Raw genomic sequence first — 143549 nt, 5'->3', positions numbered from 1 at the left:
GAAAGTCATTGTTCTATTCTCTTCTAGCTTCAGGCTGGTATTTCAGATACTATTCCAATTCTGATGCTTTGTATATGACCTATTTCTCCCATAAAAAGATTTTAATAATCAAGCCTTTAAAAAATTATTATTATTACCTTTCTTGGTATAGGCCAATTTGCATCCATTATGTTGAGAGCTCAGTGGGCCATTTCAGTCTGCAAACTCATGTTCTTCAGTTCTAGGAAACTTGGATGGTTTCTTTCTTTTTAAACTTCCTCCCCTCCACACTCTGTTTTCCTTTCTCAAATTCTTTTTTTTTTTTAAAGATTTTATTTATTTATTTGTCAGAGACAGAGGGAGAGAAAGCGAACAAGCACAGGCAGACAAAGAGGCAGGCAGAGGCAGAGGGAGAAGCAGGCTCCCTGCCGAGCAAGGAGCCCGATGTGGGACTCGATCCCAGGACCCTGGGATCATGACCTGAGCTGAAGGCAGCTGCTTAACCAACTGAGCCACCCAGGCGTCCCTCCTTTCTCAAATTCTTGAGAATGTGCATCTCCTGGACAGATCCTCTAATTCTCTTTTCTTTCCTATTTTTCAAACTCTTCATCTTTAAATTTTACTTTTTGGGAGATTGACTTAAATTTTCCTTTTATTTTTTTCAACTGGAATTTGTATTTCTGCCATGATATTTTTCATTTTCAAGAGTTCTTTTTCGTCAACTGTCTCCTTTTTATACTATCTTGTTTGTGTTTCATAGATGTACTATACTCCTAACATTCCGATGCTACTAGTTAGGGGAGCTTTTTAGTCCTGTTTGCTTTCCTTTTATTCCTGTTTGTTTGCTTTGGGTCCTTAAAAATGTGGTGATCCTTGCCTGACTGCTTACATTTTAGGGTGTTGTGATGAGGTTGATTGTAAGTTCTATGTTTATGGCATACATTATTGGCAATTGGCCATCACTATGGCATGATCTGGCTGGGCTAGATCTTAAAGATCCTCTGATGGGGCACCTGGGTAGGTCAGTTGGTTAAGTGTCTGCCTTTGGCTCAGAGGTCATGATTCCAGGCTCTCTGCTCAGCCGGGAGCCTGCTTCCCCCTCTCTCTGCCTGCCTCTTTGCTTACTTGTAATCTCTGTCAAATAAATAAATAAAATCTTAAAAAAAAAAAAAAAGAAAGAAAAGATTCTCTGATGTTAGCATTTAACCTAATCACATGTATACACATTTGTTACACATAGGCAGAATAACTCAAATATGCTAATTTACTAGTTAGGTCACAAAATGACCCTCTTCTCTACTCTGAAACTCAAAAAGCTGGTGACATCATTTTAGATATAGCATTGATAGGAATGAGTCATTTTCTGGCTGTGAGTCATAATCAATATCTCGGAGAAAACTTGGCAAAATATCAATATCACAGCCTCATTCTGAGCAGCTCAGTGAAGTTGGTTGTACTTAGTCTTCAGCTCTGCAATCCAAACATTGTTTTGGTCTCTCTCTGTACGTCCAGGAATTTCCAAAAAATGCTATGACTCAAGAAATGTTAGTTTTATCTTCATATACAAATTTAAAATTTTCAAGGATAAAGTAAAGACACGGTAAAGATAATTCAGGCAATGTTGATTTGATTGTTTTGTACAAATCTTTTTTTTTTTAAATATTTTATTTGTTTATTTGACAGAGAGCTAGAGAGAGAGCACAAGTAAGCAGAGCGGCAGGGAGACGGGGAAAGAGAGAAGCAGGCTCTCTGCTGAGCAGGGAGCCCGATGCGGGGCTTAATCCCAGGACCCTGGAATCATGATCCGAGCCAAAGGCCGCCGCTTAACCAACTGAGCCACCCGGGCACCCCTGTTTTGTACAAATCTTAAATTCTTCCAGATGTTTTAAGGATATGGAAATGTTCTTTCTCAGGAAGAATTAACAGGACATCATTGGCCAAAGCTCATTTTTCTTTTTATGCTCTGATGTTACAAACTACAGAAAGGAAAAAAAAAAAAAACCCTTTATAGTCTCCCTTAGGCTTGAAAAATCACAAGCGTTTCTCTAAAACAAATACTCATTTTGTAACCTTTAACATCACATAGTATAGAGAGCCCAAGCGTCTGAAATTCTACTCTATCACATCACCCTAAGTTCAAGTATTATAAAAATTGAGGCACTGGAGCATTTTGTAAAAATGAAATATGCTGTTTTCCTCATGGACTTAGCTGCTTAGAAGGACTAGATTGTATCGATCACTCTGGGACCTGAAGAAAATAAAGAAGATTTAATAGAATATGTTTTAATTCATTCTCTTCTATTTATCTTAAATTTCTTGGAAGTAGTTTTCCTATCTTCTGGAAATATCAAATGAAATAGTCAAAGATAACCACACTGATTAAACAAACAGATTTTCATGTTTTTGCACAGAACCAGAGTAAGAACACTTTTCCTATCAGGGCTTCATAGGCAAATAAAAAACAACTTAATTATTTTGGGGTTCTTTTGTTTTTTTTGTTTTTTTGTTTTTGTTTTTGTTTTTTTTTTAAAGATTTTATTTATTTATTTGACAGAGAGAGATTACAAGTAGGCAGAGAGGCAGGCAGAGAGAGAGAGGAGGAAGCAGGCTCCCTGCCGAGCAGAGAGCCCGATGCGGGACTCGATCCCAGGACCCTGAGATCATGACCTGAGCTGAAGGCAGAGGCTTAACCCACTGAGCCACCCAGGCGCCCCGGTTCTTTTGTTTTTGAAAGACAAAACAAAATTTTAATTCCCTTGGCTTTAAAGTGAAGAACATAAAAAATGAAACCTTACTTCAAAAAAAAAAAAAAGAAAGAAAGAAAAGAAAAGAAAAAAAAGCACCTTATTAAGTCACAGCAATTGTAATTTCTCCCTAAATTGCTCCCTCCGGATTTTCATGTTCCTGTCAAGGCTATGATTTCTCTTCAGATCAGTCAGGTTTGAAGTTGGAAGCAGCCCACACACAGCCTGGTCTCTCTGCTGGACCCTAATTGTCAGTCACCAAGTCTCAGGCCTTTCTCTCCATGTCCACTTTTCCATTTCCTCAGACTATGTTAGCCAGAGGCCTCAAGTGCCTCACAGCTGTCATTGCCATTTGTCTCACTGCCTCCCATCTATTTTTAGAGGAGTTTTCAGTGTATTTGCCTAAAGAGTCAGGGAAGTAAAGGAGTGAAATGAGCTGACAGCGCAGGCGTTACTTGAAAGGACAGCTTTCATTCAGCTCCAGTTAATTGTTGCTTCCCTGGGGATGATGGGACAGTATTCCTAGAAATCCAGTTTTCTAAGAACAGTCAGAGATCCCCAGAGTTTCCATAGGTTCTCTCACTTCCCTTGGATGCCTGGGAATTGGAGGTCCAAGAAGAGAGGTATTTTGGACCTGGAAGGTAGATTGTGAAATGTACTGGGCTGGCTAAACTACTCAATGCCTGTCATGTCCACAGTCCCTCACGTGGCCCTGAGTGGTTCCTTATTCATAGACGCTTCATCATCCTGCTTCATCATCCTAGCCAAGAGCCACCAAGAGGAGGTCTAGTAAGAGAGTTAAGAAAGTTCTGTTGAACCAGATGATGGTAATGAATCATACAATCTGGACCATTCCAAACTGGACCGATCAGTTTCTCTCTCTCTGGAATTTGAACTCTAGATAAACAGTCAGTATAATTGGTAGTGATAGTGGACGTGGAAATACACAAAAAGCGCAAACAGAAAGACTAGTTGAGTCATGGGAATGCCAGAACATTTAAAATAAGGATTGACATCTGCTAAGGACTGACAAAATAACCTAGTAACCAAGGTTGCAAGGGATCCTGAATAAATTTCGAGTTTCCAGACTTTATTCTAAGTCAGTTAGGCACTATACTGTTATTTCTCTGTCTCCCATGAGTTCTGGGTATGAAGGTTTCCACTGGATCCTATGAGGCCTGGTATGTGTCTTGATTTCCTTATGTCTGTCTATGTGTGCGCACCCTTAAAACAAATACGCCATTACTTTAGGAATCTGAGTGAATTCTTGTAATGAAAAAACCTAACAATGTATATAACACTTTCTTTAAAAGGGGTGGGGGTTACTTTACTCAAACCTTGGTAAATTATAAAATCCTTGTCCTAATTGTTTCTTTTCTGTGGTCCTCTGCCCTTCTTCATTTGTTGTGATGTAGAAATCATTCTAGAATACTTATAAGAACACTACTTAACTAAAAATATATCAATAAGTCAATAAAAATGTGCCAATACTCCACAGAATGCATTCTGTCACACACACAAAACTGGCATTAAGTTTTTGATGACTCAATCAAGAGTAGTTGCAAGTAGGGATGGGTCTGGATGGCCCAAGTTTTGCAAGGAGCTTAAATGGTGAGAAAGACAATAATTCTCCAAAGTTACAAAACACTCTGGAGCAGAAATTATGCTTCAATTCCATTCTTTGAATATTTAAGGCAGGGAAGATAAAATCAGAGTGATAATGAGAACAGTAGGAAAAAAATTAAAAGGAAAAAAAAAGATAAAAAAATTAAAAGAAAAATAAATTAAAAGATAAAATTAAGAGACAAAGTAGTAGGATATAAGATATCAAGGTTAATGAAGTGATTATACAATTGATACCTGAGAACACATAAGGATTATACACAAGGGCACAATTGCAGTTTGGCTGAGGGGTTAAAATTTTAAGATTATGTTGGGGAAGGGCGCCTGGGTGGCTCAGTGGGTTAAGCCTCTGCTTTCGGCTCAGGTCATGATCCCAGGGTCCTGGGATCCAGCCCCGCATCTGGCTCTCTGCTCAGCAGGGGGCCTGCTTTCCTTCCTCTCTCTCTGCCTGCCTCTCTGACTACTTGCGATCTCTGTCTGTCAAATAAATTAAAAACAAATTAAAAAAAAAAAAAGAGGGACGCCTGGGTGGCGCAGTTGGTTGGACGACTGCCTTCAGCTCAGGGCGTGATCCTGGAGTCCCGGGATCGAGTCCCACATCAGGCTCCCAGCTCCATGCGGAGTCTGCTTCGCTCTCTGACCTTCTCCTCGCTCGTGCTCTCTCTCACTGTCAAATAAATTAAAAAAAAAAAAAAAAAAAAAAAGATTATTTTGGGGAAAAAAACAAAATTTTTTTTTTACAATGGAATAGATGTTTTCAGTGATGTCATAGTGTTAGAATTAGAGTTTTTTAAAAAAAGCAATGTAGACTCATGACTTTGAAATGTCTTCCAATTTTGTCCATAAAATGGCCTAGGAAGGATATTATTCTAATCTCAATCTGTACTCACACAAAAACAATCTAATATTCATCCCTGATGCCCAGAATTTTCCACTAATATTTTTCTTCACTTAAAGGAATTTCAAGTTTTGGGGTTTTTTTGTATGTTTTTAGTTATTTTTTTTATTGTGTGATGTTAGTCACCATACAATACATCATTAATTTTTGATGTAGTGTTCCAAGGGAACTAAGGTTCTTTATAAAAGGGTTAGAGAAAGAGGAAGATAATCTGAACATTGGGAGATGTGCTGAAGAGACAATAGAACCATCTTAAAAGGACTTTTACTGACCAAGATTTAAAGATTTAATTTAAAAAGGAAAATGATTATAGATGATTGAGACTGTGTTAATCTGTGAAAGTCCATAATGCTTCTCCAAAGGAAACAGTTTTAAAATTTAGTCATAGGTAGTTTGGCTATACAAGATAGTGTAATCTGACTGGCTCAGTTGGTGGAGGGTGTTGATTCTTGATCTCAGGATTGTGAGTTTGAGCCCCAGACTGGATGCAGAGATTTCTTTAAAAAAAAAAAAAAAAAATCCTTAAAAACATAGAAAGATAGTACCTGTGATAATATAGATATGTTAATTTTCTAGAAGTTGAATAAATACAGAGTTATATGTATGGGTTTTTTTTTTTTTTAAGATTTTATTTATTTATTCGACAGACAGAGATCACAAGTAGGCAGAGAGGCAGGCAGAGAGAGAGGAAGGGAAGCAGGCTCCCAGCCGGGCAGAGAGCCCGATGCGGGCTCGATCCCACGATACTGGGGTCATGACCTGAGCCGAAGGCAGAGGCTCCAACCCAGCACCCCTGTATGGGTTTTTTTTTTTTTAAATCTAAAGCATATATTAGTTTATAAAGCATAGGCATACCTTCTTTCTAATTGCAACAATAGGGAAGAATGAATAGAAGAAATTGGAGATCAGCCAAGCAGTCCTGGAAAAAAAATATAAACTATATCAAGAACAGAAAGAACTGCTCCACATCATTTGTCACTTGTAACGATTAGGTAGAAAGGTGATCCAACATTTAATCAGAACTGGGGTAGCAAAATGACGAAGTAAAAGGTGAATTCCATAGTGGTTTTTTCGCGACGATAATCTGCCAAATGTCCTGAAGATAGCTAATTGCGTAGACTCCCTCCCTGACTCATGAAAGGTGAAAACTTTGAATGATCCTATTAATTTTAAGGAATGAATGAGACAGAATCAGTTTGCAAAAAATGAACAATCTAGCTCATTAGGTAATGATAAGAACCTGGATTCTGGGGCACCTGGGTGGCTCAGTCGTTGAAGCCTCTGTCTTCAGCTCAGGTCATGATCCCAGGGTCCCGGGATCAAGCCCCACATCGACTACCTGCTCAGGGGAGAGCCTGCTTCTCCCTCTCCCTCTGCCTGCTGCTCTGCCTACCTGTGCACTCTCTTTCAAATAAATCAATAAAATCTTAAAAAAAAAAAAAGGAACTTGGATTCTGTAAAACGGCCAAATGAAACCTAAAAAATACATCATTTCAAGGGAAACACTGCATCCTATGAATGGCAAGGATTTAAAAAGTTTTATCAGGGTGGGGGATTGGGTTAGCCCAGCGATGGGTATTAAGGAGGGCACGCACTGCATGGAGCACTGGGTATTACATGCAAGCGATCAATCATGAACAGTAAAGTAAAAACTAATGATGTACTATATGGTGACTAACATAACAAAATTAAAAAATTAAAAATAAAAAGTTTTTATCAATGTATGAAAGGAGACACAACCAAGCCTATGACCCAACTAAGATTAAATTGGTTGAAACCCCATCTGGTCAAAATTACATGCTCTTTCTTTTGGTTTTATATCTAGGATGAAGGAGAATCAAATCTCTATAATATTACTGTACCCCAGGGCTGCCACTGGTCCTTTGACACCTTCGTACCAATAATAAAAAGATTTCTTCCAGGTATGCCCTGGAAAGATGGCAGAGAGAGCTCTATTTCAGGCCTCCCTTCCGCCTTTGGCCAGGCACCCTTGTGCAAAGTACAACCTGCACAGGCCCACTTGCCCCTCTTAGGAAAGTTTAAGAAATAAATGTGGTGAAACTGCCACTCCAGAAAGGTATAAGTATAGGGATAACAAAGACATTAATTTCAATCTGTGATAGTGATACTTTAGTAGCATTTAAGTACCAATTTTGTCATTATTGTGAAATGTTGTGCATATTGTTTGCTTCTAAATATAAACCTAATAATCTCAACTAAATTTTTCAGACTATGCTGATAAAATAAGGCTTGTGGTCAGTACTTAAATGTCAGGGAAATTTTGGGTTGTTAAGTTTAAACATTTTGATTTCCTGGTTGTGTTCAGTGTTTAGAGGAATTTTATTTAATAGATATGAAAGATGAATAATTTGAGCAGTAAGGAAAGTGTAAATTAGGAGTGTTCCTCTTTTCACACATGTCCTTAGAGCTTAGACATTTAAGATTTAAGCAGTAATAGGTAGAGGATATAGAATTAAAGCCACAATGAGGGGAAAAGAAAAATATTAAGAGAAGGAGAACAGAAAGATGATATTCAAGGCAGAGAAAGCAAGAGAAGGACAGAAGTAAAATAAGAGACAAAGGTCAGCTGGAGAGAGAGCAGAGGAATTCAGAAGGCTCTGAAATGTTAAGGCTCATAAGCTGTTTTATTTCATACATGGTTTTTACCTCTTTTCCCTGCTCTTTACTACCTGGTTTACTTTTCAATTGTTTATTTAAAAAAAAACAAAAACAAAAACAAAAAAAACCTTCTCTAAAGAAACTGCTGCCTTCAAAATAAAACCAAGACATGCACTGGAACAAAAGTCTTCAAGACCCCTGAGAGTCCTCCCAAAACTTCCTTTACCCTTGGCATGTCTTGGTACATCCACGATTCACCATTTGGGCCCAGACAAGAGCATCTGACCTCTTCCTTTATATCATCTAGCACAGATGAAACCAGGTTTGAGTATTAAAATTAGGCTTTCCTAAAGACAAAGGATCTGTGCAAACTATACACAAAGAATAACATGAAATCCATTAATGTGGTTTTTTGAAACCTGGATTATTCTCTTCTGGTGATCCATTCCAGCTCCCTCGTGAGAGGCACCAGTTTAGCACTCATTGTCCAGCCACAGCTGCAAGGCTACCTTCCTTAATGCACAGAATCCAGAGTCTTACATGAGGCCTATCCTTTTGGCCTCAAAAACATAAACTACATACAATGTAATAACTCTAAGGTTCACCCAAGAGATACACACATACAATAATAGGTGTCTTCCATCAAGGGCCCCTTGGAACTACCAGTTAGCAGCTCCCTGGAGGGTAAATTATTCTCCAGGACAGTGTGATATTGCGCCAGATAAAAACCAAACTTTAGGCCTTGTGGCAAATTGAAGAGAGGACTAAGCATTAGGAGTTCAAGGGATTTAGTCTTTGACTCATTCCGTGACTCTTTGGTATGTTATTTTATCTTTAGAGGCTTTATTTACATTAAAGGTAAAATAGAACTTAACTCTATCTACTTTAAAGGATTAGGGTATGAATAAAATGAGTTAGTTAAAAAAGTGCTTTGAGAAATTATAAACTCTTACTAAAACAATTTTTTAAAATATTTTTATTTATTTTTAAAAATTCTTACAAAAACAAAAGAACCACATCATTCTAGAGTCTCCATAATCTTTGCCTGTTCTTCTCCACCAACTCTTGCCAGGCCATTCTTGAACCGAACTTCAATTTGCAGACCAGAGGATTTGAATTAAAGGCCCTCTAAGATATGTCACAGCTCTGGAAGTATAGGATTCCCATTCATCCAGTGAATAGGAGCACTTACTATGTAACCTGTTGGAAACCCAAGAATGAGTAAAATCTAGCAAAAATAAAACCCAGCAACCATTAATGATGGACTACCATTTGAAAAGTTTATACAGATCTTCCTCAATTTACAAGGGATTTATACCATTTGCATAAAGTTTTGGAAGCATTAATCTAGATATTCCCTCTGTCCAACTTTGTTACCAATCATAAAACATTTATCAAGCACCACAATGCTGAAAAATATTTGCTAGAAGCTCCAAGGATATAGAGAAGTGTAAGATTATTGTGGTGATCTAAAGACCTATCGCACTTTGATCTTGCCATCCCTAGACTGGAGTCCAAATTCTATTAACTTACTGCATGACGTTTGACAAGGATTTTTTGCCTTTCTAAAGCTGTCCCCTCTCCCCCCATGAAATGGGGCTAAAATAAAGTACCAGTTCCTTAGGGATGTTGTGAAGTTCAAATGACACAGTTCATGTAAAGAACAGTTTCTACCACAAAAGTAGTTGATAAAATAGCCACGATATTTTGTGTGTGTGCGAGCGCAGTGCGGAGGGACGATGCGCGAGATTTCCACAACACACAGCTAGCAAAACAAGACTATGTTGCAGAGCCGTTTCACTTTCTCCCTCTGAGACGCAAGCCTCTTCCTTTGCTTTCTCCTGTCAGGCACCGTTTTGTGATCTCAAAGTCTCACAGTTCTTCAAGTATAAGGACAGTAACATTTCCACTGCTCAGTTACGGATTTATGGGGAACTCTTTATATACTAAGGAGCCAATTTCAGTCACTCCGTTCTTACTCTTTACCGTGGCTAACGAACAGCGTTGGTGACCGGAGTAAATGAAAACAAAAAACAAAAATCAAAACCCAAAAACGTAAGTCGCACTTTGCCCAAATATAATTTAAATGTGGACTGATTTCCTTACAATTGCTAAGAATGAAATCCCTATAACGCACTTTGAAATCTTAAAAAAAAAGAATACTGTTACATTAGGATTGAAATAAAACAGATACATCCCCAAGGTCAGCAGCTGAGGAAGCATCAGGGGCCTTGATGTTTCCGATTCTTTCTCCCGCCCCCATCCCTTTTTCCAAATTCAGCCTAGATCCCGCACTTCCACCTCTGCCTTCGGGGCAAGGTGCGGGGGCGAGTAAGGAGAAGGGTGGGGGAGGTGGGGCTGAAACGGAACTTCATTGTTCGCGGGACCGGCTCTTCCCGAAAGAGCCCGTTGGCAGCGCCTGCGCAGTGCGTGCTCTTTGTGCGGGGCTGCAGCAAGCTGGTTGTTTGTGTGTGTCTCTCGGAGGCGGTGGAGGGAGAGCCAGAGGGGCGTGGCCAGTTATGTCGCATTCTGATTGGGCTTCTGGAGGGAGGTGGGCGGGCACAGGGCGGAGCCTCTGATAACAACACTCCGCGCTGAGGCTGAAGCTGTTTGTTGCTGCGCCGCCACCGCCCGAATCATGGTCCGCGCTCCACTCGGGGTCTCTTAGCAGCAGCCGCCGCCGCCGCCGCCCTGTGATCGCCGGCTTCACTTCCTCCTTTTCTTCTTGCTGAGCCACTTTCTTCCTAGAGCTATGACCGTCGTCTCCGTTCCCCAGCGGGAGCCACTTGTCCTGGGCGGCCGCCTTGCGTCTCTGGGCTTTTCCGCCCGCGGTTACTTCGGGGCCCTCCCGATGGTGACCACGGCCCCGCCGCCTTTACCCCGGATCCCGGACCCCCGGGCACTGCCCCCTACCCTTTTCCTCCCTCACTTCCTCGGGGGAGACGGTCCCTGTCTGACCCCGCAGCCTCGCGCCCCTGCACCTCTGTCCAACTGTAGTCTAGCTACGGCGGGAGGCACCCCTCGGGCAGCGCCAAAGAAGCGGCGAAAGAAGAGGGTTCGAGCCAGCCCGGCGGGGCAGCTGCCCAGCCGCTTCCATCAGTACCAGCAGCACCGGCCGAGCCTCGAGGGCGGGCGGAACCCCGCGACGGGCCCGAGCGGAGCTCAGGAAGTCCCGGACCAGGCGGCCAATTTGGCCCCAGGTCCTGCGGCCGCGACCCAAACTGAGGAAGCGAGCCCTTTCCCCGGCCAGCTGCCGCCCGCGGCGCCCGGCCAGCCCTTGTTCAGAAGAGAGGTAAGGACCGCGACGGGGACATGGAGGCTTTTGAGTTCTGGCCCTTAGACGGGCACGGCCGGGCCTTGGAATTTGGGGCCCTGCTCTGAGGGGTCGGGAACGGGGGGGGGCGGGGTGAGGGGCGGCTGTTTACTCGGGAGGGAAGTTTCCGTGACGCCCGCTCTGTTCTAGCTGGGGGAAGGAGGGGGAGGGGGAGGCATGCGCTGGCGCTGCTGATTGGCTCCCGGGAGCCAGCCAATGAGAGGAGCGGCTGCGCCCCAGCAACAGCCCCAATTTAGAAGGCTGGCGCCGTTCCAGGGGGTTTCGGTGTTCGGGCGCGCGGTGGGGTGGGGGATGGAAGGGGCCCGCGGGAGGCTGACGTCAGCGCGCGCTACGTGCGCAGCGCTCCGGCGCTCATGAAGGAGGTGAGGCCGTGTGGCCGTGGTAGGGGAAGGGGTGGGCGACCGCCGTCAGCTACCTGACCCTTGGTAGCTGCAAGACTAGTCGGCGGCACGCGTGCACTTTCCTCACCGCCCGGTTGGGGGATTTGGAGTAGGCTACGAGCGGCTCCATTCCCTTTGGCTTTTTGCTGGGCTGAGAGGTGCTGCGTGTGCGGCGCTGGCCCGATTGGGGCTCTGCCCCTCGCCGGCCGGCCTGCTTAGCTCTACTTAACTTCAGAAGTTGGCAGGAGCGGCGGCAGTTCTTGCCTGTTTGAAACGATGTTTTGCGTGCTAGTCTGTTAGATGAGTGGGATGGCTTATTTACAGTCCGTGCTGTAGTAGGCCTTATTAGTGGAAGGTAGTTTTATTGTGTCCAGAACGAGGAAACTTTTTAGAAAAGTTGAGTTGACGTTAAGCCACCCGATTGCCATGCTGTTGGGTTAGGATAAAATGAAAACTCAAACGAGATTAAATCGCTAAAATGATACGAAATTGACCTCTATAGCAAAATAAAACCTTCCAGTTTCAATGACTTAAACTGTCTTAAAAGAAATGAAAGTAAGTAGGGACGCTTTGGTGGCCAGTGGTTTCAGCGTCTGCCTCCCGCTCAAGTTACGATCCTGGAGTCCTGGGATCGAGTCCCTGCGTTTGGCTCGCGGCTCAGCGGGGAGTCCGCTCCCCTGCTTGTGCTCCTTCCGTGTCTGACAAATAAAATCTTGGAAAAGAAAAGCGCGCGCCTGGGTTGCTCAAGTTGGTTGAGCTTAGGCCCTCGTTTTGTCATGATCCCGGAGTCCTGGGATCCAGTCCCCGCATCGGGCTCCTTGCTCCTAGAGGAGTCTGCTTCTCTCTCTGCGCACCCCCTCATCCCCCGCCCTGTGTGCTTGCTCGCTCTCAAAAAAGTAAATAAATAAAATGTGAAATATTAAAACATTAGATATTAAAAAAAATGAAAATAAGTTACAGCCATTTCTTGTTGGAAGAATATTGGAGAGATTGCCAGGTTCTCTCTCGCGGTGCCCTTGGGCGGGGTGGGGGGGAGATTTGACCTCTGTGATTACTTACATTAGATTGAAATTTTAAAAATGCCACGGCTCTGTGATACAGGATAAGCTAATAGTCTACTCTCGTACTACTTGTTTCCTAATTAACAAGTAATAATTATTTTCTAGAACAGTTAAAACAGGGAACTCTGGCAATTACATGGAATGTTACCTTGCGCCCCAGCGTTTGTTTTTTGGGTCCCGCTTGCCTACCATACTACAGGTATTGGAAGGGCAGTGATCTAATAAAGTACTGTATACTTTTCTATCCGGTCGTGGTTTCCTATAAAGATCACTTTGAGTTAGGAAAAGTGATTAGAATTGGTGTAGCAACGTTTTTGAAGCAGTTGTTAAACCAGGAAGTAGGAGCTGGTGGGAGCAATTTTCTGGTCATATATTCGCTGTAAGTAGATATAACAGGGAAAGACATAAAGTGATTAGTATTTAAATTTTTAATATTTGAATTTCTGAAATTTTGTTTTCCGAAACTGGGAGATAATTTTTCTGTGTAGTTAGTAACCATTACCAAAACACTTGGTCATTTAAAATCTAGTTTCTGCTAATTAAGTTTTTATCTGGAATAATTCTAAAAAGACTTGACTAAAAGATAGTAATCTATGAACATAGATTTTATTTTTAACCAGATTCAGCCAATCAAAATGAAAGCATGTGAAAATTTCTCTTACACACGTCCTAGTGTAAAATCACTGACACGTTTAGCTTGTACATGTTTGGAAGGTACCTCATTACTCTTCCTTACAGTTACAGAATGATGAACTTGGGTTACTTTGGGATTTTCCCTTTGACACTTGGTGATAGTAATGATTATATTTTTAGTAGTAAACTTGGAGTTTGCTTATTTGATAAGTGCAGTGCAGTGAGCACATGTTTAATCAAGACCATAACTAAAGTCCAGGAGAAGAGAACATTAAATAACATGGTGTGAGGTTTGTGGCTAATTTCTGTCATGAGACTGTATTCACTTTTATGTTCCTTGTCTTTGTAGGTTTTAAAATCAAAGATTGGAAAATCGGAGAAAATTGCCATTCCCCACGGCCAGCTTGTTCATGGTATACACTTGTGTGAACAACCAAAGATAAACAGACAGAAAAGCAAATATAACTTACCACTAACCAAGATCACCTCTGCAAAAAGAAATGAAAATAACTTTTGGCAGGATTCTGTTTCATCTGATTTACTCCAGAAGCAGGAAAAAAAGCCTTTTAAAAATACTGAGAACATTAAAAATATGCATTTGAAGAAATCAGCATTTCTAACTGAAGTGAACCAAAAGGAAAATTATGCTGGGGCAAAGTTTAGTGATCCACCTTCTCCTAGTGTTCTTCCAAAGCCTCCTAGTCACTGGATGGGAAGCACTATTGAAAATTCCAACCAAAATAGGGAGTTGATGGCAGTACACTTAAAAACGCTCCTAAAAGTTCAAACTTAGATCTCAGATTGCAGTATGTCTGTAAAACAGTTTTTTCAAAATCCCTGGACTCTTGAAAAGAAAATTGGTACAGAAATGGAAATTTGCCTTGTAACATACAAGTGCAAAAGAGGAGTTAAAAAAATTATAAACAACTTGTATTATATTTTATATTTTGTAAATACTGTATACCATGTATTATGTGTATATTGTTCATACTTGAGAGGTACATTATAGTTTTGTTATGAAAGTATGTATTTTGCCCTACCAGTTGGTAGGTGTTTTGTATATATACAATGGAGAAATTTTAAGTGTGCTAAGGCACATGGAAGACCGATTTATTTGCACAAGGTAATGAGATTTTTTTTTAAAGAACAGCTATCTTATCTCAAGGTGAAGATCTAAATGTGAACAGTTTACTAATGCACTACTGAAGTTTAAATCCGTGGCACAATCATTGTAAACATGGGGTTTGTCTGTGTTTCTCTAAATTGATTTCTGCCTTCTAATCTGTAATTACTGGAAAACTCCTGTTCCCATTTTTACCAAACTTAATTTCTGGTTTTTGGTTTATCCATTCAAATTTAAAATACCTCTAATTTCAATGCCAACAAAATTGGTTGTAATCAAATTTTTAAATATAATAATAATTTGGCCCCCCCTTTTATACTAGTCTTGACTCTTTGTGTGTGACTTTCGTGTTTGAGTGTATGACTAGGAGATGGGTTTTAACTTTTCCATTTTACTAATTGTCTTAGTATTGCACTAATTGTCCTTCCTCCCTCTGAAATTTAGAGTCCAATAGTTTAATGCTACTACCTCCCAGGGAAGGAATTCCCCATTTTATAGTGGGAATGGTTGTGGTAAGAAGTACAACTGATTAGTTTATAATTTATAATATATTTTTATATATGAACTGTTTATAAGCATTGTTTAACTTTCCCTGTAATATCAATGAAAGAAAATGACATTTGGTTCACTAAATTTACAGTGATTTTGAATGGTGGTTCTTGAACCAAAACAAGCATAATTTATGTTAAAATAGAGGTGGCAATTTTGAACCTCTTAATATTTGCTAAAAGATAAATAGGGTAGATTATGTATTTTTACTTTGAAATTCAAATTTTGTTTTAAAGCACTAGTTTTCCCTGTATGTTTTTTAGTTCTACAAAGCTAAGATTTATCTTGAAACAAAAGGAAAGTTTTTTTGAGTAGTCAGGCAATACTTAACATATGAAAAGATTATTAAGAGGGTATATATGATTCTCAGAAATACAAAAAGGGTAATAAAAGGTACATAAGATTCTCTTAAGGTGGAATAGTTGAGAAAGGTATTACCATCCTTCCAAGAAAAGATAAACTGAAGAGTCTTAGGTCATAGAGTCAAATACTCATTTGATTCATACAGTAGGGGAGACTTTCTGGAGGTGCAAAGGTAGGTGGTGTGGGCACAACCTTAGAACTGGTACTGATGAGCTAGCTGTGCCGGGAGGGTATGAAAACTTAATATAGCCACCACAAAATCTAAACTCGTCAATGTAAGTGCCTGCAGTCTTGTTTACATGGCACATACCAGCCAACCATTCTTTGGCCCTGGCTAGAAAATGCTTCATTCTTATATGTATATAGAGAAAGCTATACTACTTTTTTAAAAGATTTTACTTATTTGACCAGGCAGATCACAGGCAGAGGGGCAGCCAGCAGCCTCCCTGCTGAGCAGAGAGCCTGTTGTGGGGCTGGATCCCAGGATCCTGGGATCATGACCTGAGCTGAAGGCAGAGACTTGAGCCTACTGAGCCACCCAGGCGCCCTGAGAAAGCTATACTTAACGACATACAAGTTACATACAGCTGGCTTTAAAAAATGCAACGAAATACAGGAAGCTTTCGGCCTTGCAAAATTTTGTAAGATTTTCTAAGTAAAGGAAATAGATGATAAAATAATAGATTTTATGGTTTGAAGAGTAAACAAAATTGGCTGAACTACACTATGGATGATACAGTGAAAGGTATTAGCAAACTTAGAAGTTGAATAGTTTCGGTATTCTAGTAAGACACTAGTCTGCTAGTGGTCCTAGTCCCTTGAGACTGCTGTAACAGTACCAAAGACTGGGTAGCTTACAAATTTCTCACTGTCGTTGCCCAGGAAGTCCAAGATAGTAACACCACCAGATTTGGTGTCTGAGAACCCAGTTCATGGTTCATAGATAGGAAGCTTCCATTAAGTCACATGGCAGGAAGGTTGAGGAAGCTTTCTTGGACCCCTTTTGTAAGGCTATTAATCCATTCTGGAGGGTTCTACCCTCCTAACCTACTCCCTTCCCAAGGTCTTCACTTTGTAACACCATTAATTGTAGGTTAGGTTTCAACATAATTCACACTGTAGTGCAGGACAATCTATTTAACCGTAAACCTCTGCTTTTCTACTGAAGTCTTTAAAACGTTCTTCCTTCAGTGTTCCTATAACTGGTTTTATGGGATTATAAAGGAAACACTTTGAATTCACCAATTTCAGGTATAAATTTTAACTAGTATTTATATGTGAGTGGAAATTTGTTCTATAGTGAAGTGCCATTGCATATATCCGTATGTAGAGTATTTTATACTGAAGTTGCTTTTAGACAAGTGTATAGTCTGATACTTCAACTAACACTGGTAAAGTGACACTGCTGATACTAACAATGTAGAGCTTTTACTTGCATTAATCTTAGTGCTAAGTATTTTAGTGTCCTTGTGGGCAGATAAAGGAAAAAAGGCAATAAAACATCAAATTGCACTATGAAAAGATGGACAGGAACAATTCTTTCCAGACTTAAAGGGGGTTTGCAAGTTAAAATACAAATTTTTAAGGTGGTTTATGTGGTTTATAAACTAAAAACACTAGAATCTTTTAAGCAAATCGTATACATTTTATCAGGACCAGATTCAGGTTTTAGGGTAGGTTTTTTTTTGCTTTTTTAAAGATTTTATTTACTGGAGAGAACACAAGCAGGGGGAGTGGCAGAGGGAAAGGGAGAAGCCTGCTCCCTTCTGAACAAGGAGTTGATCCCAGGACCCTGGGACCATGACCTGAGCTGAAGGCAGGCAGTTAACCAATGGAGCCACCTGGTGCCTTGGCATTCAGATTGTTAGGCATGTAGTTGACCTTTGAATAACATGGGTTCAAACTTGTTGGTCCACTTAGGCATGGATTTTTATATAGACAGTACAATACTGTAGATACAATGACTTATTTTTTTTCTCTAGCTCACTTCATTGTAAGAATACAGGATATGATAGAAAATACAGCGACTTAGCAGGCTTCTGGTCAACAGATTATTAATAGTTAAGATTGGGGGAATCAAAAGTTACATGGGGATTTTTTGAATGCACAGGAGTTGGCACCCCTTACCCCCCCTGTTAGTCGGGGGTCAACTGGACTATAATTACCCCCTAACTTTCACAATATTTTAGTATAAAGCTAGTGCTATACAACCATGGGATCCAGTCGTGCTGCACTCGGGGAAAACCATTTGTATTTTTCTAACATGTGGTTCCAGACTGTGTTAAAAAAACCCGCATTTACTTACTTAGTCTTTACCTGCCCTCTTTAAAAAAAAGCCCTAACTCAACTTCGGTGCTGAGAAGGAACAAAATCTAGACTTTATCCCAGTGCTTCTGTCCCCAGCAGCAGGTCCCAGAAGTCCCATATGACAACCCACCCAAAATGGTAGAATTAAGATTGTGAGGAGCTGTGGCTGTGGTAGGCTAGACTCTGGATGCCCTGTCCCTCAACCCCCTGCATGTTACCAAAAGCATTTAGATGTCTGGGGGAGGGTTTGGGTCGTCCTCACTCAAAGCCACCTTCTTCTGCCTTATTAACTGGTTCTTCCAGAAATGGAGGGAAAAAAGATACTAAGTGGCCTGAGGTTACAAAAAGGGACTGCTTTTGAAATTTGAGGGCTTCAAGTTGTGGTATAAAGGCAAGTTGTTGAGTGGGGACATCAGTTCTAGAAAAGAAGCGAAAGGGTTTAGAGATGCAAAGGAACTTCTATCTGATGTTCGCATTCTGTATGTGGCTCCATTCCTGCTCACATATATGCAAATACCTTCTTCAAAAATAGTAAGGAAAACTCATATTAGAAGTTCAGACCATAGTTTGAAAATTCCCTCAATACTGGTCACCAATTTTAATTTTTTCTAGTAATGTGTAAATATTAAAACTAATGGGTCGCTTTAGATCTGACCTCTCTCCCAGTCTGATTCCAGAAAATGGTTCATTCTTGCACAGGTTTGACAACACATTTCTTTATAAGATTATAAAAATTCCTAACAAACTCATACAGAGTCCCTGTCTTATGGAAAATAAAACTGTCTCAGCCACCCCTCCCCACCCTTGTTTGACATTTCCCAGCTCCTTTGTAATGTGTAAATATTAAAACTAATGGGTCGCTTTAGATCTGACCTCTCTCCCAGTCTGATTCCAGAAAATGGTTCATTCTTGCACAGGTTTGACAACACATTTCTTTATAAGATTATAAAAATTCCTAACAAACTCATACAGAGTCCCTGTCTTATGGAAAATAAAACTGTCTCAGCCACCCCTCCCCACCCTTGTTTGACATTTCCCAGCTCCTTTGTGACATTTCTGAGCAGAATGCCTACAGTTTAATGTGTGGGGGCTTAACGTGTGAGGTATGTTCAGGAAAAACAAGGATAAATGGCAGCCCTGAAAGTATATGGGTGGCTGGGGAAGAAATGACAACTAACCAAAACGCAAACCGCATTCTGCTTCCCTGCAACAACACATGCCTGAAGAGGTGAAAACAAAAGTGAAGTCAGTGTTTTCTTCCAGAAGGTAGTGAGGAGTTCTGGTGAGTAGGGATTGTCTAGTTGGGAATCTGACGCCTCAGAAGTAGCATTGAGTTGGGCCTTAAGATATTTGACATAGTATCTGATGTGTAAAGAAAAGGAAACTAATGGTCAGAGGTAAAAGTCTGTATAGACAGTGGTGTAAAATTGACGGGGAGTATCCAGTAGCTCAAGATAAGCACAAAGAAAGACACAATATACTGAAAGGTGTACTGTGGTAACAACCGGGAGGGTCGTGAATGTAGTAAGAGATGCAACTTGATTCTGCAAGAATGGCAGAGCTGTCAAAGGTTTATGAGCAAGGGAAAGAGATTCCTGCTTCAAAAAGAAAACTGGTGAAAATAGAACAGTTTGGAAAGGGAAAGCTTGAGGAAAAAGGATTTGTTGGTAGTTTAAAATTAGAGAAATGAGCCTAAGGACATTATTGGAGGGAACACCCAGGCGTGGACTTACTTGGGAGATGTTTTGAAGGTAGAATTAAGCATTGAGCAATTGCATGGAGGGTAAGAAAAGAGTTTTTAAATTGGGCAATTAGGAAGACAAAACTGGCAATTAGGGAACTCTGGAGGGGGATCCAAATTATAGAGGAAGGCACTTTTGATTTGCATGTTGAACGTGGAGGGGTGTGTGAGCTATCCACATGGAAATACACAGCAAGTAGAAGACAGGTCAGACCTACAAGTACGGTTTTGGTAATAGTGCAAAGAAGCAGTAATTACAGCATGAAAATGGAACCGAAGTAGTTTGTCTTTAGGTAGCCTCTCTACTTCTCTCAGAAGGCTTAATTAAAACCTTTACCAGTACTCTTGACCTCATCCCTTTTGCCTCCTGTGGACTCTGAACTTCACCTATGACAGCAAATTAGTTGTTGAGTTCAAAAGTATTTCCTCTGGAGGCTCCTAGGTGACACAGTTAAGCGTTGACTCTTGGTTTTGGCTCAGGTCGTGGTCTCAGGGTCATAAGATCTTGCTCCACCTCCAGCCCACATCTGGGCTCAGCGCTCAGTTTGGAGCTGGCTTGAGATTCTCTCCCTCTCCCTCTGCCCCTTCCTCTCGTGCGTGCTCTCTCTCAAATAGATAAATAAATCTTTTTAAAAAAAAGTATTTCCTCTGAAACTGGTAAATGGTACTTCGTTCTCTACCTACCTGTAAAAGTCTATGTTAGGAGAGAGTTCCAATTCAAGTTTCGAATTCTGATAGCAGGGGGGCCCATGTGGTGAAGGGAGTAAATAAAGCTTATTTACTCTTTGTTAGTCCAAGATTTCAGACTAGGTAAAACTGACCTTTTATAACTTTTTTTTAAAGTAATCTCCACACACATTGTGGGACTCAAACTCACGACCCCAAGATCAGGATTTGCACGCTGCACTACTGACCGAGCCAGGTAGGTGCCCCCAACCTTTTATACTTCTGTTTTAGTGCATCTCCCATCTCCTAATGACCCTCCATTATGTTGCTGAATACACATTATCCTTTATTTAGAGGTTGGAAGTCTCCCCAGTTTCCATGCCCTTTATGCAACTGATACCCGCTTCAGATATCAAAGGGAATCAAACATATTTACTTACACTTGTGTGTGGAAAGGCTAATCCTTTCCACAGGGTCTCATCCTCCTCCCATATATTTTAAGTTTTTGAAAGACATTGCTGAGCTAAATGCATTTTAAAATCACAGGCCTGGGGCACCTGGGTGGCTCAGTGGGTTAAGCCTCTGCCTTCAGCTCAGGTCCTGATCCCAGGGTCCTGGGATCAAGTCCTGCATCAGGCTCTCTGCTTAGCAGGGAGCCTGCTTCCCACCCACCCCCACCTCTGTCTGTCTCTCTGCCTACTCTTGATTTCTCTCTCCCTGTCAAATAAATAAAATCTTTTAAAAAATAAAATAAAATCACAGGCCTGCCTTGCTGAGCATCTGATCTCTGAGTTAACTCCTCAAAGTTGTTTTATTGTACTTCCTTTTCTCTAGATCCATAAATCTTTCAAAAACCCAATTTAACAGTTTTCAAGTGAAAAGAGAATGTCTCTGTTGTGAGATGAGATGGCAGAAGTGTATAAACACAAGTCATGTGTAATTCAGAAACTACTTGTTTTTAAATTAGAAAGGAAATTTGAGAGTACATTTTATAGAATGCTATTTATCAACACAAAAATTTACCTTTGAAAGAAACTTTCTTGAAAGTTTTAGATAGGATTCTCTGAAGGTATGGGGTAGATAGAGTTTTTTTTTTTTTTTGGGTTTTTTTAGGGTTCAACTAAACCCCTTTTTAAATCTCTTGGATTAGATTGTCTTGAATTAATCTCTGAAGTTTTCAGATTAAAATCTGAAGTTTTCAGATTAAGTTACTTTTCATATCCTTTGCAATTATCTTGGAATTCTAAATTAAATATGCTGAAACATATAAGTAATGTTCCCAACACCCAGGAATTGTATTTGTCAAACTTAAACTTGTGTTATAACCCCAAACAGAATTACAATTTAAGATTTATAAAAGGTGCTGCATTTATGAGGCTCATTATTGAGATCTTAGAATCCATTTTCTAAAGCAGAGTTTATAGTAATGTTCCCTTAGTGTAGAATTGGTGACACAAATTAAAGTTCTTTGTTAGAGGAGTAGTTTATCATAGATTATATGCATTAATTATAGTCTGTGAATTAAGTAATGGTAGAAAGAAAAAATGGGAGAACTGGCAGAAGTAACCTACATAGAAAAGCATGTGCATATTTGTCAAAGGAGACTACGTGTTCTACTTAAGCTCCATTTAATTAAATCATGTGTTGTGAACATATAATAGTTTAAAAGATACTGATAAATAATAATGATGAAAATACTTTATTTCTCTAGTAATTCACATAGTTAAAACTTTTGTGTATAAGAAAGGATTCAGGAAAGTAATTTTTCCTAACCTAATCATAAAGTGGCAGAAAATATGTGGTATTTTGTATCTGGTTGTAAAGATAACAGATACTTACCAAATTCCTCCAAAGCTGGTCATACATACGTAGCTATTCTTAAGTTACTACAGATAGTTCCTTTTTTTCTAAAATTAGAGAGTAACCTTATAAGTTGTCAAAACCAAATTACAAATGTGTTCCTGGCAGTCTAGAACTTTGAGGAGGGGATGGCAGGTAGAAGACAGTTTGACGACTTTTGATTATTTCCAACATGCCAGTGTTTGATTTAAATTGAACTCAAAATTGCCTTTTAACAGGAAGAACTTTAAATAGAAAGATTATTATTGTACTGTACTTAGCAATATGGGATTATAGAGAGCTTTGGTTCTTCTTCTCAAAACCTTCAAGGGATGCCTGGGTGTCTCAGTTAAGTGTCTGCCTTCAACTCAAGTCATGATCCCAGAGTCCTGGAACTGAGTCCCGAGCCAGGCTCCTTGCTCAGCAAGGTGCCTGCTTCTCACGCTGCCTGCCCCTCCCCCCTGCATGTGCTCACGCACTCTTTCTCTCTGACAAATAAAGTATTTAAAAAAAAAACAAAAAAAAAAACCCTTGGAGATCTACAATTTTGGGGATCATCCTACTGTGAAGTAAAGGCTGTCAATGGTTAAAATTACCATTACTCTTTAAGTGATCAGGCATTTATTGTTCTCAAATTTTAGAATGAAAGGGTTGATGTCAAAGAGAGACTGCCCTTCTCCATTAGCTTTTCCAGTGGTCCTACTCACTGTATACTCCTTAACCATCTGTGTCTGTTAAATTCCTTTAATCTGATGCTTGAGACCAGAACCTAAATTTCAAAAGAAAAAATTAGTTTCATGAGAGTTATTCAACAAATGTTTTCTGGATCACTCTTTAGCTAATTGGAATACCCTACTTATGAGCACTCCAGTTTTCAGAATTTTACTATTAAATTTAAAATAATTAGAAAATACATGGATATATATGTGAAAAAGCAGGTATAATTTACTGTTAATTATAGGATTTAGGTAGTGGGTATATGGGTGTTCACTGTAAAATTATTTTTTACTGGAGTTTTGTAACAAAATGTTAATAGAATTTGGGAAGATTAAAGATGCTTTACTAGTTCACTCCAACATTACATGTCAGTTGAGTCCATGCCAATAATTCTAAAAGCTTACATGTAGCATACAACACAAATTATCTTCTGAGGTTGTAAACTGTAAATCTCCTGAATGTTTTCCTTTGCACTTTCGGGTAGTTTGGTTAGTTGGTAATCACACTTCTAATAGAACAACTCTAATTAATGACTGAAAAACCAAAGCCACTGTAAATAACTGAAAGAGGAAAATGTATTTGATGTATTTAAGCACTGGCTTATTTGGGAAATGTGACAGTCAGCATTTAATGATAATGTTGACAAAATGTTAACGCTTGAAGATGCTCTAATTAGGGAGAATAAAGAGGTGGATGGAAACATATTCTGAAAGGAATTTATAATAACTGCCCATGGTTTGAGAGAAAAGTTAAAGAAATTGTCTAAAGTGGAACAACTTGAACTTCAAGCAGTGAAAAGAAATCCGTATGTAAGAGAAGAAAGGGGATGGCTGAAGGGGTGGTTAGCATTGAAGTGCTTTGGGAGTAGGAGGGCACAAAGGTTTAAAACTCTTTTTTAACTCTTGGTTGGTTCCTACACTTTAAAGATTTTAATGCTGAATTAATACCAGTGGTGCTAATGGAGAGCTAAAAGTGTTTAAAATTACTCCTTAAAAGATGTAGTTCCACTTTCTGTGATGGAAAATATTCATATAAAAGCCATAACCTTTTAGTCAAAATAGAGGGTGGAAAAAGTATGGTTGACAGAACCTCTTAATGAGTTATATTTGACTACTAACAGGCAGGTCAGACCTTTGTATAAAGTGCTTTTATATGAGATATTTTAGAATAAAAATTTTCATCCATCATGTTTTTAAGTGGTATTAAAAAGAAAAAACCCTCATTTAGTGGATTGATTATATGGTAAGAGAAGGGAATTACAATACCAAAAATGGTTCAACTTTATATATCCATTAAAAATTGTAAGGAATATCTTAACAAAACTAGAGCATTAGTATTTTTAATTTAGCTACATGTAATATTTTAAGGCCAACATTTGAAGGTTTACTGACAATGCTGAATTTCAACGTTTTTCTGTAAGGTTCTTATGAAATTGTCTAAGTATTTCACAATGTGTTAAACTTAAATAATATGTCTTCTCATTTTTAAAATAGAAGATCTCCCAGGAGAATCTGACCAGTTACATAGCTTATGTCAATTTTGAAAACGTCTTCAACAGAATACTTTTCTCAAGTTGTGAAATATTATTTTCACAAAACAGATAGTGCCTCACCAATGTAACAGAAATGAGTCTAATCCTGCTCCCAAAAAGCTATTACAATTTATTTACTTAATTCACTATTAAAAGAAATAGGCTATCACTTGGTTCTTGGAAGACTACTTTTTATTTTTTAATTTTTTAAATTTTCAATGTAACAGTATTCATTGTTTTTGCACCACACCCAGTGCTCCCTGCAATCCGTGCCCTAATACCCACCACCTGGTTCTCCCACCCTCCAACCCCCCCACCCCTTCAAACCCCTCAGATTGTTTTTCAGAGTCCATAGTCTCTCATGGTTCACCTCCCCTTCCAATTTCCCTCAGCTCCCTTCTCCTCTCTAACTTCCCTTGTCCTCCATGCTATTTGTTATGCTTCACAAATAAGTGAAACCATATAATTGACTCTCTCTGCTTATTTCACTCCGCATAAAAAAATACGGAACGCTTCACGAATTTGCGTGTCATCCTTGTGCAGGGCCCATGCTAATCTTCTCTGTATCGTTCCAATTTTAGTTTATGTACTGCCAAAGCGAGCACAAGACTAATTTTTTTTAAAGGATTGATTGATTGAGGGAGAGCCCATGTGAGCCCCAGCCAGGATGCTGGGGGTGTGGGAGGTGGAGACGCAGGCAGAAGGAGAGAGGCAGGCCAAGCCAGTCTTGACCCAGGCCCCTGATACATCATGACCTAAACTGAAATCAAGATTTGGACACTTAACCAACTGAGCCACCCAGGTGCCCTTGGAAGACTGTTTTATTTTTTATTTTTATTTTTTTAAAGATTTTATTTATTTGACAGAGAGAGATCACAAGTAGGCAGAGAGGCAGGCAAAGAGAGAGGAAGGGAAGCAGGCCTCCTGCTGAGCAGAGAGCCCCATGCAGGGCTTGATCCCAGAACCCTGAGATCATGACCTAAGCCGAAGGCAGCGGCTTAACCCACTGAGCCACCCAGGCGCCCGGAAGACTGTTTTATACTGAGATTTTTCTTGAAACTAGAGTCAACTTAACAGCATTTTAAGTCTGTATCATCAGCATAAGCTAAGAAAACTAGAATAGTTATTTCTTTAGAAAACAGGTGGTCTTAGCAGAGAATTCCCATTTTTCCTCAATCTACCTTTATGAAGCCCTTTAGTTCATACAATTACAAACTAGAATAGTTATTTTGCTCCGTGTTTCAGTTACACTTTTTCTGAGAAACTACTCACTGTACACATAAGGTCAAAGAGTAATGAACATGCAATCAACCTCGACCCTTTAAGTTTTTGGCCAGTGTTCTGAAAGAACCTGAAACCTGACAATATAGTAAGATATTCTTGATTTTAATCTGTAATCTTTTTACTATAAACATGGAAGTTGAATATGGTTTTTGAATTTTATGAACCATATACTTAAAATCACCTTTTTTTAAAAAAAGATTTTGTTTGAGATAAAGAGCATGGCAGGGGAGGAGTAGGGGGCCAGGGGGCAAAGGAGAAGTAGGCTCTCCACTGAGGAGGGGTCCTCAGATGACCCGAGGCTCCATCCCAGGATCCTGGGATTATCACCTGAGCCAAAGGCAGATGCTTAACTCACTGAGCCACCCAGGTACCCCCAAATCACCAAAATCACCTTTTATTTAAGATTTTGTCAGCAAGGGAGAGAGTGTGCACAAGCAGGGGGTGCAGCAGGCAGAAGGAGAAGCAGGCTCCCCACTGATCAAGGAGCCTTATGCAGGACTCCATCCCAGGATGCTGGGATCATGACCTGAGCCAAAGGCAGACATTTAACTGACTGAACCACGCAGGCATCCCATAATCACTTACTTTTAGAAGACAGTAACTGTCCTTCTACTTTGCACCCACCTACCTCCACAGGTTGATACTATTTAGTTCTGTAAGTTCAGAGTTGCAGTACATTCCTAGAATATAAGATTGATATAGCCCTTTCCCCCAAACAGAATAAAAACATTATAGTTTTGGGGAGAAAATACTAATGATGGGGTATAATGGTTTATATATTTTTAAAATACTTTATTTATTTATTTGACAGAGAGAGAGAAGGAACACAAGCAGGGGGAAGAGAAGCAGGCTTCCCGCTGCGCAGGGAGCCCCATGTGGGCCTTGATCCCAGGACCCCAGGATCGCGACCTGAGCCAAAGACAGACACTTAACGACTGAGCCACCTAGGTGCCCTAAGTCTGTATTTTTTATTTCAATTTTTCTCGACTTAAGTAAAAAAATCATATGTCATTATATTGAGAGTTGAATCAACCTGTAATGTCTGACTCTATCAGAGTGTATTTCCAAAAAAGTTTCTTGACTGAATTATCTTCATATTTCTTAATTTTATAAACATCTTTTTGAAGGTATACAAGGCAGATTTTCCAGAAGGCCTAAATTGACCTTATAAACCAATGCCAGAATTCATGATATGATCATAAATGCCCTATTCATCAAGGGAGGGATTTAGATGCTAAAGTGCATAATCATCATTTAATGCTTGAAAATGTTTTCTAGCCAAATATAGGTTAAGTTGACTCCAAAAGCCATGTCTCACTAAACCACTGGTCCTTAAACTCTTGCAAGTCATGGACTTGTTTAAAAATCTGCAGGGCCTAGACCTTCAAGTTTTGGTTCCATGATGCCAAATTAACATCTCTGCACCACATCATACTAAATACCGTGTGTGTGTGTGTGTGTGTGTGCGCACGCACACACTTTTTTTTTTCCTAAGTAAACTGTGCCCTCTACCCTTGGTGTGGGACTACCACACCAAGAGCAAGAGTCATCCTCTACCAACTGAGCTAGTCAAGTGCTCCTAAGTAGCATATATTTATCTACATACAAATACTCCAAATACTCTACCACCTGTATGGAAAACAAATATTAATATTTAATTCTAAGAAATTAAAATTTTAATTGAGTTTAGAGGAAGTGTAGAAATATTTCTAAATACTTCAGATTTTTACTAATTTTGCCTCTTGCAATGGGATGAGAATAAAGGCAGACATTCTTATGTGTAATCCAACAGTTGGATTTCAAGTAAACACTACAAATAATATATAAAGTCCTGAAACTAGTTTTAAGATTTACTTGAGACCAAGAGAGAGAAAACTCACAAGTGGGGAGGAGGATTAGTGGGAGAGGGAGTAACAGACTCCCTACTGAGCAGGAAGCCCAACTTGGGGCTCGGTCCCAGGACCCCGAGATCAGGACCTCAGCTGAAGTCAGATGTTTAATTGACTGAGCCACCCAGGTGTCCTGAAATTAGTTCTGTTCGTTTAAAAATAAGTTTAGCCTAGTTTAAGATGAAATCCTAGGCTTCAAATAAAAAAATTGGTTTATTCCACTGTTTGCAGCTCCAAGTTTCAGCTGCTACACAGAAATTATTTTTAAAGATTATATTTATTTGAGAATATATTTATTTGAGAAAGAGTGAGCAAGAGAGAACAGAAGCAGGGCAGGTGGGTGGGTAGAGTGAGAGGGAGAAGCAGATTCCTCACTGAGGAGGGATCCTGACATGGGGTGTAATCCCAAGACTCCTGGATCATGACCTGAGCTGAAGGCAGACACTTAACTGACTAAGCCACCCAGGTGCCCCCCAAAATTATTTGTGTATTATTTATGGGGAGAAAGAAAACAAACAGTTGTAGTGGCCATTTATTTTTTATACTGACTTATCCTCTGACCCTGAACAAATGTAGATAGACAGCTAGTTCTCTATACTAAATTTGTAAGTACCTGAGTAAATATATTATCTTTAAAGGAAATGATCACAGATGTGTGAAACATTTGCTTTATTTATTAACAGTCTTATCCTAAGTATCCTCTCCTAAATGGTCCAAGAAAAAATTCTGTAACAAAAGTGAATCCTAGAAGAGATATACCCAGAAGACAATTTCTCAAGGAACCAGCACAACTGTCAATTTCCACTTAGTCACAGAACCCATTTACACTGAAAGCTTATAATCATTTATTTTTCTAATTCTATTCTCTCCTTTCCCTCTAAACATTATCTCAGTTTAGCATGTATCTGTCAAAGCATCACAGGGAGGGGCAAGTCTGGAGCCCAGCCACTGCCCACTCCCAAGTCTAATAGTATGTGCTATGTGACCTAGTGGGTATCACTGAGCCTCTCTGCATCCCCTTTCCTTATCTGCAGTGGTATTTATCTCATAGAGCTGTTGTGATGATGAGTAAATAATGTAAAACTTACAGAGCAGTGCCAAGTAAATGTTCAAGAGTCTCAACTAATATTCCAGTTTTTCCATCAAATCAAATAGTATCCTCCTAAGCAGCCTGAAGATTACAACAGAAAACAAAATCAGAGGTAAATTAAAGGGTAAAAATCTTCAGAAATACTGCTATATTAAATTTTTACTAAGATATAATCAAATGCAAAGTATAGACACTATAATCAATTCCTACTTAGTACTTCAAATAACAGTATTTCAGGTAACTCTGTGGATAAACCCAAACATTTATTTAGAAAATATAAAACATTACTATTAATATTTGTCTGTTCTTTCTTTGGACTATCCTTTAGATTTTCAACAGTGCCACATAATTTTATGACTAAGTTTTATTACAGCTGAACACTTCAAAGAGTTGTAGTTTTGAAGTTAATTCTATTAATGATTAAAGAAAGTGTATTCAGAAGGTACTGTACAGGTTACATGAATTTATGGTACTTGTCCAAATATTACCAGCATATAAATTATTTTGTAAAGCTGTTTCTTACATAGGGTCTAAAATGCAACGAAAAGTGGAATTAGTATTAAAAAAAAAAAAAACAGAAGCAACACTGGCTCCTATATGCCAAAAATATAAGACAAGATTTTTTTTCTTAAGCACTCTAGTCACAAATATTAACTATATGGGCTGAGAACTTTTAAGTTTCAATATACTTCAACAAAGTACACAAGTAGAACTCTATAAATATATCCCCTATAATAATCATATGCAAAACCATTTTATCACAAATACTACCAAAACCCTCTGAAAAACGTAAACTACACATTTTTAAAGAAATTCTCAGTTTTAACAACTACAAAAGCAATATCAATAAAGTTATTTGGTTTATAAAAATGAAAAGCATGTAAAGTAAATCTGAATGCCACAAAGCTTATTGAGGATGCAGTATTGAATTCTTTAATACAAGATACTAAACACTTTAAAAAAATAACAGGACTTACTCTATACAATTTAAAGTCTTGAGCTGGAACTCCAAAAAGAAAAAATTAAGTAGTGGATGAAAAGTAGATATGTAGAAATAATGTTAAAAAAAACTTTTTATACAAAATGTACCACTCTTCAAATGTATAAGGCTTAATATGAGTATTTTTGGATAATGAGTCCTGCACATAATTTTTAGAGAAGTAGTCTCCAACCATTCAAAACTCAGTGTTTTTTAAAACATTTTTCTATTTCTGAAAGTGAATGAACACGGTACAGGATGCAACTTAATGTCAATTTATCTATACTGTTCCACATAGTAAAAATAAAAGCTTTTTTTGAGCTCAGGAGAGAATGTATTTTTTGAACACTTGATCTCTAGATAAATTCTACTTTTAGGAATGTCAGAATTTTGTAATATGAACTAATATCCACTAAGAACCGGCCCAAGTTTAAACAGAAGATACAAGAGAGTCATCAAGGTATCAAATAGTTTAAGTCTGCCCTCTGTAATTATACAGTTATTTAATTAGTTTTTACATGAAAGTAAAAGTGCTTTAAAGTAAAAAATATTTTTGTAAAAGGTATCATTAATATTACTTATTATATCCAAGTAGGATTTTCCACATTAGTTTCATTTTACCCAATTCCCTTGAAAAGTATCCTTCTGCCACAATGTAAACAAAAAAACGGTCCATAAACTGGTGACATATCAGACACATCATAATTTGTGGTATGGGCCCTTTCAATGGAGACCAAGTCTTTATTACCCCAAAACTAGAGATTTTATTTGTTGCACATGCCCAAAGTAACTCACATTTTCTATAAGCCTTGAAGAATTTTTATTTAACATAATGAGAGGTTTAATAACACATTCAAGACTATGTAGCACTCTTCTGTGGCTGTTCACCAGCTGTTTTTATGACGATAACTCCGAGATCTGGAATGTGATCGAAAATGAGAGTGTTTTGCTGTTTGTGCTTTAACTTCAGAATTGGTATACCCCTTGGGAGATTTACAGGGGGATCTTGCTATGGAGTCAGAATGTCTTCCATGTGATCTTGATTTTGTTCCTGAGCTAGTCTGCTTTTGAGGTGAACTTGATTGTGATTTTCCAATTGACTTGGACCTTTTTGGTAAGGACTTGGACCTTGACCGTCCTCTAGAACCAGAATTCCTTCTTGGAGTTCTTGACTGCCTTGCTGAGGTAGACCGCCTTGGTAGTGATTTGGAGCGAGATTTAGATTGGCTATAAGAAAACCGCCTGTGTCGAGACCTGCAAACATTATGAATGTTAAGAGTATATATTTCACACAAAAACATTTAATGAAAAGTTAGGAAACAGCAATTTCAGGAACTTATACACTTTATATTAGTTGTGTTTTTCCTGGATAAACTCAAAGAAACAATTTTAATTTTATTTTGCATGCTTTTAGTTCAAACATAGGTAACAAGTTTGTAATATTTGTTATACTAGAATCTGTGACCAAATCTGCCTTGCTAGATTTATCTTATGATATAGGTCAGTTCTGAAAAATGCCCTGCATGTTTAATCTGGGTTATACAACTCCCAAGAGGTACGAAAATCTGAAGGAAAGGAAAAAAAAAAAGAAGAAAAGAGAAAGAGAGTAATTAAAGTTTGTCAAATAATGCTTATAAAGACAAACACAAAATCTAGATGCAGGACTTCTGAATCCTGCCATGATAGAACAATGCGCATTAGACTAAACTTCATGTGGGAAACAACTATATAAAGAAGCTAAATAACATTATAAAACAACTATTTAAAGGTATTGTAGAATAATCAACCCTAGGAGAACTTGGGGGGTTACAAGCCATGGCTCTTTTATCTAAGACCATTTTCCAAGTGCTGACAGGGGGAAACTGAACCCAACCAGAAAATGGCTGTCTGACTAAGCTGGAGAGACAAGTTAGGATTCAGATTTACCAAAATGGTTGGTACTAAAGAGGCAAAATCTCAAGGAGGGAATGGCAGACTGGAAAATCTCCTAAAATTTTCCTATAAATTCTCTTCAAGTCATTGGCCATCTTTTAAGCTGTGCAAGTACAGGATCAGACTCCAAGAAGTCAGCAAAAATAGCAGTTGGAAGATTCAGGAATTAAGCTGAAATTCTATCAGACACACAGTGCTGGGGAGAAAAGCTGGAGTTTAAGCCACCAAAAGGTCAAGGAAATTAGAGTAACAATTCAGGCTTTCAGTTAAGAACCCACGAGGACCATATCCTACAGGTAAGGACCACACCCTAAAAGTAAGTATAAAGCTAAATAAATCAGCCTTAACAATGCCTCAAACCAAGCCTCAAGAGGATCAAGGTGATCTGCCAATACTCCACCTGCTAGAAGAAAACTTTCTTTGAAGGGTATCACCCAAAGTGTTTCAAGTTTTCATCAACAATGTCCAACATTCAATAAAGAAATTATGAGGTATGTAAAACATAAAAATTACTAAAAGCTAAGGAAATAAAAGACCAAAATACAACCGAAAACCCAGATGCAAAGTAATATAGATATTGGCATTATTCAGACAGGAATTAAAAAAAATTACTATGACTAGTATGCTCAAGGAAGTAAAAAGAAAAGACAGGCAAACAGATTTAAAAAGAGACATCCAAGAGAATACTGGAATCTATAGAAAGAAACAAATGGACATTTTAGAACTGAAAATATATTTCTGAAATTTAAGTCATTAGATCAATATAACAGCAATCTAGATACAGTAGAAGAAAAAAATGAATTGAACTGTAAAACAACATAAATACTGAAACACAAGGAAAGAAAAGGAATTTTAAGAAATCCGTAACAGAATGTAAGAGAATACAGAACATAGTCACACAGTCAAAAAGAAAAACTGAATGAGGCAGAAGCAATATTTAAAGAGATAACGACCTAGAATTTTCCCAAATTAGTGAAGTATCAACTCACAATTTCAAGACGCTCAGTAAACCCTGGAGAATAAAACACATTACCTTTATTTAATTAATTAACTATTTACTTTTTTACAGTCCTGTTAAAACAAGGCCTCGAAAAAGTGGTTTAAGAGCCAGTTTTCCTTTCCATGGAAATCTTTTAGTGAAAGGTGAAAGATTTCTATGATTTGAAGAGGAAACCAGAATTTAAGACACAATACCTTCAAAGGAGCAACATTAAGACTGACAGCTGACTATAAATATCAAGAAATAGAATAATATTATTTTTAAAAGCAGGGGTAAGGGGTGCCTGCTTTGCTCAGTTAATAGAGCATGCAACTCTTGATCTCAGCATCATGAGTTCAGGCCTCATACTCAGTGTAGAGATTATTTAGTTACATACACACACACACACACACACACACACACATATACATACATACATACAAAAAAAGTCCCTGCCAACCCAGAATTCTATCCCCAGCAAAAAAATCCTTCAAAAGTGAATATAAAGTGAAGATTTTTCAGATAAACAAAAGCTGAAAGAATTCACTGCCAGCAGACTTCTACTGTAAGAAATAATAAAACTTCTTTAGGATGAAAGAAAATAATCTCAGATAGAAGCATGGAATTATATGAAGGAATAAAGAGCACTGGACAGTATAAATATACTGATCGAGAATATATTCTGGAATAAAAGCAGAAGCTTTTAGAAATTATTAAATTTTGGGGCACCTGGGTGGATCAGTCATTTAAGCATCTGACTCTTGATTTCAGCTCAGATCATGATCTCAGGGTGGTAGGATCAAGCCCCATGTCAGGCACCACAATGAGTGTGGTGCCTGTTTAAGGTTCTGTCTCTCCCTCTGCTTCTCCCCAACCTTCTCTCCCTCTCTTAATGAAAAGAAGAAAGAAATTATTAAATTTCATTCCTGTCATAGAAAGCCAAATGGGAAAATTGTCCTTCAGAAAAAAATCCAACATGGGGAAAAAAAAGGGGGGGGGATGTTACTAAAGAAGGCTGAGGGGCAATTTTTCAGAAATATATATACACTGAAGTATGAATTCAACAAAAATGTATGGAATGGCTAACATGAGCTAGGGACTACTGCTAAGTGCTGGGGATGTAAGCATGAATAAAACAAAACTTGCCCCTCAAAGAATTCATCATAATCCAGTGGACAGCAACAAACTAGTTTGTTTTTTTAATCTATATCCACTAAAAACAAAATAAGAGTCCTCTTTATCTAAGATAATACCTCATATACTGTATTTACTTATTTTGTTAGACTTATACGAATTCTGCTTCATTTACATATACACACCCACACATGCAGACACAAAATCTGATCCTTATGAATATAAGGAGCGCCAGGTAAGATCTGCAGTCTTTATGATACAATTTTACAAATGAAAAAACAGGTCAGGGAGGTTAAGCAATGATGTTATAATGAGTCTAAAGCAAAAGAGTATTGTCTTACAAGATGGGGTTCATTCTATTCCTGATGTTCCATGATGACTTGGGACAATAGACATTTTTTCTTTTTCCTCAGGTAAGCATACTACTCACAGAAAGAGAATATTAGTGTAAATGCTGATCATTCTTTTTTTTTAAAGCGAACTCTACATCTAACATGGGGCTAGAACTCATGACCCCAAGATCAAGAATAGCAGGTTCCACCAACTGAGCCAGCCAGGAACTCCAGTGCTAACCTTTAGGAATAGAATTTACTTTTTTTTTTTTTAAAGATTTTATTTATTGGGGCGCCTGGGTGGCTCAGTGGGTTAAGCCTCTGCCTTCAGCTCAGGTCATGATCTCAGAGTCCTGGGATCGAGTCCCACATTGGGCTTTCTGCTCAGCAGGGAGTCTACTTTCCTCTCTCTCTCTCTCTCTCTGTCTGCCTCTCTGCCTATTTGTGATCTGTCAAATAAAATCTTTAAAAAAAAAAAGATTTTATTTATTTATTAGAGAGTGAGTGAAAGAGAGAGAGCACAAGGAGGAGGAGGAGGAGGAGTTGGAGGAGGAAAGAAGCAGACTCCCCACTGAGCAGGGAGCCTGATGCAGAGCTCAATCCCAGGAGCTGGTATCATGATCTGAGCTGAAGGCAGACACTTAACCAACTAAGCCACCCAGGTGCCACAAGGACAGAATTTACCTTTAAATTCTACATTGAAACTCCAGATAAATACTAAATTATTTAAGGCTTTAGGCATGCTAATACAATTTCAGTTATTTAAATAGCTTTACCAAATAATTAATTTCCATTGTGATTTACTATTATTTTAACAGAAATAAACTCTTGGCTAACAAAATAGACAACATGCAAATATCTTTTTCAAAAAACCCATTATTTTCATGTCTTCTTATAATAATACCATTTTTTAAAAAAAAGATTTTATTTATTTGACAGAGAGATCACAAGTAGGCAGAGAGGCAGGCAGAGAGGCAGGAGGAAGCAGGCTCCCTGCTGAGCAGAGAGCCTGATGCAGGGCTCGATCCCAGGACCCTGATATCATGACCTGAGCTGAAGGCAGAGGCTTAACCCACTGAGCCACCCAAGCACCCCAATAATACCATATTTTGAATTTATTTTTGAAAATAACTTATCTTTTACAAATATATTGATTTATATTAATTTTAGTTTCAACATTTCACAAGTGATTCATTCTATTTCTTATGAGTTTTTACTCACCAGAACTTCAGATTTTTAATTACTGAGTTCAGTTAGGAAAATTTTATTTATTTAAAATTCCTTGGGGAACCTGGGTGCCTCAGTCCATTAAACATCTGCCTTCAGCTCAGTTATTATTTAAACAATAGCTGAAATTGATCATAGGGTCCTGGGATCAAGACCCGAGTGGGACTCCTTGCTCAGCAGGGAGCCTGCTCCCCCCTGCTTGTGCCCTCTCACTATCTGTGTCAAATAAATAAATAAAATCTTTAAAATTAAAATAAAATTCCTCATTTTATTTATCAAGTACACATTTTAAGATTTGGTTTTCTTCTTCAGTACATATTATTTTTCTATTAAAAAGGTCTAAGTTAAATCTTCCATGAAATAAAAACACTGGAAGTTATCCAATAAACCCAAGTTAAGTAACAATACATTCCAAATAGGGAATAGCACATCTTTTTTTTTTTTTTTTTCCTAAAGAGAGAGAGAGAGAGAGAGAGGGAGGACGGGGCAGGAAGAGGGAGAGAGAGAAAATCTTGAGCTCCACAATAAGCATGGAGCTGGATGCAGGGCTCGAACTCACAACCCTGAGATCATGACCTGAGCCAAAATCAAAAGAGAGACACTTAACCAAGTCACCCAGGCACCCTAAGAGCATATTTTTCTAAAAAAAGTTGATTTTTATGTATATTAAATCAAATTATTCTTGTGGCCTTTTTCTGAAAACTCTTTAAAATGTCTTCCAGGGAAAATAGAAAATTAAGTTTTTCAATCCTCTTATATTTGTACTTACTCTTTAAGGCTATCAGACCGTCTCCTATTTCTTCCCCATGAAGAACTTCTACTTCGAGTTCTCCTTTGGCTGGGGCTTCTTGATCTCCTATGATCACTTGGAGAACAAGGGTGACGTTCTTTTGATTTCATCTGGCCTGGTGCTAGAATATGAAATAATTTATTACCTGAAAACCTCAGTAACAGCTACTTTAACAGTATCATTTTCCGAAAGAATTTGAAATAAGAAAAATCTGTCATAACTAAAACTCATTCTGCTGAATAAATAAGATCTAATGTTTAGTTGAACTTACTTTTTCGATCACCTTGTGCAAACTGTATTTCAATTTGACGGCCACATACCCATTTTCTATTGAGGTTATAAAGAGCATCTTCAGCATCGCGAACATCTTCAAATATGACTAGCTGTTAAGGATACTTTGAACATCAGATATCAAGTAAAAAATGTTATTTTTAAAGAATTATTTACATGTGACATGAAATTAATAGGAAAAACAACTCCAAGTATTAAACTTACATCTCCTATATATATATGTGTGTATATATATATATATATAGTCAGAATTTCACCTTTATTATGAAAACAAATGCCCGTTTATGATTTAGAAGAATCTATCTAAAAGTAAGAACAGAAACAAACACTTAACTATACTTTTAATGTACACATTAATGTAGTTGTAGTATGCATGTATAATGTAAAACAGGTTATAAGAAAAAAGTAAGTCCAACCCTGGCTAGTATTAAAAAATAAACCGTATAGGACTCACTCCCTTCTTTCGGGTTTTTCACTGAAAAAGCACGCAAAAGCCTTTATTCTGAAATTACAATTACACTTTCACTGAAAGGTATTTTAATTATGATGCTTAGGAGAAATCACTTATTACAAACAAAACTGTACAAATACATGTAACCTAAAACATTATACCTTTAAAAATGATATTTACTTTTGAGCCTACTACTTTAAAATACTGTTATGTTCTTATTACTTGGGATATAATTATAAAAGAAACACAAAAGCAATCTGTGAACATCTGGAATTACATATACTGGTTTGTAATATCCCACTAAAACTTCCTTATCTACATAAATTATATATTAAACCTAACTAAAATGGAAATAAACTGTATAAAATGACTAAATAGCTGTCTTTCAGGAGGTTGTTCACTGTTTATTTTTTTTTTTTTAATAGAAAACAGAAAAAGCTCAAGAAATGAAATACAAAATGAGACTTTGGCAATTACCTCAATGTCACTTGATCTTGAACCTTGACCTTTACTCTTTAAGGCTTGCAAGATGGACTTTATAAGAGACGAAGAACCAACAAAATCAGACTTGGCTTTGACTCTGGAACTTTGAATAAATGTAGGAAAGCCGAAGTCTCAACCTGGTGTTGGCTTTGTCTTTTGCTTGATAAAGACTTCCCCTCTTCCAGGTCTTTATATCTGTGTCCACCCTCCCTCTTTACTCCTTGATGCTTGAACTTTAGGTGCCTTTTTTCTCGCCTGCTCGGTTTATGCTTGGATTCTAGCTAACAGGTTGGTTCAAACTGGGGGGCGCTTGCCAGCTACTGTGGACTGCTTTAGATTTTCTGAGATAAAGAAATAAACACATTTAATTAGGCAATATTAATCTCATACAACATATGCTCCTGAATACACACATGCACATCTGCACACATATACGGTATATTCACATGCATACAGTAAAACAAAGGATATTGAACATAAGCAAATCCTCTTGGGCGGCGGGTGTAGAAGTCAAGTGGAATGTAAACGTCTACTATAGGGCCATATCGACCAAACTCACGGCGCAAGTCCTCAGGCCTGAAGTGTTTTAGAAATAAGGCAAAGAAATATGAATATCTGGATTAAAATATTTTGCCTACGGAAATCCAGTTGAAATCTTCAAAAGTATGTTATCTAAACTAGTATTTTCTAAAATTGTCATAGGAATCACTCAGGGTTTGGAAAGGAAGAAAAAAGAAAACAAATCCTCAGGCCTCATTTTTGGAGGTTCTGATTTAAAAGATTTAGTTTAGGGGCTGGAAATCTGTATTTTTATAAACACTCGGGTGGGTATTATGTTTAATCAGACTGGGGAAACAATGACCCAGGAAAGTTATTATCCATCTTTGAAAATTATTTCTATTATAACATACTTCAATTGTCAATACAAAGAGGTCTATTAACCCTAATTCAGTAAGGACACATTCATTTACTTCACTATAATTCTATGTTTATGTTAATTTTGTTTTCAGATCACAAGAATTAGATTCTAAAGAAGTTCTAAAATTATTTTTCAGGCTTTAAAGAAAAATGGATGTTTTACTTTTAAACATAAAGCAAAACAACTATGGTATTCTTAAATTTGACAAATGTTTTTAAACCTGCTATATGTCATAGGTAGTAAAGAGGGGACACCAAAGGATTATTTAGCATATTTGTCTTCATGGAGCAACAATCTAACTTAAGAGACAAAATACTTAGCTACTATAGCTGAGAACTGTAGTGCATTTATAATGGAGCCACTGTTCACCTTAAGACTTATTAATTTTTTTTTTTTAAAGATTTTATTTATTTGACACAGAGAGAGAGAGAGATCACAAGTAGGCGGAGAGGCAGGCAGAGAGAGAGAGAGAGAGGAGGAAGCAGGCTCCCCAATGAGTAGAGAGCCCGATTCGGGGCTTGATCCCAGGACCCTGGGATCACGACCTGAGCCGAACGTAGAGGCTTTAACCCACTGAGCTACCCAGGCACCCAAGATTTGTTAATTTTTACAACCACCCTATGGTTGTTTACAGATGAGGGCACAGACAGATGAATTCACCTCAGGTTACCAAACCAGCAAATGACAGAACTAGAATCAAACTTCCACAACCTGACACTAGTCTGTGTTAACCACTACACCCTACTGCCTCATGAAGATCTTAGAGGTTCAACACCAAGTTATGAGCACAAAACATGGCTTAGAAAAAGTAAGAGTACTTCAAAACATACTGTACAGAAAGAAGGCTCAAAGATGATTGCAAAACTGCTAACCTGGACAAATAGAAGAAAGATGGTGTCAGTGACAAAAATTAGACAACTGGTAAAGAGAGTTGAAGAGGGAGGAGGGAAGCAAAAGAACTGCTGGATTTGAGGTGATGATAGAACATTCCTAACAGTTCTATAGACGGAGCGCCTGGCTGGCTCGGGAGGCACAGCATGTGACTCTTGATCTCTGGGTTCCAAGTTCAAACCCTATGTTGGGTATAGAGATTACTTAAATAATAAAATAAAATCTTAAAAAAAAAAAAGAGTCCTGGGAACAACCAAAAATCATGATTATACAAAATAATTTTATTTTCATCTCCAGACTAGAAGTCAGTGATTAAAGCTAGAGATGTGAGAGAGATGCCTGGATGGCTCAATCGGTTAAGCATTTGCCTTTGGCTCAGGTCATGATCCCAGAGTCCTGAGATCAAGTCCCACATCAGGCTTCTTGCTCAGCAGGGAGACTGCTTCTCCATCTGCCTGCTCCCCCCCTCCACCCCCGCTTATATCCTCTCTGACAAATCATCTTTAAAAAAAAATAAAGCTAGAGATGTGAATTCAACTATAATTAAATGTCCACTATATACCAGGGAGTGCAACTGACAAAACATACTTTATTTTTTTTAAAAGACTTTATTTGTTTATTTGACAGACAGAGATTACAAGTAGACAGAGAGGCAGGCAGAGAGAGAGAGAGGGAAGCAGGCTCCCTGCTGAGCAGAGAGCCCGATGCGGGACTCGGTCCCAGGACCCTGGGATCATGACCTGAGCCGAAGGCAGCGGCTTAACCCACTGAGCCACCCAGGCGCCCCAAAACATACTTTATTTTTATTATTTAGTATTTTTATTCATTTAATACTTACTATAAAACATTTAATTGTCTGCGTTCTCTGGAACTACTGTCTTTAAAGGGTAGTGACTATGTCTTTTTCTTTCATTTAATCATCTAACAAGTACTTTTTGAGCACTTACTATGGGCAAACTCTAGGGATGTGATGAAAAACAAGGAAAACGATTCCTGCTACCCCTGAACATGGACGAGAGAGTAATGATTCTCAACCATTCCTGAACATTGGAATCATCTGTAAAGGAAATGTTACAGAAACAGGTATTCCAGCCTGATGCATTAACAACCCTGGACCCAACTAGTGCTTTCCAAAGTGGGCCCCGGTTAGGTTTAATTTTTTTAAGGGTTTCACAGGCAATTCTGAGAATTAGTGTTTAGGATCACTTTTAAAATGGGTATCTTTGGGGCACCTGGGTGGCTCAGTGGATTAAGTCTCTGCCTTCAGCTTGGGTCATGGTCTCAGGGTCCTGGGATAGAGCCCCACATCGGGCTCTCTACTTGGCAAGGAGCCTGCTTCCCCCTCCCCCTCTGCCTACTTGTGATCTCTCCCTCTCTCTGTCAAATAAATAAATCTTTAAAAAAGAAAAAAAAATGGGTGTCTTCACCAGTGTACTAGTTGTTTGGCACAAAGTAGGCACTCAAAATACTGAGTCACCATTTGATATTACTGCTACCTACTTAACAGTCAAGGAGACTGAGAATGAAAGAAATTACTTTGCACATTAGTACACAGAGCCAACAGCAAAGCTAGAATACAAATGAGTATTTTCTGAGACAATCAATCCCATCAACCAAATGTGAGTGGCTGATAGGAAAAGGATCCTAGATAGTATAAAAGGAGGTTGGAGTAATGTGTGTCGTGGAGGCTTTGAATCCCAGAAGCCAAGGGTAACAGGAGTTTGAAGAAGTCAAACTTCTCAGAAGACCTGGCTCCCATTCACTTCTACACCTGTTAGCTATTGTTCTAATTTTTGTATTTTCGGGGTCATCAATTTTGACATTCAGAAAATAGAGCATAAAACAAACACCTATGTATCCACCAACAGCATTTACACTTGTCATCATTTTCAGGAATTGTTTTTTGGAAATGAGATGTTTACATTTACATTCTTCTACCTGAGAAACAATCATCAGTACTCATCATTCCTCTGCATAACTTTGTATTTTTTTTTTAAGATTTTACTTTTTAAGTAATGTCTATACACAATATGGAGCTTGAACTCACAACCCTAAGATCAAGAGTCACAGGCTCTACTGACGGAGCTAGCCAGGCACCCCTCCATAACTCTGTTATTACTGTAAGCAAATATATGCATAATTAAGTGTTCTTATATATATCAAATTTTATATAAATAGTACCAGACAATTTGAGTAATTTTGCTCCTTGCCTTCTCCTCGCTTGAGATTTCTCTATGTAGTTCTGGTTCACTCAATTTAACTTTGTACTATCATTAAACCACAATTTACTAATCTATCTTTCTGGATAAACATTGAAGATGCTGCCTTTTTTAAAAATTGCAAACTGTGCTGCAGCATACATTATCATACATGTGCTCCAGGGAGCTCTAGGAGATCCCTGGGATGTATCACTCTGCGGTTGGTGAGTTGAAGAGTACGCTTATCTTCAGCTTCACTATACATTCTCCAAAGTGACCAGATCAATTTATACTCAACATTTGCCTAAGAATTTCTACTGCTCCACTTCCTCGTTAACATTTTAAATTCTTATCATCTGATGGACTGTCGATGTTTTAATTTTAATTTACCTAACAACCAGTTAGATATAACATCTTTTCATGTGTATGGACCAATAATTTCCTGTTAATAACGACCAGCAGAATTTCTGGGTTAAAGAGGATGTGTATATACGTAATTTTTTTTTAAACTGCCAAAAACAGTTCTGCAAAGTGGTTGTACCACTTTATACTCCCACCAACAATATATGGGTTTCAGTTGTGCCAATCTTTGTGAGCACTTGGTTTGTCAGGTTTGGTTTTTGTTTTTGTTTTTTAATTTTAACCATTCAGGTGGGTATTAAGTGGAATCTCACTGTGGTTTTAATTTGCACTTCCCAAAGTACAAATGATGTTGAGCACTTTTTCATGGGCTACTTTTCCTTGTGAAGTGTGTTAGGAGTTTTTTGCCCCCCCCCTTTTTTTTTAAAAGATTTTATTTATTTATTTCATGGGGCAGGGAGCATAAGAAAAGGAAGCAGCCGAGAGAAAGGGAGAAGTGATCTTTTTCTAGATTCCTTTGTATATCATTATATTTTAGAATTATCTTGTCAATTTGTTTTTTTATTTGTTTTGTTCTTTCAAAGTTTATTTTTTTTAGTAATCTATATACCCAATGTGTGACTCGAACTTGGGGTCCCAAGATCAAGAGTTGCACACTCTTCTGAGCCAGCCAGGCAACCCCAGTTTCTATTTTTTAAACAGCCTTTAATCAAGAATGCCTTGAATCTACAATATAATCAATTTGGGAGGAAACTGGTAACTTAGTATTTTGTCTTCCATTCTACAAACATGGTATATCTATCAATTTATGTTTTCTTTAATTTCTCTTGGCACTGTATTGTGGTTTTAAACGCAAAGGTTTTTATTATGTATTTTTTGTTGTTGTTCTTAAACTTATTCCCAAGTCTGGTTTTTTTTGATACTAAGACAAATGAAACTGTTTTAAAAATTTTATTTTCAATTGTTTGCTGCTAATATATAGAATAGATTTTTCATAAGTTCATCTTGTATCTTAAACTTAATAAAACTCATTATTTACTATAGTTTTATGAAAACACGTTGCCTAAGAATAGGGCAAATTTTGTTTCTAGCTTTATAACTTTTAAGTCTTTTATTTATTTTTCTTGCCTTGTTACACTGGTTAGGACCTGCAACAAAATGATGAACTGAGGTTGTATGAGTGGGCATCATTGGCTTATTATTTTCTTTTTTTAAAATTTATTTACTTGGCAGAGAGAGAGATCACAAGCAGGCAGAGAGGCAGGCAGAGAGAGAGGGGAAAGCAGGCTCCCTGCCGAACAGAGAGCCCGATGTGGGGCTCGATCCCAGGACCCTGAGATCATGACCTGAGCTGAAGGCAAAGGCTTAATCCACTGAGCCACCCCAGGCACCCTGGGTTATTTTAAGATTTATTTTAGAGAGAAAAAGAGAGTGAAGGGGGGGGAGAGGCGGCATTCGGAGAGAATCTCAGTCAACTCCACATGGAGCTCAGAGCCCAACCTGGGGGTTGGCTCTGATTGAGCTGAAATCTCATGATTGAGCTGAAATCATGAGTTGGACGCTAAGAGCTGGATGCATAAACGACTAAGCCACCTAGGCACCCCTGGCTTGTTCTGATCTTAGGGGGAAAGCATTCAGTTCATACCATTAAGTACCTTGTTAACTACAGGCTTTTCATATATGCCATTTATTGGGTACGGGAAGTTCCCTTCTATTTGTAATTTGCTGATACTTTTTCTCATGAATCTTTTTTTTTAAAGATTTTATTTATTTGACAGAGAGAGAAATCATAAGTAGGCAGAGAGGCAGGCAGAGAGAGAGGAGGAAGCAGGCTTCCCACTGAGCAGAAAGCCCGATGCGAGGCTGGATCCCAGGACCCTGAGATCATGACCTGAGCCAAAGGCAGAGGCCTAACCCACTGAGCCACCCAGGCACCCCTTTTCTCATGAATCTTGCTGAATTCTGTTTAATGCTTTTTCTACACCACCATAAAAATCAATATAGCCTTATATACACCATAAGCAAAAAATGCTACTATGTCCAAAAGAGGGTACCTGATAGTGAGTGGCTCCCCAACCTGACATGATATTATGCATCAAAATGGGAATGTTATATTTGGGATTTGGACATTACTTTGTTCCATTCAAAAACTATATCCGAAAATTTTTAAAAATTGCTCTTCTACATGGTAAAAGAACAAAGATATTAAGTTTTCTTCCTGATCCAGATCTAGCTTCACCAGTGAGAAGAAAAATAATACAAATTATAACATCATAAAAATATATTTTTTAAAGATTGTATTTATTTTTTAATGTAACCTCTACAACCAACACTGGGCTCAAACCTACAACCCGAGATCAAGAGTTGCACACTCCACTGACTGAACCAGCCAGGTGTCCCTTTAAAAATTTTTAAATCCTTCTTTGGTTCTTGCACTCAATTTCATTCCTAACACATTTTATGCTAGAGCCATAGTATCTTTTAATGTCTTATGCTTTATGGCATATATTATAATAGCTACTACAAGAGACATTTTTTTTTTAAAGATTTTATTTATTTATTTGTCAGAGTGAGAGGGAGAGAGAGCAAGCACAAGCAGACAGAATGGCAGGCAGAGGCAGAGGGAGAAGCAGGATCCCTGCCAAGCAAGGAGCCTGATGTGGGACTCGATCCCAGGACGCTGGGATCATGACCTGAGCCGAAAGCAGCCGCTCAACCAACTGAGCCACCCAGGTGTCCCTACAAGAGACATTTTAAATAAAATTTGGCTTTGTTATAAAACTAATAGAATTTGAAAAGAGGAAAAAGAAAACCACTCAAATGGATTTCTTTCCAGGCTCATTTTCTATACTTTTTCCTTTTTTCATTTATTAATATAATTGAAATCACATCACATAGGTAATTTTATGCCATTTGTTTTTACATTTATCCCAACGGTTTTCTTTATAAGCATACTAAATATTAAAGCTATTTTAAAATGTGTCTAGTTGCCATATTGCTAGTTAACTTATACTGCATGCCACCTCACACAAAAAAGCTTTTATTTATTTATTTGACAAAGAGTGCGCGTGCATGTGCAGGCAGAAGAGAGCACAAGCAGGGGTAGCTGAAAGCAGAGGGACAAAGAGGCTCCCCGCTGAGCAGGGAGCCCAACTTTGGGACTTGATCCTAGGAACCCAGATCATGACCTGAGCTGAAGACAGACATTTAACCAACTAAGCCACCCAGGTGTCCCCCCAAAAGCTTTTGATATAAGTTACATGTAATGATTCTACCTTCACAAAAGTTCTCAGTAGCTGTGCAATTTTATGTAAGATACTTAATTTCTAGGGGCACCTGGGTGGCTCAATTCAGTTAAGCGGCTGCCTTCAGTTCAGGTCATGATCCCAGGGACGTGAGAAGGGGTCCTGAATTGGGCCCCCCACTCAGCACGGAGAGTGTTTCTCCCTTACCTCCCAGCTCATGCTCTATCTCTATTGCTATCTCTCTCTCAAAAAAAAAAAAAAAAGAATTTCTCTAAGCCTGTTTCTAATCTGTAAAATGGGATTAATAAAGAATATACATTATAGGGTTACTGTGAAAATTTAGTAAGATAATATATATGCAAAGTGTTTAGTACAGTCCCTAGCACATGATGAATACTCAACAAATGTTAGCGATTACTATTCCATTAATACAAACCTCCTAGATGATTGCCCCCAGTGGCAGTGCTAAAAAGTGGTGAAAAAATTGTAAAAGGAAATCAACAGATTTCAGTTTTCAGTCTTGATTACTCATGGTGGATTATTTAGATCAGAGATCATGTGTCACCTACTGATGTGTTTTATTTGGCCAGCACAACCTTTAAAAAATTTTCAAGGTATGCTGATGAAACACAAAAATCTAATATTTTACAGATTTTTATATCTACAAAAATGGGAATTTTATGATTCAACTTAATGCCACCATTTTGAAACAGAGTTTACACACACAGTTTTCTGACTTCTTCAGAAAATAGGATGATATGGCAATATGTCCAAATGTCCAAATAGTAGTTATTAGCTGGAGCTAGTAGTACCAGCTGCTGTCCCCTTTAGACGGCACCTGTTTCTATATGCTACAGTCCACACCATTCTATTTTACCTTATAAGCTGACAACTTCACTCATGCATATTACCCTGGCTGGCTGGCCATTAGAATAGGAGACCTCTTTTTTTTTTTGTAGACACACTGGAGAGGCTTGATGCTTAGCATTCAAGTGGTCTGTTCAACTGTGGGAATTTTTTTTTTTTTTACCCTGCCCAAATTATACATTTTGCTTGTTTTCTATGTAATGTATTGATGAACAGATTGAGAAGAGAAATATAAACACAGGCATCTTTTAGATGTTAATTAAGGTATATTAACTCACAATTTATAGCTGTGATGTACATAATAGTAGGGATCAAATAAAAAAAAATTTAACATTTACTCCTCTCAGGTAAAACTATGATTACTCCATACAGCTCTGGAGTCAAAGGCTCCAATATATTTGGAGCCATGAAGCCCCAGGTAAATCATTATTAGTCTGAGCTTCAGCTTTTCCTTATGTACAATAAAGATAATACTGCACACCTAAAAAGGTTGAGCGGGGAATAAATTAAGTAAACCCAGTGAAATGGAAACGTCTCTTAATGCCCCTAACCCACTCTCCGTCATTCCCTCTGGCGTCTATTAAGGGAGAAAGTGCTTTATAAAGCAGTCATTCGTTAATATTTGTTTAAGCACTATGTAGACAGAAATTCTCAAGGCGGGGAGGAGAATGTGTGGACTGAGAGCATCACACTGGACCAGGGAAGTCTATCCAAACCGGTATCATGGATGTTTATACTGCACTCTGAACTTTACAGGAAAACATTTAAATCTCATTCACTGAAGCCATCCTTTGTATTGTGTAACAAATAAAATTTCACCGCATCCCCTGTAATTATACCAGACTGAGGGAACCGAAATTGTAAGGCCCAAGGTACGCATTATTTTATACCTTCCGACCATCCCCAATTCTTCATCTAGGACGCAGGACGCGCAGTTTTACCGGGGCACGACGACAAAGGGCCAAGCGAAAACACTACCGGTTAGGGGCAGGGAGGGTCCTTGGCTACCGGGAGAGCAGCAGCCTGCGCGCCGCCGGTGCTCGAGCAGGGGATAGGCACCGATCCCCCGGGCGCCGGGCCCTGCCGCGGGAGACCGCTGCGCCCGCGCGGAACGCGGGCCGGGAGGGTGGAGGAGCCAGTCCCGCCCCCGCTCCGAGTAGCCCGAGGGCTCGCACCGCCCCCGGGAAGGGCGCCTCCGCGGAAGGCACCGGCCGGGGCGGCGGGGAGGCGCCGGGCCGCGACCGGGCTCCGGGACGCTGCCGTTACCCCCGCCCCTCCCCCGCGTGCCAACCTGCGGCGGCCGCCGCCGCTCACCTGGTGGCGTCCGCGACGTTCCTGACGAACAGGGAGGTGTTGGGGGGCCTCGTGTAGCGCGACATGACGGCTTCCTCCGTTGCCTCCGGGCCTGCCCGCGGCCGCCGGGCTAGCTCCGTTTCTCGCTGCCGCCACAGCAGTTCAGCCGGCCCCCAGCGCGACCCCCTCCCCTCAGCCTCGGCCCCGCGAGCGCGCAGCCGCAGAGGCGGGAGCGGGGGCGGGGGCGGGGGTGGAGGGGCGCTGCGCGGCGCTAGCCCGTCCGTGCGGACCGCGTGGGGGCGGGGCCCCAGCAGAGGGGATCCGGAGAAGGGGCGGCGCGGGGTCCGGAAGATCAAGGGGATGGGGGGGGGCGGTGCCGAGGCCCGCAGGGATAAGGGGAGGGGGCTGTGCGGGAGTCCCGGGGTCCGAAGAGATCCGGGGAGAGGAAGGAGCGGCGTCCCGCAGACCAAGGGGATCTGAGAAGAAGGGGGCGGCGCAAAAGAGGATCGGGGACGGGCGGTGCGGAGGGTCCCGTGTTCCGAGGAGGTCTAGGGATGGGGCGGTGCCGGGGTGTGCAGGGATCCGGGGAGGCGGCAGTCTTGGAGGCTAGAGTCCGAGGGATCGAGGGAGGGAGCGGCTGGGGTCCGAGTGTGCAGGACCGTGGAGGATAGACGGGTCCTAGGAGCTGAAGCTTAGCTGGGAGTTAAGAGAATCCGGAGAGAGGGTGTCGAGAGTCTTCGGAGTGGGGTGGGGATGAAGACAGTTCAACTGCGGCACCGCCACCGGGGCCTTCATCCCTGCACCCTCAGCCCAAGGCCTTGGCGATTGTTCCTACTCCTGTCCCTTTAGACTTGAGCCTAATTACGTTTTCAAATTCAAAACCTAATAGGTATTCAAATTCAAATTGTGAGGATTCGGGTTTTGTTTGTGCTTTGATTCTTCATCCATATATTCCCTTAAGGCGTAGTATTCAGCTGTGGGTACATTCATGTAGGTGTTTATTGAGTGCCTACTGTGCACCGGGAACTGGGCTAGGTGTGGGATACGGCAATGAGCTTACATTGTAGAGAGAGGGTCCAACAATAAACGAATGAGCGATTGAGTATCTGATGTAAAAGAAAACAATGAAAATGCAGCGGCAATTGAGCAAATTTAAAGTATCCTCTTTTCCTTGCTCCACAATGTAGCCCAGCCCTTTCTAGTTACCCTCCTTCTTCAGGTTTGCTTTTAGAGTTGGCACAGCCTATTACCCAGAAACGTAACCAGGTAACTTGTAATTATTGATAGCACCCCCTTTTTAGTCTCAGAAGTGGTTGATAGGGGTGGATAAGTTGGAGGGTCATCCTACACCGCTCACAGTTATCTTTAAGGTGTGAGAGCTTCCCAAGTTCGAGAAACACTTCTGGAACACTGGCCATTTGTTGAAAAAGGAATTGCTTTGGCACAGTAGGCACAGGGCTAGAAAGGGAATATATAACGGTAGGAAGTGAGCAGGGTCCCTAGTCTCATGGAGCTTACAGTTTGGTAGTGGGGCAGAATGTAATAACACTAATAAATGCATAAACTATGGTATGCTGCTGAAAGGGAACCTTACAGTGGTTGGTAAGCAGGGCTAGAGGGTCACTGAACTTCTCCCTGAAGTCTTGGGAAGGTGTTTGAAGAATGAAGAAGAGCAATCCATGCCCTGGAACAGCATGTGAAAAGACTCTGAGGCAAGAGGGACTGAAAGGAGGCAAGCAGGAGTAAAAAGCTGAAGAGCAGGGAAGTGAGGCTGGAGAGCAGGCTGGGTTTCAAGTAGGGAAATTTGGAATGCTGAGTGTACTGGTTTGCTAGGGCTGGCATAACAAATTACCTCTAATTCAGTGGTTTAAAACAAGAAAAATTTACGGGGTGCCTGGCTGGCTGGATCAGTGGAGCATGAGACTCTTGATCATTTTGAGTTTGAGCCCCACGTTGGGTATAGAGATTACTTTAAATCTTTAAAAAAAATAATAATTATTATTCTCTCACAGTTCTGGAGGTCAGAAGTCTGAAATCAGGGTGTTGGTAGGACCACACTGTCTCTGAAGTTTCTAGGGGAGAATCCTTCCTTGCTTCTTTCAGTCCCTGCTGCTTCCAGACATTCCTTGGCTTCAGGGTGCATATCTCTGGTCTCTGCCTCCAGCTTCATAGGACCCTCTCCTCTTCTGTCTTAAAAGATTACTTGTCATTGGATTTAGGGCCCACCCGGATAGTCCAGGCTGATCTCATGTCAAGGGTCTTAATTGTAAGTAGGGGTGCCTGGGTAGCTCAACTGGTTAAACAGCTGCCTGGGTTAAGGTCTTGATCCCAGGGTCCTGGGATGGAGTCCCATGTCGGGTTCTCTGCTCAGGGGGGAGCCTGCTGCTCCCTCTCCCTCTGCCTGTTGCTTCCCTTGCTTGTGCTTTCTCTCTCTCTCTCTCAAATAAAGAAATAAAATATTACAAAACAAAAAAGGTTCTTAATTGTAGCTGCAATGACCTTTTCCAAATGAGGTCATATTTGGGGTTAGGGGTTGTACATACCTTTTCTGGGGCCACCATTCAACCCACTATACTGACATTGTGGAGAAAAGAGACTTGACTTGGTGGGAAATTAGTTATTAATAAACCTATTCCTTGACCTATTATGTAGGGTAAGAACTCCATGTAAACTATGAATATGGGGCACCTGGGTGGCTCAGTTGGTTAAGCATCTCCCTTCAGCTCAGGTCATGATCCCAGGGTCCTAGGATAACACAGGGCTCCCTGTTCAGTGGGGAGCCTGCTTCTCCCTGTCCCTCTGCCTGTTGCCCCCCCCTGCTTGTGCACTCGCTCTCTCGCTCTCTCTGTCAGGAAAATAAAATTTTAAAAAAATCTTTAAACTATGAACTTACTTAGTTAAAAATATATGTATTTGTATGTCCATATATAAATGGGATTGTTTTCTAGGTGGAGACATTATACTCTGATTTTTACTTTCTTCTCACGTTTGGTCATGTCAGATTATTTTTGAAATCCATTTTTTAATTGGAAAAATCCTACAAAGCTCTTTATAGTTCGAGGAAAAGCTTTTGTCGAATTATATGAAAAGACTTACATTGCATGAGAAGTGGGTTTTTTCCTGTTCCTATTGATGGAGGTTTCTGAGGAAAGGGTTTTAAACTGTGAAAGAAGGTTCATTTAGACTCTTGAACTTTAAAAATAGCTGGAATTGGGGGTACCTAGGTGCCTCAGTTGGTTAAGTAGCTGATGCCTGATTTCAGCTCAGGTCATGATCTCAGGATGGTGGGGTTGAGAGTCTGCTTGAGATTCTCTGCTTCTCCTTCCTCTATCCTTCCCCTCCCCTCCCTTTTACATACTCTTTCTCTCAAATGAATAAATAAATAAAAATCTTTTAAAAAGTAGCTGGAATTGATTTAAGATTTTATTTTTTTATTTGACAGAGATCACAAGGAGGCAGAGAGAGGGAGAGGAGGAAGCAGGCTCCCCGCTGAGCAGAGAGCCCGATGTGGGGCTTGTTCCCTGGACACTGGGATCATGACCTGAGCTGAAGGCAGAGACTTAACCCACTGAACCACCCAGGCGCTCTGCTGGAATTGATTTAAAGTAAGTTGTGGAAATGGTGACTGTGAGGAGATGGACACGTTAATTATTTTGACTGTAGTGGTCATTTCACTGCGTATATATGTGTATGTTTATCAAATCATCATACACCTTAAATGTGTGTATCTTTTATTTAAGAGTTTAGTTGTAGAGCCATAATTATTTATATTACAGAAAAGTATATGCTCTTCTTGTTTCTGAATATGAAGTGTAAAGAAGGGTAAGTGAGCTGCTATGTAGTTGGAAGGCCTGAGGAGGAACATGGTCAGGCGTGGACAATGAAAGAAGGTTATACAATGCCAGTGTAGGTCCTCAAACTAGCTGAGATGAGTAACTGATGAAACCATATTTTTTCCTTTCCTTGACGTTTTGAAGTACTTTAAAGAAGTAGGGAAGAGGCTTAGGTCAAGACTGAATACCCTGCCTGTCACCAGACTCACAAATATATACACATTTACTCTTGGTCCTAGAATTTAGCGAGGTGACATTTAGTAAATCAATCATTGCTTTGAGACACCAAATGGTATCTTACAGGCTTGGGAAAGTTAATGTTCTTTCAAAATCATCAGGAAACTCCCAAGGAGTATACCACTGGCAAAATCTGACAATAATTTACAGCAGAGTTTAATACATTGTCCTTTGCAGAAACTGCTTCCTTTCCATTTAATACATTTTAAAAAATTACAGTCTATCCTCACCACAAAAAATAAATAACTAATTGAAAATTAAATTGTACTTGGGTATGTGTGAGTATCTTAAAATCTATGCCATGAAAATACTTTGAAGAAACAAATTCGGAATTAATGAAGTCACCTGACCATGAATCTCTCTTAATGTTGGGAGCTCACTCCCCAACAGATGGTGCTAGCTCTCCTCTAGTTAGAGCTGCTCTGGTCTACCCTTTCTTAAAATGTACCATGCATGACCTTGAAGGTGAAGGGTGATGTGGTGATTTGCTTAGAATGTATTGTAAACTTTCTTCTTTTGCCCCAAACTTCAGCTTATAAAACATTATTCCAACAATCCAGTTGAAACATCTATGATTGTATCCTCTTAGGAAGTTGATTTCTTCCACAGTAGCTGTAGGAAATAATTTAAAAGGTCATTTATATGATAACAATGGATGGTATTTAACTTTTTCAGAAACATTGGCTTACAGAAGGCCTGCCACTTACCTGCATATTCCCCCAAAATGACACTCAGTCTTGAAAATGTTAGAGGTGTGTGCTTCTTCCTAACCTAATTAATTTAGCAATTGTTTAGTGATGATCTATTGTATGTTAACCATAGTGCTAGGAACTGGGGATGAAAATAGAAGTAATGCTTTATAATTCTGAGAGACCCAGCCCAGTGTTTCCCAGACATAAGTCAAATATTTTCATATATCCTACGAGATTTTTGCCATGATGTACTTTTTAAGTGGAACAGGCTTATTATTTTTCTTTAAATTAGCTTACTTTTTTTTATAGGATTATTTATTTATTTGACACACACAGATCACAAGTAGGCAGAGAGGCAGGCAGAGAGAGGGGAAGGGAAGCAGGCTCCCGGCTGAGCAGAGAGCCCGACGCGGGGCTCGATCCCAGGACCCCAGAATCATGACCTGAGCTCAAGGCAGAGGCTTTAACCCACTGAACCACCGAGGCGCCCCTAGTTTACTTTTATTTAGAAGAACATTCTATCACCAGTATTAATTTTAGAAGTTTCACAGAGGGTAATCATTACAAAATATCGTTTTATTTTTAAAAAATGTAAATTCTAGCCTATTACCTCTATCTACAGGGCTTCCAAGACTGAGGCCTGCTATCTCTTAAAAAGGGAAATTAATCACACGATAGAGAGATGCTAAAGCCACCCCAGCACCAAACTAAAATGTTTTTCCAAATGTAGATTATTAAAAGGGGGCCAGATCTCACCCTATGCAATTCAACATTTAATGATATTTAATGCCACATCAGCTTAACACATAAAGCCATCCGTAGTACCACCAACAGTGAGTGTCCTACATTTTGGGAGACATTCTAACTAGGGAGAGATGCATGTGTAAACAAATCATTACAGTACAGTTTCATTAATGGTACATAAAGATTTCAGAGTACTTTGTAGAACATGACAGAAACAGATTAGCTCTCTGTGGGGAAGGGAGGCTGCAAGTTATTGTAAAGAAAATCGATGTTTGAGCCATTTATTGAAGGGTGAGTAGAAATTCACTGAGGAATAGTAAAAACAGGGCACTTCAGAGAAAGTGAACTAGCTGAGCAAAGGCACAGTGTGGTAGGAATAGTGTGCTGTGCTGAACTAATAAGAGGGGAAGGAAGAAGGAATGCTGAAGAGATTGGAATGGAGATTAGGAGCTAAATGTCAAGAGGCTGTGTGTGTGTGTGTGTGTGTGTGTGCGCGCGCACGTGTGTGCCCTCGTGTGCACCAAGGAGCTTTGTCTTAATTCTTTCAGTAATGGGATTCCATCAAAAGTTTTTACACAGGGGATTAATGAAATCATACCTACATTTTAGAAGGATGGTTCTGACAGATGCACAGGATGGATTACAGAGAGTAGGGTGAAGTAGAGCTTGAGACAAGCAGATCAGTTAAAAGTCTCTTGCATGTAAATGTAAGTATATATATATATTTATAAAGATTTTATGTATTTGAGAGAGAGCTATCATGCACAAAAGTGTGTTTGAGTGGTGGGGGGTGCATAGGGAGAGGGAGAAGCAGACTCCCCACTCAGCAGGGAGCCTGATATGGGCTCGATTCCAGGACCCTGAGATCATGACCTGAGCTGCAGGCAGATGCTTAACCAACTGGGCCACCCATGTGTCCCTGAAATATATTTTCTCCTTAAAAAATATTTCTTAAATTAAAAAAAAATTCTTAAATCAGAGAAAGACAAATACTTTGTAATCTCACTTATATATGGAATCTTAAAAAAAAAGAAATGGATCTCAAAGATATGGAGAACACACTGGTGGCTTCCAGAGGCAGGGAATGGTGATTGGGCAAAATGGGTGCAGAAGGTCGAAAGGTACAAACTTTGAGTTATAAGACAGTAAGTCCTGGGGATGTACTGTACAGCACGGTGGCTATAGTTAACTATACTCTATTGTATGTTGAAAGTTCCAAATAGAGAAGACCTTAAAAGTTCTCATCACAAGAGAACAAAAATTTGTAACTGTGCGGTGATGGATAGATATTAACTATACTTTTTTTTTAAAAAAAGATTTTATTTATTTATTTGACAGACAGAGATCACAAGCAGGCTGAGAGGAAGGCAGAGAGAGAGGGAAGCAGGCTCCCTGCTGAGCAGAGAGCCGGATGCAGGACTCGATCCCAGGACCCTGAGATCATGACCTGAGCCGAAGGCAGAGGATTAACCCACTGAGCCACCCAGGCACCCGGATATTAACTATACTTATTGTGGTTATCATTTTTTCATATATACACCTATCAAATCATTATGTTATATACCTAAAACTAACACAGTGTTGTATGTCAATTATATCTCAATTTTTAAAAAAGATATTTCTTAGCTTTGTCCACGGAAAAGACTTAGAGACAATGACCAGCTCAGTGGCATTCAGCATCCCTAGACCCCACACTCTAACCTCTATTATTTTTCCTTAAAGGAACCATGACTTTGGAAGCATATCTAATACCAGGTCTAGGGCAGGAAATGAACAAGATAAGCCTTGGATATCTTGTCATATCAGAAAGAAAGAAGCCATCAAAGTCTCCTGGGGTCATGGGAAAAGGATTCGAAAGACAATACTGGCTAAAGAGGGGACAATTTAAATATCAATCAGAATAGTAACTACAATGAATTAAAACGTATCAAATATTTTTAAGTATACAAGTTCATAATTATACTAAAAAACACGCCTAATTGATCACCTTTTGGGTTTTTTTTTAGAGAGGAAGTGGGGAGGGGTTTGTGGGAGGAGCACAGGCAGAGGGAGAGACAGAACCTTAAACGGGCTCCATGCCCAGCACAGAGCCAAATGCTGGGCTCCATCTCCCGACCTTGAGATCATGACCTGGGCAGAAATCAAGATCCCTTAACCGAGTGAGCCATGTAGGTGCTCCAACAAGAAGCTTTTTTTAAATTGACTCTCTCCTTACCCTGGATTAGCTCCCCGGTAGAATGCTCATGTTGGCAGGATGAAATATTTCCAGGTATTACTAGGGAAGTTTGTTATGGAGCTGTCATGAGGGCTGGGTGAGGCATGACAACTCAGCAGAATTCTGCTCTAGGCTTTCAGTGCTATGGAAGGACATCAGACCACTGTAGAGCTTGGCTTCAGGTGTCCTTGGGAAACCACAAGTGGTGGTGGTACAGCCACAAACTGGCTGGATGATGGGAATCTGGACCCTGTCCTCCGTGGTCTCCAGCTGGCGTCAGCGGTGTGTGCATCTGTCATCCGCTTTTGGTGGATCTCATATTTGTTTAGACTTGTCCAGTTGGCTAGAAGCTGGCTTTACATGAAATGGAGAATGCTGCTTTCACAAACACTGGCTCAACATGTCAAAAATACCAGCTGCAGTAATTCAAGATAGTATCAACTCTTTGACAAGCCTGGCTTTGTTCAAAAGGGGAATGCAGGGATTGAGTCATCTTTGGAGGATACTAGCCTAAAGAAAGAATCATCAACAATTCAGAGCCTGGTGGACACCTATGGGAAGCAGAAGAGAACACACCTGAACATGATGGAGAAAATCATTTCCCTAGTAAAAGAACTTAAGGAAGAAAGATCCAGACAATTAAGACAAGAAGAGATGATGGCTGAAGTTCTGAGAATGACCTGGTCACTGAGTTAAGAGTCACCATATCTCAATAAGCATTTCCAGCCAATAGCTTCCTCATTATCCCTCCCAAGGGTGGGCGTGGTCTAAAAGCACTTAGACCTGAGCTGCTTTTTCCTTCTATTCAGGCCTCCTGTGCTGCCAGGAGGCAGCCACCTACCTACGCTCCAATGTGAGGTTCATTACTGCCCTGATCCAAGGAAATAGTACCTGTGGAGACCTCCTTTTCCTTCTCATTGCCTGGGAAGCAGTTCTCTCCCTTCTTTTTGGGCTGGAGTCTCTCCTCCACCTTCAAAATCCTAAAAAATGGGTGCTGTTTTGAGGTTAATCCAATTTTCAAATGAACCACCTATTGGAGCCAACATCAGAAACTCCAGACTTTTTTTTTTTTTTTTTTAGAAACTCCAGACTTTTAAAAGGAATTTTAATCTCATTCATTGGCATTTTAAATGTCATTTAAAGGACCATTCCTTTTGATCAAAGTAACATCCAATAGAACTTAAGTTCTCAGAATACTAGTTTTGTTTTCTTTTTTTTAAGATTTATTCACTTATTTGGAGAGGGGGGGGCAGAGGGAGAAAAGGGAGGGAGAACCTCAAGCAGACTCCCTGCTGAGTGTAGAGCCCAAGTGGGGCTTAAACCCAGGACCTTGAGATCATGATCTGAGCCAAAATCAAGAGTAAGATGCTTAACTGACTGAGCCACCTAGGTGCTCCTTCAGAATATAACTATAATAATATATATATTATTGGACATATTTATATATTTTTAATAATTTTGTTTTTATAATTATACATTTTAAAATAATTTTATTATTTTTATATAATCTTATAAAGTTGTTTTTCTTTTTCTTTTTTTTAAAAGATTTTATTTATTTATTTGACAGACAGAGATCATAAGCAAGCAGAGAGGCAGGAAGAGAGAGGAGGAAGCAGGCTCCCTGCTGAGCAGCGAGCCCGATGTGGGGCTCGATCCCAGGACCCTGAGATCATGATCTGAGCCGAAGGCAGAGGCTTAACCCACTGAGCCATCCAGGTGCCCCTATTTTATTTTTCTTTAAACATTGTATAGATACTGTGTTTTATTTGATTACATGTGCAGTTTATCAATGGTGTACAATTCCAAGTGGATTCTATAGAGTTCTTCAGAGGGTCCCAGGCAGGACTGACCCCTAGCTTTGTCTCGTAATTCAGTAATACACATTTTATTGGCTTTCTCTTTTTGCCTGTGTCACTCCCCTGTTTTCTGGCATTATCTTCCAAAGAAGTCACCTGCCCTTATGATCCCTGCCTCTGCTTCCAGGGGAAATGAAACAAAGGCATTGAATGAATATCCAACCATCCTAGGTAAAACTAGACCCTCTTGCCTCTACTACTAGGGTTGTAGTTAGTGTGTACATTGCCATCAATAAATGAAGCTTAGTCATGTCTCTCTGAACCTCAGTTCTTGTCAGAGAGAAAGTGTGCCATGGAGATAATGTCATCCCCAGAGGACAGGTGCCTCTGGCCCAGGAATTCTCTAGAGCCCTCCCATGGGGTCTGTGCCTTCTCACATGTTCCTGAGTGTATCTGTCACGTTAAATTCAATAAGATTGACTGAGCTGCACCTTGCTTACTCCATTGTTTATCTGTGTCACCCAGAAAAGTACTGCAATCTTTGGTTATAGTTGTCCCCCCATAGCGGTGGGAGTCAACCAGTGTTTGGCACCAAGCTAGTAATTCGTTTTCAGTAGGATAGCGGTGAGTGGGTGCGTTGGATAATTTTAGGAGCTGAGAGACTGGAGTAATTCTGCACTTAAGCCAATCCCGGTTTGTGTCAGAGACCATCTCATGAGAACTAGGTGTGCCCCATCAATCTTGGGGTCTGTGATAAACAACAAGGTAGAACGTTGTCCAACACAGGACACTGAATATGAGCAGTCTTTTTTTTTTTTTTAAGTCACCTGCAGCATCTGAGGCCAAGATATGCCATTGAAATGAGAGCTTTGGGATTAGAACAGGTGTCTGGTACTCAAGGAATGATGCTCACAGGCCCTTAGACTGGGAATAGGGTGGATGTGGCAGAGACATTCTTCAAAAGTCTACTGATTCTTGGCTCTCTGTCTTTATTTAAGAGAAAAAAAATCAAAAAAGAAAAATGATTGGAAGCTTGGCTGAGTGTGCTAACTCATGGCTTCACTGTACTGTACTTACCCTTAGGTCTTACTTTGTAGGCACCCCGATATTAGCATTTTTGGCTTTTTTTCTCCTGGGCTAGTTTTTTAAATTTGTTTTGTTGGTGGTGGTCTATTTTTCAGGAGAGAGATCCCTTCTGTCCTCCTGCGGAAGGTTCAGACCTGGCTGCTGTCATTCTAGGAGCTGAGTAAGAACATGGCACTAAAGGCTCTCACAACTCAATACACAGAATTTAACTTAATCTCCCGATTTTACCATTTGCCTTACTTCCCTGAAATACCCCTGAGGCTGGAGCTCTGTTTTAACTTTTCCAGCGAGAATGCCTGTCTTCTTCTGTTGGAATGGGAAGGATTTAGCTGTCTGGAAGCACCACCAATAGAGCCGGCATCTGGAGCACTAGCTGCTCCTTATATGGGCTTACAACTCATCTTGTCACCTCAAAGTGACAGGTGCCTTCAATGTCACAGTTGTTTTGTCTTGCCTTTTGGCTTTTCTGACTGCCAGTGCTGAAATTTCAGCTTTCTCTGCTTTGTGAAGTCTCCACACCTCCTCCTGCTTGCCATTTTCCATGTTGTGTTCTAGCAGCAAATCACCTCTCGGAAAGAACGTTTCTCAGCTTCCCTTGCATCTAGTTGGGGAAACAGGACCAAGTTCTGGCCAAAGACACATAGAGGGAAATGCTAGGAGAGACCCCCCGAGTGCCCCCTTAAAGGGGTCTGAGCCCAGTGACGGATACTCCTTTTACTATTCTCCCTCCTTCTTACTGCCTGGAATGTGGGCACAAGGGCTGGAACGCCAGGAATTATCTTGAACTCACGAGGAAACCTTGAGGAAGAAAGCTGTGTAGTAAAATAGAAATACAGGAGCCTTGGTTTCTGGTGGCTGCAGATTTGCCCTGGAGTAACACCAGAAATAAAATGCTGTAAGTTGGGTTGTAGGGTCAGATGCTGCTGTGTCTAATCTTAGCTCATTCATCTTTTATCCTACCCCTTTAACCAAATCTTTGATGGTGGCAAGAGGCAGGACGAACAATTGTCAAAGTTGCTAAAATAGTGAGCAACCCAACCTTGCTCCTCAAACCACCTGAATGAGATCCCCACCTTCCAAATCAGAGTGTCCTCTGGGCAGTGATACCACTACGTAGGACGAAAAACATCTACAATTTGGGGGACTTGATGTTTTCTACAGTTTAGGGCACTCATCTAAGAAAAAGAAGACAAAATTAGATACTCGTTTAGGAGTTCCCTAGAAGCAGAGCCTGAGATGGAGATTCCTGAGCAAGTAATTTATCAAGGGCTCGCTCTCAGGAAATTGTTGGGGAGTGAGAGATGCAGGAGAGGGCCAGAGAAGCTAGGCAAAGGTGTGGTTTCAGAAGATATCTAGCCTTGGCCTGACCTCCTGGGGGAGCTCTGGAATGTATGTTACCTGGCTATAAAACAAGGGTTTTAGGCCCCAGCATCAGTCAGTCATGGAGGTGGTCCAGCATCCCAGTCATCTCTAGGGAAGTGGCTCCCCGAAGCTACAGGTGGTCAGCTGCAGGGTGCAGGGTGCAGATGTGAGTCCTTAGTAATCAACACTTGCAGCAGCCGGGATGGGTGCACTGTCTTGCTGGAGGGAATTAAGTCAGGAGGCCAGGTACAAAACGAAAGAATGGAAATAGTCATTTAAAATTTTTTACAGTCCCTCCCCCTGCTCTTGTGCTCTCTCTCACTCTCTTCCTCTCCAATAAATAAATAAAATCCTTAAAAATGTGGGAAGGGGCCTGGATGGCTTAGTCATCTGCCTTCAGCTCAGGTCACAATCCCAGCGTCCTGGGATCGAGTCCTCCCACATTGGGCTCCCTGCTCAGTGTGGAATCTGCTTCTCTCTCACTCTATTCTGTGTTCTCATGCACTTTTGACCTCTCAAGTAAATGAATAAACTCTTTAAAAATAAATTTAAAAAACAAGATTTTTTAAAGTTGGGGTGCCTGGCTGGCTCAATCAATAGAGCATGGGACTGTTGATCTCAAGGTTGGAGTTTGAGCCCCATGTTGGGCATAGAGATTATTTAATAAAAGAAAAATTTAAATTTTTAAAAATTGATAAAAATTGTAAATATCAGAAAATCCGGGAAAAAATTTATGTATTACGGGTACCCCAAATCTCTCTATAACACTATTTCTCCTTTTTTGCTTTTCTGCATAGACTTTGATCTCTCTTTCTCTCTCTTTTTTTTAGTAGGCTTCATGCCCAGCATGGAGCCCAACATGACATGGGGCTTGAACTTATAACCTTAAGATCAAAACCTAAGCTGACGAGTCAGATACTTAACCCACTGAACCACCCAGGCACACACCTCTTTCTCTTTTTTTTTTTAAATAATCTCTGTGCCCAACATGGGGCTCGAGCTCACAACCCTGAGATCAAGAGTCACATGTTCTACTGACTAAGCCAGCCAGGCACCCTTGATCTCTTCCTCATATGACAGTGGTTTGCAATATTGGATGATTATATAAGGATGATTTAATTTAGCATGATTGTTTAAACTTGTTTTTTTATTACTGATAATTTGGAAAAGTTTTTTTTTAAAGATTTTATTTATTTATTTGACAAAAAGAGATCACAAGTGGATAGAGAGGCAGGCAGAGAGAGAGGAGGAAGCAGGCTCTCCGCTGAGCAGAGAGCCTGATGCGGGGCTCGATCCCAGGACCCCGGGATCACAACCTGAGCCGAAGGCAGAGGCTTAACCCACTGAGCCACCCAGATGCTTCTGGAATTCATGACTAGTAATGTCATGTATATTTTTAGAATTATTGTCAAATATAGTAAAGCCTCTGTCACATACGAACTGTAAGATTTAAAGATATTTCAAGTTTTCTTGGGAAGTGATAACCCTTAAATCTTTTTAAGTAGGGGGTGCCTGGGTGGCTCAGTCGTTAAGCATCTGCCTTTGGCTCAGGTAAAGATCCTGAAGTCCTGGGATCGAGCTTTGCATCAGGCACCCCACTTGGCGGGAAGCCTGCTTCTCCCTCTCCCACGCCCCCTGCTTGTATTCCCTCTCTCACTCTCTCTCTGTCAAATAAATAAACAAGATCTTTTCAAAAAAATTTTTTGAATAGGCCACAGACATCAACCAGTTTGTCTGCCACGTCCTGTCTCAGTGGAATAGAATGAGTTTTATGTTATCCTTATTGATGCAGTATTTTGCATTAAATCAAGAGTCAGTTAATCTTCTCCCAATGAGTGACATGTCATCAGCCTTTGTGAAGACAAGATGCATCAGGTATGCTAAGACACAATCCAATACTTTGCAATGCATATATAATGTATTACTTCAAGACAGATGTACTCATTGTGTAGAGTCCCACTACAGACAGTAATTCTGATAAATTCTATTATGCACAAAAGAGTGGGGAGAAACCATGATACATTTGTAATTGTATACATCACATTGTTGAGTATATCACTGACAGGATAGAACTTCCTTTTCAACAAGGAAGATGAAAACAGACTCTTGCCGTCTTAATAATTTTGCTTCTCTAGCGTTTGGAAGAATTTCCAATAAGTTGACTTCCAATAAACTCCATTCATTTCAAATCTTGTTTCTTTCCCCTCTACCCACACTGTGCATTGGTGGATAAGGTCACATTGCAGTAAGACCTCTGTCCCTTCACTTTCGTGTGACAGGATGCCAGGAGAGTAGACATAGCAGACAGTAGGGATACTCCTGGAAGCCATTTCTGCACCTGGACAGCTACCAATACTTTCCTTTACACAAAAAGACTGCAAAACACATAATTATATTCTGGTAAACCCAAACCCAAACGTATGCTTAGTTCAGCTTTCCATTAAATGGATCCCAGCATGCTTATGGCCATTCCAATGTGACATGACTGAGGGAAAGTCAGAACGGAAAGAGATGGTGGTCTTAACTGACTATGATTAAAATACCTTCTTTGAATTTTACTCAAATATATGACGATGTGAAAGCATTTCTAAGCCCATTTTGGGCCTTGAAGCTTAAGCTTCGCTAAGTTGTACAGTATCTCTGCCTGTGGGTAGGACAGGTAGAATAACACTCAACCCAGGAACATTTAGTTTATTTATGCAGTTGTCACCATGGCACCGGGAAATACAACAGCCACTATGTCCCAAATGTCCTTGAGATTCAGGAACATCCTTTTATCCACAAATTCAACCCTTCTCCTTGATCTTAATCTCTGGTTTTTGCATGAATTTCTCCCAATTTCATTTCTCTTTCTTCCTCTTTTTTGTGCTTACAGGAATTTCAAATGGTGAAGTCTCATCCTTGTTGTTAGACCTGCGTTTCCAAGGATCTTGCTGATCAAGACACATGCTTACCAAATGAGTCATGTTCACCCAACTCTGCTAATTCAGCGCAATTTATTTCTAACAAATTAATACACAAAGTATTTTTTCAAACATATATATCTGCATGATGCTTTAATCATTTGTATCATCTAACCAGATATACTATATATACATTTATACTTGGAAAAATTTGGTGTCTTAAGTACTTATAAATCTGGTAAACTTCCTCAGAACAGATTTCTCTTTTGATCAATTCTATATTTCATCATAAGTTTAAAAAAAATGTGGCAATATAGCAGGGGATGGTGGCCAATATCTCTGGTATGAGCAGCAGAGGCTGAAAGTGGGATCCATTGCTACAAATTTTTACTTTGCAGACCAGCTGATATTTTTCAGAAGGTGCTTCTGTCAGCTTTTAAGGCTTTTCCACTTCCTTAGGCTTGTTCTCTGGTCAGAATGGTGGACTGCTGAAGCTGATTATCTGTCGCGCAATTTAATTTCCTTGCGATCACCAATCTCAGTACTACTGAAGCTTTACTAATTATTACTGTTGCAGATACCAAGTTGACCAAAGGTGACTAACAAGCACTTGCTGAGTTTCTCTATTGATTTTAAAACTATACAGTGAAGCTAATGGGAATATTAGTACTCAAAAGTCAAAAAGGGACATCGGAAGCACTTCACAGAATTTGGAGTTTGAAACGGGAATCTGGGTTAAAGTGTGGAGAGTTTGTTTATTTCACAGCCTTGGGTACTTGAAGATCAAATTCCCTTAGATGAGCAACTACGACAGGTGATCCTGTTATGCAATGTAGAAACTTAGGTTTAATATGATCTTGCACGAAACTTATTTAGCCACTAATTAAAAGCAGACAAATAGACTGATTAGGTCATGAATTGGCAACTTTGGTCATTCTCTTTATTTATTTCTTTATTTAGCTGAGTTTGCTCTCTTTAACTTCCCCTTCAGTGTGTGATCCATGGACTAAAAATGCAGGGGTTTTGTGTGTATTTTATTTATCACAGACTTAATTTTTTAAAATATCTAAAGAAAACTACAACGATGTAAAAATTTGATGGCTGATAGTTTGCTTATTGCCCTTCTTTTCTCTCTCTCTCTCTCTCTTTCCTTCAAACACATTGCGTTATTCATTGTTTTTTTTTTTCCTCATAGTTTCTCTAGTATTCTAAAATTATGTGGCATAGGGTCTGTCTCTTTTAACGATGAGTGTATATCACTGGACATAATAACTATAGGCTTTTATTCCCATCTCAAATGTAGTGGTATACACTGTTGAACAATTAATTTGGTTGTGTGCTAAATTCTTTTTTTAAATTGTTTTAATTTTTAATTTTTTTGAGAGATAGAGTGCGTGCTACAGAGGGGCTGGGCCGAAGGGGAGAGAGAGAGAGAAAGAGAGAATGCCCAGTAGGCTCGATGCCCAGTGTGGAGCTTAATACAAAGCTTGATCCCATGACCCTGAGATCACAATCTGAGTTGAAATGCAAGAGTGGGTTGTTCAACCAACTGAGCCACCCAGGCACCCCGGTTCTGTGCTAAATTCTGATGTTGAATAGTATAGTCAAATCTGGGTTTTAAAGTTTTTGAAGCAACATGAGAGATCCCGATTACATGTCCTCATAATTGCAGATCTCTGAATGGTCACGTATTACCAGAGAAAGAAACTAACATCTGTGTAACAACAACACTTCTGTAAAATTATAAACTGATATTTGATAAGAAAAAACATGAGAGCATCAATTGTTGCCCTTTGGTATAAATTAGGCAATGGATAAAGTATTTGCTTTTGTAAAATGACAATATAAGTGACATTCTAGATTTTTTTTTAAAGATTTTATTTATTTATTTGACCAAGAGAGATCACAAGTAGGCAGAGAGGCAGGCAGAGAGAGAGGAGGAAGCAGGCTCCCTGCTGAGCAGAGAGCCCGATGCGGGACTCGATCCCAGGACCCTGAGATCATGACCTGAGCGGAAGGCAGAGGCTTAACCCACTGAACCACCCAGGCGCCCCTACATTCTAGATTTTTAAAAATTGGCCAGCTATCCTATTTGCCTGAAAAAAATTAAAATAATAATTAAATATCTCTTCTCCCATAATTCAGTTTGAATGAACTTTTCTGATAAGCCAAATTCATTTATAACAAAGGAAGCTCGTTTTAATGAAGTCAAGCAGCTTATAATAACAATAATTAAATTTTAGCTAATTGGCATAAAAAACTTATTAGAGCAAGCACAATTCAGCTTTTGAGGAACGCTTTAATCTGATTCACATTAATCACTAAGAAAAAACATGAAATTTCAAGGAATGCTCTCTTGAAAGGAAATGAACACTTTAAATTCTAATGTTATAAGTGTATTAATAATTTTCAATTTTTCAAGGAAAATACTTGGAAAGCCTATATGAAGGATTTGTCTAATTCTGAGTATGAGTTTACTCTAGATGTCTCCTTTTAGAAATATTTAACACTATAACTTACAATGAGATCTTGATTCAAAACCAATCCTCTGCTTTGCTGTTATATTGTTATCTTGGACTGCTGGTGTTTGGTAGGTATTATGAACTGAATTGAGCTTCCCCTCCAAAAAAAATTAATAGGTGGAAACCCTAAACCCCAATGTGACTGTATTTGGAGATGGGGCCTTTAGAGAATAATTAAGTTTTAATAAGGTCATAAGTGTGAGGCTTTAATCTAATAGGATTGGTGTGCTTATAAGAAGAGACACCAGAAGCCTCCCCCACCCCTCCACCCCTGCGCCTCTCTCTTCCCCTACCATCCCTCCACCCCTGTGCAATCGCAGGGGAAAGGCTATTTGAGGACACAGTGAGAAAATGGCTGTCTGCAAGCCAGGAAGAGAGGCCTCTCTACAGCAATCTTGATGGCAATTTGATCTTGGACTCTTAGTCTCCAGAACCGTGTGACAATAAATTTCTATTGTTCAAGCTACCTAGTCACCTGTATTTTGTTACGGCCGCCCGAGCAGACTAATATAGTAAGATATCCGCACAACATTGGTATAAAAAGACAGCACATTATATAAAATTCTGGGTCAGCAGATTGTCAAGGGCTGATGTGAGAGCATCAGGTTCACCTTGGAGAGCATCACAGTATCACTTTGGAACAGAGGCGATATTTCCAGTTGAAACAACACAGCCCAAGTAATTTGATGGGGCTTTAGCTCATCACAAAATTACAGATGCTCACAGCATTTCAAGAATCCCGGAAGAGACTGGAGTCTTGCAATGTCTATTATTTTCATTTAAAGCATACCATAGACTTAGACTTTTAGAAATAGAGAGAGGCAAGAAGGTTTTCCTTGGGCTGAGAGATCTAAAGGACATGTTGAAGGGATCCAAGTGCCATCAAGGTCATCCTGGGACTGGGACAGATCTTCATCCCAGAACTCTTAGGTATGTGTTGCTGAGCCAATGGTGACCAAGCAGACCACTTGGGAGGGTCAGAGAATCAGTGCATGGACGCCCAACCACTTGGATTTGCCAAGTTCTTTTTCTTTTCTCTCTCGGGACTTGAAAGATAACGATTAAACTTAAGGTCATCCTCTCCCACTGGTGAGTGTCAAAGTACATTGTACACAGAGGACCTGACTCACCCCTAAACAGTCAACAGGTAGTTGACATTTGTCCAAATGCTCCCTGATTGGAGGGTTCTCAGTAGAACCCTGCGTGCTTTGGGGAGCATTGTGAGCAGGGGCACTAGAGGCAGCTGGGGTGGCTGTGAAGGAAGTGGTGTGCAGGAGGGGAGATGTGAGGCACCACCAGCCAGAGAGGGACTTGGAGGGAAAGAGAAATGCTGAAACATTCTGAATAACTGTTCCCCTGGAGAGTATGATGCAATGCGGTCTTTATCTCCTATCAAAGCATTCAGGAAAAATTGTCATCATCATCAGTGATTTGCACTGGAATTTAATATATTGGTCTGGCCTAAAGATGAAAAAAGAACACATATGGGAGCCACAAAGGGGGCCTAGCCACAGACAGATGATATGTGAACATACCTGCATCTGTAGGGAGAGAGACAGAGAGGAGTCTGGAAGCACATGCTTCGCTGTGTTAAATGTTACTACTCCGTAGTAATAATCACAGTGATGGGGTCATAAATTACAAATAATTTTTATTATTTTTGTATTTTGCTGACTTTTCTGATTTTTAGAGTGAACGTGTAAAAACTGTAATTCTAATAATCCCAATGATATCTGCTAATGTTTTTGAGTACCTACAGGACACATGCCAGCCACTGGTCCAGTGTTTACATTACACTGAGTTCATTTAATTCCGACATAGCCTACCTGTGAGATCTACTCACTAAGTAGATCTACTACCCTAATTTGCACATAGTCTACCTGTAGAGGTACCATTGTTCCCATTTCATGGATGAGTAAACTTTTATGATGTATTTACATTTAAAAATAAGAAATAAAGGGGTGCCTGGGTGGCTCAGTCGGTTAAGCATCTGCCTTCTGCTCAGGTCATGATCCCATGGTCCTGGGATGGAGCCCAGCGTTGGGCTCCCTGCTCAGCCGAGAGCCTGTTTCTCTCTCTCCCTCTGTCTGCCTCCCTGCCTACTTGTGTTCTGTCTGTCAAATAAATAAATAAAATCTTTAAAAAAAAAATCAGAAATAAGGAATGGGACGTTTAAAAAGAAAATAGAAGAGCAAAAGGAAAATGGGGCTGGGAAGAAACAACCAGAATCTAGAGTGTACTACATCCTTTCTTCTCTTGCTCTGTGATCAACTAAAGCAAAGTGGAAAGCATGTCTTACTACCAAACTGTGCTTTAAAAATAAATTATTTTATTGAAGCAGATAAGCAGGATGATTAGAAGTTGGGATCCTTGAGCTATCTTTATTCTAGAGTAGGTCTTACACATAACTGAGTCCAATTTCATTTCATAGGTGAGAACCTGGGCTGCCCGAGGAGACAGTGTCAGGGCCGGGACGAGATCCCTTCCCTTATTGCTGTATTAGCACAAGATACCCAATTTAGGGGCATGTTTTAAAAACGTAAAATTAACCACAATTTGTTGCCATAGCCACTAATATTTAAATTAGTCCATCACTTAAGCTAAGCTAGGAATTATTCCTAGAGTTGATTAGAGTCCCACAAAACCTTTTAACTTGGAAAGCACCAGACTATGGGAGAAACCTGTGCAACTTTTTGAAGGTTTTCAGATTCTTGCAAGCACTTCCTTTTTTTTTCTTTTTAAATAAACCATTTTATTAAAGTATGGTTGACAGACAAAATGCTGTACATATTTAATATATATAACTTGATGACTTTTTTAAAAAGATTTTACTTATTTATTTGACAGATGGAGATCACAAGTAGGCAGAGAAGCAGGCAAAGAAAGAGGAGGAAGCAGGCTCCCCGCTGGGTGGAAAGCCCCATGCACGGGATCCCAGAACCCTGGGATCACGACGTGAGCCGAAAGCAGAGGCTTTAACCCACGGAGCCAGGCACCCCAACTTGATGATTTTGGATATAAGTGTATGCCCATGAAACCACACACTCTATTGCATAAACATACCCATCACCTCCAAAAGTTTCCTCCTGCCCTCTTGATTATTTGTGTGTATGTGTGATAAGAATACTTAACATGAGATCTATTTTCTTAGCAAAGTTTTAATATTGTTAGCTGTTGGCATGATGATGTATAGTAGATCTCTATGATTTAGTCATCTCGCATAATTGAAACTACCCTTTGCCTAACTTTGTACCTCTGACAACCTCTGTCCAGCCATTGAATCTTCTAGTTTTGCTCTGGTTTCAACTTGACCGATTGTCAGAGGCTTATTTGGTGTCCTGTTAACAAACAGTCAATACTCTGAAATATTAACTAGTAAGAAAGACTTAACTTGGCTTTCCTATTTTTTTTCTGATCAGCCAAAGTTTTCCTCCAGGGTCTCTTCTTTCCTTATTTTGGTCTCACACCTTGTAGCAAAACAGAAAGGCAAAGGGGTTTTATGCAGAATACCTTAGGGAACATTGTAATTGTTTTTTCTTAATCTGTTTTATTGGAAATGTTTAGGGCGCCTGGGTGGCTTAGTGGGTTAAGCCGCTGCCTTCGGCTCAGGTCATGATCTCAGGGTCCTGGGATCGAGTCCCGCATCGGGCTCTCTGCTCCACAGGGGCCTGCTTCCCTTCCCCTCTCTTCACCTGCCTCTCTGCCTACTGTGATCTCTCTCTGTCAAATAAATAAATAAAATCTTTAAAAAAAAAAAAAAAGAATATTTAGTCTGCTGCCTGCTTCATCTACCAGCATGTTCTAATTGCTAGATATTATTTATTAATACTTAGACCACACAGTTTTTATTTATTAATGACTCTTCATTACCACATCTTTTATAAAACATCTTGAATATTTTAAGTGCTCTATGACCATTTTCACCATCCATTCCTGCTAGTGACTTTAAAATAATGAACACCAAGATGACCAAGATGTTTGAGAAGTGAATCTTTAAAATAGCTAATTACTAACCATGGTATGCACACGGCCAGCTTACACACATGGCTGGAGAGAGGAATCTTGAGAAGGACCCTCAAGCACTGGGTTGGGTCCAAGCTCTACTAAATGTTTTACCAACGAGGGTAGGGGAGCAATAAAAAATTCTCTCCGTTTTTCTGCACCATAACCTTAGGAGAGAATTGTTCTCATCTAACACAAGCCAGGCCACGTCTCCCAGTGTTGGAATACATATGCCCTAGGGAATTGGGGCAAAGGAGAAGCCTTCTCTGGGAACCTCACTGTCCTCATTTCCAGGAACGGTCATGGTCAGCAGAGCAGCTAATCTCACTGCCCGGAGACATGGAAGCCAAAGGGACCTCAAATAACTGTATGTACCAGGATGTTCTGGGTTCTGAAATAGCTGCCTTGACCTCGTGGGCCATTTGAAGAAATGCACACAGAACTTAAAAACAAGTTGTAATAGAGCCTTATCCAACAGAAGCAAGATTCTACCAGACATTTGTGCTTCTTCCCTTTGTTTTTTGTTCCCCAGAATTTCTTCCTCCGCTTCATTTTTTCGCTCCCTAGTCATTCACTCCCTGGATAGTCTGATTCTCCTCCGGTTATAACCATTATGCATAGCAGACGCATAGAAATGAACTTTCCTTAGTGCTGTTGCTAGTCTCCTGGCGGGGGTGGGGGCACACAATTCCACCTTCTCTTGACACGTCTAACCCATATCTATCAGGTTGTCCCTCGTGCTCATGTTACCCCTATTTCGTTTAATGACTTCACCATCCATAAGCCTTCTGCCTATGGAATGCTTCCGGAATCCCCGGACATGGCAGGAACAGGTTAGCTTGTGTCAGACCGAAGCCGGTTTCCAATTTACCTTCTACGTGCTCCTCAATTGTTCTTCCAGAACAAAAATCCAGTCTGACCTCTCCCCTGCTGCCTAACATCCAGTAGTTACCCAGTGTTCGGGATAAAGGTTTATTTCTTTAGCAATGTGTACACGGTTCCTCTGTGTTCTTTACCTTCAATCAAAATCCACCTTTTCTGCTGAATTCTTAGCTCACCGCTTTCTGCCAAATGGCAGCCAGTTTTTCCAACATCTTAGCCCAGAAGTGATTTCTTAATACACCGCCTAGTTCAAGTTGCAGGTTTATATCAACTAGAGAGTTCTCTGGAGATGCTTATAATTATTTGAAGTGGGGGAACAGAGGGAGGTGGTTGGGGCAATTTTGTGAGCAATGAACATTCTAGAGCAGCACTGTAGTTTGCCTACTCCACACGCTGCCAGTGGTAGCCCCAATCAGCCAGGGTCATGGTTGGTTCCAGAGAAGAATGTTCAGATTCCAAATATTGTTAAAATGAGAAGAGAGCAAGAATCCTATGCAAATAATTCTTTTTTAATTAATTTTTAAGTTTTTACTCGAAGTTGTATTTAGTTTTTGGTGAAATATCTGCACTCTCTCTATGGATGAAATCATTTCAGCACCTTTTATTCCTTTTCCCCCCAGCACTACTGGGGAAGATACGCAGTCAACAAATTATCATCACAAGTTTAATTGTTTAAGTTTAATTTTATTTATTAAATAAAAGGGTACAAGCACCATGAGTGAGAAATATAGGACACCCACAAAGGAAACCTGAGATAAACAGCATGTATGTGCAGGCAAACAGAACAACTTGAAATGAATCTATCTTTCTTCTATCTTTTTTTTTTTTTAAAGATTTTATTTATTTATTTGTCAGAGACAGAGGGAGAGAGAGCGAGTGAGCACAGGCAGACAGAGGCAGAGGGAGAAGCAGGCTCCCTGCTGAGCAAGGAGCCCGATGCGGGACTCGATCCCAGAACCCTGGGATCATGACCTGAGCCGGAGGCAGCTGCTTAACCAACTGAGCCACCCAGGCGTCCCTCTTTCTTCTATCTTAAGTGACAACTTTGTTCATTCATGACAAGCCATATGAACAGCTTAAATATAAAATTTATATGTATGCCTTCTCTGTTGCTGTTTATAGCTGTCTGGTAAGAACCAGCAAACATGGGTTCTACTTATGTCAACAAGCAGAGTTGCTGTAGTATATTTATTCAAAATAAGTGATTGTTAATGGGTTCTGATGGAAATAGACAAGTTACCGATGCATTTATGAATTTGGATGTCTGCTACATAAGCAATAAAGCATGGTGGCTGAAAGCAAGCCACAGGGAACCAGACTGGCTTCTGTTCCATCCTGGGTCCACTATTTACCAGCTGTACATCTTGGACACTGCATCTGTAAAGATAAATAATGACATTAGCAATCTCCTAGGTTGTTATGAGGATTAAATAAGTTAGTACATGGAAAACACTCAGTACATGTCAAGTCCTTGCCATGGGGTAAGTGCTCTACAAACATCCCATATTGGTTTCGCTCACATAAAGCAATAACATTGTATTGTATAAATAAAGGTGGAATTTTTATCAGAAATATACAAGGGTATGATTTACTTAGTATAGATAAGGGGGCCCAGGAATTTACTACCACATTTGTCACCTTCAGGCTGAGATTTAGTTAGGGTGTTAAGGAGAATGACAGTATTTTTCTGAGTTCAAATATGACATTTGCTCTGGGATTGTTAGCACATGAAACAGTTACAACAGTAACAGAAAGTCTTCATGTACCCAGCTTCCATTAGACTTATTTTCAAAAACCACACTTCTCTAGAATAGATTAAATCTTTAAAAACTGCATTTCTCTAATTACATGAATATATTGTGTCCCATTTAACCTAACTGTGACAAATTAAGGGAAAGGATGGTGGAGTATGAAAAGCTGATAGAAGCTTTCAATACGGGACGCCTGGGTGGCTCAGTTGGTTGGACGACTGCCTTCGGCTCAGGGCATGATCCTGGAGTCCCGGGATCGAGTCCCACATCAGGCTCCCAGCTCCATGGGGAGTCTGCTTCGCTCTCTGACCTTCTCCTCGCTCATGCTCTCTCTCACTGTCTCTCTCTCTCAAATAAATAAATAAAATCTTTAAAAAAAAAAAAGCTTTCAATACACAAAACACCTTAGAATAGCATCAACAGCAGTTTGTTTTTTCCCCTCAGACTTTGTGCTTAATTCTGGAAGAAAACAAGAGCACAGCGTCTTGAATTTCTTCGCTGGGGTAATTTACAACCCAGTTACATTGCGCACAGCAGCTGCACACATCCTGTTACTCCAGTTCGCCATCAGTTACAGTTACAAATGAAACCGGCTGTATGTTCTCTTTCATAGCTGTTACTGTTCAAATCAAACACCTAAGTCAACAAAATGGTATGAATATTTACGACCATAAATCTTTTTATTAACTCTTCAGTATGGGCTTTAAAAAATATATACCGTCATTTTAAATTCTTAGTTCTACTCTACTCAAATAGACTATAGTAGCGAATACATATCCAGTCCTTACTGTACTCCCGGTGCTGTTCTAAGATTTATTTATTTATTTGACAGATCACAAGTAGACAGGCAGGCAGAGAGAGAGGAAAGGAAGCAGGCTCCCTGCCAAACAGAGAGCCCGATGCGGGGCTCAATCCCAGGACCCTGGGATCATGACCTGAGCCGAAGGCAGAGGCCTTAACCCACTGAACCACCCAGGTGCCCCTCCAGGTGCTGTTCTAGACACGAGTGTCACTCTTAGGAGAAAAGTACACAGAGTAGTTGCAGCTTTTTTCTTTTCTTTTCTTTTTTTTTAAGATTTATTTATTTGACAGACAGAGATCACAAGCAGGCAGAGAGGCAGCCAGAGAGAGAGAGGAGGAAGCAGGCTCCCCGCTGAGCAGAGAGCGCGCTGTGGGCTCCATGTAGGCTCCGTGTAGGGCTCCGTGTAGGGCTCCATGTAGGGCTCCATGTAGGGCTCCATGTAGGGCTCCATGTAGGGCTCCATGTAGGGCTCGATCCCAGGACCCTGGGAGCATGACCCGAGCTGAAGGCATTGGCTTAACCCACTGAGCCATCCAGGCACCCCGAGTAGTTGCACCTTTTAAGAGAATACAGCAACCTCATGAAGAAGAAAGTGAGGGCAGCACAGTACACTTTAAGAACATGGAGTCTATAGATTCCGTATAGCACTTTTATACTGACATCCAGTTTTATGAACTAAAAAGCTTGTATAAGTTTTCATTACTGTTCTAGAAAGGGAAGTGGCGTTTTTCAAGGACCATGTTCCACTTGGTCCTGTCCCTGACGCCAATTAACCAATAAAACCGTCCTCATTCTGCTGCTGTGGGAAATAAGCAGCAGCAGCAGCAAAGTGATAATGACCTTAAAGCATAGTTCAGTTGTAAGCACAGTCAAGGAGACGGAAGAGAGACGAGTGTCCCTCTACACCGCCACTTTCCAGTGCCCTCCGCTGGGAGCACTCCTCATTCCCCACCCCCTCCCGCGGCCAGGAGCCCTCTCAGAAGGGGCGCAGAAGGGGCGGATATTGTACCGGGCGAGGCGCTGGAGGCGGGGCCCTGGGGCTCCGGGGCGGTGCTCCCCGGAGCTGCTGGGCGGACTAACGCGCCCAGGTCGGATACTCCCGGACGCCTGAGCGTGCGCGCCAGCGGTGGGCAGCTAGGAGGTAGCAAGCGAGCGGACACACTAGCGGCGTGCTCTCAGGTCACCGGCGGTGGGCACGATGAGACCCGGAGAGGAGCGGCCGGTGGACGGGGGCGCCTGCGCGGGCGTCTCCGAGCTGGAGCTGCTGAAGCTGCGCGCCGCGGAGCGCATTGACGAGGCGGCCGAGCGCCTGGGGGCCCTGAGCCGCGCGATCTGGAGCGAGCCCGAGCTGGCCTACGAGGAGCACCGGGCCCACGGCGTGCTGACCCGCTTCTTCGAGTGCGAGCCTCCGGTCGCCTCGTGGACGGTGCAGCCGCACTACCACCTGGCCACGGCCTTCCGCGCCGAGTGGGGGCCGCCGGGGGCCGGCGCGACGCAGCGGCCGCTGCAGCTGGGCTTCCTCTGCGAGTACGACGCGCTGCCGGGCATCGGGCACGCCTGCGGCCACAACCTGATCGCCGAGGTCGGGGCGGCGGCCGCACTGGGCGTGAAGGGGGCCCTGGAGAGCCTCCCCGGACCGCCTCCGCCGGTGAAGGTGAGGTGGGGCCCTGGCTCGGGACTTCCAGCGCCTCTGCCCAGGCCGGGCGGGACCCGGGGACCGCAGGCCCCGGCGCTTCCCGTGCGCATCCGTCCCCGCGGTGTCCCGGCCTCGCTTTTGCCGGAAGGCAGAAGAACCCTTGGATAAAAGTCAGTCGTTCTCAAGTTGTCGGCCCAGAGACCTTTTTCAGACTTTTGTTGTCTCTTATGTAGTTGTAAACGATTGAGTAGACTCCCCTAAGGAGAGAACTTAGAACCGAGCCTGGTTGTCGCTGTGATTTATTTTTGGAAACAGAGGTAACCGCAATTTGCTGACAAGGTTGTGCAATCTCTGGAAGGAAGTACTTATTGTAGGGAAACCTATAGTCTCTTTCTTAGGCTCCAAAACATCCTTTGTTCGTGGCAGTCATAGGAGCTGTTGTGATTCGAATCATTGGTATTTGGATAGGAAGTTTTCAGTCATTAGAACTACCAAACTTCCCCACAAAGAGTGGGGAAGTGAATGAACATTTACTACCCGGGTGAGTTAATCCTTAAATTTTAATATTTCATGATTTTAAGATATTTCTCCTTTAAGTGGGGGAAATGCCGTTTAATGTCTATTATAGGGCGAGTTTAATCTTGTGTTACTGTGTTTTTTCAGATGGTATATCCTTCATTCTGTGAGCTAAGATACAGTCGTCTCCATTCGGCTTAAGGGCAAGACCGAGGTTTTCTTTTCATATTCTGTAGCCCATTTTTTTCCAGTGTCAGTAACTTTTCTTTTATCTTAACTGTTTCATCTTTTGTGGCTTATTCTCTTTAGCTGCCTTCTCTTTTCTGCTTCTGGGGGCTTGGTTTTGCAGCTGGGTAGGTTTTTGTTTTGTTGGGTGGGGGTGGGGGGCGTGTCCTTTGGCATTGCATGAAACACTGAAGAGATTTAACTTTAAGGAGGTTTATGCAAGATTCAGGGAAGTCAGCAAAATGTAACTTGAGAAGTCATCAGATTTAAGGAGTCAAGGGTTCGGAGTAAAAAGTAGGTTAATTTAAGAGTTTGAGTGCTTTATAGACTAACAAAGAAGGTTCAGCTTTGGGAAATGTACACTTTTGAAGGGTAATGCATAATTTTAGCAAGGTTATCTTTCCTCTGTGAAAATGAAGTTTATGTTGAGTCCCTTAACAAGCCAAGACTTTTTCCAGCCCATTTCATTGTATTCCTATACATGACCTTGAAAGTGTATTAGTTGTTTACAGATAATTTTTCTTTGTTTTTAAAAATTGTTTGACGAAGTTAAGCTTAAATATCAAAGTAAAATGTTTATTCTGTAAAGTTCTCTTTTGTTTAATTAGGTGTTTGGTGACCAATAAGTCTGCCTGGTTGAACTGGTGGAATCGAATTAGTAAGTTTGTGTAATAGTTGGCTGTTTCTAACTGTGGCATTAAGGTTTATTTAATGCTCTTCACAAAAGTTTAATGAGTTAAGATATTTTAATGAGGTATCTCAGTAAGGAACCAGAGTTCAGGCCTGATATCAGGACATCTAATCCCTGCTCCGCCTGGAGACTTGCCCTGTGTTTTGGGGCAAAACACTTCGCTTCTTGCCTCAAAACCATCATCCCTGAAATGATGGCACACATCACTCACCTACCTCACAGGGTTGTTGTGAGGATACCTAGTAAGTAATCAGAAAGTTCTTTACCAGTTTATGAATAATTATAATAATGAAATAAAAATGTAATAATAAAAACGTATATGAATAATTATATATATTACTAAAAGACTTAATCAAGAAGAAGCCTTAAGAGACAAGTCCTAAAGAATTTGGAGGAGCTCAGTAGATAGTATTTATCTTTTTTTCATCTTTGCCATTAGTTGTATAAAATTGAGTTATAAAATTAGGAAAAGTTTCCTTTTGTAGCTTTAGTGCATACTTGGCATGTAATTAGTATAATAATGAAAATAGAATTTGTGGTTAATTTAACACCGTAGATTTATGCCCCCTGCATTATTGAAGTATCAGAGAACAAAACCTCCCTCCACATAGTTTGAGTGTAGGTTGTGAATACATATGCAAGGGAATCAATTTGATATTTTCCTTCGAGGTTTTTTGTTGTTTTTTTTATTGCTCTGACACAGGTATCTCCTTCTAGGTAATTGTCCTGGGAACCCCTGCAGAAGAAGATGGTGGTGGCAAAATTGATTTAATTGAAGCAGGGGCTTTTAAAAATCTTGATGTTGTTTTCATGGCCCACCCATCCCAAGAGAATGCTGCTTACCTTCCTGATGTGGCTGAACATGAGTGAGTGATCAAGTTGAAACAACTTGTGGAAAACAGACTATTAAGATGTTTGCATGTCCTAGCTGGAGACTAAAACTCCATATTTAGGGACACCTGGGTGGCTCAGTTGGTTAAGCGTCTGCCTTCGGCTCAGGTCATTATTCCACGGTCCTGGGATCAAGTCCCCACGTCAAGCTCCTTGCTTGGCTGGGAGTCTGCTTCTCCCTCTGCCCCTCCCCCTGCTTGTGCTCTCCCTTGTGTGCTTTCTCTCTCTCTTTGACAAATGGATAAATAAAATCTTAAAAAATTTTTTTAAAAAAACCCCTCCATATTTATACATTTAAAAAGTGAATTGAAAAATGATGATGTGATGCCTTACTTGATTTCCTTTGAATAACATTTGGTCATTCTCTTCTAGTTGAGATTGAATATGGTATTCATAATGGGACTATTAAAGTAGTACCTGAAAAGCATCGAAATAGCAAACAGAATGTGTTGACACATGTCCTTTTTTTTTTTCTTAAGATTTTATTTATTTATTTGACAGACAGATCAGAAGTAGGCAGAGAGGCATGCAGAGAGAGAGAGAGGAGGAAGCAGGCTCCCCGCTGAGCAGAGAGCCCGATGCGGGGCTCGATCCCAGGACCCCAGGATCATGACCTGAGCCAAAAGCAGAGGCTTTAACCCACTGAGCCACCGACATATCCTTTTTTAAAGCTTTATTTATTTGAGAGACAGAGAGCACAAGTGGGAAGGGGCACAGGGAGAGGCAGAAAGAATCCGATTCCACACTGAGCGCAAAGCTCGAAGTGGAGCTGGATCCCATGAGTGAGATCATGACCAGAACCTAAACCAGGAGTTGGACCCTTAACAGATGGAGCCACCCAGGCGTCCTAACACATATTCTACTTTAAACTGAGCGATCTGTTTTCTGGAAAATATCTATCCTTTAATATGGGGTTATCCTTGCAACTGACTAGGTGTGTAAGAGGCAGCTTTATTAGAGTTGGGAAGAAAGCACACTTCTCTAGTTTATTGATTGTAATTTGAGTTCTTTGCAAAGAGGGTGAATTATGTTTCTGAGAGAGTATACAGAAATTAACCAGCTGTGGATTTTAGTGGAATTTGTCAGTAGATACTTTGCTGATTTGTCTGGTGTGATGTTTTATTGATTTCTATGTGGATGAGCTCCCTTCTTTGGTACTTGGGAGCATGGATCATTGAAGTGGTTTGAATTTTGTACACCAGAACTTAGAATCACAGTAGTTAATGGTCCACTTTGTGGGCTGTCTCAAGGAGCCACTGCTCAGCTGTTTCTGGAAAACCACATATTCTCCCCTGTGGTAGCTAGGGATTAATAACCGAACCATTCCAGCAGAGTTTCTTACTTGTACTCAGTGATCTTACATCTCAGCATCTTATCAGGCCTTGTTTTCAGGGGATGACCATTTTAATGGTTCTGGTATCTTCATTCTTATTCCCAGGAGCTGGTGCAGTGGCAGTAGGAAGAATCTTTCCACTTTGGTTTTAGGGGTAGTGGATAGGAGGACATGCCTGGAGAAGCTTAGAGGTTATAGATCTCTGCCAGTGCCTCTGCCTCTCACCTATTTGTTTTCCTTTACCTTCTCCTACCCTTAAGACAGAATTAGCTGAGCTTTGCAGACCTTTGATACAGAGTTACCACAATGCAGTGTAGAAGGAGACCGGAGCCCCCTTTTTTATAACTGCAGCATCTAATCCAGAATTGCATGTTTGTTTGACTTGAATTTTATACAGATTTAATTTGTACAGGAGGTCGACTGAGCAAAGATGTCTTTTTCTCTCTTTGGGGAGGAATGCCATCTTCAGTCACTGTATTACATGACAGTAAGCTATAACTAAGGTGCATAAATTGTTATGTTGTTCCTACAAATGATTTGCAAATAAAAATTCCAGCAGTCTGAATGAATTCCCAACAAGTGTTGGGTAATTCTAATTACAGTACCTGGATTTTCTTTAGCAATTTTGAAAAGAGTAATTCCAAATGATGTTTTATTTCCTAGCATGACTGTAAAGTACTATGGAAAAGCCTCCCATGCTGCTGCGTATCCCTGGGAAGGATTAAATGCATTGGATGCTGCCGTTCTCGCCTACAACAATCTGTCTGTTTTGAGACAGCAAATGAAACCAACCTGGAGAGTCCATGGTAAGGATGTCAAATGTTGCGTGTGATAGATGGTGCTTAATATAGTTGTGCAGTGTAATTAGTGTGTGAGTTTTAAAAATTGGAAACATTTTATGTACTTCATTTGAATACTCCAAACTTCTTAAACATTTTCAGAAATTCATGTGACAGAATCCTAGGATGTTTGTGTATATTGGATAAGAAGACAGTTAAGAGTATTCATGCATAAATTGAATGGTCATTTTGAGGTAGAAATAACTGGTTTTATGTGAGGACATACATGCTTTCTCTGGGTATTTGAAAGTTGAATCTTGATTTTCCAGTTATCCTCACTGTCTATTAATGGTAGCAGATCATTTCCTCAATTTAAAAAAAGTTAGGGGTACTGGTTTTATTTTGTCAGGTGCCGTTAATCCTGAGTAACATCTTATAAAATTTTGTGTATTGCCTTAATGTAACAACAGTAATAAAATACTATTTTGAAGGTACGAGTTTATTTTTTAGTTTATTTTCTTATGATTTGGGATATTGTTACACTTTAATATCTGTTCTTTACCTGATTTTGCTGTAGGCTGAAGTTAGTTTATAGTTGCACTTTTGCCAATTTTCTTAGTTTTTTTTAAGAGAAATACGTAGAAATAATATTTCTGAAAGTGGGTCATATAAATTTAAACTTTGTACTTATATTCTAGTTTTACTTTGAATGGATAAACCTTCTTTCTCGTTGTATTTCCAAATAAATGCATTTGTTTTGACGGCTAATAGTGCTTGATGATTTTTTACCTGCTTTGGTTTCTTGCTGGCTTAAAAATTATGTTCCCATTATTTATATGCCATTTAAAATATTCACTGGATTCTGGAAGTACAAGGGTAATTACAGAACCTTATACCACTTTTTTTTCCCCTTAGGTCAGAAGTTTCTCAAAATATACAACTGTAAAGAAGCCTACTAAAATAAAGTTCTCTTTCAGAAAGCTGGACAGTTATAGAAGTTTTTAATAGCTTTATAATCATGCAACGTAATTTCTTAGCATTATATAAATTCCTTAGAATAAAGTACACAGAGACAATTTTTTCCCTATTAGCTAGAAAGTATTACTTTACCGTGTGTATAGAAACTTTTGTACAACATGTCAAAATCTTTGATTGGTAAATCTGTGAAGCTAGTGAATTTAAATTGTTTTTCTTCGTGTACATACTGGCTGAAAACTTAATAGGTATATTTTAACCTAAAGAAATGGTCTCCAAGCTCAATTTCAGTAATTTGGTTCTTTTTATAGGCATAATAAAAAATGGTGGTGTAAAACCCAATATCATTCCCTCTTATTCCGAATTAATCTATTACTTCCGTGCACCCTCAATGAAAGAACTTCCAGTTTTGACCAAAAAGGCAGAAGATTGCTTCAGAGCTGCAGCTTTGGCTACTGGGTGTACAGTAAGAACTTTTAAGAGTTAATCTAAATTATAATCAGAGGTATATATGTGGGCTGGGGTTGTTTAGTTAGAATATTACCAAGTTAGATTAGAACCCGGGGCACCTGAGTGGCTCAGTTGGTTACGGGTCAGACTCTTGATTTCAGCTCAGGTCATGATCTCAGGGTCATGAGATCGAGCCCCCCTGCACTCAGCTCAGCGTCTGCTTGAGATGCTCTCTGCCCCTCCCCCACCTCACAGGTATACATGCACCTGAGGTCGCTCTCTAAAATGAATAAATAATCTTTTTTTTAAAAGTTAGATTAGAATCTATCTTGCCCCTTTTTCATTTGGCAATGTTTTGAGTATGTAAAATCAGTTGACTGAGTAGCTGATATGAAGGTCTTTAATTCTTACTCATTTTACTCAGTGCCCACATAGGAAGGACCACAGTCCTCTTATTACACTGTTCCTGGAATAACTCTTCATAGGACTGAACCGAATCCCTGCTTTTTTGCAAGTTATAGCCTCCCTTTTAGCAGTTATGTTTTAGAATTACTCAAATAGTCCTATAAAGGGAACTTTGGGGCAAAATCAGCAAAAGCTATTTTTGGCAAAATTACAGGTATGTGTAGCAATGATATAAATACTTATGGCTTCCTGGAAAGTTAAAATAGATGCAGAAGTTAGTGAGGAAAGTTTGTTCATTTGAACCATGAAACCAGGGACATTTATGTACTAATCATACAGGGCATACAGTAGAATGAGAAGCTTGAGAATTATGTCATCTTGCCCTGGGAGGGACTCGGGGTCCAGTCAGAGAGCTAAGATCTGGAATAGGTGCTTCTTAGCCTACTGATTTTGTAACTTTTGGAAACATGATTACTGTCTTATTATTTCATCTGTTTAGGCCTCTGTTTTCTCTTGAAAAATGGAGATAATATAATCTATCTTCAGGTTCTTTTGAGAATTAAATTAGGTGTTTGTTAAAGGTTAGGGCCTAACTCTCATCCTTACTAATTTATTTGTTCTGCTCTCCTTAGACTGGAGATGTGTGATTTATTCAGCTAGTGAATGGTGTCTCACAGTAGCAGTGATTCTCAGGCAGCATAAATGTTCAGAGAGGAAAAAAATTAATCATTCATCCCTTATTTATTTATAATTATAATAAAAATATTTATAGAATAAATGCATGAACTGTTATCATTAGCTAGTATCACAAGGGGAATATTCCTTTAGGACGAGGTGTATTGTTACTAGATTTTAATCTATATTTTAGATAGTCTCGTAATAATTTTTTATATATTGGCTGACTTGTAATACATGACCAGGTTTTCATTCTTTTTTTTTTTTTAAGGAACTGTTTTGTTTGTTTGTTTTTAAAGATTTTTATTTATTTGACAGATCACAAGTAGGCAGAGAGGCAGAGAGAGAGGAAGGGAAGCAGGCTTCCCAGCGAGCAGAGAGCCCGATACGGGGCTCGATCCCAGGACCATGGGATCACGACCTGAGCTGAAGGCAGAGACTAACCCACTGAGCCACCCAGGCACCCCAAGGTTGTCATTATTTCCAACTTAGATATTGCTAAGAATAGAAGAAATGTTCACCCCACCATTTTATAATTGGGTTTTACTAGTGTTACTGGTATTACCTTTAGTTTGAGGAACTGTTAGCCATTTGGATTTAATCAAAACAAAATCTGTAAATCCTCTTAACTGGCCACTGATAAACTGCTTGTAAATCTTCATACACCGAAATACTGAAATTAATAAGTGAGGCCTGGGGGCGCCTGGCTGGCTCAGTCGGTAGCGCATGCAGCTCTTGATCTTGGGGTTGTGAGTTCAAGCCCCACATTGGGTGTAGAGATTACTTTAAAAAATGAATAAATAATAAGTGAAGACCATAATCAGCCCTTCTTCGCTGTGAACCTTGCCCCAGGGTACCTTTAAACCTTTCAGGCAGTAGTGGCAGTGTCAGCTTGTATTTTGGATATGAATAAAGCTTAATTTTTTCTTGTAGAGGCTACAGCCTAGAGCAGTGTTTCTCAGTGCCTGGTTTTTGGACCACCTGCAACAGAATTACTAGGAGGTGCTGGTTAAAATGGAGATTCTTGGGCTTCCCCCCCCCCCCGTACCCTACTGAAGTTACAGAAGTTGAGACTCACTGGCCAGTAGAGCGAGGTGACGTTGTGTGGTTTGGTGCATAGATCACATAAAGGAGATAGGATCCTAGGGAAGTCTCATTGTAGAAAATACATATTTTTTAAAGGTAAAATATTTGAGAGAGTTTATATCTGGAAGGGGAAGTGTGCCCTTAAAACTCTTGCTGGTTTGAAAATTAGATAGTGAATGAGTTTTTTATTTCAAAACTTGTTTTATAATTTTTTATTAGGTAGAAATAAAAGGTGGAGCCCACGATTATTACAATGTTCTTCCCAATAAGAGTCTGTGGAAAGCTTATATTGAAAATGGAAAAAAACTGGGAATAGAATTTATTTCAGAAGACGCAATGCTGAATGGCACTTCAGGTAATTAAGTTCCTTCATGTATACTATATTGTGCTATTTGAGGAAGGAAAATACCATTTTTGACTAAACGGTTTTGTTTGCAGCTTTGGAGATAGGAGGTTATTGCTCTTGTTTTTAATATTTAACATTTTAAAAACATTTTAAAAATATACTTAATATATAATTTTTAATATTTAATATTTTTCACAAAGTTAATGGTTACGGGAAAGAAACTAATGAACCCCTTTTTTTTTTTTTTTAAAGATTTTATTTATTTATTTGACAGAGATCACAAGCAGGCAGAGAGGCAGGCAGAGAGAGAGGAAGGGAAGCAGGCTCCCCGATGAGCAGAGAGCTCGATGTGGGACTCGATCCCAGGACCCTGAGATCATGACCTGAGCCGAAGGCAGCGGCTTAACCCACTGAGCCAACTCTTAAGTGAATATAAAGTGTTAAATGAGCAGATTTATTTTTAGAAATAGCCAGCATACTTTTTCCTTTGTATTCTAAATACTTGTAGTGTTTTAAGTTTGCTGAGTTCTAATTTTTGAGTAAGCTACTTAAAGGAGAACTAGAATTTTGATTCATTGTCAGTCATCAGTAGGCAGGCTAGCAGGTTATAAGGGGGCATTCCAGTTTTTGAGGTGTGACTATTACAGTTGTTTACTAATAGTTGTTCAGTAAGTAACTATTAGAATTTAAGTAGTTATAAGTGTATTGGGGGTTATTTTAGATTTTGTTCCTTTTAAAAGCATCATTACTAATATGTTTGCATGTTAGAGATGTTCTCCTAAAATACCGTAATAGATGTCGATGAAGTGGACTTAAAAGGACTTGGCCATAGAAATGGGGGTTGATGTCATTTATTGAGATGAGTTCAAGAGAAAGCAGGTTGGGGTATGATAAGTTGGTACATATTATTAGTATGTTAAGTTTGAGGTGCTTATGGGACTTCTAAGGGGAGCTGTTCAGTAGCCTGTTGAATCCAGTACCTCCCAAAGATGTCTAGATTGGAGATAGAGAAGTTGTCAGTATCTGAAAGGTGATTAAAAACACGGGAGTTTTGGGGTCCCACAAGTACACAGAGAAGGAACCCAAAGATAACTCCCTAGGGATGACCAGCACTTAGGAGACAGGCAGAGGCAGCAATTTAGGAGACAGAAAGCCAGACAATCAGGAGAGAGTCAAGTCATGGAGGCCAAAGGAGTAGAGAATTTCTAACAGGAAAGGAGTGGCAAATCATGTAAGGTGCTGTAGAAATTGGCTAAGTATAGTCTGGTGTTCATTGGACTAACAATTAGAAATTCATGGCTTGTCTTAACCTTTCCAAGGGTCTACTGATTTTGGAAATGTCACTTTTGTGGTTCCTGGGATTCATCCATATTTTTACATTGGAACTGATGCCTTGAATCATACAGAACAATACACTGAAGCTGCAGGTAAGTGTTCTTAGAAGTGACCATGTTAGGCACCTGGGTGGCTCAGTGGGTTGGGCCTCTGCCTTCGGCTCAGGTCATGATCCAGGGTCCTGGGATCGAGTTCCGCATCGGGTTCTCTGCTTGGCAGGGAGCCTGCTTCCTCCTCTCTTTCTGCCTGCTTGTGATTTCTCTCTGTCAAATAAATAAATAAATAAAATCTTTAAAAAAAAAAAAAAGAAGTGACCGTGTTGGCATACGCTCTGTGGTAGTAGTTGCCTCTTTGGTTTAGCCTGTTGTTACTTCATTATCTAATGTGACCTCAGAGAATACTGTATTGGGGTGGGCATTTGGAGAGGCAGTTTTGATATCAAGCGCTAACCTGAAAACCAGTCATTTATAATAAATAATGAGGTTTTCCCATTTATTTTCTCTACTTTTTAGGTTCACAAGAAGCTCAGTCCTACACTTTACTTACCGCCAAGGCTCTGGCAATGACTGCATTGGATATTATTTTTAAACCAGAGTTGCTAGAGAGAATCAAAGAGGACTTCAAGTTGAAACTTCAAGAAGAAGGGTTTTCAAATACAGTAGAATAAAAGGAAGATCTAGGAGCCACTTATGGATCATTGAGAAGTAATGATTTTTTCTTTAATCTTTTTTAATGATGGAGGAGGGCATCCTTAATTTTTAGTGTTAAGGGATTCAAATTCCTCTTACCTGAAACGTGAGAACATGATGTAGAGAAAACACATGACCTCATACCTAAAATGAAAGTTTTCAGGGGTGCCTGGCTGGCTCAATCAGTAGAGCTTGTGACTCCTGATCTCAGGGTCATGAGTTTGAGCCCCATACTGGGCGTAGAGTTTACTTTTAAAAAATTAATTTAAATAAATAAAATGAAGATTTTCACACATCTATGTTTGATGCAGTTGTGATCTTTTAGGAGTTGATACATGATGGCATTTCTTTCTTTCTTTCTTTCTTTTAAGATTTTAAGTAATCTCTACACTCAACGTGGGGCTCGAACCCAGCCCTGTGAGATCAAGAGTCACATACTGCACCGACTGAGCCAGCCAGGCGCCCCTGTGATGGCATTTCTTAAACAACCTGGATGATACATGGTTTATCAATGATAGTATTTTATAAATTCAGTTGTTGTATAAATGTATTTTAAAAGATTCAAGGGATTTCAAACTATATTCAGAACTGACCCATGAAAGATTTTTTTCCTTTGGTCCAGGGTTGTGATATAGTTTTAAAATTCAAGTACTAAATTTAGGGAAGGTTCATTTTGAATATCTGACTATATCTGCTTTAGTTTAGAGAATCTTTTCATTGATAATAAAAGCAGGTTTTAATCAGAAATGCTGTGGGAAACAACTAATAACTCAGATACAAAGAATAAGCTTCAGTTTTACCATTTGAAGGAAAATGAAAAAATTTTTTTAAATTAACTCTGAGAAGTGACATTAAAGTGCTTTTCCTAATTCCATATTTCTGTAATAGGAAATAATATAGATGGATAGGGTTAGACTCTTTCTGTGAAGTGTTTGCTTAGTATAGCTCAGTGTGTACTTGAGGGACTTAACAAGAAAGGAGCAAAGTCTGTTTGCTTTGAATATTAATGCAATATAAGGGGGTACCTCTACCCAGCAGCCCTATTTAGGCTTCTGCTCAGAAGCCAGCCTGTCCAGTTTATTGAGTATAGGGGACAGAATTCTAAGCCTCCTTAAGCCCCGTGGTATCTCAAGTTTTTCTTGGTTCTTAGGGTAAATTTCTTGAACATGATAAAAGAATGTGAAAAAAAAGTATCTGGTAAAGCAAATACTTTAAGCTTTGAATATAGTAAAGCTCACTCTTTATTTTAAAGGGAGTCTTCAAATTTGAGTTTATTCCAAAAATGGAAGATAAAAGTGTTTGACCTCTGTTTGACCTCTCTGTTACAAGCAAGTCACTCGGGACCCCTGAGCCTTGAGCTCCCCATTTGGAAAGTTACATCACTCATCCTTACAGTCCTTTGAACCTGTGATTCCTATTCTGACATTATTTAAAGTTGAAAAAAAGAGAAGGAGAGTTAGTAGCTGAGACTTGGTTTTCTTCTGTATCAAGGGACTACAAGCTAAGGCCTCATTTGGCAAGCACCCGCTTTTATATGGCTAGCATGCTAAAAATAATCTTTATATTTTTAAACAGTCCTAGGGGGAAAAAAATACCAGAGACCAAGACCAGATCATGTGACCAGAAACACTGAAAATATTTACTATCTGGGCTTTTGTGTAAAAAAAAAAATTTTGCCAATCTCTGTCTTACGTAACAGTAAAATAAAACCGGTTTCTCTTTGACTTCTGTCATATAATCAGATCTTCTCCTAGGATAGAACTTCAAGCCAATTGAAAACTCAGGGAAAGGGGTTTAGATGGCAGTGGCCTGGTTTAATGCACTGGCGGTTTGTCCTGGTCTGGAGTTCTGGCATCTTCAGACATTTGTTTCTTGTAGCATTTACTTCATTCTGACCTACAGCTCCCTTGATGCCTTAAGACGGTCCCCTCTGCAAACCAGTCTTCTGCTCTTCACATGAGCTTTGAGAACCGGGTCTTGGATGCCACACCCCTTCTGATTATTTGTAATCTCAAAGAGCCTTGGTCAGTATAGATTTTACAAACAGGACAGGGATCAGCAGAGGCTTCCGGCTGAGAACTGGGTATGTCCAAGATGGCCGGTTTCTGTAGACGGAATTCGTTTCCTCATTATCAACTTAATAAATTTCGCAACTATAGGTTTTAAATTCCTTACCTAAGTCCTGCACTCTGAGGAACACGGTTGTATTTTCTAAAGCCTCCATAACATCCTAGAACAGGGATTGTTAGCAGGTAACCAACACACTAATAATCTTCTCCTGTTTTTTGGGGAAGTGTCACAAGCTCATTGTTATTCATACAAAGCATTTGTGTTTTGTGATTGATTTACTTTTTAAAGGTGAATTAGAGAAAATTTCAGGTTAGTATTCCATCATTACTGACTCACTCGGGCTCTGGAAAATACTCTTGCATGAGAGAAAGAGGTGAGGGCTGAAACTGGCGGCCAGGGATCATCTGCTCCAGTGCTCTCTGCCATAACCCGGCGCGGGGACTGGCGCTGATCTGCCATGAAGATTTGCATCCCATCTCTGTTTCCGTAATATTTTATTTTCCTTCCCATTTTTGAAAAGCTTGGTCAGAATACGGGTTTATTCGTTGGAATATGTCGTGGATTCATTGTGTCAGAAAAAAGGTTGAGAACTGATGCTCTACAGTCTATGTAGAGGTACTTTTTTTTTTTGTTTTTAGTACTAGATTGAAACTTGACATTTTATATTACTTTACTAGTCTTTAATAGAATTTGGATTTTTTTAAATCCCTTTTTATTTTTTATATACTAGTGATTTTTTGAGCCACATATAGCCATACTATAAAGCACAAATAAACATATACATAAATGCTGGAGTCAAAAGTCTCATTCCAGAGGAACCAATGATCACTAATCCTCATGATCTGAATGTAAGAGACTGACTGCTTCCTTTGTAATGACAGATTTTCCTTTTGGAATGAAGCTCTTTTTATACCCTCATACTTCAGAGGCATGTTTCCTCAGTAATGGTGCTGAATTTCCATAAGCATTTCTAGTTGGCCTAAATTTCCATTGTTGGTTGATCCTCTCAAGATACATTAAATCTCCAAAGATTTGGGAAGAGAAAGGAAGCACTAGATTTCTGATGAACAGTGTCACTTTTAGACAAGGCACAATTATATTTAGCTCTTTTCATTTTTTTATTTGACAGAGAGAGACACAGCGAGAGAGGGAATACAAGAGAGGGAATGCAAGCAGGGGGAGTGGGAGAGAGAGAAGCAGACTCCCTGCAGAGCAGGGAGCCCGATGCGGGGCTCGAACCCAGAACCCTGGGATCATGACCCAAGCTGAAGGCAAACTCTTAACCAACCAAGTCACCCAGTTGACCCTGTATTTAGTGCTTTATACTTAAAAGGTGATTGCATATTTTTCGGAGGTTAACAAACAGAACCTTTCAGAATTTCTAATTTTGTATCTTATTTTCGAGGAAAATTGTATTCTCGTTTGAGAAAAGGGGCAACCAAGTTTTTCTCCCAGAAATAGTTTGAAAGATGATGCTTAATTACCACTTAGGATCAGTGTTGTTACTCCTCCACTAGATTATATATCAGTATAGTGATACCACACAGCAATATGTCTATATATTATTAGAAGCCAGTATCTTTTCAATATACTTAATTTCCTTCAAGTACACTAAAACCTGAATCTTGGTGGGAAAAAAGGCCCTGACTTAGTGCAAAGTTTAAAATTATATAATTTTTTTAAAAAGGTTGATCGTGTTTTTCCCCTAAACTAGAAGTATAGGTGGACCTGCCTGTGTCTTTATTTTTATGGAGAATGCTTTCATTACCATCTTTTTTTTTTTAAAGGTTTTATTTATTTATTTGACAAACAGAGATCACAAGTAGGCAGAGAGAGAGAGAGAGAGAGAAGGAAGCAGGCTCCCTGCTGAGCACAGAGCCTGATGCGGGACTTGATCCCAGGATCCTGGGATCATGACCTGAGCCAAAGGCAGAGGCTTTAACCCACTGAGCCATCCAGGCGCCCTCATTACCATCTTTTTAATGATCTTTCGTTGTTCATACCCTGCATTGAAAGTCTTTTCCTCAAATATCAACTTTTGGCTATCTTTGCTAAATTAATAGACTTTAAAAGGTAGAGTCAAATTGATTTAAACATAATTACAGACAGAAAAGATTTTTTCCATAGTGACTTAATTTTAAAAAGCAGGCCTGACAACAGAACCTGTATAAAACAATTATGTGGTACTATTAATTACTAAATTCCTCTATGCCTTTTAATAAGACAGTATAGTTAATGTTTAGCTTTTCAGACTGCTTCTCATTTTTAAATATTATCCATATTTTATGGAACTACTCAGGAAGTTTATCCTTTTAATTACTTCTTTGTATAGCTCAAAAGGGCAGAGGCATTTAGGATACGCTAGAACATTTTCATGTGTTTATGAATACTTGTATAAATTGACAGTTGATTTTCCACAGTCTTCCAAAGGATACTTTGATATTTTAGTTGTTATTTAGCTGAACATTTGTGAACGTTTGTTCGTTCGCTGAACTTAGTGAATATTTGTGGAAGATTGCACACTTCTCAGCTTAAGGTGGTAAGAAGAGTAAGTGTATGCTTAAAAATGCTTGGTGGTGGTGGTGAGTTCTCCTAAGATTTACTTCATCTGAGCACCTTGGTGTTGAGGGAACATCTGAAAGCTACTGTATTGGAAATTTTTCAGGAAGTGTTTCTAAAATATTTGAAAATACCTGAATCATGTCTGTTTGTTTGGATAGAAGAAATTGATATTAAATGTTTTTTTAAAGGATGATTGTCTAATACTCTTTTTAAAAAAATCTTTCTGATAGTTGTCGTGTTTTATACTTTTCTAACTTTTTACCCAAAGCATCTCTTGGGTGTTGTGGAAAGTGCCCTACATTGTGTCCAAGCCTTCAGACTATCAAAGCGCATTTTCATTGTAAAATAAATCCAGTATCTTTGTGCTGGCTAGCAACTCTTTATAAGGCTGTAAGGTATGATAAACTCCGTTTTATCTCTTTAACGTACTTCAGGCATTTTGCAGTTCATTAGAGGATGTTGCATTTTGATGTGTGGGAAGTTAATATTTTCAAGTAAGCGATTTCTACCACCATCAGGTGATAGTTTCTGTAATATTTTAATACATACGTATTAAAGTGTGTATAAACATCTAAAATGGTAATAAATACATTTAATAGCAGTTGTCTTGTGGTTGTTTTCAGCATACACAGAGATAAGAAAATTCATGAAGCTAAAGTATAATTCCTCGAATACATTGTGATATACTATTCTCTGATTAATTCATCTGTTTTACAGGTGATGATTTGCTTTCAAACTCTAAATGTTGGGGCACCTGGCGGGCTCCCTCAGTAGAGCATGCGACTCTTAATCTCAGGGTTGTGAGTTGAAGCCCCATGTGTGGCATGGAGTTTGCTTAAAATAAAAAAAGTAGAGAACAAAAAATTCGTATTCTTCATATAATGGAGAATTTTTTAAGTTGTGTTGTTTAAAAATGAATATTTTACTAGTTTCATAAGCTTAAAAATGCCAGTGTAAATTGTACATGGTAAGAGATACATAATTATAGTATTGCATTTTCCCTAAAAAGAATTTTCAACTTTATTTTTTTTTATTTTTATTTTTTTAAAGATTTTGTTTATTTGACAGAGACCACAAGTAGACAGAGAGGCAGGCAGAGAGAGAGAGGGAAGCAGGCTCCCCGCTGAGCAGAGAGCCCGATACGGGACTCGATCCCAGGACCCTGGGATCATGACCCGAGCTGAAGGCAGCGGCTCAACCCACTGAGCCACCCAGGCACCCAAGAATTTCCAACTTTAATACAAAGTAAGTCCATCTGATAACTAAATTGCAATATGATAGGTTTTTAGATCTTATCAGTGGTTGAAGAATAAGTGCCTCATAATGAAAAAAATTACAAGTGTCTTCATATGAGAAAAATTTAGGCTGGCTTTCAAATTAGAGTCCAGTCCTTCTGTCTCATGATGGAAATGTGAGATTCGCTTTTGTTAGTTCAGTGGACCAAAGTATCCAATCACCTTAAAAAATAAACCTCAGAAATATAAAACAGAAATACAAGGTCAGGGACGCCTGGGGGGCTCAGTGGGTTAAAGCCTCTGCCTTCGACTCAGGTCATGATCCCAGTGTTCTTGGATAGAGCCCCGCATCCCACTCTCTGCTCAGCAGGGAGCCTGCTTCCTCCTCTCTCTCTGCCTGCTTCTCTGCCTACTTGTGATCTCTGTCTGTCAAATAAATAAATAAAATCTTTAAAAAAAAAAAAGAAGTACAAGGTCAGGGTCTTAAATAGACAAGAGTGTTGTTTAGGTCAAAGACTAAGTTAGACCTTGCCCCACTGAGTGAACGATAAATTACGTTAGAGTTTGAACTTCTGTCGATCTGTTGTGTCACCATCTGATGCAATATTCTGTTAGCTTAGGAACATGGAAAGCAGTTGAGAAATTTCATGTTCTCCCATTTGAGCTTCATTTGTTTAGGGAATACCGAACCTTCTAAATCCAAGCATTGTTAACTGCCTGTAAATGATATGGATTCAGGGTTAGTGATCAATCACCTCATGCGTGCCTTGTCACCTGAGCCATTCCTCATGTGTTGTGGTAAGAGAACCATACATTCCATGTCACAGAACCCACTTAGGCAGGTTGCATGTTCTTTAAGAGAAGGTCCCATGTTAAATTATACACACACACACACATAAACACATATACATATACACACACACACACACACACACACACACATATACAGACACGTGTGTGTGTGTGTGTGTGTGCGCGCGTATGAAGAACTTGTGAAAGAAAACCCCAGGCAGAAAGAGATTGCAACTATGGTTCTCTTGGGTTTGTGTTTCTAGGTTTCTCCAATCCGTTGTCAGTCCATGTTCCAGCCTCTGATGTTGCCATGACCCCTTTGTTGTGAGCACGCATGAGTTGTGTCTTTCCACAATGTCAGCTTTCCCTTATCATAAAGCAAAGTTAATCATGTTTAAAAAGCAGGTTCAGGATTCCAAACTCAATGACATTTCACCGTGTGATTAGCTTGACGTCCTACCCAGCGCACAGAGCAGAACTTAAGAGAAGCCACACAACAAACAAAATAGCAGAAGGGTACAGGAAACAAACAAGGCAATCTGTGGGTGCGGTTGAGATAAGGCTTCCTTCCGTGGACACATAGTGCTTATCACGCTCCAGCAGGAAAGGATCTGAGTTCTGTTCAGAGATCCGTCTGGCTGCTGCCTTTTTTAAGTGTCCAGACACAGAGGGGTCATGCCTGAAGAGTGACAGTTTGCTGCAAAAATCCTCTCCATTTCAAAGGGGTTTTAATCAGTCTGGGGCCCCTGCTTCTGCTTGTTACGAGTGCTGGGCTGTCAGCTGATGCTGGTCCCAGCGATATCTCATGTGGCTGGCTACACCACCTTTTTTTTTTTTAAGTAGGCTCCACACCCAGCATAGAGCTCAATGTGGAGCTTGAACTCAGGACCTCGAGATCAAGAGCCAGTCACTTAACCAACTGAGCCACCCAGGTGCCTCTCTGCGGTACCCTGAACTGCGTTCATCTTTGCTTGACACAGGTCCCTATCTGAAACAGGCTCCTGCTTGACCTGAATGACTCCATCTTTTTCTCTACACCCTTCCACCTTCTGCCACTTAACTAAGTTCTCCTGGCCTAAATGCAATTTCTTTACTCTGTAGATCCAAGACTGGACAAAAATGAATTAGGAAATCAAAGGGGAAAAAATAGCAAAAGCTCAGAAGTGAATTCACATAGCACAAATTTCTTCTTCTTCTTTTTTTTTTTTTTATTAAAGACATGTATTTATTCATGAGAGATGGGGTTGGGGGAGGCAGAGGGAGAAGCGGACTCCCCACGGAGTAGGGAGTCCCAATGTGGGACTCGATCCCAGGACCCTGAGATTATGACCTGAGCCAAAGGCAGATGCTTACTGAGGCACCCAGGTGCCCACAAATTTCTTACTCTAAGATGACAACATAATTTCACTATCAAGACTTGTTTTTTGTCCTCACCTTGATTTGTCACAACCATATTTATTCATCTTTTAATGTATGGCTTGATCCGTGCATTCCACTGCCAGGGAACCTACTTTCTGCATACTCAAAAGCATGTCCTACATGTTGAACCAGATGCTGATTTTTTTTTTTTTTTTTGCATTTTTGTTTTGTTTCTTTTTTTTAATAGTCTGAAGGATCCCTCTCACTTTGGGCTCATTTGCAGACCGCCATCACCGAGCTCAGGGTAGACCAAGGAGGAAAAATCTGAATCTGATTCTGATTGCTAACTCCTTTCCTGTCTCCTGAAGAGCTAGTTTACCCTTTTTCAGCGCTCTGGAAGGCCTATACAGACTGACATGGAATTCTGATATCGGTGAGGAGGCATTTGGATTAGCTCTCCTGGGAATTTAGACTAGGGTAGGGGTGTCATTTAGGTGACGATGAGCCCTAGAATTTTAATGACAAGTCTGGAGTTGAATGTTATGTACATGCAGAGGACATTTTTTTTTTTTTAAGAGTATTTATTTATTTGAGAGAGAGAGCACGAGAAGTGGAGGGCTGGAGGGAGAAGCAGACTCCGTGCTGATCAGGGAGCCTGATGCAGGACTTGGTCCTGAGACTCCAGGATCATGACCTGAGCCAAAAGTGGTCTCTTAACCAACTGAGCCATACAGGTACCCCAAACTTAATAGCCAATATAGCAATCACCCAGAAAAGTAAGAAAGGTACTATACTGCCTAAAAATAAAAGCTGTCTGAAAACTTTTCAGTGTTCATCAGGCCCGCTGGACTTCTGTTTACTTTTTGTAGGTGAAACTCCCCCATATTCTTTTCTTTCTTTCTTAAGCTAGTATAAGTGGGTTGCTTTTCCATATTGTCAGATGCTACTAAGGCATAGCTTAATCCCATTTGTGATTTTTAAAGTCCTAGAAAGCTAGGAGCCTAGAATCACACTCCTATAACATAATAAAAAATACTGATCTCAAATCAACATCCATTTCAGACATTCATTGTTAGCGTAATGAAATAGTGTGACAAGAATATGTATCTAATAAGAGTATTCATCCCAGTATTATTTTTTATCCAATATTAAGAGGAAGATTGCTTTGTATGTTTAAAATAGGGAATGATTTCAATGACTGCAGAATATAAAGAGCTCTTAGTAGCAAAATGGTCATGGTATGTTACAGGAAAGAACCAAAATTAATTTGTATACAAAATATGATGGCAACTAAAAAAAATATATATATATGATGGCAACTATTTAAAAATGTACCAAAAAGGGGTGGCTGGGTGGCTCAGTGGGTTTAAGTGACAGCCTTCAGCTCAGGTCATGATCCCAGGATCCTGGGATCGAGCCCCCACATGGGGCTCTCTGCTCAGCAGGGAACATGCTCTCCACCCCCGCCCCCGCCTCCCTCTCTGCTTACCTGTGATCTCTGTCTGTAAAATAAATAAATAAAATCTTTTAAAAAAATGTACCCCAAAAAAAAAAAAAAAAAAAGATGAGCAGTACTAGTTGCCTCTGCTTAATAGTATTATGAGGGTTTTTTGCTTTTTATAACTTATCCATCCGCCAAGGAAATTTACTTCCCAAATCTGCACTTAGATCCCATGTAACTGAGATTCATCCTCCCTTAGAATTAAAAAAAAAAAAAAAAAAAAAAAAAATTTAAACTCAGTTGAGCTTTGTGGTGGAGAAATATTTTGAAGTTTCCAGGACAAACATTTCGTCCTATCTTGTAGAGACATTTGTGTTTTTGATGTTTGATGTTTTGGGTTTGATGCTTGAGGGCTGTAGACTAGGGGGCAGGGAGCAGTATGGGGGCAGGGAGCAGTGTTCCTGACAAAGTTGTTCGAGATCAACACACCAGCTACAGCTCTTAACTCAAGGCTTAGCACGTATAGTTCAGCCCTCAATATCGAGTTGTTGAATGTATCCATGTAGCTCTTAAATCCCTTCTTGGGAATGATACTCAAAGATGCACGATTGTGTGAGCCTAGTTCAGAGCTTTGCTAACTTGAACGTATGGATGAACTGTGAAGGTTGTTTTAGGCAACAAGCTTGAGCAATGGATCCCTGAACAAGATGAGAGAACCCACTGTGACCACAGAGCTGAAGACAGGCTCTTTAAGTGACCCACTCCAAATAGCTATAGACCCTGACTGACTAATGTGCTAATTACAACCACGGACAGTGCCTAAGATTACCCTAAAAGGCTTCCCAAAAATTCCGTAAGTCTTCATACTCCCTTATCCCGCCCTATAAATGCTACTTCGTGGCAGACAGTCTCTCCTTTACTGTCCTCCCACTGCTGTCTTGCAGTGTGATCAATAAACTTCTATCTCTTTTGTTCTGCTGTGGGTGCATTCCTTCACCACCCGAGGCTCTCTGGTAGCCTCCACACGAATCACTGAAGGGATCTTGTTAAAATATGGGTTCTAGGATCAGCTGGGTGCCTCAGTGGGTCAAAGCCTCTGCCTTCGGCACAGGTCATAATCCCAGGGTCCTGGGATTGAGCCCCGCATCAGGCTCTCTGCTCAGCAGGGTGTGTGCTTCCCGCTCCCCACCCCTAGCCTGCCTCTCTGCTTACTTGTGATCTCTGTCTGTCAAATAAATATAAAATCTTTAAAAAAAATTTTTTTTTTGGAAAAAAATTAAAATAAAATACGGGTTCTAATAGAGAAGGAGAAAGGCGGGTACTGAGGTTCTGCTTTCTTAACGCATTCCTACGTCTCGATGCCAACACTGTTCTGGGGATATCTGAATTGCCAGAATCAGATTGTATTTTTATCCCAATTAAAAAAAAATAGATGCAGTGAATACCCCAATATGGAAATCCAACTGGAGGATGCCATGATAGTTATATTGTGTTACGGAACAGTATTACAAAACGGGAACATTGTTGTAAAGTTGTACCTTAAATCTTCAGTTTTTAGGTAAATCCACCAGACATATGTGGGTACAGGATGCCATATTTCATAACTAAAGACAATTTTGCCAAGATTGTTAACTATTTGAAATGGCAAAGCCAGTAACTATGGAGCCAGGCTCATGTTAAGTGGTAGTCATGGTATTTTGGGGGGAAGCCAGAATACTAAAATTGATTTTCATATGAGGATACTTGTGCGCAGATGTACGACCTGAGAAAATGGTGCCAACTTTTGGTGAAGACTGAGAAATTTTCAGAGTTGGATTTTTTCTTCTCTCATCACACTTGAATGATTTTTTCTAAGCATATCATTAAATTGGGTGATCCTAAGTTGATTGCTTTCTGATAGGAGATCTAAGAGAAAGAAACTTAATAGAAAATAACAAGTGGAATCATGTTAAATGTGCCTGAATGAGATTTAACTCTTGGCTTTTGCACACAAGAAATCTTGCCATTGTGGCCCAAATATTTCCTAAAGCAACTTGCGTTCCTATTTATTTATTTATTTATTTTGAATATGGAACGCTTCACGAATTTGTGTGTCATCCTTGGTGCAGGGACCCTGCTAATCTTCTCTGTATTGTTCCAATTTTAGTATCTGTGCTGCCGAAGCGAGCACGTGTTCCTCTCTATTTAATCCTTATCAAATAATTCTATTGACCTCGCAGCCTACAATACTTTTCATTTCCTTAGAATCTATCCTTTTTAGGGACAATGTTTTAGAATTACATTCATATAGATTCTATGTTGCAACCCCCCAGATTAAGATTATATTTAATATTTGTTGCCAGGACCTTTTTTCTTGCTCTAGTCGTTTTTCTGCAGTGTTAATACTACTCTTAGAAATGTCAATTAAATTTTTAAACTAAGGAAATGGTAGAGACTTGGGGAGTATTTACATTTTACATTTCTTTATACATTGTGTTTCTCTGTCTTATTTTCAGTTTTCAGAGTAAATAAGAGCTATAAAGTCGAAAGGGCTTTTGTATATGGGACAAACAGGTAGGTACAGGAGGGTTCAAGCTACAAAATGCCAAAGGTGCTGTCAAATTCATCAGACAAATCAAAGTGTCGAATGCTGTATAGACCAAAAAAAGATTGAATTGTATCTATCAGTCATTAGGGTTGTGTTCAACTCTCATTTGGCCTGAAAATGGAAGTGTTATTTGTTTTTTTCCCTGCTAATTAGATATTAAAATTTCATCGAGAATTCATCTTACTCATTTCTTTCACTGATTTTTTTTTTTTTTTAAGATTTTGTTTATATGAGGGGCACCTGGGTGGCTCAGTCTTTGGGCATCTGCCTTAGGCTCAGGTCATGATCCTAGGGTCCTGGGATCTAGCCCTACATAGGGCTCCCTGCTTGGCGGGGGCCTGCTTCTCCCTCTCCCACTCCCCCTGCTTGTGTTCCCTCTCTTGCTCTGCCTCTCTCTGTCAAATAAATAAACAAAATCTTAAAAAAAAAAGATTTTTTTTATATGAGGGAGAGAGAAAGCATCGTGAGCAGGGAGGGACAGGGCAGGACACAGGGAGAAGGAAAAGCAGGCTCCCTGCAAAGCAGGGAGCCCAACATGGGGCCTAATCCCAGGATCTGAAGATCACGCCCTGAGACGAAGGCCTAAGGCAGACACTTAACCAACTGAGACACCCAAGTGCTCCCCCTTTACTGACTTCTTAGTCTATGTCTCTTCGTATGGGTTCTTCAGTGAGTTATCACAAAATGAAAGGTTTCTGTACTTGAAACTTAGGAATCTTTAATACAAATACACTATGTGAAAGTGATGTGGAGAACAAAGGTGAAAGAAATGTAGAAAAAATTTAAATTTCCTTACAACTTACAGCCCATTGACAAGTACTTGGGACAGCAGAGTGACCTTCCTTCCTCGTGGAACTCAGCTGCTTCAGTATTAATACTCTGCTAGAGGCAAAAGGCAACGTTAACTTGACCTTAGCCCAACCTCCAGGATCTTGTAAGACTTCTTTAACATATGGAAATCCCTTCAGAAACTTCCTTTATCTCTTCCTTTCCAAGAGATGTTAGCAACCTTCCTCCAAACAGATGGCCCACAGATACACATTTGAAGGGTCTCACGACTAAGGATTTACTAGACAGAGGTAAATGACCTTATCCTAACAAAAACTGCCCCGAAGGTCCTAGAAACGTTGCATTTAGAGACTTAGGCTCTCCCTAACCTCTTCCCTACTTGAAAGTATGTAATCAGTCACTCCTCACAAGCCCAGTGCAGCTCTTTTTCCCCACAGGTCCTGTCCCTATGGTTTAATAAAATCACCTTTTTTGCACTCTTACACCCCCCCCCACCTTTTTTTGCACCAAAGTCATCTCAAGAATTCGTTCTTGACCATTTGCTCCCAGATTCCAACGTGCCTCATCAAAAGCATTTGTTTGTGGGATGCTGGATGGCTCAGTCAGATAAGCATCTGCCTTCGGCTCAGATCATGATCCCAGGATCCTGAGATGGAGCCTTGTGTTGGGCTCCCTGCTCATCAGGGAATCTACTTCTCTCTCTCCCTCTGCCACTCCCCCTGCTTGTGTGCTCTGGCTCTCTCCCTCTCTGACAAATAAATAAATAAATAAATAAGTACTTGTTTGTGGGGCACCTGCATGGCTCAGACGGTTAAGCATCCAACTCTTAATTTCAGCTCAGGTCTTGATCTCAGGATTATGTGAGTTCAAGCCCTGCACTGGGCTCCATGCTGGGTGTGGAGCCTACTTAAAAAAAAAAAAAAAAGAAGTACTTGTATAAAACTGGGTTTTACAAATGTGAGGTTTCATTGTTATTAACAAGCCATTTCTTATTCTTTCTAAAACCTAGCATCACCACTCTTCTCTAAGATGTGAATTATGAAAAAGTTAATGAGTATTGGTTAGGGATATAACACAGAAAGAGAATATTGCCATTGAGTCAAGGCTGGTCTGACTGACCCCGGTTCCTTCCTGGCTAACACTCTACACACCTTTATGATGTCCACATTATAGCACAAAAATGATGATAAACCCTCAAAATCCTGAACTACCAGACAGAGAATACGTTATGTTTGCTATAGGTCAAGTCAACTGTATGTTACAGTATTTTGACTCTTGAAAAATTATTTAATATGGGCATATAATGGTACCTGCCTCTTAACCAAGCAATTTTATTAACCACATCTTCCTATTCTCCAGTTATCCCAACAAAAATTCATGAAGTGCTGTATAGATGCTCACATATGTGGTGAGGTCCTCTCCAAAATCATCCACCAGAAAGAGGGAGCTGCTTTATACTGAAGTCTTTACAAAGTCGTATTAGAGTTCTTTCACATGTAGCTTTGACAGCAAGGTACGGCCTGGAGAAAACGTGAGCATGGAAATAACCTCCGTCAGTGCTACTTTGAAATGCTTGAAGAGGTCCCCTGCAAGAATTGCTTCAAGATAGCAAAGAAATTTAACATGAATTTCATTACTTTTTCTTCCTTACTACCGGTGTGGAGATCACTATAAACTTAAAAAAAAAAAATACTGTAAGTGATTATGTTATAAAGATCAAGAGTAAACACGTATAAGATGTACTATTATGCAAATAACATAATGGACATGACAACATGGACAGCTGTTCTGGACTGAATTTTGCCCTCACTCCACTCCTCTCCCCAATTTATTTGCTGAAGTCTTCACTCCCATGGTGGCTTATTTGGAGACAGGACATTTAACGAGGCAATTAAAGTTAAATGAGATCGTAAGGGTGGAGCTCTACTCCAATAGGTCTAGTATCCTTCTAGAAAAGAAAGAGACATCTAGGGATGCATGGGCTCAGAGAAAAAGGCCATGCTCGGACATAGCAAGAAGGTGACCATCTGTAAGTCAAGGGGAGAGACCTCAGGAGAAACCAAACCTGCCAGCACCTTGCTCTTGGACTTCCAGCCTCCAGAACCAAGAGAAAATAAATTGGTTGTCATTTAAGCCACCTGCTATGGCAACTTTAGTAAACTCATACAGCATCCTCTACATACAGCCCAAACAAAGTGGATGGAAATTCACATGATGTACCCTGGAAACCTTGCTAGATGACTCAGAGTGGCTGTGGTCACGAGCGAGAAGTGAGTGGCAAGGATGTTTGTGAAGAGTTTGATTGAAATTGTTTCATAAATTAAGCATGAGAAAGCAATGTTCAACATGTTTTTAAATATCAAAAGCTAATGTTTAACTATTTCATCTATATCCCTTTAAGTATCTTCTTGAAGGCGTTTTTAAATGGGGGAAATGGAAGACTACCTTGTAATTAGGATTTGTGCAGATGTGGTTTTATTGTCATACTAGAATGAAGCATAGTTCTTGTATGAAGAGATATTATTTAGTATGGATGCTCAGCTCAAGTACCTGTGGAAAGAAAATGACATCATTGTGTAGAATTCACTTTATTAAAGTGAGTTTCGAACAAGTGCTGTTTGGATAAGTTGGGTGGGGGTTGATCCTGTAGGTGTATAGTATGAATAGCTTATTTATTTATTTATTTATTTAATTTATAAACATATAATATATTATTAGCCCCAGGGGTACAGGTCTGTGAATCGCCAGGTTTACACACTTCACAGAACAATAGCTTATTTATTTTTCAATAATACATCAAATTAGAATCCTCTCTCTTACCCCATGCCCTGGCGAAAGGTGGCCATTGTTTTCTGGTTCACAGAAAATGCTGGCATTCACTAAATATAACTGGAGATGTACAGTGATGTCTTCCCATTTCTTTTTCTTTCTGGTGTTCTTTTTTTTCTCCAGAAACCATGTGAATATTTCTCCTCCTAATAAGTAACTAGTAATAGTCCCAAAAGATGTGTTTTCTTGAAGTGTTTATGATGACAACTGTCTATTCCCAAGTTCCTCAGTGAAGGTACCACACTCCTGAGAAAGGACTTCACTTTGAACTAGGACATGCTCCAAGGTGGAACTACATGAAGCCATTATTATGAAACAGGAGACACTGAAACACAAGTTTTCTAGGCTATTTATCTCTATGACAGAACTGACAGAACCCGTATGCATAGACCGTCTTCTTCATAGCTTCCCTACCAGGGAGACTCCCCATCCCCCCAGATCAGAAGTCACTGCACCAATCTAAAGAGCTTTGCTTCTGAAGAGGTGAAACCTCATGAACCATAAGACATAAATAAAAACAGGGAAATTATTTTTGCCTTGTATTAAAATAAACATGAGGAGACACATTGAAAAATAAGGAATAGATATGAAGTGAAGCATGAATTTTGGTCCAAGTGGGGATTTAGGTGCTTGTATGTTTCACACAAGTGAACTTCAGTGCTTCCCAATCCCACCGAGTCCAGGGAATATAATGACGTGTGCACAGAGGGCATCATTCATGTGAATAATCGCTACAGGTTAAGCTACAGTGTGTCCACAACACGGGCAGTGTGCTCTTCCAGAGGATTCCAGTAACAACTATCACCAGTTGCTACAGGTGTCCTATTCCTGGCAGCACCGAGTACGATGCTGTGGATGCAACAGGGGTTTAGTAAGTGCAAATTAAAGCAGTGAATAGGTTGTCTATGTAGTTTTGGAAAGGAGGAGAAGGGTGGGTAGTGGGAACTTTAATTGCCTCATAACCTTAAATTACTTTCATCACACAGGTATTTCTGTGACACTTACAGAAGAAGGTGAAATTTACAGAGTTACAGGCATTTATGAGAAAATAGACCAGTATATTAAATTGAATAAAATATATGCCGCTGGAAAAATTATCCTGGAGTATTTGTCAATGGCATGGGTGTCAATCCTCATGCTCACGTAGCTGCTCCTCTGGCTTTTCCTCTGCGGGGAGCTCCTCTCCGAGGCCAAGGTCAGCTGCACCATCATCTTGTCCGGCTTCTCTCCGTTCTCGGGTATGTAGCTGCCCAGGTCATTAACCTCCCCGTCGCTGTAGCTGCCCTCCAGCATGACGCCTCGAGGCTGGGGTATTCCACAGGTGCAAGGAAGCTGCCAACACAGCAAACACACACTGGGATGTGAGCTCTGCCTCTCAGAAGAAACTGCAATCTGGTCTCGGTGACCTTTTCTCTGTTCTTTTACTCCCAGTTAGGGGCGGGGCTTGGGGAAATAATGGTGTCGGCATGGGAACGTGCTAAAAGAGCAGGTGTCCGTTTTTGTTCCAAGTCTAGGGAGCAACTCTCAGGGAACATCACATCGTGTCAGAGACCCCCCTGAATGTTCCTGATCAGATAATTGTCCCGTTCCCCCTGAGGTCAGAAACTGATAGGAGCCCTGATAAAAATGTTTCTGAAAACATTATGTGTGTGTAGTGTGGTGTGATGGGGTGGGGACTGAAAGGTGTAGCATTGTGGTGCTAGTTTACTCCTACTTGGTTCTAGGTTTCTGGAGGAAAGAACCATTTGACTGTGGACAGGAGGAAGAAAGAAAAGCCAGGTGGGAGGGAAGGTGATCTCAGAGGTCACATATGAAAGAGAGGTTCCTAGAAGGAAGGATGTGCTTCCCTGGAAGTTTTTTGTTTGCTTGCTTGTTTTTTACCCCTCTGGGTTCAAATAATTGTTTCACCATGTTGAACTGTCATCTTGTTTTTTAGCACTAAACAATGAACACCACCACGATTAAAGGGACTTTGTCTTTTTTTTTTATTTTTTATTTTTTTTAAAGATTTTATTTATTTATTTGACAGAGAGAAATCACAAGTAGAGGGAGAGGCAGGCAGAGAGAGAGAGGGAAGCAGGCTCCCTGCTGAGCAGAGAGCCCGATGCGGGACTCGATCCCAGGACCCTGAGATCATGACCTGAGCCGAAGGCAGCGGCTTAACCCACTGAGCCACCCAGGCGCCCCAAAGGGACTTAGTCTTAATCAACTTGGCTTAGCTGCTGATATGTGGCAGGTGCTAAATAAATATTTGAATGACTGAAAGATGTAGCCTGGGTAAATTTCACACTGTTTTCATGTATTATTTTGTTTGCTCTTCACACCAGCTGGTGAAGCAGGTGGAGGGGATGTCACCACCCCAATTTACAGAGAAGATCTGACCTGCCCATGGTCCAGAGCTAGACCAGGCTCTCTATCCCCGTGCAGACCCCTCACCCGTGTTAAGGTCACCTTCTCGCGCAGCTTGCGCTCCTTGCGCTCCTGCACGGTGGTCAGGTAGTTGACGGCTGCGTACTCCAGCACCGACAGGAACACGAACACGAAGCTGACCCACAGGTAGATGTCCACTGCCTTGATGTAGGAGACGCGGGGCATGGAGGCGTTCACGCCCGTGATGATGGTGGACATGGTCAGCACGGTGGTGATACCTGCAAACAGAGTGAGAAACAAGCAGTCGTTTGCCTTTGACCGAAGACCCCAGGTGGCTTCACTCCTCTGTTCTTTGTCTCTTCTGCTCCTTTCGCCTAGAGTATCTCTGTCCCTGCCCCTCTGTCTAGTAAACACCTGCTCATCTTTCAAGATTTAGCTTTCTTTTTTGAGATAGATTTATGTATTTATTTGAGAGAGCAAGAGCGAGCAAGCGAGAGAACAGAGGGAGAGGGAGAGGTAGACTCCTTGTGGAGCAGAGAGCCCCTCTCCATGCTCGATCCCAGGACCCTGAGATCAGGGCCTGAGTCTAAGGCAGACTCTTAACCTGTTGAACCACCTAGGGACCCCTCAAAATTTGGCTTTTTAGGAAGCTTCTTCTGTTCCTCCACCTCTCATACTCACCCACCCCCTCCCACCACATACTGGCCAACACCATCTGTCTCACCTTGTCCTTCCAGGAGAGCCCGCCCTAGATATTTTGGCAACAAGACATTTATTTTTCCATTCAATTGGTTAAAACAGAGATCTATAGGAGCACCCGGCTGGCTCAGTCAATAGAGCCTGAGATCTTGAGGTGGTGAGTTCAAGCCCCACTTTGGGCATAGAGGTTATTTTAAAATAATAAAATATATTTTTAAAGATTTTTATTTTTATTTATTTGACAGAGAGAGAGAGATCAGGCAGAGAGGCAGGCAGAGAGAAAGGAGGAAGCAGGCTCTCTGCTGAGCAGAAAGCCAGATGCAGGGCTCGATCCCAGGACGCTGAGATCAAGACCTGAGCTGAAGGCAGAGGCTTAACCCACTGAGCCACCCAGGCACCCCCCAAAATAAAATATTTAAAAATAATAAATTAATTAATAAATAAGTAAATAAATAAATCCGAGATTATGCATAGGAGCAAGCATATATGTGTTTCTTATAACTACCTCCCCAAAAGGGGGAAAAAGTATATTTCAGTACTGGTGTCCTTGCTGCTGGTGTAGGATCTTGCAGTCCTGGACCTGTATTATCAGCAGTCAGAGCAATTCTGACAGCCAACCCCATGCCAGACTAGGCTGCCCATTCAGCAAGGTTGACTTGAGGACGTGGAGGCCAATTTTATCAAGAATGATGCTGGCCTCCTCTAAGGGGGTTAGATTTTTGAAACTAAAATGTCCATTTAGCACGGGACTGTTCAAGCTAAGGGACAGTTGCTAAAGGACAGGACATTTGTCAGGGGTGTTTGCCTGGGATTTCAAATTAAGCTCAGAACATTTGCTTGGCAAACAACTGAGTCACAGGGGACTGAGGTCACCTTAAGGGCCAGCTCCAACTCAGTGTCACTAAAACCTTGGCAGTCACCCTCCCTCCCCCTTGAAGCCTTGGAACCACTGAGCGAGCAATGGTGGTGTGACTGAGTGACATTTAGGGTGGGGGAGAGAGCTGATGGCAAAGAGCTATTCACAAAATGCTTACAGAGTAGGGATTTTCAGACTTAAGTACAGATCAGAATTACTAGAAGACCTTGTTCAAAGTGTAGGTTCTGGTCCTTTCTCAGAGATTCTGATTCTAAACTTGTAGATGAGACACAGGATTCTTCATTTTAAACAATTTCCCCCAGAGATGCCATTACAAAGATCCCTTAGGCCACCTTTGGAGAAGCCCTGTTTTAGAAAGTGGTGTCCTTATGCAAGTGGGCAGAAAAAGCACCCATACACCAGGACCACTGACCCCAGAACATGGTTCTAACAAAACTAAAGGGGGGTTGTTTGCATGGGCACTCGTGGGGCCCTGGAAACAGTTTTGCAACAGAGGTCCTTAATAATAGTATTTGACCTGTGAATCAATAACCTCGTGTTTCCAAGTTATCTTGCGAATAACTTGTAGGGGTGTAGAACCAATTTGAAATGAATGATTTCATCTGGAAGAAATTACTTGTATTTTCAGATGCCTGAAAGACACACTTGAGATGTTCCTTACCTAAAGGGACTCTGGCTGGCACAGCTCTGCGGTCAATCCAGAAGGAGACCCAGGACAGCATGACCATCAGGGTAGCCGGAAAGTAAGTTTGGAGCAAGAAAAAGAAGATGTGGCGTCGCAACGTGAAGTTAATGTACAGACGGTTGTACCAGCCTGGGGGACACAAGGAAGAAAAGATACCAAACATCATTGCAGCTCAGCTCCTGCACACAACCCATTCTGTTCCAGGACTCAGAAATGCCCTAGACACTTCCCTGGAAACTTGCCAGACATTTACAGAGAGGAAATAAAACCAATGGGAGTGATTATATGATAACCTACGCCACATGGGTGAGTCCCTCTCCAGACATCTTTGGCCCCTGTCTTGTACATAAAGGAAGCCCCTTGAGAAGGCCATTTAAGACTCCTGTTACTCGCTGTTTGGGACAGAACCCAGCAATGTCACTGTCACTTGGTTGCTTGTTAGAAATGCAGACTCTCAGCCCCACCCCCCCGGATCTACTGTATCAGATTCTCCTTTTAACAATATTCACCAGATGACTTATCTGCCAGATAAAGTTTGAGAAACATTTATTTAAACAAGCCCCTTTGGATTTCTTTATGGAGGCAAATGTTTTAAAGTTAAAATACCATGCTAACCCAAACTTTGCATTTAGGAACAGTAAATGATCACAGGCTCAGCATGCTTTAGCTCTGCTCTTAGCATCCTGTACAAGGAGAAAATATGCATGGAGGCGTTCAAAGGAACAGAAGAAAGATGGAAGGAAAAGGAAAAAGCAGGATAAACCCAGGAAGGCAAGGTCTGAACATGAAATGGAGACTTGGCAACGTTAACTTGAAACCCTGGCCTCCTGGACAATTATAATACAATGGTTGTCGCTGTAGAGCAGTCCCAGAAAGAGACTGTGGAGGCGCTGTAGACTGACTGTCTGCCTCCCCCACCCCCCACCCCCCACCCACCTAAATTTGTATGTTGAAACCTAATCCTCAACATGATGGTATTTGGAGGTGGGGCCTTCGGAAGTGATTACGTCATGAGTGGGATTAGTGACCCCATAAAAGAGACCCCAGATTGCTCCCTTGCGCCTTCTCCCATGTGAGGACACAGCAAGAAGATGGCTGTCTATGAACTGGGAAGTGGGCTCTCATCGGACACTGACTCTTCCAGCATCTAGATCTTGCACTTACCAGCCTCCAGAATTGTGAGAAGTAAATTTCTGTTTATTTCTGAAGCTGCCCGGTCTATGGTCTTTTTGTGATAGCAGCCCAAAGAGACTAAGACAAGAGGAAGTGTCAGAATGCTAAGGATGAAGTGGAGGTCCCCTGAAAAACCAAGACTCCTGAGTGATGTATACAGAAGGTGGGGTATGTTGGATTGCCATGATATGCTGGGAGTAAAGCAGTGCCCTCTGCTACAGATTAGAAGACTTAAAAGGTTGTACTTTCTGTACAGTCGTGCAATGTTTTGGCAAAAGAAACCACATAAAGACCGGCGCTTGGGTAGCTCAGGCGGCTAAGCATCCTACTCTTGATCTCAGCTCAGGTCTTGATCTCAGAGTCGTGAGTTCAAGCCTTGTGTTGGGCCCCATGCTGGGCATGGAGCTTACTCAAATTAAAAAAAAAAAAAAAGAAACTACATAAAGGTTTGAATAATACCATCCTAAAGCTGATTAGTCATGACTGGGGTAAGGGTTAGAGAGGGCTGTTCACCTCAGCTTCCAGGAGGAAGAGCACAGAACATGCCCCCAGGCAAGGAGAGGGGGCAAGCCCGTTCAGAGCAAGAAAGGAGGGTGCCAAGGTTATAAAGAGGACCTGTGCAAGCAGTATAGTTAAGAGAGAATTCATTCCAGAAAAAAAGAGAGGTAGAGAAGATTAATTGAGTAGAGCAGGAAGAACAGAAATCAGCAGAGCTAAAATAGAACAGTTTCTTGCCTACAGAGGAGGGGGTTCTGGGAATCCTATCTGGGGTGAAATGCCAGCTGCTAAGCTTGGAAATGACTGGCTCAAACGAATCTCCTCACCTGGCTGATGTCTGAGTCTTTATTAATATTCTCTAGATTATCACTTCCAGATGCTTTGGTGGTATCCAAAAAGCACCTCTCCCCCATGCTTGCCACCCCCTAGACCTGATTTAGGATTTCCACCTTTGGCTTCAAATCCAGGTGGCACAGGCAATGCTCCCTTGACAACCAACTGACACCTTTCCTAAAAGAGAGGATGACCCACCCAGCCAGGCTAGCGCTGACCACCCCCACCCCCGGCCCCACCTGCCCCCACCTGTACTGCTGTAGAAGGCCAGTTTAGTGGTGGTGTGGAATTCTTGAATGAGGAACTGGGAGAGCGAGATCCGCTCATCAGTCTTTAAGGAGTCGTTGCCCTTTTTCCAGTACAGCATGAGGTCATCCTCTGTGTAGGCATCTGAAAAGACAGGAGACAGCATCAGGCTCAGGTACGAGGGGGTGGGAAGCCAGGCCTGTCTGTGGTGCTCCTCGGGGGGCAGCTCCACATCTACCACCTGAACTATTGAGCTGGGAGTAAGAGAGTTGGAATAAACAAGCCGCAGTTTAGATGAAGCAAAACAACATTTTTAAAAAAGACAAATAAGGGTGCCTGGGTGGCTCAGTGCATTAAGAATCTGCCTTCAGCTCAGGTCATGATCTCAGGTTCCTGGGATCAAGTCCCCTCAGGATCCTGGGATCAAGTCCTGCATCCGGCTCTCTGCTCAGCAGGGAGCCTGCTTCCTCCTCTCTCTCTCTCTCTCTGCCTGCCTCTCTGCCTACTTGTGATCTCTCTCTGTCAAATCAATAAATAAAATCTTAAAAAAAAAAAAAAGACAAATGAATTCTCCCTAGTCTTCCAGAAGTCATCAGAGTAAAGCCCTCGAGCCTCAATGCGCCTAATTCCTGCAAAAGTGTTCACCCCACAATGTAACCTGCCATTTATTAAGTTAACACGAATGAAACTGCTATACCCTTGTAGAGCAGAAATGGTGAAATTGTGGCAAAACTGCCTTACCTAGGCTGATTTAGCCCTTTCTTTTCTCCTTCCAAAGCATGGTAATGCATCCATTGATGGCGAATATCTTTAAATACTCTCAAGGTAAAGGGGCTGTGTTCTAACAAGAAAGGACCCACTAAGTGATGCAAGAGAACACAAGTCCCTTCTCTGCAGGCTTCCAGTTGCTCCTACCCAGGGTAAAATCACAGGGATTCCCCCAGAAGGACCACGCCCTCTGGCGCTGCCATGCCCTTGACCCTCACCCACTTTAGTGGGCACACACGGGACTCCAGCTGAGCAAACCTACCAGCAGCCTGGACAGACCTGAGGCAAAAACCTAACAGCGGCCACTCCAGCCTGCTCACGTGTTCAACAGTTATTCTGGAGCTCCCTGATGCCCTATTTTATTCCTCTGTTTTATTCTATATCTTACCCTTGACCTGTGTGAGGATTGGTTTTATGTATCCACTTGGCTGGGCTGGAGCACCCAGTTATTCAATTGAACACTAATCTAGGTGTTGCTCTGAAGATGCTTGGTAGACCAGATGCCTACAATCGGTTCACTTGAAGTAAAGGAGATGATCCTTTTTCTGATCTGATCAGTTGAAAAGCTTTAAGAGCAGATTTGAGGTTTCCCCAAGAAGAAGAAATTCTGCAAGTGGAAGGCAGGTTCAGGTCCCACCCGGGGGTTCCCAGCTTGCCCTTCCCACCAGCACAGACTTGCCTCACCAGCTCCCATGCTCGCACAATCAATTCCTTGCCCTTAATATCTCTTACTGTGTATCTCCAATATTCTGCTTCTCTGTGCATCCTACCTGATGCAGCCTGGAATGCACATTCCCGATGGAGCTAGCTGGGTGTGCTAGGGAAAGCAGGGTACTGGAGCCAATGAGTTAAGTCCTTAGAGCTATGTCCTCAGGCCAGTTATGTCCCTCCATGTAGAATGGAGGTAACAGTAACCTTCTCTTGGAGCTGCTGAGGGTGAAATGACAGCAGGTGGGAAGCCACTATGCGGTGGGTAGTTCAGTTTCTCCCTTGGTCCTGGGATTTATTACTCCCTTTTTCCACATTCAGTGCCCTATGCAGGTGTCCATTTGACCTCTGCATCAACATGCCTACCCTCCTCCACCCCGGATGACTGGGGCCAGGAGATCCCTGACTCACTGCCACAAATGCAGGTAGGTTTCAAAGGTGCCCTGGGCCAAAGAGATTCCTCCCTAGGGCTTGGTCACCAGCCAGGAAGGGCCAGTGGGTGGGTGCTGGTATTCGCTTGGGAGGAGTGGACAGTTGGAGTTATGGGAGAGTCCAGACTGCGCCCATCAAAGGAAGCATTTGGGCAAAGACTGAAAAACAGAGCAGCGGTGTAGAGACCTGGAGATGCAAGCAAGTAGTTCTTGACGCTGTCTCAGTCTTGCTCTTCCCAGAGCTTGGCTCTTAACCTGGGCAGAGCATACATGCGTGCAAGTGTCCTGAGGCCCCTCAGTTGTGCCTGAGGCTCTCAAGCACCACCTGCGCTCACCTGGGCAATTCCCACGGGCAATTGTTACAAACATGTTTTTGGCATGAAATCTCTTCTTCAACAGAAATCTTTTTCAGAGGAATAATAAAAACAGATCAAAATGAGCTCACACATTGGACACCAGGTAGAAATAGCTACACATGGAGACCCAGATTTGCTGAGCCCTCTCCCACCACCCCCCAAGCTATTGCCCAGGTTCCCACAGAACCAAGTTTAAAACCATTGCCGTAGCACCATTAAAAGTGTCTATTATAGGAACGGAGGTTTTAGCCCCAAATTTGTTCCTGATTTTCAAAATAACCCTGCACTTAGATTTAATCTAAAAAAAAAATCACTGAAAACAATCACTAGCCATGAATGAGGGGTCTATGCTGTTCCTGCTAACTGAGAGCGGTGTTGGGAATTACTCGGGTTCTGTGGGCTTCTGTCTGGGACAGTCTACTCACAGCTTTCAATCTCAAGGGAGCACGTTTGTGTGTCCAGGGGAAATCGGCTGAAGTCCATGTTGCACATTGCAGTCACTGTAACCCTACAAGCAAAAAGACAAAAATCCAAAATTTCGGAGGCTGCAAAATACAAATGCAGAATGATAAACAGAAAAGGACTGTTCCGTAGAACTGCCTCCTTATAATTCATAAACAAGGTGTCAAGATTTAGATAAGTAGCTTAGGTATGATAAAGTCATCATAGTACTCAGGGTTTTATGTTTAACTCCAGAGTGTCTCTACCAACCTCTATCATCTTCAAACATATTAACGGTATTAACATATTGACGTATAAGCATATTAATGATATTAATGATATATGATCTCAATCGATATAAAAATGTGAAATTAAAAACTCCTATGATATTGTTTTGTAGAAGAAACCATAGGAGCATATATTGTTCTCTGGTTTTAGATAAATTCAATTTTTTCTTCTTTTATTGATTTTACCCATATTTAATATTTGTATTCAACATATCAGAAATAATATGAATGAAACACTTCTGGCAGTGGCCAAATGGGGAACTTTTTGGTTTTTTACAAAGTTGCTATTTTTATGTTGATAATAATATCTCCTACTGGGCATCGGTGTTTTTAGTGGATAATTCCACGGAGATCATGATAATGAAAAAACACTGAAACCTTTTTTGTACCAGCATAAAAACACTTCCTGGCATCTGGTGGTTTTGTTTCAGACTTTACATGGGAAAATGGGCTTCTGCATCAAAGGGAAAACAAACACGGATCATTAGTCATAGACGAAAGATCGCCCATCCCATGGGGAATCTCATGGCAGGACATGATTAAGAGTTATTGGCTGATACTGAACAAACTATTTTTCCTTCAACCACACACACACACAAAATTGCTATGTATAAGTTGTAGAAACTGTCTGGATGATTCATGGCCAAAAGAAAAAAAAATCACTTTTAATTAAAGTGAAAATTTCAAAGGAAAGAGCTTTCTTGAAACTGAATTATCAAATATCTGCCTTTATTTTCCCCATTCCAGTTGGGTATGGAATAGTTGTATTCTCAAAGGGATTTTCTATTGCTGGCAGCTGGGTAGCCTTATCTCCTCTGGAAATCCTGATAAACAGGGTGTCTTGAGTGGAGAGGAGTCAGGATAGCAGCTGACTTGGAACACCTAATGGGTGGACTTCCATTTCTACTATGCCTAATGGCATCCCCAACAAGAAACAAACTAGAAACTAAGTTTGGTGACTTAGAGCTAATGAAATCTCAAATGCAGGAAGATTTTGCTATCAACAAAAGGACTGAATATCTCTTCTCTTTGTATCAGAAACAGATATTTTTAGAATCACAGATACCAGACTGGTTCTTTGCACCCTGACTTGATGTTTTTCCAACCTGTAACTCACATACCACACATTAAACAAACACAGTTTGTGATTTAATCCATACTATGTTTATATTTGTTTCTCCGTATCTCATTAAATTGATTTATTGGGGAGCACCTGGGTGGCTCAGTCGGGTAAGTGTCCCATCTTGATTTCTGCTCAGGTCCTGATCTTAGGGTAGTAAGATCGAGCCCCTCGTTGGGCTTTGTGCTGGGCATGGAGCCTGCTTAAGATTCTCTGTTTCCCTCTTCTGCCCCCCCTTTTTTTATTCATTTGCTCTTCCCTTGTCTTAGATGGAAACTTGGCACACCCTGTGATTTTTTTTGCTGATGTCTCATGTAATAGTCAAAACCCTTGTAGGTAACAAAGCATGTCTCAATTCAAAAATGAAAAGAATTTGGTCCAAGATATTAAGCAACACTTCAAAGTTGATTCACATTAAGACTTCCGCTCCTCCTCCTGGCTAAAGTATGAAGCTGACATTTGAGTGGTCAATTCCTGCCCATCTCTGATCAGCTCCTGCACAGGCGGAAGTGACGGGAAGCAGGACAATTCCTTGGTAGGTGGCTTCATGCTCTCTCCTTGACGCTCTCTGGTAACCATGCTCTACATGGTTGAAGCTGACTCCTGGGTTCTTCATTTCCCCTGCTGGACCCCTCCAGGCTTCAGGGCTGTCTTAACCAGTCTCAACTCCCCACCCTGGCTCTTGGTTTACCCACCTGCTGTCCCTTCTACACACACCCAACTATTCCCAGCAACCCGGGGATACAGACTGGCCCCACCACACCCCCAGGGTGTTTAGATGGCTCTCTCTTGCCCTCCGACTGCACAACATCCCCCACTGGTAGGCACACATGTTCCAAGCTCTTGGAGAAATGCCAGGGAAGGCTCATGCCCACAGCTCTCTCCCAAGAACAATCTTACAAATCTTTTCCTCAGCCCTCAATCAAGGACTCTTTTTTTTTTTTTCCACTTAAAACAAACCTATGATTTTATTTGCGATGAAAAATCAAAGCATCTGTTTTTAGCCACAAGGGGGCTCACGGACAACTTTGATTCTGAACACACAGGAGGTTTTCCACTTCCTTGCTTCTTACGTAGCGCCTCTGTGATCACATGCAGCGTGTGCTGGGCTAGACTTCATCTGGCTCAGGATTTTATAAGAAATAGGAAATCATACTTAAATTATAAGTGTATGGGATTTATAACAGAAAGTATCACATAGGGGCACCTCGGTGGCTCAGTTGGCTAAGCGACTGCCTGCGACTCAGGTCATGATCCTGGAGTCTCGGAATCGAGTTCCACATCAGGCTCCCTGCCCAGCCAGGAGTCTGCTTCTCCCTCTGACCCTCGTCCCTCTCATGCTGTCTCTCACGCTCTCTCAAGTAAATAAATAAAATCTTTTTTTTTTAAAGTATCACATAGATTATTTTACTTGTGACTCATATGTTCTACATCCTTTTATCAGCCATGTTTACAGCAAGCATACATTCACCCCAGCCAACCAGTTGTTCAACATTCACCAGCACACCAGTGATCACGTGCCTTATGGTCTAGTCTTTTGTGTCCCTGGTGGTACCATCAGGTTGTGATGTTTTTTGGGTGGTTTTGGAGTTGTAGGATGCCTCGACAGCCTGCCTCAGATGGGAGGACTCCAGGAAGAACCACCTCAACACGGTTGGGGGAAGGGATTGTACCTCCTTGACCCTCCTGAGCACTTCTATGACAGAAGGCATCTCAAGCTATGGGGAGGAAAACCCCATACCTCCACTCTGTGCCTAGTAACTAATTGTTTAGATCCCAAGCCAGAGTGAGTCCTGAGGGATCACCATAAATATTCTTTTGGAGGGTGGAGGCAGAAATTCAGCTTCAACGCTGCCCTCTTTGACTCAGAAGATACACCATGCTCCTGTCCAGGCATCCCTTACTTAGACACTGGTATATGGATTCATCTTTACCAGAACAAAGTCTTTAAAACTGAAATGCACCAGGGCACCTGGGGGGCTCAGTCAGTTAAGCATCTGCCTTCAGCTCAGGTCATGATCCCAGGGTCCTGGGATCGAGTCCTCTGTCGGGCTTTCAGCACAGCGAGGAGCCTGCTTCTCCCTCTCCCCTCCCCCTACTCGTGCTCCCTCTCGCTATCTACACCCCCTGAATAAATAAATAAAATCTTAAAAAAACTGAAATGCACCATGAGCACAGCACAGGAGGAGTAAATCACAACAAACAGAGCCCCTTCTCCATGAAGGCCTTCGGCTCATCTGAACGCGTCCTCCCCAGTGGGACCATGAGTTTCTAAAGCTGGCCGAGCAGTAAAAGCCAGGCTGTGGCACCTGTGTTGAAGGAACGCTTCCCCAGGTCAGTGATAAATCAGCACTTGAACATTTCTAAGGTCTCTGAACTCCTAAGAAAAAAGGCCTATATTCTTCCTATGTTAAAAGTGATGCTCAGAAGACCATTCAAAGTCATAAAGCGGCCCAACTTGTGGTGAGAAAGGATAGCAAACATGCCTGTGGCTGGCCCGGTAAGGAAAGAGAATTTCTTTTAGCCCAAGTTCTAAGGTATACCTGAAAGATGGGAATTGAGACATCTAAGGAGGCAAGTCTTTCAGAAGAACACATTATCTATTTCGCTGCCTCCCACTAGAGGCCAAATAAACACAACTCGATAAAACTTGGATCGAAGTTTTTAAATTAAAATATAACCTGCAGGGTAAGGCATAAATCATAAGCATCAGCTTGCAGAATTTCCACAAATGTGTTTTTGAGACTAAATAATTTCTTACAGGTTTTTTCTCCCGCATAAAATAGCTTTCCCTTGACGTAGGGAACGTGGTGCCTCCTGAAGTGTTACATACTTGCTATCTGGTGGTGGGTATGAAGGAGGGCATGGACTTCATGGAGCACTGGGTGTTACCCGAAAACAACGAATCATGGAACACTACATCAAAAACTAATGATGTATGGCGACTAATAGAACACAATTTAAAAAAATGCAAAAAATAAAAAGAAGAAAAACAAAACAACAACCACCAAAAAAAACTAGCTATTCAAAGCCAAAAAGCAAAACTGCCCTTGCGGTTAGAGGAACGCTCTGCCTTCCCGCCCTGCTTCGGGAGCGAGAGGACCTCCAGGAAAAGAGGCAGCCTTACCGCAGGCTGTAGAGCACGGTCCCGTCGGGCTGCACCCGCAGCATGACGTTGTCCGTGGTGGTGTCGTGGATGAAGGAACGCTTGGAGTGCACGAAAAACATGTCTGGGACCCAGATCTTCTTCACTAGCCGGCCGTCAAACGTCATGCTGAGGTTGTTGGTGCTGGGGAAGGACAGCCTCTCGTCCTTCCAGTAGTGTCTCAGGTAGAGGGTCATCGTGAAGTCCTGGAGGGAAAGGGCAGAGAGGGGAACCGCACACATTGAAACTACTGGGTGTCAGCAGGACCCTGGGCACCCCATGGAGCCGTCACCCGGCTGGGGATGAAACCGCAGAGACATGGAGGTCTTCCCTCCAGTCCCTGGGGTTTGCTGCGGTAAGAGGACTGCAGGGGAGGGACTTAGCCAGACACTTCTAGCAAAATCCATGTCCCTGAGTCCCAACCCATCCCCTGGCATCTGTCTCCACCCTGACAAGGTGCTGCTGCCAGCACTGCTGACCCTCAGTATGTTGGGGGGGGTGAAGGGGGAAGGGAGGGCTAGATGATAAATGAGCACCCCAGCTTCTTGGCCCCTCAGCTGAGATAACTTGGAAGTGTGTTCTTTGCTGATTCTCAGAGTTCCCCTAATGGGACTGAGGTTCACAGCAGTGACTGGCTTGAGGACCCAGGACTTTTCCCTTCCTTCCCATCCCTGTCTCACCTTGCCCTATGCTCTTCGTGGGTTTTGGGGGATCATCTCACAAATAAACTACTTGTGCTAGAATGCTTCTCTCAAGTCTGCCTTTTGGAGACCCCCAAACTAAGTGAGGCTGTAAACAGTCCTGTAAGTCAGGGAGTTGTAGAACATTCCATTTTCCCACCTAAACCCACTGAAGAGGAAAAAAAAAGGACCCTTTTCAGCAGTTCTGCATTTCCACAGCCAGATACAGGATCTCCAGTTGTGGAATATCTGGCTACATGACAGCTGCAACCTTGGACCCTACTATTTCTGTTGGAGAGCTTTTGCCCAGAGTACACATGCCAGGGGAAAGAGCCTAGGCACTGAAGGGAGATCAACTTTGGCATCCAGCTCTGTGTCATACCAACTGGGGGCTTTTGGCAAGTGTCTTTTTTTTTTTTTTTTTTTTAATGATCAGTAAACACCTTTATTTCTTACAATCACTTCTTTTATACCTTCTACTTTGTTTTTTCTTTTCTTTTTTGATTGGCAAGTGTCTTCACCTTCCTTACCTACCTTTAAAATGAGTATGGGCATTCCCACGGCTCGAGGAGTTGTGAGACCCTGTGAATTAAGGCGTGTGGACCTCCCGGCCCAGCACAGGCCCCGTGTGACTCCACGTGCTCACAGCCCCGGCAACAGAGGCGCTTACCATGTCAACTTCTGAGATGCTGTCCAGGCTCTCCACCTGCACATCCACACCCACAGGAATGGCCGGACCTGCAAATGGGGCATGGCAAGACATTGATCCTTTTTACTTGCATTTTTACTACAGGCAGGAAGAGCATCCCCCCTGGAACCCCTTTCCTCCGCTTCCTGCCGGATTTGAAGGTTTGGCGTCCCCACATGTCAAACTGAAGTGAAACCAGAAATCAGAGGGTTGAATCCTGGGGCTGGTTCCCTGGAATATTCCAACAAAGAGCTTTTGTTTGTTTGTTTTTAAGTTTTTTGTCTGAATCATTCAGGTGATTCTAAGGAGGAGGTTCCTATGAAACTTTCTTCTCTGGTTACAAGTGCTCATGGAAAGCTACAGGGATGACCTAGCTCAAAGCTGGGTCTGATCTGAGGAGTGACTCCCTAGCACGGGGTCGTCCGCTCTGTTCTTTATATCTGCCTCCTGATTCTGTCATGGAAGCCAATGCCTCTGTCTGACCCTGAGGCACCCAGAACCAAAGCCACAGGCAGGCCATTTGCCAAGCCCACAGATTTGTATCTTCACCGCATGACAGAGTCGCTTGCAAGGGAAATGTGAGGCATCAGGGTGGCCTGGAAGCATTAGAATCTTTTTTTTTCTTTTTCTTTTTTTTTTTTTTTTGCATTTCTAGGCCACGAAAACATAATATTCATCAAGAGAAGGAAAGCATTATCAAGGGAATAGATTGCTGCCCCTCCCCTTGCTGGATGTGGGCAGGCATGGGCCACACTTGGATGGAGGCGGGTTTGGATCCAACAGCAGCAGGTTACAGATTTGATAGCGACTCCCATCTAGCACCTGTTTATTCTTTGGATGAATGTGGCTGGGAGAAATAAAAACATGAGGATGATTTCTGAAACAAATATTTTATTCCAGGAAGAAACCCATATGGATGAAAACCCTATTTGACACAGAAGGGGCTGAAATCTGCCAGCTGCAGGCTAAGCAGACAGCCCTCTGCACTAGATCATTATTTTCTCAAGCTATTTTCATTTAATTAAACCCAGCAGACCGCAGTCTGCCCTCGGATTGACACCCGAGCTCCGTCTGCCAGCTCCCAGATGAGTGCGAATTTTGTCCAAGGTTGTTATTTCAGAGCGTTTTCAGGAGGCAGCTTTGGGCTGCGGCAGCCCAGTCTTCCCCTGGCCCTTCCCACCGCCAGCTGCTGGCCTCACCGATCCCCAGCCTTCCTTGTCAGGAGCCGCGGCCTGAGGACAGCTCAGCTAGCTTGCCTGGAAATGGGCAGGGCTGGGCAGGGGCGACACCCAGAAGACCTGCGGGCTCCATCTTGGCCCCCAAGCATGATGGAGGCAGACCTGATTGGGGGAGAACAAAGCGTGTGTGGTCCCTTGGTTTGGTCTCTACCCGTGGACAGTCGGACAGACCCCACCACGAGTGCTTGTCTCATACCTCCAAAGCCAGGCCTCATGCTGAAATCATGGTCGTCTATCCTCAGAAGCTGCTCTGACTTGGTCAGTGGCGATTTGGTGATATCAGGGCTTCGCTTCAAAATGGGGCTGCCAAGGCGGAGAGAAACAGGTTCATCACAGATTCCAATCAAGACAGATTAAAAAAAATTTTTTTTTCAGTCAGATTCGATCGTGACTAGTTTGGTGGGTTGTGTTATTTCTTCTTTTATAAGCTATTGGATAGACTTGCCTCCTCTCTCCAGCTTTCTGGATTAATGAGCTCACCCGGCAGGTCCAAGACAGTGGTTTAGAATCATAACTGAGGGGCTTTAAAAAGTGCCAATGCCCAGAGCCCACCTCAGAGATTTGGATTTGGCTGTTCTGGGAATAGGGCCTGGCAATTGGCATTTATAAAAGCTTCCCAGATTATTTTATTTTTTATTTATTTTAAGATTTTTATTTATTTATTTGAGAGAGAGAGAGAGAGCACATGAGAGAGAGCATGAGTGGGTGGTCGGGGGAGAGGGAGAAGTAGGCTCCCTGATAAGCAGGGAGCCCAATGTGGGACTCAATCTCAGGGTCTTGGGATCATGACCTAAGTCTAAGGCAGACACTTAACCCATGAGCCAAAAACTTCCCAGATGATTTTAATGTGTAGCTAAGGCTGAGAAATGCTGGTCCTGTCCTTACTAAGGACTTAGTAAGGATTTACTGTCCTTACTAAGAAGTCTAAACTCCCCCAAAGCACTTCAGCCATTCTGGGAGAGTTTGAGCTGGAGGACAGAGACAGTGGGTGTGGGCAGAGCTTGGCACCCTTGACCTCTGTTGGCCCATTCTGCAGAAAGAGTTTGGACTTGCCCTTGGATGCCCACCATCCTTGTTCCATGGGAAATAGCTTCTTGTTCTTCTGCTGCCAAATTGCACCAATGGCAATCTAGAAGAGGTAATCTATTTACAGGGGCGGGCAATTTTAGGAAAGGAAATGCAGTGGAAAGTTGACATCCTGTCTTTGCTTCCAACTACCCCATTCCCCATCCACAGGTACCTCTCTGAATGACTTCTTGTCTCTGTCCAGACTTTCTTGGAGATACAAGAAACTACAAATATATGTTCTTAGTTTTCCCCCTTTTTAAAATCCAAATTTAATGTATTATATAAATGCTCCTAATTTTCTTCTTTTATTTAAATATACTTCAGCTTTTTTTCCCATATGTAAATATCCCAAGCCTCTTATTCTGTTTTATACCATGTAGTGTTCCCTACATGGATACACCATAACTCATATGACCATCCTCTATGGGTGGAAATTTGAGTTGTTTCTAGTCTTCTGCTATTACAAACGAAGCTGCAGTGGCCTTGGACGGTCTTCATTCACCCACCTGCACCAGCTCTAGAATCCACGGAGATCACTGACTACCTTCCCAGCTCCCCCTTATGCTAACACCAGTGTTCTCTTCAGGCTACCACCACACACACCTCCTTTCCCCTGGATTCAATGGCTTCCTTGTTCAAACCTAGGTTCCTGAGCTTCCCTTTTCCTCTGATGTTTCTGATTCAGTGGGTCTGGGCTGCGGCTCAAGAATCTGCACCTGTAAGACTTTCCCAGATGCCGCTGATGCCACTGGTCTGGAGACAACAATTTGAGAGTCACCGCTCTGGTTCCTTTTGTCCTCGGTATACACAGTTTCCTCCTTTATAACTACCTCAGTCCACCTTTATGTCCTTGCTGTCTTCTTTCTTGAAGAAATCTTTCATCATTTTGGTGGGGGTGGAGTGGGGGTGAGGGGAACCTGTCTGAGAGACAGAGAAACCCTGACACTGCCTACTCTGTGCCTTTAGGCAACTTGTTCCCTGAGACTCGGTTTCCTCAACCAATAGAAGGCAAAGTCCTGTGACCTGACAAGGAGTGTGAGGAGTAAATGAGATAATGTGCACAGAAGTACTCTTCAGACTCTAAAGGATACCCCAATGGATGGAGCCACTGTCATTACTGAACCGACAAGGAAGTTTCCTTTTGAGGTAAGGAAATTACTGCAAAGGAAGCAGTCCAGGGAAAGAATCTGAACTAGTGAGCCAGGACCAAGCTATGCTGCTTATGGATGTAGGAGAGGAAGACGCTGGGGACTTGAAGAGGAGGAAAACTGTTCCCTGTCACCTCTCACAACCTTTTCCACCCAGCGGGGCTGGGAGCCCTGCCATCTTTTCCTTTCCAGTTCTCCCCTCCTCTAGTCCCCCACCTTCTGCCTCCTGCTCCTTGGCCAGGGGTGGGGGTCGCTGCTGAAAGTCACCACAGCTCAGGTGTGGGGAAGAGACATCTTTAGATTGGTGTGCATGCATTTACCGTCATGCCTGTCTTACTTGTTGACATCTTTGTGTACTTCTGGTCGTTGTTTCTGTCTACGATGAAAATTAACACAGAGATGTGCTGGAGGCAGTCTAGATACTCAGATCAACAAAGCACCCCTCACTCTTCAGATCTCCTTCCAATATAGTCAGAATAAAATGTGAAAGAACATAACAAAACTATGAAGCTTCAGTGCATTAATTTAGCCTTTTGATGAGCATTTCCCCAGTACCCACAGGAGCAGGGATTTGGAGAATTAATTACTGAGAACCACTGGTCTGAGGAGGTCTGCCTTAAAATATCTGCCCTATTAGTTCACCCTGACTTGAAATTGATGCCATTCTTATCTTGGGTCTGCCACAAAGCTGTTACTATAGAGAGTAACACATTGCCAGGCGAAGTGCACTGCTTGGGCATCCTTGCTCTCTGGCTTGTGAATTCAGCCAAATGGGCACTGGCAGGAGATGACAGAGCAGGACATTTATTCCTCATTCTCTTCCTGCTTCAATCTCTGGGACTAGCAACGTGTCGATCTGTGATTACAGATAATCACAGTATCTTCAATAGGCTCCAATAACACTGTTTCCCCTCTGGGACAGGGGTAGTCATGGCTTCCTGCTGGTCCTTGTCCTTAAGGACATTGGCATCAGACATTCCCTGAACCTTGCCCACAGCTCAACGAGTAGTCCCTTTATTCAACTATCCATTAAGCCCTTTTGAGTACAATGCTGTTTTCTGCCAGGACTCGACTGAGGCACTCACATCAGGACTGATGCATAAGGATGACGTCATCTTTAGCAAAGAGGAGCAGAGGCAGGAGCTGGGCAGGAGCAGGTCCCAGGAATGGGTCCAAGAGTGGGGAAGGGCTAAGAGTGCAGGGAGCGCTGTCTGGGCTACAGGCCATCACAGCTGATGGTCAGCAGGGGCAGGGTGAGATCACAGGCCACTAAGGGCAGAGTCTGGTTTATCTTTAGCACCTCGTACACTGCTGGGTCCCTGTGGGCTCGCAACACATGTTAGTGGAATGAAGGAAAGAATTAGCCCCCTTGATGGGCATCTGAACAGGGAAGCAGGGGAAATTGAAAGAAAGGCTTGAGATAGAAATTGATCTTGACCCAGTTCTTTCTTTGGCTTCCGGCCAGCCTGAAACAGAGACGGGCTCTGAGACGCCACTGTCTCTCCCATCATGACGCTTAGACTGTAGCCTAGAAAAGACTCATAAGATCCTTAAAGTCTTTCTCACTGATGTTGTTTAATATTTTTAAATAACTTTTTTTTAACTTATACACCCATGTTAAATTTATAAAGTAGATTTAAATAAAAAGGAGAAAATAAAAACCACTCAGAAATCATCTTTGCCACCTGCATATACCCTTGTCCTCTGAAAGAGAACAAGAGAAAGAGAAGACACTGTAACCTGCTTTTAAACTCAAGTTATGATATATCATGAAATATTTTACATGGCATTGGCATCTTTTTACCAACCAGGCATATGATAATTAATTTTTTTAAAGTAGGCTCTGCACTCAATGTGGGGCTTGAACTCACAACCCCCCGATAAAGGGTTACATGCTCTACTGACTGAGTCAGCCAGGGGCCCCTGATTGTTAGTCTTGAAATGAAGTATGGCACACAGCTGGTAATAGGAATAAGAAACACTGCTTGAATAGGACACTGCCAGGTACTGTGCTAACTTATATTACACGTGTTATATTACACAGTAGGCTTTATTATTATCCCCATTTCAGGGGTGCCTGGCTGGCTCAGTGGGTTAAAGCCTCTGCCTTCAGCTCAGGTCATGATCCCGGGGTCCTGGGATTGAGCCCCGCATCAAGCTCTCTGCTCAGCAGGGAGCCTGCTTCCCCCCACCTGCCTGCCTCTCTGCCTACTTGTGATCTCTGTCTGTGAAATAAATAAATAAAATCTTAAAAATAAAGAAAATATTATTATCCCCATTTTATACATGAGGAAACTACGACAAAGGGGGGTCCGAATAACTTGTAAACATGATGGATTCGGGAGTCAAATCCATAGGGTACGGCTCCAAGTGTTGGAAGCAAGGTTGGCCACGGTGCCTCATTGAAAGATTTGGTTTCCATTGCCCGAAATTTGGGTTAGATATAGAAGGTCCAAGCTTATCTTTCCCCTCACATAGAAGTTAACATGGACCTTACACAAAACTGATGCTCACTTATTTATTGAATGAGCCTCTGGGAAGTTATGAAGAAAATATAGACATATCCCAAGTTATGATGATATAGGTTGACATTTGAGACAGTTTTTTGGGCTGAACAGAGGGTGTACATTTTTTGAACCACCCACGTCCATCTTATCCTCTTGGACAGAATGAAAAGTTCTGACCTACAGTACATCTTGATGTGTCCTTGTTATAGCTCCTGGTCAGCTTGTATGTGGATAATGTTTTCCCAGGGCCCCTCTCAGAACTCTCTCAGAAGTTGGATAGAACAGGGATGGGAACCTGAGATGAGCCAAGGCGCCTGCGGCAGTCTCCCTCACTTCGCTGATAGCAGAACGCCTGGTAAGTTATACTTCACTCTGCTGATTATGTCATCTCTGAGAAGACAGAGAACTTAATTTGGATGAGGAAGGGATTTTTTCAACCAGCTAATGGAAACAACCTTTTTTTTCATGCCATTGGTAATCATCACATCTACATAAAAACTCCTTTCCAGCCTCAGCTCCCACTCTGTCCCCCAAGTCATGCAGTTGCCCATTACCCCTCTGTGCTTTTTGTTCCTGCCATCCCATCTGTCTGGAAAGTCTTTGCCACCATTCTTCATACATCTTCTTACCCATACCATGCCTTCCATGCCCAGATCAAATATCACCTCCTCCTGGAAGAATTCCCAGTTTTCCCCCCTTCCCACCAAAGTCACTACTTCTCCTCTGCCTTTATTAGAATGTGCACCAGCTCCTGTGTGTGTGTGTGTGTGTGTGTGTGTGTGTGTGTGAGGGGAGAAAGCTTTTGACCACTTCTTGCACTTCACCGTGAACTCTACCAGGGAGGAACTCTACCTCATGTACCTCTATAGCCCCAGCTCCTCGCTGTGTGCAGAACTCAGATTTCACAAAAATACATAGAAAATATGGAGGGAGAAGCATAAACTCAAGGGTACATTCTGAAGAATCAAATGGTCCTGTGAGAAATGTGCAAAGGAGGTCAAGGTTTAAATGAGGGACACAAGAAAGGTGCTAAAGATAAGCAGCTTTCCTTAAAAGTGTATTCTGAGTCAGGGGAGTGTGCAGAGGGAAATACTCTGGAGGAGAGCCAGCAATGTTAGCCAATGATTAAGGTAAGGCTGAGCCTCTGCTAATAGAATTGAGTCTCCATCAAAGAGACTGGCCTCTGCATTGGGAAGGGAGCAGTGAAAAGAATGAGTTACTGCCCAGAATAGTGAAAATGCTGGCATGAGATCACCTAACTCAGGGTTTCTCAGCCCGACTACACTTTGGGGTCATCCAAGGAACTTAAAACCTCCCAGGCCACAGCCCATACTGGGAGTGGGACCCAGCCATCAAGAGCTGTCAAACCTTCTCGGTCAATGTTAAGAACCACTGTTCTAATTTTTGTTTAAGTGGAACTCAAGCCTACAGATCCAGATGAATCACAGCTCAGGAAATTTAAGGATTCTGCAGTAGAGAAAAATCTGGAAAATAACAGAGAGTCCAGAGAACTGGGGACAAGAGATTGACAAAGAAGAAAAAAAAGTATCATGAAAGCTGCTGAATTAAGCTCCAAGATGATTCCTGGCCACATCCTAGAACTTTGATTACAAAGACAACTTAGGAACTTGCTGTGTCCCATCCTGCCAATGGCATGAAACCAGTTAGGGCTCAGACAGAGCGAGATATCCTACACTATCTCCTTTCCTTGGGCGGGGATGGTGGTGGTGGTGCTGTTTGCTCTCTAACTGGCAGATCCGGGGAGTGTCCCCAGATGCTGTGCGTGGTGTAACTGTCCTCCAGGCAGAGACGAGCCCTAAGGGCTGCCTGGTAGGATGAGGGTCTGTGCGGGAGCTTCCTATCTGCGCCCGTCACAAGATGGCCGAGGTGAGGCCCCGGGCCTTTAGGGGTTCACTGAACTTTATGGCAGTCAAGCCCTTTCCCGTACTTTGGCTCACACAGTCCTTATAATAACCCTGAGGTGACAGACCCAACTGACTCCCCTTTACAGATGAAACAGACTTGAGGATGTGCAGTGACTTGTCCCCAGTCACGGGGTATGTGGTAGCTCTAGGTCCAAAAGCCAGGGCCTCATGCCATTTGGATCCACCACCCCCTCCCATTGAGCTTAGGAGCTTTGGTGATACATTCTTGGGGTTGCCTATCACTGTTCCTGCCCAAGCCAGAACGTCCCCGGAAATCCTCAAAGACACACATCCTGGGCCCCTTATTGCCTTATGGGAACATACATTGAGGGCTAGGATGGCAAGCCGAGTAAGGGCTTGGGGGTGGGGTGTTACCTGACTGTTTTATATGGGTGGCCAGGGAACACATCCCTGAAAGTGGCAATCAGACAGAGGCCTGTAGAACGTGAGGGAACCACATGCTGAGGCTACCTAAGAGTGCTCCTGGCAGAGGCCGGGCAGGGACAGAGGCTAGGGGCCGGGGGGGGGGGGGGAGGGGGTGCTGCTCAGTTGTGGCAGGAGCAGCAAGCCGGCCAGTGTGGCCATGGAAGGGAGGTCGGAGAGGAAGGCGGGGGCCAGACCAGCTGAGTTTGCTCTGCGGCCCACGTAAGACTGAACACGGGGCTACTCTCCAGTGTCACCCTGAGTCAGGCCACTATGATATTTTGTACACTTTTTAATATTTTAAAAATATGTTTATATTTTTTATTTTGTATAATTTGTATACTTAGGACATTTTGTATATTTGAGACAATGACCTGATACAGCAGGAAGGACACCCGTCAGTGAAGAGGCAGGCGCTCTGCCTCAGGCCTCAAGTTTCCTAGCTGATGAGAGAATACAACATATTTCTGCTTTCTTTCTTTTATTTTTTCTAAACCTTTTTTTTTTTTTTAATTTTGTGTACGTATTTGACAGAGAGAGAGAGAGAGCGTGCATAAACAAGGGGAGTGGCAGGCAGAGGGCAGAGGGAGAGGGCAAAACAGGCTTCCCGATGAGCTGGGAGCCTGCTGCGGGGCTCGATCCCAGGACCCTGGGATCACGACCTGAGCTGAAGGCAGAGGCTTAACCATCTGAGCCACTGGCACCACAACACGTTCCTGCTTTCTGTCTGTTTCCGATAACTCTGCTGTGAAATAAGGGGTTGGGCCGTGGGGGAGCTTGGAGACCTTTTAAGCCTATTCCAGAAGGCATCCCCTCTATGGGACTAGAGGTAACTTACAGCCCCAGCCTCGTGGGTGGATGGCAGTGTGGGAAGGGTCTGTCCATTGGCAGAGCCCCACAAATGTGGTTTTGGTTTCTTCCAGACCCACCAGCACAGGCTGTGTGTGAGTGAGTGTGTGTGCATGTGTGCATTTAATCTTTATTTATCCAATAAGGATGTTACCCTAATGTTATTTATGTTATATTTATATTTCTTGAATTGCTACAGAGGTTGTACATTTTTCCACATAGCGAATAAGTATTTTGTATTTTCTTTTGGGTGTAAATAGTTCATTTCTTTTGATTTCTTACTAAGCTGGATTTTTGAATAAGTAACCAATAATCTGCTTTTCAAACCAGAATGCTGGGTTTGGTTTGTATGTAATGGATATGTAATGGGTAATTTTATGTGTCACCTTTGCTTGGCCATGGTACGCAGTTTCTGGTTAAACACCAGTCTGTTTAAACAAGATGTTGCACTGAGGGTTTTTGTTATGTTTTGTTTATTTGCTTTAGTTTTTATTGAGAGACAGAGAGAGAAAGCGCGTGCACGCGTGCAGCGGGGGAGGGACAGCAGGAGAGGGAGAGAGAAGCTTAAGCAGGATTCCTGTCCAGTGTGGAACCTGATGTGAGCTGGATCCCATGACCCTGAGATCATGACCTCAGACAAAATCAAGAGTCAGATGCTTAACAGACTGAGTCACCCATGTGCCCTGAAGTGAGGTATTTTTAAAGATGTGATTAACATTTACATCAGTGGATTTTAAGCAAAGCAGGTTGATTTTCATTGGGTGGGTCTCATCCAATCAGAGAGAATAGAGATCAATTGATTGATCAATCAATCCAATCATAAGAGAAAAGGCTGAGATCCTCTGAGGAAGAGGGAATTCTGCTACCAGATCGCCTTCAGACTTGAGCTGCAGCCTCAACTCCTGTTGCTGTACAGTTAATCTTTCTCCTCTCTCTCCATACATGTATATTACACCACATCTGTGTCATGCAATGTATCTATGCAACACTGTATATACAGATAGATACATATTACAAGCAGCCTGGTGGTTCCGTTTTTGGAGAACCCTAACACAGGGTGTGAACTCTCCTTGACGCTGGAGGTCAGCACACCTATGGGAGACCTGAGCTGCCTGGAACCAAAAGATATCAGGCGTTGTCTGGTGTGGGTGAGACCAGCCCAACTTCAGTGTGGCTTCTGATGCTATCGTCAAGTCCTATCTGGGGCTCATTTGATCAAGCTTTCTTCTTGCCACCATGCACTGACGCCTATTCCCACCAACCTGGTGGGTCCTTAGTACCAACACCCAAGATGCTATCGCCCTCCATGGGGTCAAAAGGGCACAGGAAGACCATGTTTGTTTCCTTACTTCTCAGGTAAAATCTTGACCTAGATCATCTCTTTTATCTTCTACATATGTCCCAACATAAATTCCACATGTGTTCCCATTTGAAGACACTGGATTACTTTCTTTTAATTTAAAGCTCTAATTTTTTTCCCACCTATTCTCTTTATCAGAATTCTCAGATTGTATTTTTCCCATTTATTATAGTTCTTTAACTATTTTCTAACTCATAAAAATCTGTCCCTAATTCCAATGCTGCCTTCTTTATGAGCAACCTGTGTTTAGTGATCATATTCTATTCACTATATACCTATGTGCCTTTGGACATGTTAGACTCTCAGTAAATGTCTTTTGAGTTCCCACAACTAATTAAATATACCAGCTTTTTAAAAACCAAAACCAAAAAAGCAAGCAAACAAAGAGTTGGTTTGTCAAGGAGAGAGCCCACAACGTATTTTGGTAAATGAAGTAACTGAATGAACTTCTTTATCTTCCCCCACCTCCTACCCTCCTTTGTGATGCTGAGGGGAGGGCCCTGGGCATGGAGAAATGAGAGGTGTGGAATTCTGAGGGGATTATGCAGCCATAATCTTGTAATAAGTGTTACATGTTTTGGGGCCCTTCTCTTCTTATCCTTAAGTGATGGGATTTCTAAGGTCCTTGAAATTCTGACATTCTGTAAAAATTATTTCATTAATGTGTGTCACCCCCATAAACTGTCAACATCTCAAGTGATCGCCATTGCCTCCCAAGCCCTGGGCACAGTGCCGGGAATGTAGTGAATACATATTTGTTGGATGAATGAAGTATAGGAATAGCAAGAGTTGGGACTCACTCATTTATTTATGCTTAACATTTCTCGAGTATCTACCTTCTATCAGATATGGTCCTTGAACTTAGGGTGACAAGGATAAAGGTACAAGTTGAGCCCTTGTTATGGACTGGACTGTGCCCCCCACCCCCCAGTTCATATGTTAAAGCCCTAACTCCCAGTGTGACTGTTTTGAGTGATTGGTTGTTAAGGAGCTAATTAAGTTTAAATGAGATCATAAGGGGACACCTGGGTGGCTCAGTTAGTTGAACACCTGCCTTCGGCTTGGGTCATGATCCCAGCGTCCTGAGATTAAGCCCCGCATCAGACTCCCTGCTCAGTGGGGAGCCTGCTTCTCCCTCTGCCCTCCACCCTGTTTGTAGCTCACTCATTCTCTCACTCTCGCTCTCTCTCTGACAAATAAATAAATAGAATCTTTAAAATAAATAAATAAATAAGATCATAAGAATTGGGCTCTGATCCAATAGGGCTGGTGTCCTTACAAGAAGAGGAAGAGGCACTAGAGATACCCTCTCCACCACTCTTGGCAAGCATCTAGGAAGGGTCATTTGAGGACCCAGTAAGAAGGGGGCTGTCTATAAGCCAGGAAGAAAGCCTTCATCAGAAACAGAATTTGCGGGGCGCCTGGGTGGCTCAGTGGTTAAAGCCTCTGCCTTCGGCTCAGGTCATGATCCCAGGGTCCCAGGATCGAGCCTCACATCAGGCTCTCTGCTCAGCAGGGAGCCTGCCTCCTCCTTCTCTCTCTCTCTCTCTCTGCCTACTTGTGATCTGTCAAATAAATAAAAATCTTAAAAAAAAAAAAAAAAAGGAACAATTTGCTGGCACCTTGACCATGGACTTCTAGCCTCCAGACCTGTGATAGAATCACTGTTTATTGCTTAAGGCACCCAGTCTGTAGTAATTTGTCATGGCAGCCCGAGCAGACTAGTACAGCCCTCAAGGAGCTCATAGTCTAGAAGCTGCAGCAGATGAGGAGTGAGCACTAATGCTGAGAGATTAGTCCTCTGAGATGGAATGGATTGGTTGGGGGGAGGGGTTGCTGTGGAAGCTCAGAAGTAAGTTGCCCAGTTGAGACTGAGAGGCGGGAGGTGGGGGGCAACGAGGTCTCCTCAGAGAATGTGATGTGTCTGGGAAGCATTGAGGTACCCAAGAAAGAGAAGGAGAAAGAGGAGAGGGAAAGCTGTCATGAGCAGGGGAGCCACCACAGGCCTCAGGAAACCTTCAGGCTGAATGGCAGGTCATACCTGGACAAGAGCCAGCAGCCCAAAGAAAAGAATCAAAAGTTCAAGCAAACCATCTGGAGAAGGAAGGGACAAGATGAAGAGAAAACACAACTTAGGAGAAAATCAAACTCCTAGATACTTCGGGCAGTCAGAGACCCAGTTCACAATCCAGTGGCTTGTGCTCGTCAGGATAGGGATTTGACAGCAAGTATCTCCTGTATCATCATCATCATTGCCTTTCTACCACCTTCCCCCTTCAGCACGTGCACCCGCTGGGTCTCTGCTGGCCTGGGAACTCCTGCCCGGCTTTCTCTCTCACTCTCATCTGTCACAGCCTTTCCATTCCTGCTGAGTTTCTTGTACGAGTTACCTATACCCACCCCATCTTCTCCCGGCTCTTCAACCCACTGTCACTCTTCTCTGAGGTCCTCAGGGGCTCTTAGCTGCTGTGTCTTTGTGTGATCTGACCCTAGTGTCACTCCCTCCCTCTGGAAACCCTTGATGCTTCGAGGGAATGCCTCTCTAGTCTGTGAGTCTCTTGAGGGCAAAATCTGTATTTGCTTTAGGCATTGGTGAAGCGCCCGTTGCCGGTGTGGTGCCGGCCTTCAGACAAGCATTTGGCAACTGTCGAATAAATAACTCTCTTGACATCTTTGACACCTCTCCATTCCAGTCATACATCTATTTCTCTGGTCCTTCTTTTCCAGCGTCCCTCACCGAGGAAGGCTTCTACCGCCATCCTCTCCTTAAATGTTGCTCTTCCCGAAGGTTCTGTCCTTGATCCTGTTCTTCTTTCACGCGACTTGCTCTCTTTGGGTCGCTTCTTCCACCCCCGTCTATGATGACTTCTGTTAGATCTATGTCTCCAAGCCCATTTCCCTGCTGAGTTGCAGACCTGTAGGCCTCCAACTGGACAGCTCTCTCTTCGCATCTTGGGAAAACACCCTCAGGTCCATGTGTTCATAATGAACGCCTCCTTCCCCCACATCTGCTCCCCATCCTGCCTTGCTTTCCCTGACACTGCCTTCTATGAGGTCACACAATCCAGATACCGGCTAGTCTTCCACCTGATCGAATTCTGACAATTCTAGCTCCTTAAAGCTCTTACATCCATCTCCCCCAGTCCTGTTCTTTCCACCCATACCCTACTTGAGGCTTTCGCCCTCTCTCACCTGGGTTACGGCATAGGCTGTGGACAACTTTCTCTACGACCCTTCTAGCACGCTTCCCATCCTTCTATGCTACTGCCGCCAGTGTGAGCTCTCCAAATTGGACGTCAGCTGAAGCTATGCAGACCCACTTCACCTTCCGAATACACCGGAATGCCTTAAACGTGACAAAGCAAGTATGAGAATGAAACTTGCAACTTCTGGTAGACCAGCTGGCATTTGCCCCAGGGTCTGTGGTGTAGACAGGCTATACCTCCATTCTTCCAGGGAGGAGGGAGAGACAATAACTATTGATCCATTCTAGAAACCTTGTCCAATGCCCTTGCATTTTGATATTTACCAAGCATGATTTGTGAGGAAAATCCCACTGAATGTGCCTCCCATGGAGAGCTTGGGAAACAGCTCTTGAGTTATTTGCCAGGATGGAGACTAGAATGAGGCAGGTAAGGAAAAAAACCTAAGGAGGAATGCCCTCGGGCCCATGCACCTTCTTAAATTCTGCATGGTGGGTACCTCACGGGTCTCACCCCGTTGCGTGCACGTGTTCACTGTGCTTCACATTTCATTAGTAGAAACTATGAAGAGAAGCCTGCATACAAATTACCAGCAGTTTATGAGTTGAGAATCTGGAGGAAATTAAGTGAGCCCTTGAAAAATGAAGGCTACATAAAAATAAAACTTAACCTGGCGGGGGATGTGTAAGTTCGGTCCACTGTTCTGGAAAGCCATTTGGCTAAATATATCTGGAGCTTTAAAGTTCTCGTGCAGTTTGACCCAATATACTTCCAGGAGTCTATTCTAATTAAAAAACCCTATATATGGGGTGCCTGGGTGGCTCAGTGGGTTAATCCTCTGCCTTCGGCTCAGGTCATGATTCCAGGGTCCTGGGATTGAGCCCTGCATCAGGCTCTCTGCTTAGCGGGGAGCCTGTTTCCCCCTCTCTCTCTGCCTGCCACTCTGCCTACTTGTGGTCTCTGTCTGTTAAATAAATAAGTAAAATCTTAAAAAAAAATCACATATGTAAGGGTTCCTGGCTGGCTCAGTTAAGCATGTGACTCTTGACCTCAGGATTGTGAGTTCAAGCACTTTATGGGGTCATATAGCTTATTTAAAAAAAAGAAAATCCTATATGTAGACAACTATTCTCATGTACAAAGATATTCATGTATAATATTTATAATAACAAAGGAAGCAACTCAATGTCCAAAAGCAGAGGAAACTGCTTAAATGGTGCTAAATTATGTATTATTATGCATCATAATGCAGTAATTGAAATGATAATTATGTAGGCTGTAAATAAGTAAACATGCAAAGTCATATTAAGTAACTTGAGGTTATAAATGTAACTATATGTATAGAATAGTCCCAAACTAGTTAATACTCAATATGTGCTTAGACAAAAAGAGTGAAAGAAAATACACAACCATGTTAACAACGTTAACACCCATAAATTTTTGGCTTGGGGATTATGGGTGAATTTTGTGTTTTTAATACACTGATCCCATTTTTTAAAAATTTAAAATTATAATAGTCATATACGAATTTCATCATAAAAAAATGAAAGTTTTATCAGTAATTTTTTTAATTTAATTTTTTAAAGATTTATTTATTTGAGGGGGTGACAGAGGAGAGGGAGAGAATCTCCCTCTCTAAGACTCCTCTCTAAGTGTGGAACCCAGCCTGGGGCTAGATCCTCCCCGAGCTGATCCTGGGACCTTGAGATCATGACCTGGGCCAAAACCAAGAGTCAGATGCTTAACTGACCACACTACCAGGTGCAAATAATTTTTTTTTTTTTAAGAAAATCTATTTCACTCTCTGGGACTTCTCTTCATCATTGGTGTTCACCAATAGGTCGCCACTCCAGCTCGGTTTAGGAGAGAGGCTGAGAAGTTCTTGGTGACAACCAATAGGGTTTGTCGCTGCGGTTGCTCTTAATCCTCCAGAGCACATTTGATTCAGATAATCTCTGTGGCTGTACCGCTCCACAAATTCCCGTTTGCCCAAGCAACCTGAGAGTCTGAGGGAACCAGGGCATATGGCTTGTACTCAGCAGTCCCCCTCCGTGCCCAGGACTTCCCACGGTCCCCTGATATTTGAGCTCCTGGTTATGTGATGTCGTTAAAACATCCTGGAGTGCTGTGCGCCGTCGCTGGCTGTCCGGCAGCCCATGTGGGAAGGGCTCTCAAAACCCAGGAGGGGGGCATTGAAGAGTCAGAGCCCCAGCCCTGTCACTAGCCCTGATCTGCAGAAAGCTACACTTCCATTCACACTAATTGATATTTCGGACCTCTGTTCATATTTCCGTCCAGAGATAACGAGACCTGAAGCTGAATTTGGACCTAAAGCTGATAAAGAACTGAGAATCAAGAATGCCCTGTCTCTCTCTCCTCATCCGTAAAGAGGTAGAGCTGGATCAGGTTTCCTCCAACGATGCTATTTCACTGATGAATGTGGGGCTAGCAGGTGTGCGGCTGTGCACTGCCATCAGTTAGTGACCGGGGCTGCCATCAGAGCCACCTGAGTGAGTCCAGATGCCAAAGGGCCGTCCACCTCTGCCCCCACTGCCTCCTCGGACCCTGGTATGGGGTGTAGTGTAGTGTAACTTCCTTGTCCCATCCCTTTTCTGCTTATACAAATCTTTCATTTTATATAGTTCCTCAGAGCTATATAGTACCATTGACAACGAGCAAGCAACTGGTCTGCCGCAGGTCCGTCCCTGCACCTCCCCATTTACTAGTAAAGGACAATCAATTGACCCCATCTAGCCATACAGCTTGAAGAAAGCTGCCTTGTTTTCTTTTAAAAGACACCAAAAGAGATTCAGATCCACGAATGTACCAGAAATAATTAGAACTAAAATCATTCTCACTAATCAAAGACCCCATTGGTCATTTGAGAATTTGCAGATTTGTCCCAACCTAGGAGGCAGACATCAAATAATTGCCCTTAACTTTTTAAAATGAGGTGAATATATTCTTTTTTCTGGAGTCTTTTGCGTAAGAAAATTCATAAGAGATTCGCAATGACAGCACTCTATCTAATCTAACATCATTAAAAACAACATAATTCCAACCTCCTAAAAGGGAGAGAGCAGGAGAACAAAGGGAAAAGGTGGGGAAGGACACCCACATAAAACACCGTATGTTGGAATTGCCTCGGGGCAATACCGTGAGCTCTATCCCCAGAAGTCCACTCACCTGCCTTTCTTAGACATCTCGTGTACTTCTCTTCGTCCATGCACTTTGCTTTCAGTGGCCCAAACCCATCCCCACCACAAAATGAAGACTCCAACTTTCATATTCTGGACAGCCAGCATGGGTTTCCAAATGCAAATGGTTCTCTCAAAAAAACAGCAAAAAGAAAAATGATGTTCTTTTCTCTTTTAAGACATTATTGGTCTGTTCATTAATTCCAAGGATGTTTACTCATGAAAAAAAAAAAAATCAAGCCACAGTATGTAATCTGGAGAGCAGGAGAAAGCAATTTCCACTAAACCTATAAATCCTCCTACGTCAGATGTCAGGGATTTTCTGAACTGAGGTTGAAGTCCTATGTTCCTGTTTAACAATTATTTCGGCTGGTCTATATTAGCTCATCATCAGATGTGGTGAATATGTTAGTAAAGATCTATATTTTCTGGTCCAATGAATAGAAGGAAAATGGACCAAAGCAATTTCCAAAATGAGAAATGCTAGAGGTACTGACTGCTTCCTATGCCAAGTTAATGAGCTCCTCCCTGGATCTATTTTAAGCTTCCAGCCATTATTATTTGCTTTAGCTGAGGGCTGGATTTGCACAGCTCCCTGCCCCCATTCCCGCCTCTGCTGAATCCACAAAAGCCTGGGGCTTCCTACCTGGGCAGGTTGTCTGTAGGGCTGAGGTTGGGAGGGCTAGGTGGGGAAGAGGATTTTTTGTTTTTGTTTTGCACAAAAAGAACCAAATTTCCTTGTCAGCAGTATTATTTGTATTATGAACTTGATCAGACTTTTCACATTTAAAAAATACCAGAAATAAATTAGGAATAGCCATTAAGTCTGTGGTATCTATTGATAAAAGAATGGGCCCCAAATGGAGTCACTTATGCTAAGCTCCATGTCACCAAACCAAGACTTAGTTTTGGCCCCCCCCACAGAAATGTAATCTTAAATGATTCAATCAGAAGTCACCTAATTAGCACTAGTTAGTAAACTGCCTGATAGACCCTTGCCATCCCCTAAAGGAAAGTAACCTTGTAGTAACGATCTACTTTTTCATCTAGTGTAACTTCCTTGTCCCATCCCTTTTCTGCTTATACAAATCTTTCATTTTATATAGTTCCTCAGAGCTCCTTTCTATCTGCTGGATTAGATGCTGACTGATTGATGAATCATTGAATAAAGCCAGTAAGAGCTTCAAAATTTACTCGGTTGAGTTTTTTAAACACTGTATATAATTTTTCTTTTTCTTTGATGCTTATTCAAAGACTGATATAAGCAATGGGCCAGCGTTTGTGTCTTCAATAAAAAAGGGCACTCCCAGACCTTGTGGACAATGATAGCACAAGGTCCTTTAAACCGTTGACCCTTCAAATCTCAGCTGACATGGCTTGGATAACTTTCAGAGTATATTGGTGGAACTTAGTCAGGATTTCCAAGACTCTTTGTAGCTGAAAAGCAGACAGAGAATCTATCTATGCTAACCCATCATCCATAAGAAAGAGAATTAATTATGTAAGACCAAACAAATTGGTACAGGAAATTTTATTGAGGTTATTTGGAGCACTGTTGACTTGTTTTAATGTCCTATTTGTTGGATGTGTAAGGAAACCTTTCCTTTTTTTCTTCTTATGCTGTATGCAATTCACAATAATTTTGTAAATCCTACTGTTGTAAACTAAAACAAAACATTTAAAAATGACATGCGGTTCTAACTGACACAATTAATTACCCTCCTCAGGTAATTCAGAAACTTACTTAGTCTCTTTACTTTCAATATAATTGTTTACATATGTTCAGTAAGTATCTGTCCTCCTTTGTGCCAAGACATAATTGGAAGATTCCATTATGCAAGCAATGCCTTGCCTGGAATATTGTAGTTGAGAATGATGCTCAGTTGAATAGATGTGACAAGCCATTCTAAAGAACAAAGGGTGGGGCCCCCTGCTGGCTCAGTAGATAGGGCATCCAACTCTCGATCTAGGGATTCAAAGTTCGAGCCCCACGTTGAGTGTAGAGATTACTTAAAAAGAAGATCTTTTTAAACATTTTTGAAAAGAATAAAGAACAAAGCTTGGCTGTAATTATGGAGTGAAAGCTTATAAAGTCCTCCCAGGAAAACTGACCTGAATGAGTTCATAGGGTCCAGCCTGATAGTTAGCAAGGAAGTTCACTTCAAAGGCAAGCCATTGGGATATTTTTTCAAAACCTCAAGGAGAAAGGAATTTACCCAAATGTAAAGGTACTGCAGCTGAAATCTGGTGGAGTATCTTGGGACAACAAATAAGATGTGTTTTTCCAAGTTTCTTTATGAACACTTACAGATGGAAGTTAATTTAGGACCATTCAATAATGTATGACTCTAGATTTCTCCAAGTAGGCTGAGAGGAGGCCTGTCTAATCAATAAACAATTGTGATGCACCTATCTAATTAATCAGCCAAACCTAATGAGACCAGCTTTTTTTGATGATCAAGAATAATCTTTAAATTATGTATGACCACAGGGGGAAGGAAGTCTGCCAGGAGAAACTGTCAGATACTGAAAGGGACCAAAGAGATTATAGGGTGTCCTTGCAGTAGAATGCTAAGCCTTGTCCAGCGGACCCTCCAGGGATTATCTCATCCTCTCGGGATGTGGCCTTTGATTGTCTTTGACCAGGCTATTTTACAACTCTGTCCAAGTAAACATCAACATGTTGAGAGATGATAGTAAGGTATCTTTTCTGTCCATAGCTTTGCAAAGTATTCCTTTTGTTCAGTACAGAATATAAATCAAATCCTCATATGAACTAGTTGTAACATCTTACTAGCCCTCTTGCTAATTAATGAGTTAAATAAAAACTTTGACATGTGTTCATTTTTATAGTTAGATGAGAGTTATGATTAGATCTTCTTATATAAATTATCCTTTAACAGCAGTCAATAAACAGATGTTGAAGATAATTCAGTATATAGAAATAAGGGCAGAATATGTGATGTCTGCAGAAGTCAACACAAGCCAAGCATGATTAGACACTCAATTGTATTTCAGTGACTTACTGACCTGAAGAATCAAAGTGGCAAAAGGGAAAGATCCTGGGGCTGAGTACACAAAAATCTCTAGGCCAAGAAGGCATTGAGGGGTCCATTAAAGGCTCTTTGGTGCGCATGTTGTAATATTGGAAATGTAGTTCTTTCTAGTTTGGAGGACCCTGGACATAACCAAAGAGGGTAAATCCAGATTTCTCATGTTCTCAGAGAGCTGGCTCAACAGGTCTGAGTCTAGCTCAGCGCAAGAACAGGCTGATGCTAGATGCCCAGCCTTCCTAACAAGGCCACTTCTACCACCAGACAGAACCCTATGGGGTGAGGTCCTGTCTTAGAGCCCTTTCTGCATTTGGGCCTGGCCAATCATTCTCAGCCCAAGCACCCTTTGTGGGGGAATCATGAGGGCTCAGAAATACTCAGAAACTATTGTGCCTTCCCTACTTATAAGTGCTCTTACTAATGTTTTCTCCTCACTAACACCATGTGATTCTATGCAAAGAGTATCCATGCCATTTTTGCAAGATAAAGATATAGGAGGACTTTGTGAAGATGACATGGAGCCTGAGACAACCAGCTAGGGCTAGCATCCAGATTCAGGAAGAGAGAGGAGTTAGAAATCATGATCCAAGAATTACTGAGGACCCAGACTGACTTCCTCAAGTATGGTATTTCCAGAACAATTTTAAATACCACTGTGTGTGTTTTTGTTTGTTTGTTTGTTTTTTTACCATATTCTCCTTTTCCTTTATTCAGCATACCAGTTTCCTTTATTTCTAACTTTTTCTCTACCCCCTCTCTTTTTAGATTTATTTATTTATTTGAGAACAAGAGAGTGCACATGCCAGCAGGAGTGGTGTAGAGGGAGAGAGAGAAACTCAAGCAGACTCCCTCCTGAGCAAAGAGCCTGATGTGGGGCTCAATCTCACAACCCTGAGATCATGACCTGAGCTGAAATCAAGAGTCAGACGCTCAACCAAATGAGTCACCCAGGCATCCCTCTAACTTCTTCTTTTTTTTTTTTTTAAATTCCTCACTCATCCCAGGCTTCTCTATACCAATGCAGGACCTCCAGGGTAGTATTCCTTCAGTGGAGAAAGGATCAGGTAGTTGTTGAGGCTAGGTTGCTTTCTCCTTGCCATTTCTAGGCTTTTCAAGTGTCCCCTTGCCTCCAGCCCTCAGAACAAGCCCAACATTCACTGACCAAGAAGGTCAACTTCAGACACCACATTCCTGACTGTTCCAAGACAATGGACCTAGGTCTTCATCAATTGTTTTCAAGTTACTCACTCCAGAGTATCCCTAGCTACATGCACCCCAGTCTTGCTCTAGCTTTGAACTCAGTGCCTAAATGTGGTGGTCTGACATTGGACTGAAACTTGCCAGGTAGGTAATTAGAGATAAGAGAGCAAAGAAAATGAACTGGATGAAACAATGACTAGAAGTGTCATTTTTCAGTTCCTGATGCAGGTACTTATTTACTCACTGTATTGCTTAACCTGCAATTTAAACTGTTGTATAATTGAGACATTCAAAGACCAACAATAAGATAGAATATTTTTTCTTTCTCCATAACAGTTCAGAAGCAACCAGTCCAGGTTGATGGGCAAGTCTGATCCACACAATGTTTTTTCCATCCTGTTGCCTCTTCTTAGGCTGCATGGTTCATAGGGTCCTTATATGTGTGGTTAAAGCTGGGCTGCCCAGGTCATGGGGAGAGGCAAAGAGAAGAAATGAAAGGCAAGCAATTTCCTTTTAAGAAAGTGACACAAGAGCTGAACTCATCACTTCTATTCACATTCTCCTGGCAATAAGTCGACCATTTCTCAACTGTGAGGAGTCTGAGAAGGGCACTTTCTTGATGAGTCAACTTATGCCTAGCTAAAACTCCTTCATTATGTAAAAACAGGAGAATACGTTTGGGGCAACGATCAGCAGTCTGACAAACTCAAGTTTTTCTCTCCAACTCAGCAGTCACATAGCAGTGACTCGAATCCCAACTTTTATTCCCATAAACCCACTTTGTTGGGCTCTTTTTCCCCTTGGCCCCTTCACATCTGGAGATGGGTCAAAGCAACAAACTGAAACAAAGAGGGAACAAAATGTCCATCAGACTGTTAATATCAGGCATACCAAGAAGGCTGTGATATTTACAGCAGGCACCGACAGCCATCACCCCTGTTCTGCATCTGCAATTTTAGTTTAGTCCAATTCCCTGATCTCTAGGTCTTTTTAAGCCCATCTGTAATGTAGTGTGTCATTTTCCTGTTGAATTACTAATCCATAAACCAGCTGGTATTGATGTCACACCGAAACCACTTAAATTATTAAAGTATTTAATAAGTATTAAAGTATTTAATATGGTGGTTACAAGAGGCTATTTGGAGATTGCCCACCATCTATTTTACAATTTTTGTGATAGATGGGATGTCTAGATTAGTAAAAGGCCTCAGTTAGGGACACTTGGGTGGCCCTGTCAGTTGGGCATCTGCCTTCGGCTCGGGTCATGATCCCAGGGTCCTGGGATCAAGTCCATGTCGGGCTTCTTGCTTGGCAGGGAGTCTGCTTCTCCCTCTGCCTCTGCCCTCCCCCTGCTTGTGCTCTCTCTCTGACAAATAAATAAATAAAATATTTTTTTAAAAAAGAAGAAGAAGCCTCAGTTAACTGGATTGAATTTTCCACAATCTAAGTCTTTGGGTCTGAACAAACCCCAATGGCTCCAGCCACAGCTACAGTGCCAAGGGTCAACAGACCATCAGAATATAACCCTTTAATAGCAGAATCTGAATTTTATCCACACATATTTTTTCCTCATAAGAATCATCACAAGCCTGATCCTTGATAGGAATCAATAAATATTTACTGCACAAGTAGATTCCTTTTCTAGATTCACTTTTTGCTTTTCTTTCTTCTCTCTCTGTGTATGCATCTGTGTGTCTGTGTGTGCATGTGGATACACAGTTGTTCCAGCACCATTTGTTGAAAAATCTATCCTTTCTCCATCAAATGACTTTTGCTCCTTTGTTGGAAATCAGACAACTATATTTGTACGGGTCTATTTCTGGTCTCTCTATACTGTTCCATGCTGTTCCATCCATCTGTGGTCTACTCTTTCACAAATACCATACTGTCATGATTACTGTAACTGTAAGGTAGATTTTGGAGTTGGGTAGAATCAGTCCTCTAACTTTGTTCTTCTTCAATATTTTAATGGCTAGTCAGGATCTTTTGCCTTTCCATATAAACTTTAGAATCACTTTCCTTCTATGGTTTTCTGAAGCACTTTGAATAAAAGTTAAACTCTGTATCCTGGCTTTGAGGCTTCTGCCCATATTCCCAAGTTTATTGGGTTACCTTCTCTCACCTCATCATGCTCCAGATGTCATGTTAGATGTGACAGTTTCCTGCTATGATGTTTTATGTGTCATCTTGGAAAGGCGATACGGCTCAGTTATTTAATCACACATTAATCTAGGTCTTGCTGGGAAGGCATTCTGTAGATGATGTTCACATCTACCATCAGTTGACTGACTTTAAGTAAAGGAGGTTACCTTTGATAATGTGGGTGGACCTTATCCAATCAGTTTAAAGAATTTAAGAGTAAACCTGAGTTTTCCAGAAGAAATTCTGCCTTGTAACTACAGCATCATCTCCTGCCTGAGAACTCCAGCTGACTGGCCTGCCCTATAAACTCTGGACTTTCTGCTCCAACAATCACATAAACTGATTCCTTGAAATAAATAAAGTAGGAGATAGATTGTTAGATAAATACAGATATGTAGAAACAGATCTGTATCCTGTAGAAACAGATCTGTATCCTCTAGATTCTGTTTCTCCAGAACGTTGGCTGATACACCTGGGCACCTCAAGCTCAGCCTCAGGGACTGCCTGGAGCTCTGCTGCCGCCTGGGCAGTGCTGGCTGGCTCTTCTCACTCTTTAAATCTTAACTGAGGGGCGCCTGGGTGGCTCAGTGGGTTAAAGCCTCTGCCTTCAGCTCAGGTCATGATCCCAGGGTCCTGGGATTGAGCCCCACATCGGGCTCTCTGCTCTGCAGGGAGCCTGCTTCCTCCTTTCTCTCTCTCTCTCTCTCTCTCTCTCTCTCCCTGCCTCTCTGCCTACTTGTGATCTCTGTCAAATAAATAAATACAATCTTTAAAAAAAAAAAAAATCTTAACTGAACATTGCCTTTTCCAAGAAGGCCCCCAACCACCCTACCTAATTAGATTTTGTGTCCTACCCTTTCTAGCTACTCTGAACAAGATTTCTTTTGCTCATCACTTAGAATCTTTGCGGGCTCACAGTAGGTGTTCAGTAAATATTTAGTGAATGAATAATGAACCTATTCAATGCCCAATGCTTTTATTTCCTAAGGAAGAAAGTACATAAATATATTGACAATATTTTCTAGTTTCATTTTGAAGCCTTCCAAAAAATAAGAAACAATTTCAGATGTTCATGTAGGGATACATTTTAGGAAAACGTTCAGAAATGTTTGAAATGAAAATTATTTTTGATTAGCATTGATTTAGTTTTTTAAACACGATACCCTAATTGTCCCAATTTTCTCACTTTGGAAGTTCATCCAAATCCAAGCCATCCTGTGTAGCTCATTTTTAAAAAGATTTATTTATTTATTTATTTGACAGACAGAGATCACAAGTAGGCAGAGAGGCAGGCAGAGAGAGAGGAGGAAGCAGGCCCCCTGCTGAGCAGAGAACCCGATGCGGGACTTGATCCCAGGACCCTGAGATCATGACCTGAGCCGAAGGCAGCGGCTTAACCCACTGAGCCACCCAGGTGCCCCTGTGGCTCATCTTTTTTATAAAACAGGCTCTCATGACCACAATAGCTCATCCTGAGCTCTCTTTCTCTGTGTACTGAGAGCACTTAACTCTGCACCACAAACTTTAACATTTCATGATCTGCTACTTAAAATGGTTGGCTGCTTGTCTCACATACACTGTGTTAACCTTCTTTCTCTAAAGACAATATAAAATGTCATCAACTGTATCTTACTCATCTTTTTATCACACTAGCACCCAGCACAAGACTTTGTACACTGTTGGTTGAAAAATTACATTCTTTTTTGATTCTTTATTTCTCAAAATTATGGTAAAATAATAAATGTTTCATAAATGCTTAGACAAATTATCTGGTGATTCTCTGAACAACAATCCCTCAAACACTAGGCCCAAAACCTTGGGACGTTGGACATTTGGTCTCCCTCCTGTGAGGCAACCCCTACTCCCGGCTTTGGCAAGTTCTTTCCAAAAGGAGCCACAAGTGGGTTTTTTAAATGTGATGTTTAGTTTGAATTGATTAGAGGTTATAAACATAAACTAACAACAAAAGGCAGTAAGAAAAACATATATGTAATCCCCCACCCTTGAAAAAGAGAATGAAAGCAGCAGTAAACATTCCTTTTTTTTGTTTGCTTTAACTACCATGGTTTGTTATTTTAGATGACTTGAATTTTTCCCTCCATAAGGTGAGAACTTGAATTTTTCCCTCCATAAGTAAGGAGAGGAGGACTTACTATATACAGAGTATTTCCAACACAGTAATGGACATCTTGGGTGACTCTGGATATTTTTTGACATGTTGTGCTGTAATCTCTCATTTGGAATAATCCCTCTAAGTTACAGTTCCATCTAGGACTGACAGTAAATAATAGGTATCTGTAAAGTGCTATGTCCATGGAAAGAATAATATCACAGAAATAATTTGCAACAATTCCTCAACAAGCGACCCATGGAAAACCTGTAGACAGTTTAAAATAGAAAGTAGTTGAGGGGCCCCTGGGTGGCTCAGTTGGTTAAGCGTCTGACTCTTGATCCCAGATCAGGTCTTGATCTCAGGGTCCTGAGTTCAAGCCCTGTGAAAAGTAGCAAAAATAGTGGCTCTCAAGAAACAGAATCTTAATTATAGAGAACAAAGTGATCGTTATCAGAGGGGAGGTGGGTTGGGGGATGGGTGAAATAAATGAGGGGAGTTAAAGAGGGCACTTACCATGCTGAGCACTCAGTAATATATGGAAGTATTGAGTCACTATATTGTGCACCTGAAATTGACATAACACTGTATATTAAATATAGTGGCATTCTCAAAAAATTTTTTTAAACTAAAAAAAGAAAGTAATGTCTCTCAATCACTACTTCAACCCACTCAATGGACTGAAGACCACTGGGTGCCCTTGGGGAAAGCAAATGGAGTCCATCAGTCTATAAAGGTACTATATCTGCAAAAAATAGAGGCTTGACTCAAGCAGGCTTAAAAAGAAATGTATTATCTCACAATAACAAGAAATCCAGGCTCCAGGGTTGTTTGATCTAGTGGTACCATCTGAAACTCAGGTTCTTTTTTTTTTTTTTAATTTTATTTATTTATTTGTCAGAAAGAGAGAGAGGGCAACAAGCAGGCAGAGCTTCAGGCAGAGGCAGAGAGAGAAGGAGGCTCCCCACTGAACAAGAAGCCCGATATGGGACTCGATCCCAGCACCCTGGGCTCATGACAGCTAAAGGCAGTGGCTTAACCAACTGAGCCACCCAGGCGTCCCTGAAACTTAAGTTCTTAAAGAACAACAACTCAGGTTCTTTCCTTCCATCATTCTTCCATGTGTCTCCTATTTCCTTTTCCATGGAAAAGCTGCCATTCATATCCAATGGGAGAGAAAGAGAGAAAACCTCTTCCCAGAGTATGGAAGATAAGCCCTTCCCTTCAGTTTGACTGGGCCAATCAAGTAAGGTCGTAAGTCCACCCCTAGACCATTTACCTTCTTCAGGGGAAAATGTGATCTGAATGACTGAGACGAATCAGAATCCCCCTCTGCACTGGGAATGGAGTGGACACTTGAACAAAACTGGGACTGTGATTCAGGAAGGAAGAAAACAGGGTGCCAGCTGGCTCAGCCTCCAGAGGTGCCTGCCACAGGTGGGAAGCCTCTGGGGATGGAATGTACAACCCATATTGACCACTATTGCTCAAATGCCCTAGTGGCTCCTGTGATCAATAAAATGCAAACCCATTTTGAAAGTGTTTTGGAAGTGTAGCTGAATTCATAAGGGCCTTTAAAGATTTTATTTATTTATTTAAGAGAGAGAGAGCGAGAGCATGAGAGCAGGATGAGGGGCAGAGGAGAAGCAGACTCCCCACTGAGCAGGGGGCTGGATGCGGGGCTCCATCCCAGGATGCTGAAGGCAGACGCTTAACCAACTGAGCCATCCAGGCCCTCATAAGTGTCTTGAGTGTATTTCCTGTGATATAAAGCTGTGAATTACATCGCTGGTCCTGTGGGCACTCAGTGCACGCCTGTCTCCCTCTGCTGGACTCATGATCAAATTGTTACGGCAACTTCTTAGCATTTCCAAGCCTGTTCTTAACTGAAACACACAGGCTTCTAGGTTCCGGTATAACATACACACACAAACTCAAAAAGTCCCCTAGTTCTTGTTGATGGAGTTTGATATGCTCATCCCAGCTCTACAGGAGTCATTGTGGAGAAAGAAGGAAATACTGTAATATCAGTCTATGCCTGAAGCCACAGTGACCGCTCAGAGCCCTTCACGGAATGTGCTGGGATGAAAGAGGGGGTTGTTGATGTGGGGGTCCCCTCAGTGGCACTTTGTGGTCTGAGGGCTGAATGCAAAACACAAGGACTTCTTTCATCGGCCCAAAGCCACCCAACCGCTGGGTAACTCCAGCTTGCCGCTGAACGGTCCTGTGGCATTTACAAAACATTTTACCTCTGTGGTTCCATTTGGCCCCAAGATCCGGCCCTGGAAGTTGGCACAGCAGATTACTACGTCTACTTCATGGATGAGGAGGCTGAGGCTTCAGCTCATTCAGTTATTTTCCGCAGGACATGTGGTTAATGAACAGGAAAACTTGGGCTTCTGATCCCAAAGCCTGTGCTTTTCCATTGACTCGGACTCCTCCCTCTGCCTGAAATGGCTGTTGTGTGTGCGAAAAGATTTGTCACACAGTCTTCTTATCTAACATGTTGTCGAAGGCATTTTGAAGACATCTTAGATATTTTAGTTAATTAGTTCCAGATTATTCCCTGCTAATTAGGGGAAATGATCCATTTAAACAAAAGAAGGCTTTTTGGCCAAGGTAAGAATGAATTCTTTGAATGAGAAGCCACATTTGGAGCTCTTCAACTCTTGAAGAAAAGAAAGAATGTAATTTAATCTTATCATAAAATAAACAACAGGCGTAGGCTGAATTCAGCAGCAGAAAAGAAGGAAATAATAGCTGTGCAATGTAATGTATGACTATTGGACTTTTTTCAGCATGAGACTGTCTTGACTCACAGATTAACGTTGGTTGCATATAACTCCTTAAAAATAAGCGAACACAAATTCCACTCTCTTTGAATCTGTGGAAAAATCAAAACAAAATAGCCAGTCTCACTGTGCATTCCTTTGTCTCCACTTTTTCCAATGACTTGGTTCCTTGCTTTAAGGAGAGAGAAAACACTGGGGATCCTTAAAAGTCAGTGAAGTGAATGCTTTTTGTGGATTTGTGTCCACTTTCTGCCCTCTGACTGTCAGGGCTGGCTTTCTTTAGGGCCTTCTTTTTTTAAAATTTATTATTATTATTATTATTTAAGATTTTGTTTGTCAGAGAGAGAATGCACAAGCAGGGGGAACAGCAGTCTCCCCACTGAGTGAGGAGCCCAATGCAGGGACTCGATCCCAGGACCCTGGGATCATGACCTGAGCCGAAGGCAGATGCTTAACCGACTGAGCCACCCGGGTGCCCACTTTAGGGGCTTCTGAAATCACCCTGAATCTTGCTCCACACCCTGCTATCCCACCAGGAGAACATCCAGGACAGCTCCAAGATGAA

At 41.4% G+C, this 143549-nt stretch overlaps 4 protein-coding genes and 3 non-coding genes across 13 annotated transcripts; 2 read left to right on the top strand and 5 right to left on the bottom strand.

Annotated features, from left to right (window-relative positions):
- Positions 1 to 10452: 10452 nt before the first annotated feature.
- Positions 10453 to 14715, top strand: PNRC1 (proline rich nuclear receptor coactivator 1). The gene is made up of 2 exons (XM_044245879.1): positions 10453 to 11155; positions 13621 to 14715. The coding sequence occupies exons 1-2, from the start codon at positions 10616 to 10618 to the stop codon at positions 14062 to 14064; spliced, it is 984 nt and encodes a 327-aa protein (XP_044101814.1). The 5' UTR covers positions 10453 to 10615; the 3' UTR covers positions 14065 to 14715.
- Positions 14716 to 24605: 9890 nt separating this feature from the next.
- Positions 24606 to 24712, bottom strand: LOC122897564. The gene has a single exon (XR_006382555.1). It is a non-coding gene; the product is annotated as a U6 spliceosomal RNA (small nuclear RNA).
- Positions 24713 to 30054: 5342 nt separating this feature from the next.
- SRSF12 (serine and arginine rich splicing factor 12) lies at positions 30055 to 46928 on the bottom strand. 5 transcript variants are annotated; one of them, XM_044245828.1, is made up of 5 exons: positions 46763 to 46928; positions 37440 to 37544; positions 36015 to 36118; positions 35723 to 35864; positions 30055 to 30603 (listed from the first exon to the last, which is right to left on the bottom strand). In XM_044245828.1, the coding sequence occupies exons 1-5, from the start codon at positions 46825 to 46827 to the stop codon at positions 30234 to 30236; spliced, it is 786 nt and encodes a 261-aa protein (XP_044101763.1). In that variant the 5' UTR covers positions 46828 to 46928; the 3' UTR covers positions 30055 to 30233. The 5 variants fall into 5 exon arrangements, with proteins under 5 accessions (XP_044101763.1, XP_044101782.1, XP_044101772.1 ...); XM_044245847.1 differs by lacking the exon at positions 37440 to 37544 and adding an exon at positions 36963 to 37309 and having other exon boundaries at positions 36015 to 36138; positions 46763 to 46801; XM_044245837.1 differs by lacking the exon at positions 46763 to 46928 and adding an exon at positions 46339 to 46372.
- LOC122897526 lies at positions 32349 to 32462 on the bottom strand. Its single transcript, XR_006382542.1, has one exon. It is a non-coding gene; the product is annotated as a U5 spliceosomal RNA (small nuclear RNA).
- A 25770-nt stretch (positions 46929 to 72698) lies between the features above and the next one.
- On the top strand, positions 72699 to 84009 carry PM20D2 (peptidase M20 domain containing 2). 2 transcript variants are annotated; one of them, XM_044245820.1, is made up of 8 exons: positions 72699 to 73222; positions 75354 to 75502; positions 77524 to 77666; positions 78926 to 79080; positions 81450 to 81585; positions 82896 to 83003; positions 83424 to 83615; positions 83972 to 84009. In XM_044245820.1, the coding sequence occupies exons 1-7, from the start codon at positions 72767 to 72769 to the stop codon at positions 83576 to 83578; spliced, it is 1302 nt and encodes a 433-aa protein (XP_044101755.1). In that variant the 5' UTR covers positions 72699 to 72766; the 3' UTR covers positions 83579 to 83615; positions 83972 to 84009. The 2 variants fall into 2 exon arrangements, with proteins under 2 accessions (XP_044101755.1, XP_044101748.1); XM_044245813.1 differs by lacking the exon at positions 83972 to 84009 and having other exon boundaries at positions 83424 to 83827.
- Positions 84010 to 95121: 11112 nt separating this feature from the next.
- LOC122897623 lies at positions 95122 to 95229 on the bottom strand. Its single transcript, XR_006382573.1, has one exon. It is a non-coding gene; the product is annotated as a U6 spliceosomal RNA (small nuclear RNA).
- Positions 95230 to 100302: 5073 nt separating this feature from the next.
- Positions 100303 to 131795, bottom strand: GABRR1 (gamma-aminobutyric acid type A receptor subunit rho1). Of its 2 annotated transcripts, XM_044236391.1 has the most exons (12): positions 131677 to 131795; positions 128111 to 128127; positions 126338 to 126369; positions 122542 to 122546; positions 116204 to 116310; positions 114752 to 114819; positions 113384 to 113607; positions 108834 to 108916; positions 106149 to 106289; positions 103872 to 104024; positions 101716 to 101912; positions 100303 to 100596 (listed from the first exon to the last, which is right to left on the bottom strand). In XM_044236391.1, exons 1-12 carry the CDS (start codon positions 131793 to 131795, stop codon positions 100303 to 100305), a joined length of 1440 nt encoding a protein of 479 aa, XP_044092326.1. The 2 variants fall into 2 exon arrangements, with proteins under 2 accessions (XP_044092326.1, XP_044092317.1); XM_044236382.1 differs by lacking the exons at positions 122542 to 122546; positions 126338 to 126369; positions 128111 to 128127.
- Between the last annotated feature and the right edge of the window lie 11754 nt (positions 131796 to 143549).

The sequence above is a fragment of the Neovison vison genome, chromosome 1, assembly GCF_020171115.1.
Source record: "Neovison vison isolate M4711 chromosome 1, ASM_NN_V1, whole genome shotgun sequence".
Lineage (NCBI taxonomy): Eukaryota > Metazoa > Chordata > Mammalia > Carnivora > Mustelidae > Neogale > Neogale vison.
This window is presented reverse-complemented; position numbering and strand designations above follow the sequence as displayed.

Bases quoted from the DNA above. Each gene is read 5' to 3' on its own strand.
- PNRC1 (XM_044245879.1), top strand. From the start codon at position 10,616: ATGACCGTCGTCTCCGTTCCCCAGCGGGAGCCACTTGTCCTGGGCGGC. The intron at 11,156-13,620 runs GTAAGGACCGCG...TTGTCTTTGTAG, and splicing joins AGCCCTTGTTCAGAAGAGAG to GTTTTAAAATCAAAGATTGG.
- PM20D2 (XM_044245820.1), top strand. From the start codon at position 72,767: ATGAGACCCGGAGAGGAGCGGCCGGTGGACGGGGGCGCCTGCGCGGGC. The intron at 73,223-75,353 runs GTGAGGTGGGGC...ATCTCCTTCTAG, and splicing joins GACCGCCTCCGCCGGTGAAG to GTAATTGTCCTGGGAACCCC. The intron at 75,503-77,523 runs GTGAGTGATCAA...TTTATTTCCTAG, and splicing joins CCTGATGTGGCTGAACATGA to CATGACTGTAAAGTACTATG.
- GABRR1 (XM_044236391.1), bottom strand. From the start codon at position 131,795: ATGCTGGCTGTCCAGAATATGAAAGTTGGAGTCTTCATTTTGTGGTGG. The intron at 101,913-103,871 runs GTAAGGAACATC...CTCTGTTTGCAG, and splicing joins GCCAGCCAGAGTCCCTTTAG to GTATCACCACCGTGCTGACC. The intron at 100,597-101,715 runs GTGACCTTAACA...CTGTGTTGGCAG, and splicing joins AGCGCAAGCTGCGCGAGAAG to CTTCCTTGCACCTGTGGAAT.
- SRSF12 (XM_044245828.1), bottom strand. From the start codon at position 46,827: ATGTCGCGCTACACGAGGCCCCCCAACACCTCCCTGTTCGTCAGGAAC. The intron at 36,119-37,439 runs ATATCCTTTGTT...ACAGCTAGTCAT, and splicing joins AGAGGATTTGCTTATGTTCA to ATTTGAAGATGTTCGCGATG. The intron at 35,865-36,014 runs GTAAGTTCAACT...TTCATATTCTAG, and splicing joins TGCACAAGGTGATCGAAAAA to CACCAGGCCAGATGAAATCA.